The sequence below is a fragment of the Lampris incognitus genome, chromosome 3, assembly GCF_029633865.1.
Source record: "Lampris incognitus isolate fLamInc1 chromosome 3, fLamInc1.hap2, whole genome shotgun sequence".
Classification (NCBI taxonomy): Eukaryota; Metazoa; Chordata; class Actinopteri; order Lampriformes; family Lampridae; genus Lampris; species Lampris incognitus.
The window spans coordinates 13,433,776-13,577,954 of record NC_079213.1 but is presented as its reverse complement, the minus strand read 5'-3'; the positions used below and the strand labels follow the sequence as shown (position 1 = coordinate 13,577,954).

Here is a 144,179-nt window from a genome sequence, read left to right as displayed (position 1 = left end):
CATCCATAAATGTGATAAAATGACATGAAGTATAGGAAGATTTAACTGGACTCGTATTGCTCTTAGTATTAAAGTATTATTGATAATAACGAGAGAAATCCTGATGAGAATACCAGGAGCTGAAGCAGAACTATCTGCTGCAGGCACAGTTAGAAATAATATTAGTAGTACTGCAGTAGTTTGTGGTAAAGAAGTAGTAGTAGTAGTAGTAGAAGTAGTATTAGTGATACAAGGTCTCTTGAAACACATTTTCCTTGTGTTTATCTGTGTCTGTTTGCACGTGTGTGTGTGTGTGTGTGTGTGTGTGTGTGTGTGTGTGTGTGTGTGTGTGTGTGTGTGTGTACCTGCTCTATCATCGTCTTCTTCATGGATTTCAGGTGGAGCTGGATTCTCTTGATGAGTTTGGAAACATTGTGAGATGGAGACAAGTTCGAGTGCTTGACCTGAAACAAACACACATCCACCTTCATTAACAACTCCATCATGATTTCTCTCTCTCTCTCTCTCCACACTCCATCATCTGTTTTCTTTTCTTACTCACTCTGCTCACTCTTCATAGCTTTCCAAAACACACACACAGGCTCAGAGATACTCATACTGGTGTGGACTTACACACTGGTTTAACTGGGAGCTCTGGTAGAAGAGCTGGTGACTCAGAATCTCCCAGTTGCTGCCGTTGTGTTTCCTGCTGTTAAAGATCTGCTCAACCTCAGCGATGACATCATCAACAATCAACAGCTTCTCCACTTCCTGATGAACACACACACACAACACAATTATACATATACACATACAACTCAATAAAGTAAATAAATTATATTAACAACAATATAATTTTCAATAATAATGATAACAATAATAACAGCTTTAGAAATTATAATAGATTACTTTGAGTTGGAGTGCGTGGTTGTACTGTCTGTCTGGGAAACCTGGGAGTTCACCTGGAGAAGATGTATTACCCTGCATGGAGAGAGGGAGAGAGAGGGATGTAGGATGTGTCAAAATACACATACATGTCAACGTTTTAACCACAATAAATCATACATATATACTGTGTGTAGGTATGTATTCAGGTAAAATGAGTAGGTATGATATAGTATACATGCAACCAGTATACATGTGTGTAAATGCACGAGTGTGTATATACTACATTTAAGTGAGTGATGTGTGTGTGTGTGTCTCACCATGTTCTGAAGAGCCTCCATAATTTTTCTATTCATCACGTGAAACATGCTCTCTGACACCGCAGGCCCCTGCTGCTGCTTCAGCCACGTGCACTTGCCCTCAACCCCGAGGAGCATCATCATCATCATCATCATCATCATGGTCTTCACCTTGTTTGCTGAAATCATGTTTGAGGTTTAAATCACGCTGCAGTGTCTGACAATGACTCGCGAGTGAGGTGCGGCGCTGTAGCAGGAGGAGAAAGGCAGTGATGAAGAGTGTGGGATGAAGAGCTGGAGGGATTCAGACTTCTTGTTCCGTGCCGAGGCGAGTGGTTCTGTGCTTCGCTCACCTGGAAAGTCGCGTATAAAAGGACGCCGATCCAAAACGACTTGAAAAGTGAAATAGAATAGAATAGAAATAGAAAACCCACCTACACCTGCACCTGCACGATGACCCACAGGTATGTGCGCGTGAAGGGTTTTTTTTGGGGGGGGGGATTGTTCCTTATCCGATGAGAGAGTCTAAGGACAGGATGCTGCGTTTCTGTAAAGCCCACCGAGGCACATTTGTAATTTCTGATATTGGGTTATGCAAATAAAACTGACCTGACTTGAAAGAGAGCCAATTAAAGGAGTTTGCGACATATTTCAGAAATAAGTTTAATTGACTTGAACTGGACAAACACTATTAACGAATCACGAGAGAGTGAAGTTCATTTCGTCAATTGTTAGTGTTGATAAAAGTTAAAAAGTTGCTATAAGACAATCCCAAAGACCCCAACCAACTTTAGAGTTCAAATGAGTCATGATTTTACAACAAACTAAACAACTGAACTGAGACAAACACACCAAACCACTGTGACAACACTTTATTTATTTAATGTCAATTAATCGTAGCTTTCCACATCTGTTTCCTATCAATATAACACCAATACTAAATCATAATAATAATACTACTACTACTGCTACTACTACTACTACTACTAATAATAATAATAATAATAATAGTAATAATAATAGTAATAATAGTTGTTGTTGACAGAATCGGCGAGTCATCCAGTCATGATCATGAAACACGGTGTTATTTCACATTATAATGAACTAAAACCTGGAAAATGAACCATCGTGTTGATATTTCAGCTTGTGTGAAACCGACATTATTCAGGTTAGTTTCTTTCCCACGGTCACATCCGCCTTCCATTTCAATGTCGGTTTCAACTTCCGGCCACCACGCGCAGTCGTGCAGCTTTCCAGCTAAAAGAGCTGCGGGCCGCCCTTCTCTCTCAGCCCCGAGGCATCTGGACGCTCTGCCTCCATTTTGATTGGTCCTTTTGTTTTGTTCCTTTTGTTTTCCACCTGAAGAGAGGCGCATGTACGCTGACGCAGAGAAGCTGTTTGACCAACACACACCGAGTGTAATAATAACAATAAGAAGAAGAAGAAGAAGAAAAAGAAAAAGAAAAAGAAAAAGAAGAAGAAAAAGAAAAAGAAAAAGAAAAAGAAAAAGAAAAAGAAAAAGAAAAAGAAGAAGAAGAACTGATTTTTTATTGTTGAGGGCTTGTGCGCAAACTTGATACGCGTGATCAGAACTATGTAGATTTAATCAAACCGCCACAATTCAATATTTGTAATATTTTTTGTAACCGGTCACTCTCAAATATACCGAAGCACTAATAGGAGAGATATGATGAACGAGCTGTGTCAGTGTGTTGGTACGGTCAAGAATTATTCGGACATTAACGACTAAAAATAATGTGGGTCTGAGACAAAAACCTCCTGCACACCGACAGCAAGCCAACAACTCAGAAAATCTCAGGGAAAAAAAATACTCAGAAAGAATCAGAGAGGGGAGTTGTTTGTCTGTATCGCTGCGTCGTCCTCTGTTTGTTCATTTGCATGTTACGTTTATAAGTTTAGCCGAAGTGCGCGACGCAGTGATCACCTGCAGGCCTTTACACACCGGGGGGGGGGGGGGCGTTAATGTCTTAGAGCTGCTGTTTTTGTCACGAGCACTTTCACATAGAACGTGAACATGACGCATCGGGAAAGTGACGTAATCCCCCCCTCCCACCGGAACGAGGTCGAGTAGTTTGAGCTTTCGCGCCAAGGACCTCAACCAATCAGGTTGTGCGATATAGACGTCGCCTCACAACCGCTAATGGCAATGGCGGACCAGTTGATTGTTTGTTTGTATTTCTCATCGTACGACCAAGCACAGAGAAATTATAAATACGCTGAACCCGAAGTAGTTTACTTTTGGATGTTGTAGAGTTGGTAGCAAGGTAACCCTTCCTTGCCGACCCAGGGCGGGTCGCGGGGCACCGCTACGCAGGAAGTGCGCCCGGCGCGGGCAAAAGAAGAGATCCCCGCACCGCACCGCACCGCACCGCACCGCACCGCACCGCCGTACCTGAATCCGCCGGTTTGAGTCCCCTTCGCGTCTCGCAAAATGGGTTTTTGTCACCAATTCGTATCGCTACCGCGATGCGAAATATTCGCGGGCAGTTATTTCGCATTTTCGTGTCGTTTATTTGGCACGTTCCCGGTGTGTCAAGGCCTTAATGCGCGCGTGTCAGCTCTACATCGTTCTATAGTATATGTTAAATTTAACGAGTGTTATCTAAAGTGAGACAAGAGAGTCAGAAATCAACAGGTACATTCACATATTACCAATGGACATCATAGAGTATAGTAATGGTATACTAGTACTATATGAAGCAGTAGGTGTTATATTGGATATCAAGAGATGTATTTCTGTGTATTTGTTGTAGTAGCTCTGTGTTATTGGAGTAATCTCAGTCAGATTTACGTTGCAGTCAGTGAGGAAATGCGACTGAGGGTCTGCAGTCAACCAGGTTGGAAAACATGGGAAAGATTTTGGTTTCACAAAACACATTTCTACCCTGACTCAATGATTGAAAGTTCAACATTATAACAAGGTTTAAGAAAAGCTTTATTAAATTACAACTATTAGTAATACTAGTACTAAGTGACTGAACAACAAAACCATTATTAATTAAAATGTTGTGTGAGAAGACGAGACACGAACCTTAATGATTTAAATGAGTTATTTGATTCTGAGAAATGTCAAAGGAAAAATACAAGTACATCATCATATCTGCTCATGAATAACATTTTATTAAACATATTGCACATGATTTGATTTATTCTGACATTCCTGTCTGATAACAAAGACAGAAATAATTCAGTCTGTTATTTTTCCAAATCTTACGAAATCCAAATAATCCTTCACCTGAATAAAGTCATAATGTCAAAAATAAATAAATAACTTAAACATTCAATAAATACATCAAAATGTATCAATAAATAAGAGGAATAAATAGAAAAATAGCCCAATAAATAATTCAATAAATCTCTCTCTGTCTCTGTCTGTCTGTCTGTCTGTCTGTCTGTCTGTCTCTCTCTCTCTATGAGGAGGTGGAGGAGGCGAGCAGGTCCAGTCGCTGCAGGTGAGCGAGGAGTGGAGCTGTGACGTGGTCCAGGTCCTGATGGAGAGACAGACGCCACATTACTAACAGATAATATTACTAATCAATGCATCTGTTCAAATATGAGCAAGAACAACAGAAACTCCTGACTCATGTCTGGTGTGGAAGCTACAATGCTGCAGATTTACGTCTTTCTGTCGCTGGTGACAAGACGAGAACTCATCTATCAATGTGATAAAATGAAATGAAGTATAGGAAGATTTACCTGGACTCGTATTGCTCTTAGTATTAAAGTATTATTGATAATAACGAGAGAAATACTAATGAGAATACCAGGAGCTAAGCAGGACTATCTGCTGCAGGCACAGTTAGAAATAATATTAGTAGTACTGCAGTAGTTTGTGGTAAAGAAGAAGAAGTTGTGGTAGTAGTAGTAGAAGTAGTATTAGTGATAGAAAGTCTCTTGAGACACATTTTCTTTGTGTGTATCTGTGTTTGTTTGCACGTGTATGTGTTGTGTGTGTGTACCTGCTCTCTCGTGGTCTTCATGGATTTCAGGTGGAGCTTGATTCTCTTGATGAGTTTGGAGACATTGTGAGATGGAGACAAGTTCAACTGCTTGACCTGAAACAAGCACACATCCACCTTCATTAACCACTCCACTATCGTTTCTTTCTCTCTCTCTCTCTCTCCACACTCTATCATCTGTTTTCTTTTCTTCCTCACTCAGCTCACCCTTCATAGCTTTCCAACACACAGACACAGACACACACAGGCTCAGAGATACTCATACTGGTGTGGACTTACACACTGTTTTAACTGGGAGCTCTGGTAGAAGAGCTGGTGACTCAGAATCTCCCAGTTGCTGCTGTTGTGTTTCCTGCTGTTAAAGATCTGCTCAACCTCAGCGATGACATCATCAATAAACAAAAGCTTCTCCTCTTCCTGATGAACACACACACGCACAACACAATTATACATACACATCATACAACTCAATAAAGTAAATTAATGATATTAACAACAATATCATTTTCAATAATAATGATAACAATAATAACAGTTATATTAATTATAATAGATTACTTTGAGTTGGAGTGCTTGGTTGTACTGTCTGTCTGGGAAACCTGGGAGTTCACCTGGAGAAGATGTATTACCCTGCATGGAGAGAGGGAGAGAGAGCGATAAAAGGGGAGAGAGAGATGTAAGATGTGTCAAAATACACATGCATGTCAACGTTTTAACCACAATAAATCATACATATATACTGTGTGTATGTATGTATTCAGGTAAAATGAGTAGGTATGATATAGTATACATACACACAGTATACATGTGTGTAAATGCACGAGTGTGTATATACTACATTTATCTGAGTGGTGTGTGTGTGTGTGTGTGTGTGTGTGTGTGTGTGTGTGTGTGTGTGTGTGTGTGTGTGTGTGTGTGTGTGTATTAACACCCGAAAGACAGAGGTAATCTGTCAGTTGACTGCCGGCCTCCCAAACCACCCAACAACCTTCACAGCAGAAGGGCAACAACTGGCCACTGTTCCTGCCTTCAAATATCTGGGAAGTATGCTATCCGACACCTGCAAAATAGACGATGAGATTAAGCACCGCCTCAAACAAGCCTCAACATCTTTTGGCCGTCTAAGGAGAAGGGTTTTCCAAAACAGCAACCTCAATCTCCACACTAAAGTGCTTGTTTGCAGAGCAGTGTGCATCTCCACACTACTCTATGGATGTGAGGCATGGACCATCTACAGCCACCATCTCAGAAGCCTGGAGGCCTTCCATGTAAAATGTCTCCAGAGGATCCTCGGCATTACTTGGGAGGACAGAGTGCCACACACAGAGGTGTTGGAGCGGGCAGGCAGCTGCAGCGTGGAGTCTACCCTAAAACACCATCAACTCAGGTGGCTTGGGCATGTTATCCGCATGCCCAGCGAACGACTCCCACGAAAAGTCCTCTACGGCCAACTACGCCTTGGCCAACGCACTGCTGGTGGGCAGAAGAAGCGGTTCAAAGACCAAATGAAGACCACGCTAAAAAGATGTCAGATCAACCCCTCTTCTTTGGAGGAACTTGCTTTCTGCCGCACAACCTGGCGCTCTCACATCTCAGAGGGAGTGAAGTACATGGAAAACCAGCGCACACAACACCGTGTAGCAAAGCGTGTGAAGAGGCCTGCTCGCAAAGCTACCCCTACCCCCTCCAGCACCACTTTTACATGACCGGTCTGCAACCGCAACTGTGCATCCAGGATCGACTATTCAGCCACCAAAGGACCCACAAATAGAAGAAGATGGTCATCATCGGGCACGATGGACAACCAGCAAGTAAGTGTATGTGTGTGAGTGTATGCTTGTGTGTGTGTGTGTGTGTGTGTGTGTGTGTGTGTGTGTGTGTGTGTGTGTGTGTGTGTGTGTGTGTGTGTCTCACCATGTTCTGAAGAGCCTCCATAATTTTTCTATTCATCACGTGAAACATGCTCTCTGACACCGCAGGCCCCTGCTGCTGCTTCAGCCACGTGCACTTGCCCTCAACCCCGAGCATTATCATCATCATCATCATCATCATGGTCTTCACCTTGTTTGCTGAAATCATGTTTGAGGTTTAAATCACGCTGCAGTGTCTGACAGTAACTCGCGAGTGAGGTGCGGCGCTGTAGCAGGAGGAGAAAGGTAGTGATGAAGAGTGTGGGATGAAGAGCTGGAGGGATTCAGACTTCTTGTTCCGTGCCGAGGCGAGTGGTTCTGTGCTTCTCTCACCTGGAAAGTCGCGTATAAAAGGACGCCGATCCAAAACGACTTGAAAAGTGAAATAGAATAGAATAGAAATAGAAAACCCACCTACACCTGCACGCGATGAGCCACAGGTATGTGCGCGTGAAGGGTTTTTTTTGTTTTTGTTTTTTTTGGGGGGGGGGTTGTTCCTTATCCGATGAGAGTCTAAGGACAGGATGTTGCGTTTCTGTAAAGCCCACCGAGGCACATTTGTAATTTGTGATATTGGGCTAAGCAAATAAAACTGACCTGACTTGAAAGCGAGCCAATTAAAGGAGCTTGCGACATATTTCAGAAATAAGTTTGATTGACTTGAACTGGACAAACACTATTAACGAAACGCGAGAGAGTGAAGTTCATGTCGTCAGTTGTTAACGCTGATAAAAGTAAAAAAGTTGCTATAAGACAATCACCAAGACCCCAACCAACTTTAAAGTTCAAATGAGTCATGATTTTACAACAAACTAAACAACTGAACTGAGACAAACACACCAAACCACTGTGACAACACTTTATTCATTTAATGTCAATTAATCACAGCTCTCCACATCTGTTTCCTATCAATATAACACAATACTAAATTATAATAATAATACCGCAATACTACTGCTACTACTACTAATAATAATAATAATAAGAGTAATAATAGTTGTTGTTGACAGAATCGGCGAGTCATCCAGTCATGATCATGAAACACGGTGTTATTTCACATTATAAGGAACTAAAACCTGGAAAATGAACCATCGTGTTGATATTTCAGCTTGTGTGAAAGAGACATTATTCAGGTTAGTTTCTTTCCCACGGTCACATCCGCCTTACATTTCCATGTCGTTTTTCAACTTCCGGCCACCACGCGCAGTTGTGCAGCTTTCCAGCTAAAAGAGCTGCGGGCCGCCCTTCTCTCTCAGCCCCGAGGCATCTGGACGCTCTGCCTCCATTTTGATTGGTCCTTGTGTTTTGTTCCTTTTGTTTTCCACCTGAAGAGAGGCGCATGTACGCTGACGCAGAGAAACTGTGCGACCAACACACACCGAGTGTAATAATAATAAGAAGAAGAAGAAGAAGAAGAAGAAGAAGAAGAAGAAGAACTGATTTGTTATTGTTTAGGGCTCGTGCGCCAACTTGATACGCGTGATCAGAAATCTTTAAATTTAATCAAACCGCCACAATTCAATATTTGCAATATTTTTTGTAACCGGTCACTCTCAAATAGGAGAGATACGATGAACGAGCTGTGCCAGTGTGTTGGTACGGTCAAGAACATTAACGACTAAAAATAATGTGGGTCTGAGACAACAACCTCCTGCACACCGACAGCAAGCGAACAACTCAGAAAATGGCAGGAAATTAGCATGTTATGTTTATAATGTAGCCCGTGGAATTAGATACCACACAGGACACAATTACTTCCGGGGTTCTTGTAGCTTTAATTTTATTGTTTGAACCTTCGAATGCAGATCGTTTTACTGAGTGCATACATTCCTGTGTCTTTCGAGCAAACAGCTCATAAATGTTCACAGATGTGGCAAGTTTAACAGAAAAGATTTTAAAAAGGGAAATAATAAATACAAAATACGGTGCAAAATACGGCAGTGGACTATGTACGTTAAACAGGGTTTAACAAAGACATGTGGAACTTCCTGAAGATCGCGCAACTTCTCACTCTGTCAGTTACCTTTAAACAGAATTAAAATGCATATAAAAACTTTACATCCCAAATACAATGGCATGGTGTGGCTTTATTCACGCCAACATTACCTTGTCATGCCTGCAATGGCGAACAGCGGTCGACGGCTCGCGCCCAAAATCACCGAACATCAACTCCAGTAGCGTCTAAATCAAACCATCTTGTCAAATTACCGACATAAAATATTGTTTGGAATAATATTACAGGTATATTTCACAAGATATTTACACCTACTTACTACGGAGTCAGAGCACCGTCACACCGCAATCTTCAGGCGCTCCACACAAGAAAAAAAAGAAAGAATACCCAAGATGCACTTGGATAACTTGCACGGAGTTCCAATAAAAGTCCGCCACTCCCACTTACTGGTCAAAACATGCAATGACAACCAAAACTATAAAAATACACTCACAATCTGCCTCACAATTTAAATACATCAAATGACATTTTACAGGGCTTGACAGTGTAACAATTACATATATTAACAGTTAAACTATACTAAATTTAAGTGGAAAATCATTTAACATATTTAACAGATTTACCACCCGGCTACATACTCCCCTGCAAATATAGTCAACGTCCTCGGTGACAACGAAACATGAACTGACTCAAATACTCCCTGCAAGGCCTTTTCAAAGAGAGCAGCACCCAGGCTTGTCAAAACCTTAGAGACCATGTCTGTGCTGACTGAGACTGCATTACAGGCTGACTTTGGCAGATGAAATGGGTTTGAATGAGATCCAGCCATTTCCCGCTTGCTTTTCCTAATGGCAGGTTTAGGTGCATAGGTTCTACGTCCTGCTCCACCAGCATCCTCTGTTAGTGCGGGCCTGTCCCTGTTTTCAATAATGGGCAAGTCACTGTCGCTAACGTTTGGATGCACATCATTAACACATTCTGTTTCTGTGCCACAATTTCTCATATCTGAATAACCTTCCTCAGGTCCTTCACCGTCACTCTCATCTGTGGGTGCTGTCACATGTAAACTAACACTTTCTGCTGCAAGAGGCAGGTTAGGTACTTGCACAAGCCGGCGAGGGATGACTTCCTCAACAATAACAAAATCAGCCTCAGGTGACTCAGGCTCATCCTCAGCTACAGGCTGTGTAGTGGTCTGTAACCTAGTTCTAGGTTTGGGAACTGGTTTCGCACAAGGTCGCAACTCTGACCTATGAACTCTTTTAATGGGACCTCCCTCAAAAGGTTCAACAGTGTGTGTGGTACCCTGGATGTCAACTACCTTGTAGACTGTTGAGGTCCATGTGTCCTGAATCTTATGTCTACCTGGGGGTCTGTGACGTAGGAAAACCAACTGACCAATGTCCACAGGAGGACAATACACCTTCTCATTTTGCAGTGAGATCCTCTCAGCTGCCTTCTGCTCTGAGTACTCTCTGGCTCGCTCATGTGCCTGTCGGAGTCTCTCCTGATGAACAGACAACCAATCCTGTTTCCTGTCTGACACACACTCACGCCCTAATAAAGCATCTACTGGGAGATGTGGCTGTACCCCGAAAAGCAAATAATAAGGCGAGTACCCTGTGGTGGAATGAGGAGTGACATTATAGGCATATACTACTTCAGACAGATGCTCTGGCCAACGCTTTTTTTTCTCTGGTGGGAGTGTCCTTAACAAGTCATGGAGTGTGCGATTGTATCTTTCACACTGACCGTTTCCCTGTGGCCTGTAGGGAGTTGTCCGTGTCTTTTTAACCCCATAGAGTTTGCACAGCTCTGCTATAATTTCACTCTCGAAATTTCGACCTTGGTCTGAGTGCAGTCTCTCTGGGACCCCATATTTCATGAACCACTCCCTGAGCAAAACTTTAGCTGTAGTGTCAGCCTTCTGGTCTTTGGTAGCATACGCTTGTGTGAACTTTGTAAACACATCGGTCACAACAAGGACATTTTCACGGCCATCTGAAGCTGCCTCCAACACTGTAAAATCAACAGCCACCACTTCTAGAGGTCGGGAGGCCAGGAATGCCTGAACTGGAGCATGGATTTTTGGCTGAGGCATCTTGGTCAAAATGCACCGCTCGCAGTTTTTAACCCAGCTTTCCACATCCTCGCATAGCCCTACCCCAAAACACCTCCCTCTTAGCAAGTTTACAGTGCGCTCTATGCCCTGATGTCCCATGTTGTTATGTACATTTTCTAGAACTTGGTCCCTCAAACAACTAGGCACGAGTAACTGCCACACTTCTCCATGACGTGGGTCTGTGATAACCCTGTACAACAACCCTTCTCGTTGTTGTATGCATCTCCATTGTTTCAACAATCTTTTCACTTGACTAGACAGGGCTGCTCTCTCTCTGGGACATGGCCTCCTCCCCCAATCCCAAAATGCCCTAAACTCTTTTAGGGTGGGGTCACCGGCCTGAAAACCTACCAGCTCCTCTCTGGTATAACCTGGCAGTGTGGGGGTGTTGCCCTGTTTAGTACCTGTCTCACCAGACCTCGACTCCCCAGCACGGATCTGTCTCACTTTGTAACACTCCAGACCTCTAGAGACAAGACCAGGATCCAGAACTGTTCCTCGCTCAATCAGGTTACACACAGTGATACAGTCGTCAAAATCCGAGTCAGGGTCTGTTTCAGGCTCCCCTGCAAACTCCTGCCTAGAGAGAGCATCTGCGGCGGCATTACTGCAACCAGGACGGTACTTAACCTCGAAATCAAAAACAGACAGTTGCGCTACCCACCTCTGCTCTATAGCACCTAACTTGGCTGTCTTGAGGTGGCAGAGGGGATTGTTATCAGTCAGGACAACAAACTTTGAACCAAGCAAGTAACCCCTGAATTTTTCAGCAACTGCCCATTTTAAGGCAAGCAACTCCAACTTCATGCTACTATAATTTCGGTCATTCTTCTCAGCCTGGCGTAGTCTGCGGCTAGCATATGCTAGGACACGTCTGGTGTCACCTTGCTGCTGACACAATACAGCGCCTAATCCATGCTGACTAGCATCTGTCTCAACTACAAATGGTTGTGTGAAATCGGCAAAACCCAAAATGGGAGCAGAGGTAAGTTTTTCCTTTAACTGCTCAAAGGAAGAGTCACACTCTGGTGTCCACATATTACAAAACTGGTGACCTACTTTCCCTGTTTTTTTCACACCTGAACATTTGTTGACTAGGTCATGCAGTGGCCCGGCAATCTGTGAGAAGCCTCGAATGAATCTCCTGTAGTAACTACAGAAACCCAAGAACGACTGCAGCTCTTTGGCAGTGGTTGGGACCTTCCAGTTCTTAACAGCAGAGACCTTGGAGGGGTCAGTTCCTATACCTTCTGCTGACACCTGATGACCCCAAAACTTTACTGACTGTTGTAGAAAAGCACACTTCTGCAACTTCACCTTAAGACCCGTCTCTGCCAGTCTCTTAAACACAGTCTCAAGTCTCTCCAAATGCTGCTCAAATGTCTCTGAAAAAACCAAGATGTCATCTAGGTAGACCAGGAGTATCTGAAAAATGAGATCATTCATAGTAACTTGCATAAGTCTCTGAAATGTAGCTGGACCGTTACAAACACCAAAAGGCATTCTCACGTACTCATACAGACCAAACGGTGTAGTAAATGCAGTCTTAGTCCGATCTCTCTCATGCATAGCTACCTGGTGGTATCCGCTCGCCAGATCTATGGTCGAAAAGAACTTTGCCCCTCTCAGCGCATCAAAACTCTCATCAATTCTCAGGAGCAGGAATGCATCACGTCTTGTCTTTGAGTTGAGTTTCCTGTAATCAACACATAGCCTCAGACTACCATCTGCCTTTCTCACTAGTACTATGGGCGAAGCATAAGCACTAGAGCTTTCTTGAATGACCCCTTTTTTAAGCAGCTTGCCAATATGTTCCCTGACTTCACTGTACTGTGTGGGTGGGATTCGTCTGTATGGCTGTGTTACAGGTATGTCATCTGTCAGATGGATCTCATGTTGTACTTTGTCAGTGTGGCCTAGATCTTCATCTTCTGTTGCAAACACAAAAGAGTACTTCTCCAGTAACAAAGTCAGCTGTGCTTGCTGTTCTGGGCTACCACAAAAATTGAGCTTGCCGAGAATTTCCTGCACATCTGTCGGTGTTTCGGGGTGTTCACTGATACTCACTTGTTCAGTATCTGCTGAGATTCTCTGGAACTGTACCTCACAAAGCTCATCACTTTTCACACAGTCTACCTGAGTCAAAACCCCTAGCCTAGTCCGTGGCCCTAGCCAGATATCTTCATCAGACATGTTCATGACTCGGACTGGAAAAATGTGATTGCCCGATGAAACCAAAGTAGGCACAACAACCAAACCTCCAGGAACGGGGACACCCACAGACTCCAGCAACAAAAAAGAACCATCCTCACTCACGGTCCTGAGTCCCCTAGCCATAACTGTAGCAGCAGATGAAGCAGGTATATGGACTACATCCTTACCAGCTACCCTAGCGAAAGAGAGTCTGTCTGTTGCATGTACTGCATGAAGATGATTAAAAGCCTCTCTCCAGTTTGAGTCAAACCTCTCCTGCAGTGTGGTGTCAAACTCAGTGTGTACTAGCTCTCTGCATTTTTTGACAATGTTCATCCCTATTAGACCTGGAACAGAGGAAGAGTGTTCAGAATCTTTAACTATCAGAAAACCTCGCTCTGGGATAGTCAGACCCATGGCTTCTACATCAAGCTCCACATAGCCCATATAGGGTATGTCTAATCCATTAGCTGCAGTGATCTTTAACCACTCAAATGCCAGGTGAATGTCTTCACCTTTCACTGACAGGTGTTCCCTGAAAAAACTCTCAGAAATTGTACTGACCTGGCTACCAGTGTCAAGTAAGCAGGACACTGTAACACCTCGTAGTTTCACCTCAACAGTTTTACATTCTCCGACTGCACGCTCTAAGATCCTGCTTCTGTCTGGAGTCTCTTTTGGTGAGCCAGCTTCCTCCCCTCGAGTTGTGTGGCTCATGACAACTGAGGGTGCGAGTTTTCCTGCACTACATAAGAACTAGGTGTTGCGTCCCCTTGACCCCCTCTGGCCTGTGAGCATTTTCTTGCAATGTGACCTATGCCTCTACACTTGAAACAGATAGGCTGACCATCTGGTGTGAACTTTGGCTGGGGTCTAGGTCGTGGCTTGGGCTCTAGGAATGTCTGTTGAGTGCTGCGCTTACTCAGTTCACCTACAGCAAAGGCTAGATCAGCGAGTGTTTTGCCTAACTCTGCTAGCTGTTTTTCTTGATGGGCTACTGCTCTCCGAACATCATTTAATGCAATACCTTGGTCATTGTTTGTTTTAATAATAGAGCACTGGGTTTCCGGAACCTCTGATGTAACTTGGTTGCTCTTTATGACCCTGGGACGATGAGACCTGCTGTCCTCCATCTCCCACAGGAGGGCCTCGCTCCTCACATCTAGAAGACTGCTCTCTGGTTTGTCCCTAACCATTTTCCTGAGTTCACGCCTGAGTGCTGCTTCTCTTAAACCCTCAATAAACCGGTCTCTGAGCACAGCTTTCTCATTAGGTATTACATCTGTGGACTGTTTCACTACAGAGCTCAAAATCTGGGATAGTGCATGGGAGTAGTCACGGAGGTCTTCTCCATCAGTTTGGTTACGGTTGTAAAAGGTCTGCAAAAGCTGTGTGGAACTGCGCTTTTCCCCAAATGCATTGCTCAGGTAAGAGTATAAATCACTGGGCCCCACTGACTGACCCCTCATGCATAGTCGCACCTCTTCCAATGCAGGGCCATGCAATAGAGATAGTATATAGTCACATTGTTCTTCTGTTGTTTGCTCTCTGTATCTTAAAACCCTTTCAACCTCTTCAATAAACTCTTCGACAGATCTCCTGTCTGTACCACACTCCCCACTAAATGCTTGGATCTGGCGTTCTCTTGGAAAGTAGATGTATGAACGTGTGGGTGCACTGTTATCACTTGCTCTCTGAGCCCTTGCTTCACCATTTAACCTGGTGAGCTCATCTCGCAGTCTGGCAAGCTCTTGCATGGTGGTCTGCATTTCTTTTGTAGCACCTTCACCTATACCCATTATGCCACCTGAGGTGTGGCCATTATCATTACGTGAACTCCCTTCATCACCAGAATCACTAGACATAATGATATATTAATCTTTACTCAGTCCAGTATAAATGAGGATATTTAGTTCAAAACCTGGTTCAAGGATACTACAAGGACAGTCTTTAACTTGGAGCCTTGCTGGATCTTGGTCTTTGTAGCTGAAGTTAGCGCTGGAGTCCTCTGCGCTGGTACGGCTGAGTCGTGTGAAACAGGAAGCACCAGAACCTCTTAGATGCCCTCACGTCGTCTCTCGCTGGTCACCACCTCCACAGCAGGATGGCTTCAGACTCAACACCAACGGACGTCACCAGCAATCTTCACCACTGCCGTATTTTTTTTAAGTAAAAATAAGCCACTCTGTTGCCAATTTTAAAAAAAATGTTTTAGCTACACCCCACTCCTGGTACCAAAATTATGTAGCCCGTGGAATTAGATACCACACAGGACACAATTACTTCCGGGGTTCTTGTAGCTTTAATTTTATTGTTTGAACCTTCGAATGCAGATCGTTTTACTGAGTGCATACATTCCTGTGTCTTTCGAGCAAACAGCTCATAAATGTTCACAGATGTGGCAAGTTTAACAGAAAAGATTTTAAAAAGGGAAATAATAAATACAAAATACGGTGCAAAATACGGCAGTGGACTATGTACGTTAAACAGGGTTTAACAAAGACATGTGGAACTTCCTGAAGATCGCGCAACTTCTCACTCTGTCAGTTACCTTTAAACAGAATTAAAATGCATATAAAAACTTTACATCCCAAATACAATGGCATGGTGTGGCTTTATTCACGCCAACATTACCTTGTCATGCCTGCAATGGCGAACAGCGGTCGACGGCTCGCGCCCAAAATCACCGAACATCATCTCCAGTAGCGTCTAAATCAAACCATCTTGTCAAATTACCGACATACAATATTGTTTGGAATAATGTTACAGGTATATTTCACAAGATATTTACCCTTACTTACTACGGAGTCAGAGCACTGTCACACCGCAATCTTCAGGCGCTCCACACAAGAGAAAAAAAAAAGAATACCCAAGATGCACTTGGATAACTTGCACGGAGTTCCAATAAAAGTCCGCCACTGCCACTTACTGGTCAAAACATGCAATGACAACCAAAACTATAAAAATACACTCACAATCTGCCTCACAATTTAAATACATCAAATGACATTTTACAGGGCTTGACAGTGTAACAATTACATATATTAACAGTTAAACTATACTAAATTTAAGTGGAAAATCATTTAACATATTTAACAGATTTACCACCCGGCTACAATAAGTTTAGCCGAAGTGCGCGACGCAGTGATCACCTGCAGGCCTTTACACTCCGGGGGGGCGTTAATGTCTTAGAACTGCTGTTTTTGTCACGAGCACTTTCACATAGAACGTGAACATGACGCATCGGGAAAGTGACGTAACACCCCCCCCCCCCCCCCCACACACACACACACACACACACACACACACACACACACACACCTGAACGAGGTCGAGTTTTCTGAGCTTTCGCGCCAAGGACATCAACCAATCACGTTGTGCGGAATAGACGTCGCCTCACAATCGCTAATGGCAATGGCGGACCTGTTGATTGTTTGTTTGTATTTCTCATCGTACGACCAAGCACAGAGAAATTATAAATACGCTGAACCCGAAGTAGTTTACTTTTGGATGTTGTAGAGTTGGTAGCAAGGTAACCCTTCCTTGCCGACCCAGGGCCGGTCGCGGGGCACCGCTACGCAGGAAGTGCGCCCGGCGGGGGCAAAAGAAGAGATCCCCGCACCGCACCGCACCGCCCCGCACCGCCGTACCTGAATCCGCCGGTTTGAGTCCCCCTCGCGGCTCGCAAAATGGGTTTTTGTCACCAATTCGTATCGCTGCCGCGATGCGAAATATTCGCAGGCAGTTATTTCGCATTTTCGTGTCGTTTATTTGGCACGTTCCCGGTGTGTCAAGGCCTTAATGCGCGCGTGTCAGCTCTACATCGTTCTATAGTATATGTTAAATTTAACACGTGTTATCCAAAGTGAGACAAGAGAGTCAGAAATCAACAAATACATTCACATATTGCCAATGGACATCATAGAGTACAACATAGTAATCTTATACTAGTACTATATGAAGCAGTAGTAGTCCTAGTTGTAGTAGGTGTTATATTGGATATCAATCAACCAGGTTGGAAAACAAGGGAAAGATTTTGGTTTCACTAAACAGATTTCTACCCTGACTCAATGATTGACAGTTCAACATTATAACAAGGTGTAAGAAAAGCTTTATTAAATTACAACTATTAGTAATACTAGTACTAAGTGACTGAACAACAAAACCATTATTAATTAAAATGTGTGAGAAGACGAGACACGAACCTTAATGATTTAAATGAGTTATTTGATTCTGAGAAATGTCAAAGGAAAAACACAAAAAACATAAGAACATAATATCTGCTCATGAATATCATTTTATTAACATATTGCACACGATTTGATTTATTCTGACATTTCTGTGTGATAGACAGAAATAGTTTCGTCTGTTATTTTTCCAAATCTTACGAAATCCAAATAATCCTTCATCTGAATAAAGTCATAAAAATGTCAAAAATAAATAAATAACTTAAACATTCAATAGATACATCAAAATGTATCAATAAATAAGAGGAATAAATAGAAAAATAGCCCAATACATAATTCAATAAATCTCTGTCTTGTTACGTTTCACGAATGAAGACCAGAGGCCAGCGTAGCTAAACCCGAAAGGACAGACTGACAACAGAGCACCGGGATAACCCGAAGGGCGATTTAATGCAGGGAAGAAAAACAAACAACACTGCCACAGGGGATAATGACAGGTGAGCCTCAGGTGGGCGTTGTTGAGACGATGTGCGCCTGGCTACCAAAGTCCGAATCGGTAGAGCGAGATGTTGTCCGAGGAAGTCCGGGTGCGAGATCCAGGAAGTCAAGTCCGAAAGGAAGGGCCCAGGGTTGAGAGACACGGAGGGAGATCGCTGGAGAGGTCCGGGGAAAAACGTGAAGGTCGCTGGGGACGAGGGAGACGCGGGGAGCCGTGGAAGTCGCGGAGGGAGAGTCGCAGGGTTCAGTACGTCGAAGCACGGAGAGACGTTCTGGGAGGCTCCTTGTAGAGAGCTGCCCGATTGCCGCAGGTGTGCCTGATGGATGATGGCAAACACCTGGTGCAGCGCAGCGCTCGTCGCCTCAGAGCGCGAGCCGAGCGCTCGGATGTTTCCGGCACGGACGAGCTGGGGGAGTGGCTTGAACGTGCCGGAGAGGCAGCTCGGGGCGGTGTAACCACAACATGTCTGTCTGTCTGTCTGTCTGTCTGTCTGTCTCTATGAGGAGGTGGAGGAGGCGAGCAGGTCCAGTCGCTGCAGGTGAGCGAGGAGTGGAGCTGTGACGTGGTCCAGGTCCTGATGGAGAGACAGACGCCACATTACTAACAGATAATATTACTAATCAATGCATCTGTTCAAATATGAGCAAGAAAAACAGAAACTCCTGATTCATGTCTGGTGTGGAAGCTACAATGCTGCAGATTTACGTCTTTCTGTCGCTGGTGACAAGACGAGAACTCATCCATAAATGTGATAAAATGACATGAAGTATAGGAAGATTTAACTGGACTCGTATTGCTCTTAGTATTAAAGCATTATTGATAATAACGAGAGAAATTCTGATGAGAATACCAGGAGCTGAAGCAGGACTATCTGCTGCAGGCACAGTTAGAAATAATATTAGTAGTACTGCAGTAGTTTGTGGTGAAGAAGTAGTAGTAGTGGTAGTAGTAATAGAAGTAGTATTAGTGATACAAAGTCTCTTGAAACACATTTTCTTTGTGTGTATCTGTGTTTGTTTGCGTGTGTGTGTGTGTACCTGCTCTATCATCGTCTTCTTCATGGATTTCAGGTGGAGCTTGATTCTTCTGGTGAGTGTGGAGACATTTTGAGATGGAGACAAGTTCGAGTGCTTGACCTGAAACAAGCACACATCCACCTTCATTAGCAACTCCATCATCATTTCTTTCTCTCTCTCTCTCTCCACACTCTATCATCTGTTTTCTTTTCTTCCTCACTCAGCTCACCCTTCATAGCTTTCCAACACACAGACACACACACACACATGCTCAGAGATACTCATACTGGTGTGGACTTACACGCTGGTTTAACTGGGAGCTCTGGTAGAAGAGCTGGTGACTCAGAATCTCCCAGTTGCTGCTGTGGTGTTTCCTGCTGTTAAACATCTGCTCAACCTCAGCGATGACATCATCAATAATCAACAGCTTCTCCACTTCCTAATGAACACACACACACAACACAATTATAAATACACATCATACAACTCAATAAAGTAAATAAATGATATTAACAACAATATAATTTTCAATAATAATGATAACAATAATAACAGCTTTAGTAATTATAATAGATTACTTTGAGTTGGAGTGCTTGGTTGTACTGTCTGTATGGGAAACCTGGGAGTTCACCTGGAGATGTATTACCCTGCATGGAGAGAGAGAGAGAGAGAGAGAGAGAGAGAGAGAGAGAGAGAGAGAGAGAGAGAGAGAGAGAGAGAGAGAGAGAGAGAGAGAGAGAGAGAGAGAGAGAGAGAGAGACAGAGACAGAGAGATGTAAGAAGTGCCAAAATACACATGCATGTCAACGTTTTAACCACAATAAATCATACATATATACTGTGTGTAGGTATGTATTCAGGTAAAATGAGTAGGTATGATATAGTATACATGCACACAGTATACATGTGTGTAAATGCACGAGTGTGTATTGTCTGAGTGACGCGTGTGTGTGTGTGTGTATGTGTGTGTGTGTGTGTGTGTGTGTGTGTGTGTGTGTGTGTGTGTGTCTCACCATGTTCTGAAGAGCCTCCATAATTTTTCTATTCATCATGTGAAACATGCTCTGTGACACCGCAGGCCCCTGCTGCTGCTTCAGCCACGTGCACTTGCCCTCAGCCCCGAGCATCATCATCATCATCATTATCATCATCATCATGGTCTTCACCTTGTTTGCTGAAATAGTGTTTGAGGTTTAAATCACGCTGCAGTGTCTGACAATGACTCGCGAGTGAGGTGCGGCGCTGTAGCAGGAGGAGAAAGGCAGTGATGAAGAGTGTGGGATGAAGATCTGGAGGGATTCAGACTTCTTGTTCTGTGCCGAGGCGAGTGGTTCTGTGCTTCTCTCACCTGGAATGTATCGTATAAAAAGTCGCGTATAAAAGGCTATGCAAATAAAATTGACCTGACTTGAAAGCGAGCCAATCAATGGAGTTTACGACATATTTCAGAAATAAGTTTGATTGACTTGAACTGGACAAACATTATTAACGAAACGCGAGAGAGGGAAGTTCATGTCGTCAGTTGTTAACGTTGATAAAAGTTAAAAAAAAAGTTGCTATAAGACAATCCCAAAGAGCCCAACCAACTTTAGAGTTCAAATGAGTCATGATTTTACAACAAATTAAACAATTGAACTGAGACAAACACACCAAACCACTGTGACAACACTTTATTCATTTCATTTCAATCAATCACAATTCTCCACGTTTCCTATTAATATAACATCAACACTAATAATAATAACAATAATAAATAATACAACAATAAAAATAATAACAATAGTAATAATAATCATCATCATCATCATCATCATGATTATTGTTGACAATAATGTAGTTGTTGACAGAGATGGCTAGTCATCCAGTCATGATCATGAAACACGGTGTTATTTCACATGATAATGAACTAAAACCTGGAAAATGAACCATCGTGTTGATATTTCAGCTTGTGTGAAAGCGACATTATTCAGGTTAGTTTCTTTCCCTCGGACACATCCGCCTTCCATTTCAATGTCGGCTTTCAACTTCCGGCCACCACGCTCAGTTGTGCAGCTTTCCACCTTAAGCCGTGTTCACACAGAAAGACACAAAATAGTTTCGCGCGACGAGATTACATGCAAAGTCAACGCAGGCGCGCGACGAGGGGCGGGCGACAAGTCGCTCTGTCGCTCCGGGCGACGCGATTCGCGCTGTAGGAGCGACGCGATGACGCGGAGCGACAATCGCTCGAGGCGATTTTGGAGTTCAACTACAGCGACATTTTCGCGCGACGCTGTGCGCGAAAGCCAATCAGTGTCGAGAGTCGAAGGACGTCACGATTGCCGCTGGTTCATTCGAAGAAACAGAGAAACGAGGCGGTGAGATTCCCCGAGCTCTCGGCGTCTCCTGATCGTCTCATGAACCCACACACGACGGCGTTTGGTTCTCCCGAGGGACCTTCTCAACAACAGATACAGAGCAGCAATTCGCAGTATACCGGCCATGGTTAATGACGGACACAAAAGGCGGGAAGACGTTGTGGGTATATATAACATTAGCCCGGCCTCCTCCTTTTCCCCGGTCTGTAGCGCGAGCGTTTTTGTGGCGCGACAAAATAAAAGTCTGTGCGACGTCTCTCGCGACGAGTAGAGCGACGCGAGTTATTTTGTGTCTTTCGCTGTGAACGCGGCATTAAAGAGCTGCGGGCCGCCCTTCTCTCTCAGCCCCGAGGCATCTGGACGCTCTGCCTTGGTCCTTTTGTTTTGTTCCTTTTGTTTTCCACCTGACGAGAGGCGCATGTACAATGACTCACAGAAACGTTTGACCAACACACACCGAGTGTGATAATAATAATAATAATAATAATGGATTTTTTATTGTTGAGGGCTCGTGCGCCACTTGATACGTGTGATCAGAAATCTGTAAATTTAAACAAACCGCCAAAATTCAATATTTGCAATATTTTTTGTAACCGGTCACTCTCAAATATACCGAAACACTAATAGGAGAGATATGATGAACGAGCTGTGCCAGTGTGTTGGTACGGTCAAGAATTATTCGGACATTAACGACTAAAAATAATGTGGGTCTGAGACAAAAACCTCCTGCACACCGACAGCAAGCCAACAACTCAGAAAATCTCAGGGAAAAAAAATACTCAGAAAGAATCAGAGAGGGGAGTTGTTTGTCTGTATCGCTGCGTCGTCCTCTGTTTGTTCATTTGCATGTTACGTTTATAAGTTTAGCCGAAGTGCGCGACGCAGTGATCACCTGCAGGCCTTTACACTCCGGGGGGGCGTTAATGTCTTAGAACTGCTGTTTTTGTCACGAGCACTTTCACATAGAACGTGAACATGACGCATCGGGAAAGTGACGTAACACCCCCCCCCACCACCGGAACGAGGTCGAGTTTTCTGAGCTTTCGCGCCAAGGACCTCAACCAATCAGGTTGTGCGGAATAGACGTCGCCTCACAACCGCTAATGGTAATGGCGGACCTGTTGATTGTTTGTTTGTATTTCTCATCGTACGACCAAGCACAGAGAAATTATAAATACGCTGAACCCGAAGTAGTTTACTTTTGGATGTTGTAGAGTTGGTAGCAAGGTAACCCTTCCTTGCCGACCCAGGGCCGGTCGCGGGGCACCGCTACGCAGGAAGTGCGCCCGGCGGAGGCAAAAGAAGAGATCCCCCGCACCGCACCGCCGTACCTGAATCCGCCGGTTTGAGTCCCCCTCGCGGCTCGCAAAATGGGTTTTTGTCACCAATTCGTATCGCTGCCGCGATGCGAAATATTCGCAGGCAGTTATTTCGCATTTTCGTGTCGTTTATTTGGCACGTCCCCGGTGTGTCAAGGCCTTAATGCGCGCGTGTCAGCTCTACGTCGTACTATAGTATATGTTAAATTTAACACGTGTTATCCAAAGTGAGACAAGAGAGTCAGAAATTAACAGATACATTCACATATTGCCAATGGACATCATAGAGTATAGTAATCTTATACTAGTACTATATGAAGCAGTAGGTGTTATATTGGATATCAAGAGATGTATTTCTGTGTATTTGTTGTAGTAGCTCTGTGTTATTGGAGTAATCTCAGTCAGATTTACGTTGCAGTCAGTGAGGAAATGCGACTGAGGGTCTGCAGTCAACCAGGTTGGAAAACAAGGGAAAGATTTTGGTTTCACAAAACAGATTTCTACCCTGACTCAATGATTGACAGTTCAACATTATAACAAGGTTTAAGAAAAGCTTTATTAAATTACAACTATTAGTAATACTAGTACTAAGTGACTGAACAACAAAACCGTTATTAATTAAAATGTTGTATAAGAAGACGAGACACGAACCTTAATGATTTAAATGAGTTATTTGATTCTGAGAAATGTCAAAGGAAAAATACAAGTACATCATCATATCTGCTCATGAATATCATTTTATTAACATATTGCACATGATTTGATTTATTCTGACATTTCTGTCTGATAACAGAGACAGAAATAATTCAGTCTGTTATTTTTCCAAATCTTATGAAATCCAAATAATCCTTCACCTGAATAAAGTCATAATGTCAAAAATAAATAAATGACTTAAACATTCAATAAATACATCAAAATGTATCAATAAATAAGAGGAATAAATAGAAAAATAGCCCAATAAATAATTCAATAAATCTCTCTCTGTCTCTGTCTGTCTGTCTGTCTGTCTCTCTCTCTCTCTCTATGAGGAGGTGGAGGAGGCGATCAGGTCCAGTCGTTGCAGGTGAGCGAGGAGTGGAGCTGTGACGTGGTCCAGGTCCTGATGGAGAGACAGACGCCACATTACTAACAGATAATATTAATAATCAATGCATCTGTTCAAATATGAGCAAGAACAACAGAAACTCCTGATTCATGTCTGGTGTGGAAGCTACAATGCTGCAGATTTACGTCTTTCTGTCGCTGGTGACAAGACGAGAACTCATCTATAAATGTGATAAAAAGACATGAAGTATAGGAAGATTTAACTGGACTCGTATTGCTCTTAGTATTAAAGTATTATTGATAATAACGAGAGAAATACTAATGAGAATACCAGGAGCTAAGCAGGACTATCTGCTGCAGGCACAGTTAGAAATAATATTAGTAGTACTGCAGTAGTTTGTGGTAAAGAAGTAGTAGTAGTAGTAGAAGTAGTATTAGTGATACAAAGTCTCTTGAAACACATTTTCTTTGTGTGTGTGTGTGTGTGTGTGTGTACCTGCTCTCTCGTGGTCTTCATGGATTTCAGGTGGAGCTTGATTCTCTTGATGAGTTTGGAGACATTGTGAGATGGAGACAAGTTCAACTGCTTGACCTGAAACAAACACACATCCACCTTCATTAACCACTCCACTATCGTTTCTTTCTCTCTCTCTCTCTCTCTCCACACTCTATCATCTGTTTTCTTTTCTTCCTCACTCAGCTCACTCTTCATAGTTTTCCAACACAGAGACACACACACGCACAGGCTCAGAGATACCCATACTGGTGTGGACTTACACACTGGTTTAACTGGGAGCTCTGGTAGAAGAGCTGGTGACTCAGAATCTCCCAGTTGCTGCCGTTGTGTTTCCTGCTGTTAAAGATCTGCTCAACCTCAGCGATGACATCATCAATAATCAACAGCTTCTCCTCTTCCTGATGAACACACACACAACACAATTATACGTATACACATCATACAACTCAATAAAGTAAATAAATAATATTAACAAAAATATCATTTTCAATAATAATGATAACAATAATAACAGTTATAGTAATTATAATAGATTACTTTGAGTTGGAGTGCTTGGTTGTACTGTCTGTCTGGGAAACCTGGGAGTTCACCTGGAGAAGATATATTACCCTGCATGGAGAGAGGGAGAGAGAGCGATAAAAGGGGAGAGAGATGTAAGATGTGTCAAAATACACATGCATGTCAACGTTTTAACCACAATAAATCATACATATATACTGTGTGTGGGTATGTATTCAGGTAAAATGAGTAGGTATGATATAGTATACATACACACAGTATACATGTGTGTAAATGCACGAGTGTGTATATACTACATTTATCTGAGTGATGTGTGTGTGTGTGTGTGTCTCACCATGTTCTGAAGAGCCTCCATAAATTTTCTATTCATCACGTGAAACATGCTCTGTGACACCGCAGGCCCCTGCTGCTGCTTCAGCCACGTGCACTTGCCCTCAATCCCGAGCATCATCATCATCATCATCATCATGGTCTTCACCTTGTTTGCTGAAATCATGTTTGAGGTTTAAATCACGCTGCAGTGTCTGACAATGACTCGCGAGTGAGGTGCGGCGCTGTAGCAGGAGGAGAAAGGCAGTGATGAAGAGTGTGGGATGAAGAGCTGGAGGGATTCAGACTTCTTGTTCCGTGCCGAGGCGAGTGGTTCTGTGCTTCTCTCACCTGGAAAGTCGCGTATAAAAGGACGCCGATCCAAAACGACCTGAAAAGTGAAATAGAATAGAATAGAAATAGAAAACCCGCCTACACCTGCACCTGCACGATGAGCCACAGGTATTTGCGCGTGAAGGGTTTTTTTTGTTTTTGTTTTGTTGGGGGGGAGGATTGTTCCTTATCCGATGAGAGAGTCTAAGGACAGGATGTTGCGTTTCTGTAAAGCCCACCGACGTAAATTTGTAATTTGTGACATTGGGCTATGCAAATAAAACTGACCTGACTTGAAAGCGAGCCAATTAAAGGAGTTTGCGACATATTTCAGAAATACGTTTGATTGACTTGAACTGGACAAACACTATTAACGAAACGCGAGAGAGTGAAGTTTATGTCGTCAGTTGTTAACGCTGATAAAAGTTAAAAAGTTGCTATAAGACAATCACCAAGACCCCAACCAACTTTAAAGTTCAAATGAGTCATGATTTTACAACAAACTAAACAACTGAACTGAGACGAACACACCAAACCACTGTGACAACACTTTATTCATTTAATGTCAATTAATCACAGCTCTCCACATCTGTTTCCTATCAATATAACACAATACTAAATTATGATAATAATACCGCAATACTACTGCTACCACTACTACTAATAATAATAATAATAAGAGTAATAATAGTTGTTGTTGACAGAATCGGCGAGTCATCCAGTCATGATCATGAAACACGGTGTTATTTCACATTATAAGGAACTAAAACCTGGAAAATGAACCATCGTGTTGATATTTCAGCTTGTGTGAAAGAGACATTATTCAGGTTAGTTTCTTTCCCACGGTCACATCCGCCTTCCATTTCCATGTCGGCTTTCAACTTCCGGCCACCACGCGCAGTTGTGCAGCTTTCCAGCTAAAAGAGCTGCGGGCCGCCCTTCTCTCTCAGCCCCGAGGCATCTGGAAGCTCTGCCTCCATTTTGATTGGTCCTTTTGTTTTGTTCCTTTTGTTTTCCACCTGAAGAGAGGCGCATGTACGCTGACGCACAGAAACTGTTTGACCAACACACACCGAGTGTAATAATAATAATAATAATAATAATAAGAAGAAGAAGAAGAAGAAGAAGAAGAAGAAGAAGAAGAAGAAGAAGAAGAAGAAGAAGAAGAAGAAGAAAAAGAACTGATTTGTTATTGTTTAGGGCTCGTGCGCCAACTTGATACGCGTGATCAGAAATCTTTAAATTTAATCAAACCGCCACAATTCAATATTTGCAATATTTTTTGTAACCGGTCACTCTCAGATATACCGAAGCACTAATAGGAGAGATACGATGAACGAGCTGTGCCAGTGTGTTGGTACGGTCAAGAATTATTCGGACATTAACGACTAAAAATAATGTGGGTCTGAGACAAAAACCTCCTGCACACCGACAGCAAGCCAACAACTCAGAAAATCTCAGGAAATTTGCATGTTACGTTTATAAGTTTAGCCGAAGTGCGCGACGCAGTGATCACCTGCAGGCCTTTACACTCCGGGGGGGCGTTAATGTCTTAGAACTGCTGTTTTTGTCACGAGCACTTTCACATAGAACGTGAACATGAAGCATCGGGAAAGTGACGTAACCTCCCCCCCCCCACCGGAACGAGGTCGAGTTTTCTGAGCTTTCGCGCCAAAGACATCAACCAATCACGTTGTGCGGAATAGACGTCGCCTCACAGCCGCTAATGGCAATGGCGGACCAGTTGATTGTTTGTTTGTATTTCTCATCGTACGACCAAGCACAGAGAAATTATAAATACGCTGAACCCGAAGTAGTTTACTTTTGGATGTTGTAGAGTTGGTAGCAAGGTAACCCTTCCTTGCCCACCCAGGGCCGGTCGCGGGGCACCGCTACGCAGGAAGTGCGCCCGGCGGGGGCAAAAGAAGAGATCCCCCGCACCGCACCGCACCGCACTGCCGTACCTGAATCCGTCGGTTTGAGTCCCCCTCGCGTCTCGCAAAATGGGGTTTTGTTACAAATTCGTTTCGCTGCCGCTCTAAATAGGTTAGATGCGAAATATTCGCAGGCAGATTAGTAAAGGCCTTAATGCGCGCGTGTTAGCTCTACATCGTACTATAGTATATATTAAATTTAACACGTGTTTATCCAAAGTGAGACAAGAGAGTCAGAAATTAACAGATACATGCACATATTGCCAATGGACATCATAGAGTACAACATAGTAATCGTATACTAGTACTATATGAAGCAGTAGTAGTCCTAGTTGTAGTAGGTGTTATATTGGATATCAAGAGATGTATTTCTGTGTATTTGTTGTAGTATCTCTGTATTATTGGAGTAATCTCAGTCAGATTTACGTTGCAGTCAGTGAGGAAATGCGACTGAGGGTCTGCAGTCAACCAGGTTGGAAAACAAGGGAAAGATTTTGGTTTCACAAAACAGATTCCTACCCTGACTAAATGATTGACAGTTCAACATGATAACAAGGTGTAAGAAAAGCTTTATTAAATTACAGTATATTTCACAAGAGACAAACAGATGCATTGCAGATATCAAGAAAAAGAACAAAACAATTGAGTCAGTACAGTTTAGTTGGTTTAGAAAGTCGTCTTTCTATTCAACAACGAAGAGGATGGATGGTGGGAAATAGTAAAGAGAACGAAATTATATAAAACAGTAGGGTCATTTGAAAGATGTCGTCTGTACTTTAATGATTTTAACCATAAATGTTTTTTTGTAACAGAGAACAGTGGTGGTGTATTTTTAAAGCTAAACATTTTTTTGAAGAGGTGTTGACGTGACAGGTGAGTAGCCTGCAGTGCCACAAATGTCCAAAGGAGGGCTCTGTCTCCTTCAACTGCTTCTGATTCTTTCTCATCTTCAGAAACTGGAGAAAGTTTGACCCCTCAGCGCTGGTTTCATTGCCAAGATCAGTGTTTTACAGTAAGAGTGTACTGAAATGTAATGGTATTAGTATTAGTCGGTATTAGGCCCGAAGTTGTTGATTCTGTACATAAATGATATATGCAGAGTATTAAAAATATAGAAATTTATTCTATTTGCGGACGACACCAATATTTTCTGTTCTGCGGAGAATTTACAGCAGCTTTGGAGGTGATCATAACAGATATGAGAAAATTAAAAGGTGGTTTGACATAAACAAATTATTAAAATTGGACAAAAGAAATATGTTTTTGGAAATTGCAAAATAAATACTCAAGTACAAATGATGATGATGTCAACGTAGAAGGAGTATATGAAAATACGTTTCTAAGTGTGATAATAAATAATCCTCCTACTCCTTTTTGAACATGTAATATTTCATTTTTGTCGTTTATGAGAATTTGTTAATTGAGTTAATATTTTATTGCTTTGTTTTTATTTTTTACAAGTTCGAAATAAAAAATAAATCAAATCAAAGCGGCAGCAAGGGTGAACAGGGGGGGGGGAAGTGAGGCGTTGCTGTCGGTGAATGGTTTGACGGTCTCCCGGTTCTTTCCCAGAACCTGGCCTGTGAAAAAAAATGGCCTAAAATCCTGTCTGTTTTGGAAACGAAACTATGGTCCGGAGGAAGTAGGACAATGTCACAGAAAAAAAAATAAAATAAAATGAAAATTAGTTAAAGGAAATGCCCCCCCCCCTTAGGTTTATTAGCCCAGATTAAGAAAAAAAGAGAAATGGTTGACTTCTGGGATCATTTACACTGGGTACCACATGCTATTGTTTTTATCCAGAGAGGAGGGAGGGCAGGGCCTCATCCAGCTGGTCCACAGAACAGCCAATCTGTAGGCTACAGTTTGTCCAGCTGTTCTTGACAGGTCTGGCAGACAGGCGGACTTTACCAATGGGCAAGGGTCGGCGATTGCCTTTGCCCCCAAGCTACTTACAGCCCCATAAAACGCCTCATAAATTTACGGCTAACAAAGTTTTTTTTCCTCATTTATTATGTCCTTCTAAAAATCCACACGTTAATCTGGCACCAGAATGCTTAATTCACGAGCATCTCGCCCCTTGCCCAGACATTTGGACTAGAGTTGGACTATTCCATGACCTTACTGCGCATCTGCGGAAATGATTGTTGGAACATGAAGCGAAGCTGCCCCAGCGGCGCTGAAAAAGGGAGGAAGTGGGAGGGAAACGCGAGGCTTTTACCAAAACTGCCCAAGGTAACAAGCTTTTCCACGGTGGCTACTTACGACACTAGCATTACTAAAGAGTAGCAAGAAGCGGCTGCTTGCGCTAGCACTAGTGTTAGCGTTGCTAATACTGGCGAAGAGCAAGCGCCCTTTGCTGCTGGCAGTGTCCGCCCAGGTTGCTCAAGTCGATGCTGCGGCAACACGCAAGACAACCTTACGGAGTCCTCAGACTGGGGACGGGGACGGAATTGCTGCGTTCGCTCGCCATGATAACTATGGCTATGAGAAAGATGGCGATACAGATAATCACCAACTAGTGAGTAGCAGTCACCCTAACCAACGTGTTACACTTGAAGATGACCCGGCACTCTGGCCGAAACAGCTGTCAGACAAAGGGCGCTGGTGAACGTTGCAGAGATGACCAGTTCAAGCCAAGGACAGAGTTGAGATTGCTGGACCTAAACGGCAAGGCGTCATGTGTTCCTTGTGGAAGTCACACACTGAACCTTGTTGGTGACGCAGCCAAGTCATCTCTGACATCTGTCAGCAACTTTGGTCTCTTACAGCGACTTTACGCTCCAGGCCAGCCAGAGAGGTTTGAGGTGGAGATGAGCTGGCCAGAGGTGCGTCAGAGAAGAGCTGAACAGTTTGACTGTGAAGGAAGAGCGCAAACTTCACACACATTAGAGGGGAGATTTTCACACATGGAAACCTTCAATGAGCTGTATGGATTTCTCTGCTCCACTGACATAATGAGAAGCACTGAGAAGAGAGGGAAGCTGGATGAATGCTGCCACAGACTGGAACAGAGAATGGATGGTATTGACGCAGAGGACCTAAAGCTTGAGGTAACGGGTGCAGTTGGAGCCTTCCCCACACATATTTCATCACCATCTGAGATGCTTGATTTATATACATATAGGGGAAAAAAACGAATACAGGTTTTTCCCCCTACATCTACCTTAATATTCCGCTCATTTGTTGAGCACTTTTATCAACACCATTGACAGTTTCCAAAAAAAAAAATATTATATATATATATATATATATATATATATATATAGCTGATGAGTGCATTGAGCATGAAACAAGCTTGTTCTGCCATTTAACAACTTTGAGCTAATATATATACACTCACTGGCCACTTTATTAGGTACACCTTGCTAGTACCGGGTTGAACCCCCTTTTGCCTTCAGAACTGCCTTAATCCTTCGTGGCATAGATTCAACAAGGTACTGGAAACATTCCTCAGAGAGTTTGGTCCATATTGACATGATAGCATCACGCAGTTGCTGCAGATTTGTCGGCTGCACATCCATGATGCGAATCTCCCGGTCCACCACATCCCAAAGGTGCTCTACTGGATTGAGATCTGGTGACTGTGGAGGCCATTTGAGTACAGTGAACTCATTGTCATGTTCAAGAAACCAGTCTGAGATGATTCGAGCTTTATGACATGGCGCGTTATCCTGCTGGAAGTAGCCATCAGAAGATGGGAACACTGTGGTCATAAAGGGATGGACATGGTCAGCAACAATACTCAGGTAGGCTGTGGCGTTGACACGATGCTCAATTGGTACTAAGGGGCCCAAAGTGTGCCAAGAAAATATCCCCCACACCATTACACCACCACCACCAGCCTGAACCGTTGATACAAGGCAGGATGGATCCATGCTTTCATGTTGTTGACGCCAAATTCTGACCCTACCATCCGAATGTCGCAGCAGAAATCGAGACTCATCAGACCAGGCAACGTGTTTCCAATCTTCTATTGTCCAATTTTGGTGAGCCTGTGCGAATTGTAGCCTCAGTTTCCTGTTCTTAGCTGACAGGAGTGGCACCCGGTGTGGTCTTCTGCTGCTGTAGCCCATCGGTTTGAACTGCAGCAGATCGTCTTGACCATGTCTACATGCCTAAATGCATTGAGTTGCTGCCATGTGATTAGCTGATTAGAAATTTGCGTTAACGAGCAGTTGGACAGGTGTGCCTAATAAAGTGGCCGGTGAGTGTATATACTGCTCAAAAAAATAAAGGGAACACCTAAAAACACAATATAGACCTCGATGAATGAAATATTTCAACTGAAAATCTTTATTTATTAGACAGAGGAATGTGTTTAGAGCAAAATAACCTAAGAATGATCAATGGAAATCAAAATCCTTAGCCCATTAAGGTCTGGATTCAGAATCATACTCAAAATCAAAGTGGAAAATGAGAACATAGGCTGATCCAACTTCTGTGGAAATTCTTCAAGACGATTCAAAATGAGGCTCAGTAGTGTGTGTGGCCTCCACGTGCCTGTATGCACTCCCTACAACGTCTGGGCATGCTCCTGATGAGACGACGGATGGTCTCCTGAGGGATCTCCTCCCAGACCTGGATCAGGGCATCGGTCAACTCCTGGACAGTCTGTGGTGCGACATCGCGTCGGCGGATGGTACGAGACATGATGTCCCAGAGGTGCTCGATTGGATTCAGGTCTGGGGAACGTGCAGGCCAGTCCATAGCATCAATGCCCTCGACATACAGGAACTGCTGACACACTCTGGCCACATGAGGATGAGCATTGTCATGCATGAGCAGGAACCCAGGGCCCACTGCACCAGCATATGGTCTGACAATGGGTCTGAGGATCTCATCCCGGTACCTAATGGCAGTCATGGTACCTCTGGCTAGCACGTAGAGGTCTGTGCGGCCCTCCAAGGATATGCCTCCCCAGACCATCACTGACCCACCGCCAAACCGGTCATGCTGGAGGATGTTGCAGGCAGCAGAACGTTCTCCACAGCGTCTCCAGACTCTCTCACATCCAGTGGGGGAGGGGGAGGTGCCTACATTCCAATACATGTGATCGCTAACCGTCCAATGGGAGGGGGAGGTTGCATACAAAGTTAATGGCATTTGTCTATTGGCATTTATCTATTTATAATTACAAAATAGATGCTTATATCTGTGTCTGCAACAGCTGGCCAATTCATTCCTGTTATTCAATGTTGACATTTTTGGTTTGTAAATGATAAAATACTTGTCAGTTAGACATAGGTTACATGTTTTGCTACTGGTTGAATAAGCTTTGTTTTTTGAGAGGATTTTCCAGGTGGTTGAATAATTAATGTTTCTGTCTGCCAATGAATAATTAATGTTTCTGTCTGCCAATGACCAAATATAACGGTTAAAATATGTTATATTCCTTAGATGTTTTTTTTTTAATGTTCCCTCTGTTAGTCCAACGTATGTCTCTTCTTTTTCCGTTGTCATTTCTTGTCACCGTAGCTTGGTAGAGAACTCCTTTCTACATCTGGCATTTTCTTTCAAGGGGGCATGACTTGTTCACACGGCAGTTGCAGTTGGGGGTGTCCATTTGTGATGAAGGTGTCATTGACTTGTTCATGATTCTTGTGCTGTGGGACGATATTAGTTGTTGAATGCTAGACATGCAGCTGTAACTAATTTTGATGGTGTTCCTATTGAATATCTTCCTCGATTGGTGGTCTTGGGTGAAGCCCTTATCCAAAAGCTCAAAAAACTGCTTACTGGTGTTTGTGGCCACGGCGTCACTACAGGGCGGGTTGTACCAGGTGATATTACGTTTTCTGTTACATTTATTGATTTGCTGGCAGTCAGTATTTAGTGGTGGATTGTACTTCCAAGTTTAAAATTGTAGCTGCTCTTTAGTAAGGCTTCTTGGTATGGGGGGGGGGCAGCTTCATTGAAGATGGGACTCACTCAATGATGTTTTTGAGAGTCTTCTATCGATGCTCTCTGGGATACTCTTCAAGATGGAGGGCGGGTGATTGCTTTCTCTATGGACATACTGCAGCGTGTTGTTCGGCTTAAAGTAAGGGTTGTATGTGCCGTCCCTAAGGTCCATTGAGATGTCCAGAAAGTCGGTCTGTTGTTTTGTTTTGTTTGCTTCAATTGGGATTTTTAGCCCATTGCTTGAGAATAATTTGCACATTGTTTTCTTAATTTGCTCGACCTCTCTTGGTGATTTGTTACAAATTGCTAGCCCATCATCCCTGCAGAGTCCGACATTGATGTCTAGGTCTTGTAGTTCAGATAACAAATATATGCCAATTAGTTCACAAGTTTATAAAATGTAGGCACCTCCCCCTTCCCCACTGGACGTTGTGCACGTGATGTGCACGGCGAGACAGTTTATATATACTATATATGTTATGTTATTTGCCGTTTAGCTCTATTAACAGCTGATGATTGCATATAGCATGAAACAGGCTTGTACTGTAGATTGACAGCTGATGATTGCTTATGGCATGAAACAAGCTTGTACTGTCTCATAAAGAATTTACTTGACTCACTGGATTATTTTGCTCTGCATTTGTCGAGCACTTTCTCTACCATTGAGTGTTTCTATTAACAAATGTATATATATATATATATATATATATATATATATATATATATATATATATATATATATATATAAGGATAATATCCTTGACATGTATCCAAATTTGAGTATAGCTTTCAAACTTCAAAGATGCTTGAATCAGTTCATCTGGATACATTAATGACAGATACGTTTCATCACTCAACTAAGTGGCATCTTCAGTCTAAACTGACTGCAGGTATCCCCACCCCTTATAAACAATACGGTTGCATATATCCCCATCAGAGAAGGTTGAATCAGTTCATCTGGATGAACTGATTCAAGCTTGGATTATACCTGGATTATTGAGCATGCATCAAGACAGCTTTCAGACTTCTCACTCTCCTTGTGACAGTAGTTTCAGCTGAGAGAAGTTTCTCATCACTGAAACTCATTAAAATGTACCTCAGGTTAACTGTGTCACAGGACAGACTTTCTGCACTTGCTGTTCTCGCCATCAGGCATGAAGTCAGGAAGTCATTAATTCCACTGGATGTGGAATTAACAATTGCAAGATTTGTTGAGGTCAAGGCTCGCAAGGTCAAGTTTTAGTATGACCATCTAAACTGTGCCTCCCCACCATACACCACAGTATAGCCTCATGGCATATGACATACCACAACTTTTGAGAATCCAAGAGATCTGTGTTGTATGTCTGCTTTTTTATATATATCATTTTCTATATTATCTTTATTATCGTTTTCTACATTGTGTATTCTGTATATATGTTTTGTTTGCTTGTTCTTGTGTTGTATATTAACTATGTTGTATGTTTATTTTTTATTTTTATTTTTTGTACTATTTCATTATCCTAGGATGCCTAACAACATCAGGCAAAGGGACTGCCGATGGAAACTAGCCTATTGGCTAACACGGGTACATTTACATTTGTTTCAAATGTTGATTAATGTACATTATGAGGATGTAAGAAGTGGAGGTGACAGAGGCATATGAGTTTAAATACTTGGGGTCAGCTGTCCAAAGTAACGGGGAGTGCAGGAGAGAGGTGAAGAAGAGAGTGCAGGCAGGGTGGAGTGGGTGGAGAAGAGTGTCAGGAGGGATTTGCGACAGAAGGGTACCAGCAAGAGTTAAAAGGAAGTTTTACAAGATGGTTGTGAGACCAGCTATGTTATATGGTTTGGAGACAGTGGCACTGACGAAAAGACAGGAGGTGGAGCTGGAGGTGGCAGAGTTGAAGATGCTAAGATTTTCACTGAGAGTGATGAAGAAGGACAGGATTAGGAACGATTACATTAGAGGGACCGCTCAATTTGGACGATTTGGAGACAAAGCAAGAGAGGCAAGATTGAGATGGCTTGGACATGTGTGGAGGAGAGATGCTGGGTATATTGGGAGAAGGATGCTGAATATGGAGCTGCCAGGGAAGAGGAGAAGAGGAAGGCCAAAGAGGAGGTTTATGGATGTGGTGAGGAAAGACGTGCAGGTGGCTGGTGTGACAGAGGAAGATGCAGAGGACAGGAAGAGATGGAAATGGATGATCCGCTGTGGCGACCCCTAACGGGAGCAGCCGAAAGTAGTAGTAGTAGTAGTAGTTGATTAATGTACATTGTCCCTTCCCAAATAAACGTTTTAAACTGTTCTTATTAATCTAGACACAACAAAACAGCAACAGCCCAAGAAGATTCCTTTCATATGTTCCCCACCCACTAAAGCTGAGTCGAATAAGGAGAGAACGCAAAGCAAACTCAACCAATGTAAATAAAAAAAGTATTCAAGGGAGAGAAAGACAGAGACAAAGAGAAAAGACATTTTTAACAGTATATTGTGATTGTTATGTTTGTGTCTCCATAATTGACCTCTTATTATCTTGTGTGTTATCTTCTCACTTTAGTAACACGAGAGAGAAGACATAAGACCATAAACAACTTCTCCAGGTCCAGGTAAATGACAACCAATGAGAGGTCTTACAATCTTATCATACAGAGATTATATTGTTTATGAAAATATTTTACAGTGGTTGCATTTGTTAAATTGAATCTATTTTGTTGTGTTTTTTTTTTTTTTTTATAGATGCAATTCCAGATGTCTGGACATTATTGCTGTGTAAAGACTGGAGAAGAGAAGAAGTCACAAGTAGGTCTTTCTTGGACAAATAAGTCCACCCCTGCCGTCAGATTTAGTGTGGAGAGAAGTGGCTAGTTGTATTTTCAGACATGCAAATAACCTGGAGTTTGATGCTGCTCTGTTCTTAACTGAGTGTAAGCATTTAAAGTTAAGTAGTTTACCTCCGTTTTATCAGGGTGTTTTTAAATTCTGGGTACATTTTACTGTAAAAGATGTGAAAACTAATTCTCTGCACTGGTTGTTGAAGGAGCCGCTGATCTACATCTGCAGTGGTGCAACGCTGGACGTCTGCAGCCCGGGCTGATGGTGGCACCGCGGACTGTACCTGAAGCATAACAAAATACAACCACAAACGACAATTTGGTGTTTCTGTTTATGTCAACAAAATTTCAGCCAGCTGTGTCATAACCCCTGCTTTGCATCCTTTCTGAAGCCCACAAACCCCCACAGCCTACTTACCCACCCTCATGAACAACCATCACAGCCTTCCTTCCTCCTCAGACTATTTCTTTGTCAACCCTGGTACTGAGTACCAAGCAGGATTTGAACCGGCCACCACATGTTGATAGACACTCTAAGGTCTGTGTTGAAGACTAACCACTGCACCACCACAGCCTCTGCACATTTGGGGATGTTCTCTGTGGGCTTATGAATATTACCTCTGGATGTTAGCGTTCAAAACTTGGGAAGAATGATAGATGCTGGTCTAGAACCCATAACCTTGTTAACTTGGTAACAGCGCATTAACCCCTGAACCGTCTTAGTGGTGTTTAAGTTATGGAGTATTTCAGTATTTCCTGTGGATTTATGCTTTCAAACTTAGCAGAATGTTACAGGCTAGTTTTGAACCCAAAGCCTTCACAATACCACAGAGGCACATTAACCAATGCATTCTCTTCCTTGCACCACTTCCAGTGAATTTTTCAGTATTTCATTTGAATGTCGGCTCAAAATTTAGACCAACAAATACTGGATTTGAACCCATGACCTTGGCAATATTGCTGAGGAGTCTAGACCACTGAACTGCCAAGTCTTGTTACTCCTGTCACCATCATTGAATATTTCAGTGTTTTCTTTGGATATTTACTTTCAAATAAAATCACTCACCTTAGTTTTACTCATCCTTATAATGTCTTTTGAAGCCAACACCTCCATTGCGAGATGAACCCATAACCACCGGATCAATATGTAGTCACTCAGCTCATGACGCCATCAGGTCACGACACAGTTCAACATCATCTGTGAGAGCTTTTCAAACTTCTCCTCTGGCTGTATGATGTTTAAGTAGAAAGTAATTGAAATTTTGAAATATTGGTGCCAGTGTTCTAATTTTCTATTGTTAATTTGAAATGAGAATACTGAACTGATAAGCAGTACACGGACCCAAAAACCCCACACCACCAACGTCTTTTTCTCAGTTGTACATTCAGTATTGCTATTATATATATTCGTGATGTGAATATTAAAGATGGATTCCCACTTAAGGCAATCACCTTGAGTTATGTTTAATAACTTCAACAAGCCAGATGATACATGTAAATATCAGTTAAGGCAGCTGCATAGCTCAGTGGGTAAGAACGCCAGCTTTCCCTGTGGTGATCAGGGGTTCAAATCCCGGCTGTACAAAGAATGACAACTCGTCGTTCTTTGTACATATAAAAAGGTACCAAAAAAGTTATGTCTCAATCAAACATTTTCATTAAAATGAGAATTTTAGTAACATCTATTTTGATTATCCATTTACCCAGAGTGTAATCCAAATCATATGTTGAATGATCATCCACCGCGTCGTCCTCTGTGTGGAGTTTGCATGTTCTCCCCGTGTCTGTGTGGCTTGCCTGTGGGTGCTCTGGTTTCCTCCCGCAGTCCAAAGACATGTGGGTCAGGTGAATCAGTCATATTAAATTGTCCCTAGGTGTGTGTGTGTGTTGGCCCTGTGATTGATTGGTGGCCTGTCCAAGGTGTCTCCCCGCCTGTCACCCAATGACTGCTGGGATAAGCTCCAGCATCCCCGCGACCCGACAGTGGATAAGCGGCTTGGATAATGGATGGATGTTGAATGATTCAGTACCAAATGGTATTGAATCATTCACAGGTTACAGATGAATGACCGGTTACCTTTCAGGGTTAGCATGCCTTAATGACTCAGTATAGCTTGGGTGGAAGACAGGGAGACACCAGTCCATCACACGGGGCCACATGCACAATCATTCAAACACAATTCATGCTTAAGGGCATTTGCAGTCTCCACTTTAAATGCAAGTCTTTGGACTGTGGAAGGAATCTCACATGAACATGGAAATACCATGCAGGCTCGATAAAGAAGGCCTGGCATTGAACCCCAGGACCTTCTCGCTGTGAGTAAACAACATTAACCCTGGAAACCACTGCATCCATATGCAGGAGCATTGAAAAAAAAGTTGTCCAATACCTTTCCAATACCCACATCATGTCATTTTACTCAAACACATAGCATACATATTATACTGTACATTACATAATGTGCACTTGGTTAACAGGATATACATACATTCATTGAAAACAGGGCAGGTAGCCAGCAAGACAGAGTGCGGAAAACAGCAATCCATCAATCAAATACAGAATAAACCAGTCACTGACCAGATTCATCTAGGAACGAATATGTGCATCATCCCACAAAAATGTAAGATGACGTGTGAGATATTATTGCCAACATCATCAACATGTAGACCAGTTAAAACACAGAATTAAAAGGCTGCCAACGCCGGTCTTAAAAAACTTTTGGCATGAAAACCATTTTACAGTGTAGATATGCCATAAATGACTAGACTAGATCACTTCACTATCATCACTTTAATTGATTTGGTTTAAACTGTGTCCAACGGGGCTTACAGTATTTACCACACATTCTTTTTTAGTCAGCCAGATGTAAAAATCTGACTTTACAGTAAAAGTAAAGCAGTGTATCAGACATCGTAACAGCTGGATTTTTTTTTCAAACCTCAGGAGGGACACGGAAGGGCCTGGACCCATCCAGTATGGTATGTTAATATCGCACGGCAGACCAGGAGCAAAATGTGTTAACATGACAGACATCTTTTAGCACTGTTTTAACTTAACGCTTTGCAATTTGTGGGTTTAGCACTTTGGGACAGTTCTCGTCTCATGTCCGCAGTCAAATCGTACCAAAGTAAACTTAAGTGGTAAGCGTTTCTAACTTCCTGGCAGTGATTGTGTTCTCACTTGTGGTAAACTCCAGTTACCTGGCACATGACTTATTAAAACCAGCTCTAAAAATATATATTTGTGAAAATACTGTTTGACCCAAATCTAAAGCACTAAAAAAAAGTATTTGTGAAAATACTGTTTGACCCAACTCTAAAACACAGCAATACTAAGTCCAACGTCTTATTTTAAAACTCAAACAAACAAAACAAAAGTCCTCTACTGGCATTAGGAATCAAGCAAAAACTACTACTTTTTTTTTCAGGAAAATCAGTCAACTCTGATCGTTCAATAGAAATAAGGTAAACCTGGCCGTCTAGGTGGCGTGGCGATCTATTCTGTTGCTTACCAACATGGGGATCGCCAGTTCAAGTCCCCGTGTAACTTCCGGCTTGGTCGGGTGTCCCTACAGACACAATTGGCTGTGTCTGCGGGTGGGAAGCCGGATGTGGGTGTGTGTCCTGGTCGCTGCACTAGCGCCTCCTCTGGTTACTCGGGGCACCTGTTCGGGGAGGAGGGGGAACAGGGGGAATAGCGTGATCCTCCCATACGCAACGTCCCCCTGGTGAAACTCCTCACTGTCAGGTAAAAAGAAGCGGCTGGTGACTCCACATGTATCGGAGGAGACATGTGGTCATCTGCAGCCCTCCCCGGATCGGCAGAGGGGGTGGCGCAGCGACCGGGACGGCTCGGAAGAGTGGGGTAATTGGCCAAGTACAATTGGGGAGGGAAAAAAAAGAAATAAGATAAACCTCTGCTTTTGACCCTCTTCACCCGTCATACTCTGGCTGAAGACATTTGGCATAAAAAGAAAAAGAAAAAAAAAAGAAAAGAAATGAGAGCTGCTAAATCACGGTTTTGCCTGTGTAGATGGATGGTTGAGCACTGATGTTGTGACCTTTGACCTCTGCCCCTGGTTGCTTGAAATACTGAACACACTGAACATTTAGCCAATTCTTCCTTTGAACTAATTTAACTTCCATTGGATAAGGGCATCCAATAAACATCTTAAAATAAGAGCAAAACGCTAAGTACCTTGGTATGGTCAGGCTAAGTGGCTAAACACTGGCACACTTTGCGGTGCTTTTCTGTGGTTTTAAACCGTGTAGAGGAGCATGACCTTGTTTAGTGTTTGAAGTTGAATCCAGCCCAACTTCTGTGGAGAGCTTCAAACGCAATAGCTGGGCATCCTACAGTGGCCTAGTGAGAACAAAGTGACTTGCATTATGTTGATGAATACATTATCCATGAGTTTCAATGTGACACCACTTGTCTATCGTGCTGTTTTGAGAGGCTATGGAGTAAAACAAACAAACTTTACGGCTTTGTAACGGTTCATAAATCAGCAGGCAACTCCGGGGTCTTAAAAGTGTTTAAAATGCACCGTTTGGAAAGATGTGCTCATAATTCAAGTCTAAAAGCATGTGCATGTGTCCATGTGTGTGTATATAAAACGAAGTAATAGTGGGTGAAGTCTATTCATGTACCGAGACAACTCCTGATACCCGTTAAGATCGTTTTCTGGAAAAAGAATCCTTAGGCTTTCACCAAAGTACAATCCTATTTGTTTGGAGGAGTATAAACAGGGCAGTTCTGCCAGCAAGAAGTACGTTTGGGTACCTTGTCAGCATCCTTCAAGTGTACACATGCTGAATTAAACTGAAGAGAAAACAGGGACAGACATGTGGTACTGCACCATTATAGCTACATTACAGTACAGCACTGCACTGGAAAAAAAAGAGCAAACAACAAAAGCATCTTTGGAAGTACTGACACGAGTACAGAAGATCTAATTTTATCTCATTTTGCCTCAGATCTTGTGATTGAATAAACATTAAAACAAGTATCCCGTGTTTTCTCCTCACGAGTCATTGTGTGTATGGTTACTTAGCAAAGGACATTCTAGTGCTGTCCAATCTAACGCTGTAAGAAACATTCAGTACACTTACAATCGAACAGTATAAGCAGCGTTATACTGTAATATATATGATTAGCTAAATATTCTGAATATTGCAACAGAAAAAATTCACTCAGTCCACCAAAAAAAAAGGGAAAAAAAAGAAACAGCAAATAGGACTAAGTTAATTCAAGCCTCATAGTAGTGGAGGATATTACGGTATCACTGGTATGTCATTTTGGCTTGTTATGGCCAACGTAATATCTGGAATCTGTTGTTTACACGCAATGAAAAATGAAACACTTTCCTGAGTATTTTCAGGAAACAACTGTGTGTTAAAAAAACAAAACACCTCATTGATCTGGTGAGACAAAGATTTCCTGTTCCTGTGACGCAATAAGGCGTGACTCCCCGTGGTGCAACGTGAAGAAAGAGTCGAGCTTTAATCCTTTCTGCTCCAGGGCCTCTCTGAGACGAACCGGGGGCTCCAAGTAATACTAGGAATGGTGAGGGAGAGAGGGAGAGAGAGAGAGAGAGAGAGAGAGAGAGAGAGAGAGAGAGAGAGAGAGAGATTAAACGCCAAAGGACTGTTGAAAAATACTGTTATTGATATTATTTTTCTAATACACGACCAAATTATTAGTACTTATAAAATAGTAATCATTTATAACACATTTATAACACTTACTCAGTATAATACCAGCAAAAACACTAACTTCAGCTCTTTACTCCAGTAGGCAGGTTTAAAATTATTCTGTTATAATAAATCTAAATTGGCTCAGTGCCACTGTCTTTTGAATGACACTACAGGCTTCTGTTTGTGTCCATCAGAACTTTCCAAGCATGGCAAGATAGCCAACAGCCGTATTAATGTGTGTTGGCTGCAGGAATTGTCATGCAGCTGAACAGACAATGACTCTTTTGTTTTCATTTGCGTCACCAGAGCAAAATACAGTGTTAGAGCACTTTTCATCTCTCTCTCTCTCTGAGTGCCAGAGGAGCTGGCTGTGCATTGTTGTTTTAATCAAAATTTTCACACTGTGCACGAAACTGTTGTGTTTGTCATGGTTGGCTCCAAGGTGTCAGTAAAGGGCTGACCTGCTAATGAAATAATATCATAAAGTGACCTCATATAAATCTGTCTATCTATTTCCAACACACAGAAACAGAACCCTCTACCTCATATGCGAGCGCAAAGGTCCCCCAGTGAATGGCTAATGACTTCTTGGCCTGAACATCTTGGTGGATCTGAACAGCCTCCTCTGGGTCGACATGCTGCCCTCGCATCACATCCCTGACACACACACACACACACACACACACACATTTGTCAATCACGATACTAAAAATCTTCAGGTTCAAGTCTTTCCGTGGGGTCAAACAGTTAGATGGCCTTGTCATAGATTCTTGAGATGTCTGCCATGTCAAAAAGAAAGAAACTGTGCGCCTGTGGTTGTGTGTTTGTGTGAATGCTTGTGTGAGTATACATGTTGGCTTGCATTGCACACCTGGGCAGGTATGCGCCAATCGGGATGGCTGCGAGATCAAACGGTCCAAAGCGTCGTCCGATCTCCAGGAAGGAAGAGCAGTAGCCGGTATCACCAGCAAAGAAGAATCGATGATCAGGACCAAGAACTGACCAACTGCTCCATAATACCTGGGAGAATGAACAGACATGAACAGGGAAACAGAAGAGATGGAAATTGAAAAGAGAAAAGGGGGGAAGACAGATGGAAAAATAAAAGATTTGGATGTACTCTCATCTATGCTGTTCATTATAAAATGGTGATGTGTCAACAAAAGTCTTCCTTTGTGTTTTGCAGGACAAGAGCTGTTGAGAACTAAAATTGCCAACATCTGTATTTTAACTGAACAAGATCTATTTAAAGTTGGAACACGATCATGGGGAGGAAGAGCTCATTCAGTCCGGCAAACCACGAAACGTCTCGTCCAGTCTTTTGTACCAACAGCCACCAGGCTCCATAACAAGTCTGTCCCCCCCTTCCTCACCCATGCCCCCCTTCCCTGCTTACCCCCCCTTGATTCAGTACCACAATTACCACCTGTCTCCTCCCTTCACACACCCCCTCACAACTACCCCCCTTCCTTGCCCCCCCAGCCACCTATACCTACTGACAGATCTATTATATCTGATAGATCCCTTATACCTGAACAACCTACAGCCCATGTCTCATATCTACTGATGTTATACTGTATGTATGTATGTAGCCCAATCTACTGATTGTTATTGTTTGTCCAGGCAGCCATGGTTGATGTGATGTTGATGCTGATGTCTCTTTTTGCTTTTACCACCATCTATGCCTGAATTTCCCCCACGGGGATCAATAAAGGTTATCTTATCTCGCTGGTCTGCTATTATACAGCAGCCTTTAATACATGTCTAACTTGACAGCTTTTGTATGGTATCAGTCATATCTTTGGTCATTACTGAACATTATTATATGTTAGTCATGATAATGTTTTTGCGGCTCCTTTATTCCCTCTTAAAAAAGACATTTTAAAACCAAGAAAACATTCTGGTCAGATAAAGATTACAATAAGACAAAAGTGAATAAAAAGGGAACAATGGTAGGGCCACACCAATCAATCAGCATTTGTCACTGTGCGCTATGAAGCTGTCGATGCTGAGAATAAACAGCCTCACGCTTCCACATCCACGCACATATACACACAAAGATACAATCATATCTATACAACATACACTCCAATATGTTGCACCACACCTTGTTGTCGTCCAACGGGGTGCGTTTGCTCCAGTGCTGAGCAGGCGTGCAGACGAACGTGATGTCATCGTGACCCGGGACACAGTTCTCCTCCCACCAATCCAATTCCATCACATTCTCACAGCCTGCCTTCACCAGCCAGTCCATCAAACCCAGGGGCACGAACCTAAAGAAGACACAAATACACACACGCACATAAACGTACATGAATTAGTTATATTCAGTGCACACACAAACGATGCACACATACACATGTACACATACACAAACATACACACATAGAGATGAGTCAAGATACAAAGTGAGCACGTAAAAGCTGCATGTGTGTGGTCACTACGTCTTCCTCCTGCAAAATCTCTGATCATTTTCTAGTTCTTAGTATTGCATTTGTGACCTTGGGGCTTTTTCATCACTATGATGTGATTGTCTCAAAATGCTGACATGTGCTAGCCATTTCTGGACTTGTGTTAGAGAACACTGGATGCAACTGCCAGCTGAATAATTCAGCTGTTATTCTGAGCGTAGACCACGCTGCGAATATCAACTCTGGTTAAAGCCATGGCATCTGGATGAACAATTTGTGTCTTCCATCCATCCATTATCCAAACTGCTTATCCTACTCAGGGTCGCGGGGATGCTGGAGCCTATCCCAACAGTCATTGGACAGCAGGCGGGGAGACACTCTGGACAGGCCGCCAATCATCTAGGATTTCATCTATCAGTAGATCTATGAATCCATCCATCTATAGTACATACCAGCGTAGCTCCCCTCCAAAGCGTGCATTAAGGCTAGCCACAGATCCAGCGTCCAGATGATCGTAATGAGAGTGACTGATCAGAACAGCATCTATCCTCGGCAGCTGTTGGTACAGAAGGAAAGAAGAGTACGAGGAAGAGCAGATGAGAAACAAAGCGACAAGTGTTCGATCACATTTAATATTAAATACGATAAAGTGGGAAAAAATTGGAGTAAAAACATTTCATTCAAGAACAAATTCTTAGTAAAAAACCTTTCAATGAAACAAATCAAAATCTTAATAAGGCTTTGCAACAAGACAGTTAAAAACAAAAAAAAAGCTGAGGACTAAGCCCTTCATGAATCCTCATGAGGGAAGAAAAACAACCATGATATCAAAAAGTACAAAACCTGTTCCACTGTGCAGGGGGGCCCTCGGTACCTTTTCGGCCCCATGAACTGGACCGGCGAGGCCCGCTGGCTGAAGATGGGATCTGTCAAAATGCGAAGTCCATCGAGTTCTACCAGAACCGTCGCGTGACCAAGCCACGTGACTCTCAGACCCGGACCGCAATCTGAACCGGAGACAGAGCCGACTTGGTGTCTGAGGTCCGAGTTCTGAACAAAGTAGGGCACCAACACCGGAAGCTCGCTGTCTAAAGCCTGGAGGGAGAGAGAAAGATAAATGAAGATGGAAAGAGAGGGATGGGGTGAGGAGAGGGACAGAAAGGAAGAACAGGAAGTGAGGAGAAGGTGAAAGAGATAGAAAGACATATAGAGAGACAGAGACAGTCAGAGAGAGAGAGAGGGACGCACAGGAAGGAACAGACAGTTTCTGGGATGTTGAAATAAAACAACTTCTGTATGAAATGGCGGTCTGTTTCAGCCTTGTGACCTTCCTCAACGAGGTGGCTAATTTCTTTCAAATGGGAAAAATAGACTTTGTGTACATTGTTGTAAATGAAAAATGAACAGTATACATGAATAATAGGGACGCTGCTCCCCACTGTCTTTCTTGCATCACATTAAGCTGATCTGAGAGCTTGTTTGTCAAAGAGTGAGTGTATTTCTTTCAGTCACTGAATTTCTTCTACTCATGTGATGTCTTAGAGGCCCCAGTCATCCATCCAACGAGGTTAAAGAAAGAAAAAAAAAATCAGATTTTCACTGTTGTGTGAAGGCAGCCTTTGAGACCTGCTAAGCCATTAGAGAGCTCAGCCTGGTTTACAGTAATAGCTATAAATACCACACTGTGTTTATAGCTATTACTGGTAGTTAATTCAAACTAGCGCCAAGATGCTACTGACTACTGACTGACTGCTGCTGGTTAACAAAACACTGTGATGAACATCAAGCAAACAAGTCAAGTCAAGTCAAGTCAATTTTATTTGTATAGCCCAAATAAATGAAATAAACATGAATTCAGGGAAGCATTAATAAAAATATCTATCTGTGCATGTGTGTATCTATGTATTTATCTGTGTGTGAGTGTCTATGTGTTTGTGTGTGTGTCTATGTATGTAGCATATTCCTTTTTGTCTAATTCACTATTTGCATTGAGTCAAGAGAACGATGGGGTGATCACAGATTTGTTCTCTTCTCAAACTGTAATCCGCTAGGTTACTCAAAAAGCACCATCGAAATCTTTTTGATTTTTTCCCCCCCTTTTTTCTCCCCAATTGTATCCGGCCAATTACCCCACTCTTCAAAGCCGTTCCGGTCGCTGTTCCACCCCATCTGCCGATCCAGGGAGGGCTGCAGACTACCACATGCCTCCTCTGATACATGTGGAATCACCAGCCACTTCTTTTCACATGACAGCGAGGAGTTTCAACAGGGAGACGTAGCACGTTTGAGGATCATGCTATTCCCCCCAGTCCCCCCTCCCCCCAAACAGGCGCCCCGACCGACCAGAGGAGGTGCTAGTGCAGCGACCAGAACACATACCCACATTCTGCTACCCACCCGCAGACACGGCCAACTGTGTCTGTAGGGACGTCTGACCAAGCTGGAGGCAACACAGAGATTCAAACCGGCGATCCCCGTGTTGGTACGCTTTCGAAATCATTTAATAAACCAGTGATCTGGTTATTTTTTTCAGTCACTTTGACTGACAAAGGTTGCTAGCAATGACACAAGTAAAGTTAGCATTAACGGACCTGCATAGCAGTCTGCCATCATAGGGCCACGTGTCCAATCATCAGGGGCAGCAACCTCTCTGAGAGAGGATGTACAATTTTTGTGGAAGAAATATGATTGATAATTCCTCCTCACATAATTAATTTAGACTCATAGGCATAAAGTCTCAGCTCTATTAGTCACACTTACACATTTGAGTATTACTCATTCAGTGTGTGTGCGTGTGTGCGTGCGTGTGTCCAGTCCATTCATAGTAGATATTTCACAGTTGTCATATTTAGCTCATTCCTGACATTAGAGCATCTTCAACATTACCATGAAGTCATTATAAAAAGAGTCATTGTTAGACTGCATGTAGCAGTTAAGCAACATTAACAGAGGAAACATCACTATGTGTTTTTTTCCATAGTTTCAGCTGTGGAATGACATGTCAGGGTGTGCTCACCTGACTTGTCCGCAATACAATAGTTGATTTGTAAACTGTCTATGATCTGCAGGGAAGAGCTTCAGGGGATGTTTCTCAAGGAATAATTCAAAATTGTTGTGCTTGGTTTTGTTGGGTTTTTTTGGCAAGAGTTTGTACAAAAAGACTCACAGCTGGTAAAACTCAATAAACCTGTGTGCATCATTTCACTGGCAGGAAGCGACTCCAAGTTTCCGACACTGCTTCAGTTACGGATAGTTGCCATGTTTTTGTGGATAATTTGTTATCGTTACCACATTACAAATAGGGAACACTGGTATAGTTTTGGTCCAACAGCAGAAAGTTAAGGAAAAGGACAAGTCCATACAACTTGTTAGCTTGTTGTTTGGACTATACATACAGTGCTGCTTGAAAGTTTGTGAACCCTCCAGACATGGTCAATGTTTTTGTAAAAAACATTAAGATAAGCTTATTACACATACATTCAAATCCCAATTTGTAAAGCACACCTTCCAAATAATGGACACACACAAAAAAATATATATTTTCATTATTTAATTCAACAAAGGTGGTTTATTTCACAAAAACTGAAAATTTAACATGTGCAAAAGTATGGGAACCCTTGTATTAGTAGCTTGTGGCTCCTCCTTTTGCAGCCATTACTTCAACCAAACGTCTTCTGTAACCACTAACCAGTCTCTCGCATCTGCTTATGGGGATTTTTGCCCACTCCTCCTTGCAGAACTCAGCCAGTTGAGAGAGGTTGGAGGGACATCTGGTATGTACCAACTTCTTCAGGTCTCGCCACAACATTTCAATTGGATTAAGGTCCGGACTTTGACTGGGCCTATCCAGAGTACGGATCCTCTTTCTCTGAAGCCATTCCTTTGTAGTTTTGCTGGAATGCTTTGGGTCATTGTCTTGTTGCATAATCCATTTTCGTCCCAGCGTCAACTCCCTGACTGATGGCAGGAGATTCTGGTCAAGAATTTGTTGATATGCTGGAGAATTCATGGTTCCTTGGATAATATGGAGTCGTCCAGGTCCAGAAGCAAAAAAGCAGCCCCAGACCTTCACATTTCCACCACCATGTTTCACTGTTGGGAGGAGGTTCTTTTCTTCATATGCAGTGTTGGCTTTACTCCAAACATGTTGGTTTTGATTATGACCAAATAATTCTATTTTGGACTCGTCTGTCCAGAGAATGGACTTCCAGAAGGCCTCTGGTTTGTCCAAGTGCTCTCTGGCAAAGTTGAAATGGGCAGCTTTGTTCTTTTTTGAGAGCAGGGGCTTCCTTCTAGCAACCCTCCCATGAATGTCATGGCTATTCAATTTTCGTCTGATTGTAGATGCATGCACATTTGTCCCAGATGCTACCAGAGAGGTCTGCAACTCTCTAGAGGTGATGTGTGGGTTGGCCTTTACCTGATTTATTATTTTTCTGGTGCTTCTGGGTGATGGTTTTGATGGGCGTCCACTTCTAGGCAGAATTGCTCTCATGTTGAAGGCCCTCCATTTGTAAATTATTTGTCTTACAGTGGATGGATGGAGCTGGAATCTTTTGGAGATGGTCTTATAGCCCTCCCCAGACTGATGGGCTGTCACTACCCTCTTCTTCATGTCCTCGGATATCACCTTTGCTCTCAGCATTGTTGATTTGTATGGGACCACAGTGGTTTGGTTGATTTCCTCTCTCTTTTAATTAGTGCAGGCCAAACCCTTTCCCAAGGATGTCTCATTTCATTGGTCTGCTTAAATGATTAATTAAGCACCCAAATGTGTTTCATCCGAGTCTGTTACCTGCTTGACTTAACCACTGCAGCTGGGGGTTCACTTACTTTTGCACATACACTAATTCCATGTTTCATGTAGTTTTTGGACTACTTAAACAAGTCCCACTAAACAAGTACATGAAATTGATAAACATATATCTGACATTTCATACATAAAAACTGGTGATGATAAAATAAGAAAATCATGGTAAAACAACAGAAACATCTAAACTGCTCAAGGGGTTCACATACTTTCAAGCAACACTGTATATATTGTGGCAGGAATGAGGAAAAACACAGGAGACCAAGGCGAGTTTGATGTTTATTCCTCAACTCCAAAAACCAACTGTAGCAGGAACAACCCTGCACCGGTGAGCCCGGGAACGTAAACCACGCCCCCAGCTCACAGTCCTGCTGGGTGAGAGGCATAGCCCCTAGTGTCTGCCACACAGCCCCCCCCCCCCCCCGAACACCCAGAAGGGACTCCTGGAAAGAAAATTAGTGTCTCACTGGAGGCTTAAGCAGCCTGCCATAACGGCTGCGCCGTCCCTCAGCCGAAACAGTAGGTGAAACACAGTCCAAAGCCGGCTGAGAAGCAGAACGCTGAACCCGCGAAGACACTGCAGGGGTCCTGGAAAGAGGACGACCCCGACGGGGAACCTGGGCCGGAAATACAACTTCGCCTGCCACCCTGTGCGCCGGTTTAAGCCTATCAAGCGTGACACGCTCCCTACGCCCACCCATATCTAGCACAAAACCCTTAGGGCCCGTCTCAAGAACCCGAAATGGGCCATCGTATGGGGGTTGGAGGGGCGAGCGGTGAGCATCATGCCGTACAAAAACAAAATGAGCCGACATGAGCTCCGCAGGCACGAACGACCGCGGAAAACAGTGGTGAACGGGGCCTGGAACCCGAGTGCTGTTGGACAAAAAAGGATAAACGGCCAGACGGGGTCGAGGAGCGGAACTCCCAGGCAAAAATTCCCCAGGGACGCGGAGCGGCTGACCGAGCACCAGCTCAGCGGGTGACGCATCGAGGTCCTCCTTAGGAGCCAAACGCAACCCAAGCATAACCCAAGGTAAACGATCCACCCAGTTACCATCCGAGAGCGCAGCACTGCCTTGAGCGACTGGTGAAAACGTTCACACAACCAGTTAGCCTGAGGGCGATACGCGGTAGTGCGGTGTACCTGCACACCCAAGGATCGCGCAAGTGCCGACCAGAGCTCTGACACGAACTGGGGGCCCCTGTCTGAGGTGATATCTGACGGAGTGCCGAAACGGGCGACCCAGGAGGAAAGAAAAGCGCGTGCAACATCCGAGGATGTTGTGGAGGATAGAGGGACAGCCTCTGGCCACCTGGTGGTCCGATCTACCATTGTGAGCAGGTGCGTAAAACCCTGTGAAGAAGGTAGAGGGCCCACCAGGTCCACATGCACGTGGTCAAAACGTCTGGCCGGGATCGGAAACGGTTTGAGGGGCGATTTAGTGTGCTGGCGGACCTTAGCGCGCTGGCACGCTACACATGCAGCTGCCCACCCCTTGACGTCCGGAGGCCAGGCCAGACGAAATTGGAACCGACCAACTTCACCGACTCCCGAACTCCCGGAGGCCAGGCCAGACGAAATTGGAACCGACCAACTTCACCGACTCCCGAACTCCAGGGTGCGAGAGGGAGTGAATTGAATCGAAAACTCGACGGCGCCAGGCCACTGGAACAACGGGGCGGGGACGGCCGGTGGAGACATCGCAGAGGAGGGCAGGACTGCCTTCCTGCATCACAGCGTCCTCTAGCTTGAGACCGGTACGCGTTGACCTAAGGGCAAGGACGTCCGGGTCGCTGGGCTGGTCGGCAGCCATAGCGGAGAAATCCACACCGAGGTGCACAGGACACACAAGCACATGCGACAGACAATCAGCAACAGGGTTGGACTTCCCGGCCACATGCTGAATGTCCGTTGTGAACTCGGAGATCGCCACTAGGTGGCGCTGTTGACGAGCAGACCACGGCTCAGTCACCTTGGACATGGCGAAAGTCAGCGGCTTATGACCCACATAAGCTGTGAATGGGCGACCCTCCAGCAGGAAGCGGAAATGCCGGGTTGCAAGGTGCAGTGCCAGCAACTCCCGGTCAAAAATGCTGTACTTGCGCTCGCTATCCCGCAGTTTGTGGCTAAAAAATGCGAGTGGCTGCCACGCATTCGCCACACGCTGTTCAACCACAGCCCCCACGACTATGTCAGACGCATCGGTTGTTAAAGCTATGGACGCCGTGGGTGTGGGATGGGCGAGGAGGGCAGCATTAGCCAGGGTGCACTTAGCTCCGTCAAAGGCCTGGACCTGTTCGGGAGTCCAATCGACAGGGTCGTTAGCCTTCTTAAGCCGCAGGGCTTCGTAAAGTGGCTGAAGGAGGTGGGCAGCGCGAGGGAGGAAACGGTTATAGAAATTCACCACGCCCAAGAATTCTTGCAATGCCTTAACAGAGACTGGGTGGGGAAATTCCGCCACCGCTTGCACCTTAGAAGGCAACGGGACCGCGCCTTGCGGCGAAATGCGGTGACCCAAGAAGTCAATCACCGGCAGTCCAAACTGACACTTGGCCGGGTTGACTATCAGGCCGTTTTCGTCCAGACGACGGAAAACCTGTTTCAGGTGCGCCAGGTGCTGTTCAGCTGACGGACTGGCCACTAATATGTCGTCGAGCTAAACGAACACGAAAGCAAGGTCACGCAACACCGAGTCCATCAGCCTCTGAAAGGTTTGCGCTGCCCCCTTCAAGCCAAAAGGCATGCGCATGAACTCAAAAAGCCCAAACGGGGTGATCACTGCGGTCTTGGCCACGTCCTCTGCGCGCACGGGAACCTGATGATAGCCGTGTACCAGGTCCACCTTAGAGAAAATAGTGGTACCTGCCAGGCGTATGGAAAAGTCCTGTATGTGTGGGATGGGATAGCGGTCATTGGCGGTGACGTTGTTCAGGCGGCGAAAATCGTCGCAAGGCCGCCACGACCCATCCGCCTTGGGCACCATGTGAAGCGGCGAGGCCCACGGGCTGTTGGAACGCCTCACTATACCCAGACGCTCCATGATGGCGAACTCCTCCTTGGCTGTAGCCAATTTTACCGCGTCGAGGCACCGCGCGCGCGCAAAAACTGGCGGTCCCACCGTGGGAATGAAATGTTGTACCCCGTGTTTAGTAACCGCGGTGGAAAAGGCAGGCGTAGTCACCGATGGAAAATCCGCCAGCAAGCGCTGAAAAATATCCCCTAATGCTAAAAAGTTAGCGTGTGTTAACGGCCCGGCTCCCCGTCTCGCACGGAACAGTGGCGAAAGACACAGCATAAATTAAACGGCGGTTTGCAACATCAGCCAGCAGACCATTAGCACACAGAAAATCCGCGCCGATAATAGGAACAGTAATGGCGGCCACTACAAAGTCCCACTCAAAATGGCGCCCGTGGAAGCAAACAGTCACCAACCTTGTGCCAAACGTCGCAATGGACGAACCGTTAGCTGCACTTAACTGTGGGCCGCCGCCTTCGGCCGACCTGTCTGTCTTAGCAGGAGGGAGTAGGCTCTTTTGCGAGCCTGAGTTCACCAGAAACCGTCTTCCTGACATCGTGTCCTTAATGAAGAGCAGCTCACTACGTCCGCCAGCGCCCACAGCTGCTACTGAGCGCTGCCCTGGAGTTTCCCGCCGCCTCAAACGTGCACGGAGGGACGCAGCGCCTCGGTTTGCCGCCGAACCGCTGGTGGAAGAAACAGAGGCCGCTCCCGCGCCGTCTCCGGGCAGTCACTTCAGCCACCACTGCCGGGACCGCGTCCTCCGACGTCGGCTGCAGAGGCTCCGATGCCACACTCTACACAGAGAACCGTCTGGTAGCCAGCAGGACCCGATCGGCCTCCTCAGCCAAACCTCGGCAGTCACCAGCGGCCAGACACGGGGAGTTAGCCAAAGCCGCGCGCACAGGAGACGGGAGCTGGCGCAGGAAAACGTGCGGGAAAAGGAACCCGCCTTCGTCTGAGCCTAGCAGCGACAGCATATTGTCCACGAGATCCACAGCCGTCCCGTCGCCCAAACCGCGGTAGATAGGCTGTACCTCCGGAGCAGAAGATGTTTGAGGGCGACGTATTTATCGTGTTGCGGAGGGGGCCGGGTCGCTCTGCCAGAACTCTGGGAGTTTCACAGCCGCGGCGAGAACGGCCGGCTGTGAGAGTTGGGGCGGCGTGGCCGAAGTGGATTCACACTCCTCTTCTGCTCCAAACATGTTCAATTCGGGGTCACCAATGTGGCAGGAATGAGGAAAAACACAGGAGACCAAGGCGAGTTTGATGTTTATTCCTCAACTCCAAAAACCAACTGCAGCAGGAACAACCCTGCACCGGCGAGCCCGGGAACGTAAACCACGCCCCCAGCTCACAGTCCTGCTGGGTGAGAGGCATAGCCCCTAGTGTCCGCCACAATATATGTATAAAACTTTGTTAAAAGAAACACTCAACGGTAGGGAAAGTGCTATACAAATAAGGAGCAAAATAATCCAGTGAGTCGAGTAAATTCTTTGAGACAGTACAAGCTAGGGATGTGAACGTGTACTAAAATCTGTACACGTTTACACGGTGCAATGTTTGCCATTTAAACGTGTACACGTTTCAGGATTTCTGTGACTTTTGAAAGTATGTCGGTGCTATACCGCTAGAGGTCGCTGTAGCCTTATTATTCCATAGATTCACCGCGGTTAAGGTCGCCGATGTCGTACGACACAACCAGGCTACACCATTTACAAAAGATCGAATATCTCTGAATGAGTATGCGTTAGAAAATTGCTGTTTTTGGGGTGGGGTTGGGGGGAGTTTACCGCTTCCGCGAAGCCCTTCGACACAATTAGATCCCGCTGAGAAGCTTTCTAATCCAAACTCCCACGTGGGGCTTCGCAGATTTTTACTAGCCGCCATCCCATGCTTCAATCGCGCTCGCACTTGTCACGCCGCAAAGAATGATGACGTTATCACGCATTATATAAAAAACAAAACAAAACAAAAACCTTTACGTTTATCGGTTAGGGATTTTTATTAAAACTGTTATGGTTTTATTTCCGTGTAAACGTGTTACACTGACACACCCCTATTACAAGCCGGTTTCATGACATAAGCATGAATCAGCTGATGGCTGTCTATGACATGAAACAGGCTTGTACTGTCTCATAAAGAATTTATTTGACTCACTGGATTAATATATAAATAACTTTATTAAAAGAAACACTCAACGGTAGGGATAGTGCTCAACAAACAAGGTGCAAAATAATCCAGTTAGTCAAGTAAATACTTTGAGACAGTACAAGCCTGTTTCGTGCTATAAGCAACCATCAGCTATATACAAACCCCAATTCCAATGAAGTTGGGACGTTGTGTAAAACGTGAATAAAAACAGAATACAATGATTTGCAAATCCTTTTCGACCTATATTCAACTGAATACACTACAAAGACAAGATATTTAATGTTCAAACTGATAAACTTTGTTGTTTTTTTACAAATATTCCCTCATTTTGAATTTGATGCCTGCAACACGTTCCAAAGAAGCTGGGACAGGGGCAACAAAAGACTGGGAAAGTTGAGGAATGCTCAAAAAACACCTGTTTGGAACATTCCACAGGTGAACAGGTTAATTGGAAACAGGGGAGCGTCATGATTGGGTATAAAAGGAGCATCCCCGAAAGGCTCAGTCGTTCACAAGCAAGGATGGGGCGAGGTTCACCACTTCGTGAACTGCATGAGCAAATAGTCCAACAGTTTAAGAACAACGTTTCTCAACGTACAACTGTAAGGAATTTAGGGATTTCATCATCTACAGTCCATAATATCATCAAAAGATTCAGAGAATCTGGAGAAATCTCTGCACATAAGCGGCAAGGCCGAAAACCAACATTGAATGCCCGTGACCTTCGACCCCTCAGGCAGCACTGCATTAAAAACCGACATCATTCTGTAAAGGATATTACCACGTGGGCTCAGGAACACTTGGGAAAACCATCGTCAGTTAACACAGTTCGTCACTACATCTACAAGTGCAAGTTAAAACTCTACCATGCAAAGCGAAAGCAAGAATGGGAAAGAATTCCACCTACAAAGCTTCAACAATTAGTGTCCCTCAGTTCCCAAACGCTTATTGAGCGTTGTTAAAAGGAAAGGTTATGTAACACAGTGGTGAATATGTCCCTGTCCCAGCTTTTTTGGAACGTGTTGCAGGCATCAAATTCAAAATGAGTGAATATTTGCAAAAAAAACAATAAAGTTTATCAGTTTGAACATTAAATATCTTGTCTTTGTAGTGTATTCAATTGACTATAGGTCGAAAAGGATTTGCAAATCATTGTATTCTGTTTTTATTTACATTTGTGGAAGAAATACGATTCCAACTTCATTGGAATTGGGGTTTGTATATATATATATATATATATATATATAAACGTTTGGTTTTTTTCGGAAATCATCAATGGTGTAGAAAAAAGTGCTCAACAAATGAGGAGCGGAATATTAAGATAGATGTAAGAGTACATTAAAGTTTTTTTTTCCGGCATTTATCGTCACCAACGCCATGGAGGGTTTTGAACAAGACTTTGAAAAATCACCAACCTTGGCTTTGCAGATGACATAGATCTAATCGCCAGCAACAGGGAAGAACTAGCTGAAATAACCAGAAGACTGGACAAGGTGGCTAAGGACATGGGTATGTTGATCAGTACTCAAAAAAGCAAAATCATGACAACAAAAGATCACCCGAGGAGGGAGACTGAAGAGATTGAAGAGCAGAACATGGAAATCATTGTTGACAGCGAAAAACTCGAGGAAGTCCCATCTTTCAAATATCTCAGATCTGTGATTAACGAAGACGGAAGATTGGAAAAAAGAAATTAGGAGCAGAATCGCCATCGCAACAAGCGCAATGACCAAACTTAACACGATCTGGAAAGATAAAAAAAACTTGGAACGAAGTCAAAAATGCAACTGCTCCGCACCATCATAATAGCAACTCTTCCATATGGTGCAGAATCCTGGACCCTAACAAAAGCTATGGAGAAAAAAATGCAAGCCATGGAGCTTAGCGCATATAGAAGAATGCTGCAAATCCCATACACAGCGCACATCACCAGCATTGAAGTGCTGAACAGAGTTAAGGAAGCTATTGGTCACCATGATAGTTTACTGACAATGGTAAAAAAAGGGAAATTAAATTGGTTTGGGCACGTTTGCCGAACGGAAAGGACACTTGCAAAGGACATCCTGCAAGGCCTGGTAGAAGGGACTAGGAAGAGAGGGAGACCGAGAAAAACCTGGGTAAACAACATCAGAGAATGGCTACAGATGAGCGTAGTGGAGGCGGGGAGAGCTGCAATGGATAGGGAACGGTGAAAGAGACTTGTTGAGGCATCAGCTGTGCTCCTACGACCTGCATAGGTTACGGAACTCAATGATGATCTATCTTATATATAGATGTGTGTGTGTGTGTGTGTGTGTATATAAAACTTTGTTAAAAGAAACACTCAACGGTAGGGATAGTGCTCAACAAATAAGGAGCAAAATATTCCACTTAGTCAAGTAAATTCTCTATGAGACAGTATAAGCCTGTTTCATGCTATAAGCAATCATACAGTTGGATTTTGTTGGTCCCCCTGGAATTGAGAGAGTTTTTGGTTACACACCTAAGTACCTACCTCTTTACTAGTTGGCACATTGCTGTGGTTTTTCTCCAAAAAAAAGAACCTGAGCAGGGTTGAATAGGAGGGAAACTTCCATGTAGACCAAGGGTTGGTCCAGCGGCCATGTTTGTCCTGACAAGACTTTGTTACTTCCTCCTACCATAAAAGAGAACAATTACAACACATTTAGTTAATTTATAACTACCCAGTGATGACTGTGTTCGATTTGCTTGAGCTGATATTCATTTTGGTGTATCGTGGGACATTCTGCAAGCTGACGCTACTACTATTATTTTCAGCTGCTCCCGTTAGGGGTCAACACAGCGGATCATCCGTTTCCATCTCTTCCTGTCTTCTGCATCTTCCTCTGTCACACCAGCCACCTGCATGTCCTCCCTCACCACATCCATAAAACTCCTCTTTGGCCTTCCTCTTTTCCTCTTGCCTGGCAGCTCCATATTCAGCATCCTTCTCCCAATATACCCAGCATCTCTCCTTCACATGATCTCAATCTTGCCTCTCTTGCTTTGTCTCCAACCATCCAACCTGAGCCGTCCCTCTACTACAGGGGTGGCTAACCATGTGCCATGGAGAGCCATGTGTATGCAGGTTTTCATTCCAGACAGACTCCACGCCAGGTGATTTCACTGATTAGCAACCCTTTAACCAAAGAGGAAGAATGTATCAGTGAAATCAACTGGTGTGGAGTCAGGTTGGAATGAAAACCTGCATACACATGGCTCTCCATGGCACAAAGTTAGCCACAGCTGCTCTAATACAATCGTTCCTAATCCTGTCCTTCTTCATCACTCCCAGTGAAAATCTTAGCATCTTCAACTCTGCCACCTCCAGCTCCGCCTCCTGTCTTTTCGTCAGTGCCACTGTCTCCAAACCATATAACATAGCTGGTCTCACAACCATCTTGTAAACCTTCCCTTTAACCTCTTGCTGGTACCCTTCTGTTGTAAATCACTCCTGACACTCTCCTCCACCCAGTCCACCCTGCCGGCACTCTCTTCTTCACCACTCTTCTGCACTCCCCATTACTTTGGATAGTTGACCCCAAGTATTTTTGTCACCTCTACTCCTTGCATCCTCACCATTCCACTGTCCTCCCTCTCATTCACACACAGGTATTCCATCTTGCTTCTCAATCAACATTCTCAAAGCAAACATCGCATCTGTGGTGCTCTTTCATAGCATGAAACCATACTGCTGCTCGCTGATCATCACCTCTCCTCTTAACCTAGCTTCTATTATCTACGGACTCACCCTAGCTTCTTCTTTCCCATATCTTCATGCTGTGGCTGATCAACTTTATTCCTCTGTAGTTGCATTTCACCATAAGAACATTATACCAACAGCCAAATATGGTGCTGGTAGTGTGATGGTGTTGGGAAACTCTTGCGCGCACACACACACACACACACACACATGCATTACTCCCTCACCACATCCATAAACCTCCTCTTTGGCCTTCCTCTTTTCCTCTTCCCTGGCAGCTCCATATTCAGCATCCAAGTATTCATTTCATAATGATATAAATCAGAGGAAGGCAAACAAATCCTAGCATTTATGAAAGTGCAACCAGCAAATGTTTCGCGTTCTGACTTGATGAAAGACTCAAACAATTAATCGGCTATCAAAATTGCAATCAATTAATTTTCCATCGATCAACTAATAGATTAATCGACTGACAGCTTCAATGCTAGTGGGAGGGAGGGATGTGGGAGTGGGTCTGGGGTTCTACCTCCAAGCGGTAGTCCAGGCGAAAGCTCTTGCGGGAGGAGCGGGTGGAGCTCGTCCTCCGTGGCGTCTGAGGCTGAGGGGTCACCTCCCCGCCATCTGTCCCCCTCAGCAGACTCTCTGTGCCATCCGCCTTAATGATAAAAAGAAACACATTGGAGGAACCACACACAAAACAAGACTAAGGGTCTAAAAGCCCCGCTGGCGGTTCATACCACATCTGAAGTCCAGGCTTGCCAGCCTCCACAAATGAAAATATTTCTTATATAGATCCTCATACATTTACTGATGTGCACTAGGCCTACAAAGTATGAGAGGCCGTATAGGCCATATTCCATACTTTACCTCTCACATACACTACTGAAAATGCTCTCACATACACATGTGAAATGCTCTCACATACTACTGAAATTCCTCTTACATACAACTATTGCATTTCAGTAGTATGTGAGAGGATTTTCAGTAGTATGTGAGAGGATTTTCAGTAGTATGTGAGAGGATTTTCAGTAGTATGTGAGAGTATTTCACATGTGTATGTGAGAGCATTTTCAGTAGTGTATGTGAGAGGTAAAGTATGGAATATGGCCTATACGGCCTCTCATAACAAAGTATGACTTTAACATGGTGTTTAACACTACTAATATCATCATCAAAATATTATATCACCCACCAATCTGTTGCTAGTGGGGCTAAAAACACACATATGAGGGGGGTAGGCAAATGGAGTGAGTTGACTTCCACACAGGGAGGTAAACTACCCGTCTCAATTAGGTCTGCCCCCAAACATGACATTTTCAAATCCTGCTTAAAAGCCCACCTGTTTCCTCGCATTTGAGTCTACCCATGTTGTTGTTTGTCCCATGTAGTCTCGTCTACGTTACTGTGCCTTGTTGTGTTTTCCTACTGTCTTATTCAACGGTACTGTGTGGCACTATGTTGGCTTGTTAATTTGCTTGCTTCTATCAATATTTATATTATATATAAGTATATATTTTAAATATAATCTTTATATTGGAGTATGGAAAACACGTACAGGTCCATGTGTTTATTCCATGACATCAGCAATATTTCCAAAGTAATCACCTACAGATGGTGTGAAGAGCCACATAAGCTTGTATTAGAAAGAGCAGACATGTGGTTCACAAAAGGTGACTTTTTTTTTTTTACAGAATTTGCTGTGGACATCAAGACAAAATCTGGCACATTTTCACTGAGCCATTACAAACGCTGCAAACAGGCTTATGACCCTACTGCCTGTCCCAAAATACTTCCTGGTCTGATAGTGGCTTTATCTCACAGCATTACACAAGGGGTCATTTTCCTGAATACAAATAAATAGCTGGAGACGTCCTCCAAGATTTATTATCAACTCTACAACCGTCACTTCTGAGATGACAATAGTCAGTTTGCTAACCCACGTCAAAACAACAACAGGAGTTATTGTATTCTTTTTTACCTCCGCCTTTCTCAAATGTGGGTTATCATTTGCATGATTTGGCTGCTGGCAACACCTCAAATGTCTCCGGCGGTGACTGCCGCCTCCAAACAAAGTGCACCATGTTATCCGGGTGATGTTTCGGCTTTCATCCTGTATGGTGGTTTATGTCTAATTGACCACTTCACATCCCATTGCTGTCTGATTCAACTCAATCACAGAAAATAGAGGAACGGCTTAAATGGTAAATAACATTACCTCCACCTGGCCACTTCTCTCCTCCAGCTCCAACCTGGCTGACGCCGCTGGCTTCTCCATGGGCTCACCAGCAGTCCTACATACACACACACACACACACACACACACACACACACACACACACACACACACACACACACACAGCTGCTAAGGGAGGGTAAAGCTTTTCTTATTCAGTAATTAGTCATCCAATACTAAACTGGGCTGACTCAATAGTCAAGTGTCATACACGTTATTACACTTAAAAACACCTACTTCATTCTCTGCATACCAGACACTTGGGCTGGGAACTGGTAGGTGCCTCCCAGTCCGATATTACCATGGTAAATTTAGTGCAGATTCGATGCATATCATGATTTTTCAAATATCCCCAACATAAGAAATTCAATATTTCTCAACGCTTCAGCCAAACATGAAAACTGAAATACAAAATAAAATAAAAAAATACCCATTTTAAGCCCCATGTGTTAGAAAAGCTTACGACATGAGCGTGCTTCCCCGAGCGAACGACTGAAACATTCACAGATGTCGACATCATCAAATCAAACCTCACTCATCAAAATCAACAGCCTGTGTCTTTATTCTGCTTTAACATCGTGATTCGGGGGAAACGCTGCGATTTTGAAGTCGACACGGCTTGGTACTACTTTCACTGAATAGATTCACCCATCGACCTTAACGGACATGGAGATATTTAGGTAGAGGCACACAGAGAGCGAGAGAAGGAGGGATTCAGCGAGAGGCAGAGAAACTACAGCTAAATACGGTACAATGCACTGAAATGGAAGCAGCAGGAATCTGACTATGCTCTCATCTCATTTCATGTCAAGACTGTTTGCTAGAGAAAACTATGACTGCAAGCTAACACAACCTCACTCAATTTCCATCTCAACCGCAACTGCTCTCGGCATGAGGAAGTGATTCATTAGATAGGTGATATTTACAGATAATAACAATGCTGTTTTATTGTGTTGCACCGTAGATGTGAGGACGTCACCGGCCCTCTGTGGGACATACTATGCCATAGGATGGCCTTTAAATTTTTCTCCAATTCCTTGGGGCGCCCCGGTGGCTCACCTGGTAGGGCGTGTACCACACGGGGCTGAGTCCTTGCCGCAGCAACCTGGGTTTGAGTCCGGCCCGGTCTCTTTGCTGCATGTCATCCCCTCTCTCTCCCCTGCCTTTCCTGTCTCTTTATTATCGCTATCAAATAAAAATAAGGCAGAAAATGCTAAAAAATAAAATTAAATTAAAATTGTTCTCCCATTAAATATGACACAAATAGAGCTGGGTAATATATCAGTATCATGGTATGAGACTAGATATCATCTGGGATTTTGGATATCGTAATATCGTGATATGACATAAGTGTCTTTTCCTGGTTTTAAAGGCAGCATCACAGTAAAGAGATGCAATTTTCTGAACTTATTAGACTGTTCTAGCTTGTTTCATTCTGTTCTGTTCTTTCTAAACTATACAGAATGGACAATTAAAGCACTTGAACTTGCTTACTTGTGACTTTATTAACTCAGACAGTCTTCACATTGAACTCAGCTCTGGCCAGCATTACTTGTGGTCTGTGTCACACTCTAACTGCTCCCTGGAACAACACAAACTAGGAACAACAATCCTATTGTTTCATAGCTGTTCTACTATTTGTCTCTGCCTGTTTGGACATCATATCCACATTACAATATCATCAAAATATCGATATATCAAGGTATTCAGTCAAAAATATTGTGATATTTGAGTTTGTCCATATCGCCCGGCCCTAGAAACAACTGTTGAAGAGATATCTCGAGACTACAATTACTTCAGCTATGCCTACATCAATCAGTTTAGGTCAGCAGACTTACACCATCAACGAAACAAGATGGAACTTGTATAATCATTTCTGGCAAGTTATAGGCCATCATTATCTCATCTCGCAGTCAAAACTGCCCAGGCCACTTCCTCCTCAAACACGATCGACCACATTTCAAACTAACAAAACGTACAGGGCAATTTAACACTGTGGATACGGCCCAAACTCAATTAGAGCCCTGTTTGTCTGGGGTCCTTAAATGAAAAGGCTATTGATATGCATTTGTTTTACTTATTATTACTATTATCTCTATGAGCATGGTGAGGGCAATCACAGCAATAATAATAAAAAAGAAAAAGTTGTAAAACACAGCAAAGTTAAAAGTGACAAAAGAAACACATCAACAAATCAGCTGTGTTGTAATTGGTCAGAAAGAAAACCTACATACCCTCGGCCTCTGTTGGCTTTAACCGAGTGCTGGGTGATACAGGGAACGTTATTATAACAATAACCATATGGGAATATCTGATATGCAAAAGCACGACTGTACATCTGAGAATCCAGCTGAGCTTCAGCCCACTCTTTCAAATAATGCTCCTTTCGAAAACGTCAAACCCCATTTTGTGAGACAAACTTAAGGGAACAGACCCTGCTTATTATCATTGATGTAAACATGTCTGTGAATGTTCTCATTCATCCAGGTCATGGCTATCCAAAGGAATTGAATCAAGTGCAACTGGACTTGCGCAACTGGACTTGGTATCCAGCTGCACTTGATTCAATTCCTTTGGATTGATGTAGACAGCAAAATTGTTTTCCTAGATACAACATCATCTTGGCACACACATTGTGGCGCGGTTGCATAATACGGTGGTATTGCAGCCCGCTTAACTGAAAAGGTGAGCACATTACTATCCTGTCCATGAGTCAGGGGTACTTAGGCTGATAGGATGATAGCCGGTTGAGAAGATTATGACAGATTATGAGAGACATACAACTTCACAGGGCCACCAACAAACCCTGAACCACGCTCACACACGGCGGGCACATCGTGCACACTTCTGGAGCGCTGATGATGCACTTGGCTGGATGAATAGACTTTTAATTCCTCACTACACACACAGCCACCGAAACAACAATGGACCTTTGTTGGACTACAACCAAAACAAAGATGCACGTAGCAGGGGTGCTGATGTGGTCATATGAAGCACAAATAGGGCTTGACATCTCGGTCCTGATCTCTCTGCAGAGGAGACCAAGTCAGTTAAAAAAAAAAGTCAACAGATTTGCCTTTTTTTTTTTGCAGACCGCCAAAGGGCACACACATATTGGCAGAGGCAAGAGTGAGACCACACAAGTTTCGAGATTGACGTCATACTGAACTGACGGCTTTTCAGTAAAGAGAGAACTATGGGTATCCATTACCTGTGACGTTTAAAACCATCCAGTGCAACACCGTGCAGCACACACTGCAGCCCAAACACACTTAATAGACATAAAAGGGGGGGGGTGAGACAGGACGGTACAAACGGACGAATGAATCTCTCGCTTGCCATTACCACCAATCGGTATAAAAACCGACGACTCCATCACTGTCAATCGGCCCAACGCAAAACTGTGGAGGGCGCTAGGTGCTCAGTCAGTGACGCGACACAGATTTTAACACACGCGTTAATAAACAAGTATTGACAGCCACCATTTTCCGCCTGTTGACCATACAGCCTCCTACGTGAGTGTGTGTTTGCCTACCTGACAACTTTCATGCAAAAGCGCAGCAGCGGTTGGAGCAGCTCCCTGAGGACATTATATGCCTTGTATTGCGTTACATGGCGTTATATCGCAAATGCAACCGGAAATGAGCGCTGCCGGTGGGCGGACGTCCTCTCCCGTGTGGTGCCCCGGTGGTACCGATCATCGGTAAGAGCGCCGTTTCTTCTTCTGTGACGTCGGTGAAAAACCCACCGGTCATGTGACCAAAGAGCGCTAAGCAACTTTTTTTCCTCCCTTGAGTTCTTTTTTTTTAAAAGACTACTTGTTAGAGCCGGTTTGTTGGTTTAGTGCCATAATTCATATTTCATTTATTTGCCTTGCATTTCTCTATTGTTATGCAATATGTATCATTCTATGCATTATGCCTCTGAATGAAACTGGGTTCTTGATGGCAGTTCCCTTTATTGCCCAGTAGGTGGCTCTACCTGTCAGAGCGGAAATGCATTACCTGTCTATATAACGTGTGTGGTCCTGATGACATTCAGGTGTGTTTGTTACCGGCGACGGCAAACAAGTTTTTGACCGTCACGTCATGTCGTTTGTTGTGCACTTGTCAAGGTGTAGATATAAAATTTTAATCGATTTTTTTCAACGAGATTTTCCATAAAAAATACACAAGTGAATGAATATGCTGTAATTAAATGCTGTTTTACACGAAATGCTTATAAAAACAACTGCAGCTTGAACATATTAAAGGATGTCAAGCGTCTGCTGATGGAAAAGCGAATCAAAAAGACGGAAAAAGTGACCGGACTACTCAAAGACTTACTATAACAGAAGTCGATGACATTCTTTAGGAACTATGCCAACTACGGACTCAAAACTCGTCTATGAGGTGGACTCCTGCTGGTGTCGTGCATGTGTGGGGTGGACATAATAACCAGTCATAACATCCAGTCATAACATCCAGTCATAATAACCAGTCATAATAACCAGTCATAACATCCAGTCAGTGAACGCTTACCTTGAATAAATATTCTTGCGTGAAAAGCGACGGAGACATTTGAATGCGCGCAGATCCACGACGCGCACACGCATAGTCAGACACACTGACACTTAACTGAGCGGACTTTCACAATGCAGAATAGATTCGAGTTGCTGGTTTCTGATCATATTTACAGAGGAACTGTGTGATTTAAAAGTGACCCCCCCCCCCGACCTTTCGTTTATTTGTATTTTGAATGGAGGACGTAGGAGTTTTCTCCACGACACTCAGAGCGGAAAGTTGCACTTCCTGATGCGCAGCCGCGTTGAGGGGAAGGGCGGCAACAGGTGGTGGAAAACGTGGAACCCCCAAAACAACGTGTATCCCCTATGCGCGGTGTCGCGGGAACGCGCATACACTCGCTTCAACGCAACCGGCATCGATTGTTTCCGTTTCACGCAAGTAAAACCCGTGTCGATAAACTAAAAAATTACCAGTAAAGATTCAATTCAAACGCTCTGAATGTCATTTTTCATTCTCTTACGCAGTGTCACGTAAAAATCAAAGGCATTATCTGAACGTGCGTTCCCACGACGCCAGCTGCAATTGGATACGACATACGTACTTGCAGGGATACATAACGTGACCCCGCAGGGGCGGTGCCCAGGCCTTCACAAAGCTATGCACGGAGTCCTTAGCTTAGCAGACCTTTTTGCACCCCAACTATTTTTGCATCTAGTGCATGTAGGTCACATGCACTAGGCGTGGACTTGACCTGACTATGCATAGTATGTTATACATGAAGGAAAATGATAGGGCACTGAAGAGCTAGGACTCCTCATGAGCCCAAATGACAACCTTTTGTCTATCAGTCACAGTGGGTGATGGATTTCAATATTTACTTCCTGCATTTTACCTAAAGAGAATGATTATTACAGTAGGAGAGAAATTTCAGGCCAAGGCAGTAGTGTGGCAAAGATGCCGGTAGAGTGGGCTAACTTAGTACAGCTTGCAAGAGTCTTGTCCAAAGTATCCTTGAGCAAGGCAATGAAGTTCTACAGCACCTGCTTATCCATCATAAATCACTTTGGATTATAGCATTAGCTGACTTCCTATAAAGTAAATCCCATGGTCCACCCTACTAGAATGAAGTAATTTCGACTAAGCTTTTGATAAAGCTATAATCGGTGAAACAAACGTCTTTAGACCAAAATCTGTATTTTTCCAACAGACTAAAAACAGGAGAGCTGGTTTGGAATCAAAAGAAATGTAGGCTAACATAAGAGGCAAACTAAACTCCAGGATGTGTAATCAGTCAAACCTGGACAGACTAATTTTTGGACATGAAATATCCATCCATCCATTATCTGAACCGCTTATCCTGCTCTCAGGGTCACGGGGATGCTGTGGAGCCTATTCCAGCAGTAATTGGGCGACAGGTGGGGAGACACCCTGGACAGGCCGCCAGGCCATCACAGGGCCAACCCACACACATACACACACCTAGGGACAATTTAGTACGGCCGATTCACCCAACTTGCATGTCTTTGGACTGTGGGAGGAAACCGGAGCCCCCGGAAGAAACCCACGCAGACACGGGGAGACCATGCAAACGCACCACAGAGGACGACCCGGGATGACCCACCAAGGTTGGACTACCCCGGGGCTCGAACCCAGGACCTTCTTGCTGTGAGGCCACCATGCCACCAGTCATGAAATAAAACAATACAATTTAAATCAATTAAACAATTTATCAATTTTATATGTAAAAAAAAAAGACAAAACATCACTAGAAAAGAGCTATTCACATTTGGAACTGTTGAGACATATATAATGAAGTATCATTCAGGGAGGACCCACTGAGAGCTGTTTTTGAACGGCATAGTAGGAACGACATCTTCAATTAAGATATCTATTTGATGTATAATGGGGTTTGGGCTACATCTGGCAAAGAAATGAAAACGGGCCCTCTGTGGATGGGTTAGATCCAACAACATAAACAAATCCTAAAATAGGTATTGGGGGAAAAAAGCATCATAGGTTATCATCCTAAAATAGGCAGTGGGGAAAAAAAGCATCATAGATTATCTAATTTTTCTGAAAACACGCTGATGCAGAACATAGGAAAATGAAAATAATATCAGGAAGTTTGACAGAAATGACAAGATTTGAATATAAAAAAGTTAATCAAAGCATGTAGTATTGACCCTCTCTGAGGATCCCAACAGACCTTTCCATTTTTACACAACACATTTTTTTCATCTTACACTAAAGGCAAGCCTAAGATGAACACAGACTGTGCTCGTGTGTATATCTGACTTCTTACAGTTCCTTCCTTCTCTTCCTTCCTTCCTTCTTCATTCTGATGTTGGTCTCAGGGTCGTTTTTGAGCTCTGTGATCTTGTGTTTGCACACAGACGTGTTTTGAGATGTGATCACAAAAAAAGAAAGCAGCCAACAGTCCTCGGGAAAATGAACTGTACATAAAGAGTCAAAAATAAAATCCCAGACGACCACCTCTGAATTAAATAAGCATGTGTGTGCCAAGTGACTCATGGTGGCAGGTGGTTGGATAGCCAATTGCAGTTTCATTAGATCTAAACTCACACTGCCACTGTTATGTAAGACCTAAACACACATCTCCTGTGACTATCATCAGTATCAGTGGAACAGTGTGTGTCTCAGTGTTCCTTGTGGTCTCCCTCCTCTTCCAGTTTCCTGATCTCTGTCTTCAGGTGGTTGATATTCTCTCTGCTAGCCTTCAGTTTGTCTTTCAGCTCTGTGATCTCCTGGCTGGTCCTCTTCTTTGCTGCTTCCAGCTTCTCCCTCGTTTTCTGCTCCAGCTCACTGACTACACGCACACACACACACACCAATGTGAGATACACACATACACAGTAGTATAGATACAAATGGATGGAGAGGCAAATGTAACAAAACAAATGTGAAATTTATGTGGAGGCAAAAATGGGCTTGAGAAGGTACAGCAAAAACCGAGGGCTAAATGACATGAAACAAGCCTGCGCACATGTGGAGATGTACATGTGCAAATGCAAGTGTTAAAACATGTGCATGACCTCACATAGGTGCACAAGCACATGCATAAATAGACTCAAGCATGTATAAAAAGTAAATGAAATCCATTACACATACAATTATGTCATTCATGCATGCTTCAAATAACATGTACATATACCAAGTCTTTTGTTTTGTCAGTTCCCTCTTTATGTGCGTGCATGTGTATATGTACTTACATTCTGTCTCATGCTTGTAAGCCCCCAGGGTAAGTTGTCTTGAGGTGGTCAGTAGCTGTTGCATCATGGCTGTAGGATCCTGGAAGATCTGGGAAGAGAGAGAACACACAGCACTCAGTTCTATCTCTCTATCTTAAGTCACACATTACTCCACCCAAAGCCTCACCTCTCTGGGCTCTCATTTAATCAATTGCTTCATATACTTTTGGCTTTGACAGACCACCAAGCTACTGCATCAGAACCCAACAGTCACATGGACATCACCCCAAAAACTCATATCTGAAAGCCATTTGATGAAATATTACTCTTTCATGTATGATTTATCAGTATTTATCAAATGCTTTTCTTCCTGAAGGAATCAACATACTTTAAAAATTGCTGTGTTCAATAAATCTATACATCTGTCACTTGTTATATCGCTTGTGTGAGGAAAGGTGTACCATTTCATCATAGAACTCAGAGACCACGGTCTTCTTAGGCATTGCACTTGAGTCTGATTGAAACAGCTTCAACAGGTGGTACAGAGTTACCTAGAGCACACAAAAACACCATCTAGGTTAATTACCTTAGCATAAACCATATTTAACTGACTGGTGGTACTAACATATTATCAGAGTGGCTACTGTACTGTGCGGGATCTTACACATTACTAGAGTACATAGACAATACGGTCTTTAACTATGATGAAAGTTTACAAAACACAAACACCGACAGCCATTAAAAAATGGGATTTAGATGTGTCATGTTTAAACTCTTAAAGACACATAAAGACATAGACAGGCAGACAAGCAAACAGAAAGGCAGGTAAAAAAAAAGGCCAAAAGCTCCTTTTGTAGAGACAAAATGCGTGTGTAGCAGCTGCTCTTACAGGTCTCTCGTTGGGGTCAATGAAAAAGATCTTGATGATGATCTCAAACTCTCCCCAGCCAGTCTCTGTAATTTCATAAGGAGGCTTGGTCACCACTGGAGAACAAAGAAAAATAGTTAGTTGGGTAGGTAGCTGAACAGAATGCAAAACCTCCCCAAAGCTGTAACATCATACAAACTACAAAAGGCTTGTTGATCAATTGAGATGACAAAAACATAGTAGGCAGACTGAGACAGACAGAAATGCAACCACACACAAATACTTCTTTATATTTATCTGACATTGAACAAGAATATCTTGTAATGAAAAATGTGATGCATATGCTCCATTTAGTGTAAAATGTGTTTGTATGATAAAAATGTCTGACACAAAGACTAGCAGGTAAAGTACATACACCATCCTATACTTCTGACATCACAGCCTACTGACCTCTTAGTGGGTTCCCATAGCTCTCGTGCAGCTTAAATTGGATCTTCTTCACATAGGCAGACATATCCTAGGGCAGACATATATTTAGATAGCAAGCCAAATATGTAAATGTCAAGTTTTCATAAAATTAGGCAATTTTATTGAAAAAAGTAGGGAAAAACTCTGGGGCTAGCCAGTTTCTGTGGCCTGTGGGAAATAAAGGTTATTTTCTTGCACCTAAACCTTTTCCAATGCTACATCTAAAGCAAAACACAAATTAAATTCCGATTAGGGGATTAAATGTCCTACCTCATTTCTGTATGGTTTCACGTAGACGGACCACTGATGCGTGTGTCCGTCCTCCTCTCTCTTCTTCCCGAAGTAGCGGGCAACATTCCCAAACACTATAGGCTTAACAATAGTCACACCCTGCAGGACAGACAAAAAATAAGGCATGACATCAATGTGCTATGCAAGAAAACAACACATAAGGCTCAACAAGATAATCAGACACAAGAAGGAATTAGAACCATCATGATATGGTCCTGAGAAGTGACTGGAGCAGCAAAGCGGAGGGGAAACGGGAGCCAGTGTATATACCATGTAACATCCTCCATAATGATCTCATTGCAGACATTACAAATACATAAGAAAGAAAGCCACTTTATTTTTGTCGTTGTACAGGTTACAACGAAATGTATTCTCTGCATTTAACCCATCTTAATGTATAGGAGCAGTGGGCAGCTGCAGCACCCGGGGACTCCAGTTCTTTTACATTACTTTGGTCGGGGACCCAGACAGGAGTATCAACCCTAACATGCATGTCTTTGTTTATGGTGGGAGGAAACCGGAGGAAACCCAAGCAGATACGGAGATAACATGATAACTCCACACAGAAAGATCCTGGGACGGCCGGGGGCTCGAACCCAGGACCTTCTTGCTGTGAGGCAACAGTGCTAAACACAGGGCCATGTGCCAGTGTTTCCGTTTCGTCTGCTTTTCTATTGCCTTCTTTTTATCCGGCCACTTCCACTAAATGTAAAGCGAACCGCACTTCAATGTGAGAGAGCGCTGTATAAACTGGCTCGATGTACCGGCAGGCAGGCTCGAGTACTTCGATTAGCTAAAACTATAAGGATCAAAAGACGATACCTTAACTCGCCCCCCGGAATCTGGACCAAATTCAGCCATCTTTTTGAACATAGTCCGGTAAATTAGCTAGTCCCGGTTCTCAGTCAAAGGCCTCTTTTCGTGGCACTTTGTTCGTCCGCACCTAACGCTGCCATTGAAGCATCTAGGCGGTACATTAGCAAGGGAAACAATCGCGGCCGCCGCCAAACGCCAGCCAAGCAGGCACCGGAAACGTGCCGCGTTACACGTTTAGTTGTCCGGTGGATTCGCATAACGTGAATAAACTCGTTCCGCCTCTCCCAAGGCAAGACACGCACATTCTATTTTAGACAGGTTCAAATTCACTTACCTCTACCACTTTTTTCTTTCTTTTTTTTAATAACAGGCTTAGCACGGAACATAGGTATAGCTTTGACAAGAAATCAGGACTACCTATCGGTTTTCAAGTATATACAATGTGGTAATAGCTTGAAATAAAACGAAAAGCTAAAATAGTGGTCAGCATAGATGGTGTTGATGCATCTACGACAGCCATATGTAGAAGGGCATAGCTTACATCAACTCGCACAAAGATCAGTATATTGTCAGCACATGGCGGTACCACATCAAGTGGGCTTTATTACATGTGAGCACGTCACCTGGCTCCTCGGCAAACACGATTACTTCGATATTTGACACAACAGGGTTACAAACCTTTCATAATCTGAAACACGCCTGAAACTGTGCCAGGATGTTTGTTACAAATGACATTGTACTTAGACCTACTTCATAATTTCAGGATACATCCAGGATCCCTTGATTGGTTTCTCAAAGGAACCATCTTGAAATGTGTAATTACCATCCTCACAGCCTTCATTAATCCTCTGGCCCCAACAAACATTGAATGACCCCGACCAACAATCTAAACACATCCAAACACACAGTGAAAGAAATTCAAACCACTTTGTCGAGTCAAGTTTTATTTTTGGAGGGTAATGGGTTTGCTTAAAAGGCCCGGCCTCCCTCCCCAGGGAAAACTAACTGAATAAGGACAAAACGCTGTTACAACTACATGAAGCTACACTATTGATTGCATAACCATCTATTTACCTGAGGGAATGGCGCTTCATACACGTCTGAGGTCCACAGATTATAAAATAACCTGCCTTGGTATTACGAGGAAGGAGTATAAAAATATTCCTTGATAAAAATAGAATTACCAGAATAAATCACAAACATGAATTAAAAAAAAGTAAACTGTGCAAGAAGAAATACATTTAATCTATACTTAAATATTGTGCAGCGTGGGGGAACCCCCCCCCCCCGCTCAGCCAGTTGTGATTCGAAAGATTCAAGCTTTTAAAAAGTGAAATAGTATTTTGTGTTTAAAAAACTGCCACTTTCTTCTGGACTGAAGCTTGATCCTCTGCAGGTCAACATAACACTTACCTTCAGCACCATGGAGAGAAGTCACAACATAGCAGCCATACAACCACACAGCCAGACTGGAAAAGTTAAGACAATTGCATTGAACAGCAACACCCCCCCCCCCTCCCCACGTTATCAAAAGTCCAGATATTTTCAAACACTTCTTCAATCAACACGATTTGGGAATGAACAACTGGGACAGCAGGTGTTCTAGTAGTGTTTCATCCACCTTTTCATTAAACGCATGTCGAGATGCAGGACTTGCAACTTAAGGGGTTTGAGCTCACATGTTAATACAAAACATCATTCTTTATAAACTAGAATGTGAAGGTACAGATCAAGTCTAGGAGCACCTCTGGATCTTCATGGATTTTTGCTTAAATGTTTAACCAAACAGGGAATCTTTAATATTGCATGATCAAACCATAAAAACACAACACAGTACGGCCCTAATACCACAATTCATGTTATCATTTGAGAGGGAATGACATTCTTTAAGTCTTAAGTTACAACTAAGTCCCTTAAGTTATCTGATTAAAGTTTATTTTCAGGGAAAATCAAATTCTAACTGCCAAGGATGATAGATATTGCTGTTTGGTTAAAAAAAAAAGTTTACATAATTCCTTATTTACCTCATCCATGTCTTTTTAAAGTTACAGAGCTGATTTAACCCAAGGATTTGAGGGAATATCTGAATAACACAAAAGAAAACAGGATTTGGAAAGTTTTCAGGCAACAGCTGTTATACTCTTGCTCAGAATAGTTTGCATTGAAATGATGGTTTCTCCCTACTTCAGTATCAAAAGTCTCACTTCCAAGTCTTTGTGAGTGCAAAGCAGGGCAAGGTGAAGGGGTTTTAAACACCTGTTATCCCTCATAAACCCATCCAGTAACAACAATGAACCGACCATAAGTACATATCCTTCAGACATCAGAAGAGGGTTTGCTAGGAAACCCAATAGTTAAAAAAAAATTCAACAGTTAACAGTTGGCCTTTTTTGATCCCAAGAACAGAAATTGGGTTTTTTTTTTAACAATACCCCATTATGAGATGGGAAAGAACCTGAAAAGCCCATTTTCCCTGTAGAAAACTTGTATGGACTCCAAACAATTTGGCTTGTATGTTGAACAAATGGGTAAAAAATATTTTGCATCACAAAGGATTTAGCACAATACATTCTGGTTCAGTCCAAATGCAGATCTTATTAACATGGGGTATTTTTGGCTTTTGCATGGTTGAACGTCAGCATTATTAGTGAACTGGGAGATATGTTATGTACAATAACCACACACAGCCAGGATGTGCTGCTTTTGTGCCTTTGAATATTACAGTTTAGAAAAAAAATCCCACTTAGCCTTCACTCTTATGTGTTATCTTACCAGGGACGTTGTAAAAAAATCAAGTATAAAAATACATTTAAACTGTGCAACACGCAGCACAGCAGAGGCACAAACAAGTTTACACTTATTGGGAAATGTTTAAAAACTGCAATTATTTTAACGATGGCAAATGAAAGCTGGCTTAAAACTGTGCAGCTGCTTCAATTCAAATGTCCTGATGAGCTTACAACCAAATTTAGTTGACATTGACGAAAACAACGAATGAAAAAAAAAAAAAAACAAACAAAATGGAGTACTGAAAGACAGTTCGGGTTGGGAATAATCTGAGCAAAGGCTTTTTAAAGCAAATGCCCATGAAACAAACATCTAAATCCATGATGGCATGCAGCTCAAATTTGCTAACACAACCACTTAGAGGTGTCTTTACGCATGCTCAATAATCCAGCTAAGAAAATGAAAGGTTGAATCAGTTCATCTGGATACGTTTATTGACAGATACGTCTCATCACTCATCTAAGTGACATCCTTCAGTCTAAACTGACTGCAGGTATCCCCACCACTTATAAACAATACACCTGCATAACGACCGAAACCAACAATCAGTTTCATATGCAAATATGGACATGACCAATAACTAGTTTCAATGGCTATGTGTACTACTTAGAGGATTTGGGAATGGTTGCATTCCTAGCATTGTAAGATGGCGACAGATGTACTCTAAACCCTAAAACACACTGCACCAGAAGCTGGTCCACCCTAAGGACTGGGTCCCCCCAGCACAAACAGAGCAATATAGTATATGCCGTTAAGTGCCAAGAGGACTGCCATGACTTGTACATCAGGGAAACTAAACAGACACCAGCCAAGAGGATGGCTCAACACAGAAGAGCTAATGCGTCAGGTCAGGACTCTGCTGTCTACACCCATCTACAAGCCAGTGGCCACTCTTTCAAGGATGAGGATGTGCACATCCTTGATAGGGAGGAATGCTGGTTTGAACAGGGAGTCAAGGAGGCCATCTATGTCAGCGGTGGCTAACCATGTGCCATGGAGAGCCATGTGTATGCAGGTTTTCTTCCTCTTTGGTTGAAGGGTTGCTAATCGGTGAAATCACCTGGTGTGGAGTCCGGCTGGAATGAAAACCTGCATACACATGACTCTCCATGGCACATGGCACCCCTGCTCTATGTGGAGCGGGAATGACCATTCCAGAACCGAGGGGGGGCCTAGAGTTCATCTGTCACAATCTTACAATGCTGTGACTGCAACTATTCCCAAATCGCATCATCAGTTGGAGCACACCCCTCAGAGGGAGGCTGGGGACATTAAGTCTGAGTGGGCCATGTTCAAAGCCTCTATTGCAGATGCGGCAAGTAGGAGCTGTGGTCATAAGGTCATCGGTGCCTGTCGAGGTGGCAACCTAAGAATCCGCTGGTGGTGACGGAAGCCATCAAGGCTGAAGAAGGCCTTTCGAGCTTGGTTGGCCCAGCAGTCTCCTGAAGCAGCAGACAGGTCACGGAAGCAAAAACTCGGGTGTGGGAGTACGGCGAGGCTATGGAGGACGACTTTCAGTTGTCCTCAAGGAAGTTCTGGCAAACCATCCAGTGACTCAGGAAGGGGAAGCAGGGCTTGATTCAGCCTGTGTTCAGCTGGAGGGGACTGCTGACCCAGACTGGGGATGTTGTTGGGTGGTGGAAAGAACACATTGAGGAGCTCCTGAACCCTGCGAACATGTCCTCAGTAGAGGAGGTAGAGTCTGAAGACTCGGGGGAAGCCCCACTTATATCCTTGGCAGAGGTCTCTGAGGTAGTTGAGAAGCTCCTCGGTGGCAAGGCGCTGGGTGTGGATGGGATTCGCCATGAGATGTTGAAGGCTCTGGACATTGTTGGGCTGTCTTGGCTGACATGCCTCTTCAGTGTTGCATGGAGATTGGGGACAGTACTTGTGGAGTGGCAGACTAGGGTGGTGGTTCCCATATTTAAAAAAGGGGACCGGAGGGTATTCCCAAATCCTCTGAATAGTACACATGGCCACTGAAACTCTAGTTAATGCATGCCCATATTTGCATATGAAACTGGTCATTGGTTTCGGTCATTATGCCATGGTATTGTTTATAAGGGTGGTGATACCTGCAGCCAGTTGAGACTGAAGAAGTCACTCTCACCCCGTTTACACTTGGTTTTAAAATGCGTTTTGGGCAATCGGATCACAAGTGGACAGTGAAACACATTGCCGTTTACACCTGTGTCTATAACGTGTCTCCAAATGCGTCTTGCTGACTACTTGGTTGCTTGGACAACCCCCCCCCCCGGGGGGGGGGGTCATCCCAGGTCCTTTCTGTGTGAAGTTTGCATGTTCTCCCCGTGTCTGCATGGGTTTTCTCTGGGTACACCGGTTTCCCCCACCATCAAAAAAACATGCATGTTAGGGTTAATACTCCTGTCTGTTCCCCTGACTGAGGCATGGCAAGACAAACTGGAGTTGGTCCCAGGGCGCTGCACGGCTGCCCACTGCTACTAGCTACACAGCTAGGATGGGTTAAATGCAGAGGAAGAATTTCCCCACGGGGATTAATAAAGTAATAAAATTTAAAATAAAAAAATAATAAACTTGTGATCAGATTTCATTACTCTGAAGATTTCGTTACTGTCTACGTCACTTCCGCTACAAGGTCAAAGGGCCTCAGTCAAGCGCCAGGTTTGCCACCTAGCTGTGAAAACAATAGCTAATGTTTGAAGTTGTTTCAAGCACTAATATACATGTATGGACTATTCCAAATGTTGAGACTGACAGGACTGATTCTTCTGCCCAAACGGAGATTAGGCATCTCGTTTCACTTATACTCCAACCACGTACACTCTCCTATCTCCATTTTTTTGAAAGTTGGCGCAGTGTTACCAAAACCACCACCACATCCTGCATTGATGACATATTTTCCTGCTACGTCCTTGTCAGGGACGCATCAGGATGCATTAGCATTTACACTACAAATGATATGTGGTCAAATGCGTCTCAGACCACCTCAGCAAGTGGTAACTGGTTCACAAAACGTTTTGGTTTTTGTACTTAGCGCTGTCCACTTCTGATCCAATCGCAAAAAGCGCATTTTAAAACCAAGTGTAAGTTGGGCTTTAGATAAACGTTGTATCCAGATGAACCGATTCAACCTTCTTTGAATCACTGGAGGTGGTTAAAGAGATATGTTAGTGGTAGTAATATGATCTCAACCATCAATCAAAGCACTATGCAATATATCACAGTAGTTTTAACTCGAAAAAATCAACTGAAAACAAAAGAAAAACAAACAAATCAAAAAGAAAAGCCAGATGGGTTGTTCGATAACATTACTCTATAGCAAAACCAATAGCAGCTTGCCAATACATGTTAATGGCAGTCAAAAATGTACAAGGTTCAATATAAAAAAACTGATTTGCAGTTGTTCACATTTAATATAAATGAGCCGAGCATGAAGAGAAATTCACCATATGAAGAGTGGACCTCGGTAAACATGTTTTATTACAACACAATCTAGTTTTAACCATCAAAAGCAAAAAAGGAAAGGAAAAAAAAACATTCACAAACATTATCCTAACCATGAAAAGAAGAAATGGGAATGGGAGAGATAAGATACAAGTACCCTATAAAAACGATTTCTAAACTGATAAATGTACGCAGTACAGTGAGCCAACCTGTTGCTGTTGGGTGTCCTTTCTCTACTTTGGGGATCGTGCAGGCAAATTAATTTTCAAGTTATGTTGCGAGAAAGCATCACACAGGTACTCGTGTTTATTTTTTTTTATATCAAATAAAATGTAAAAATAAGATTTTTTTTTTGACATTTTTTGTTGTTGAATATTTAGTTACCATGACTACAGACATTTAGATAAAGCCTTACACAAGTGAGGGCCTTCCATCCTCTGTTCTTAGCCAGGCAGACAAGGTGGACAGACAGAGAAAGGAGGATGGGTGGAGGAGGAGGAAGAAGAAAGGAGAGATGGAAGTAGAGGTGCTGGCTGCAGTCCTGTCTCGCCATGCGGAGTGGAGTACTGGGCGGTGGTGTCACACTGAAATCCTTCCTCCTTATTCTTTCCTTTCTTGACCCTTGTTAGCTGAAAAGGTGTCAAAACGAAGGGTGGAGTTTGGTTTCGAGGAAGTCCAACAGTCAACACTGTACTCATTTTTTTTTTTCATCATCAAACCTCTAGTCTACACTCCAGGGTGGGGCTCAATTCACTTTCAACTCAATCAATTTTAGAAAAGCAAAATCTTCCAAGTAAACATTGAAACACAACCGACTTGTGAATGCTGCAATCAAAGGCATCCAATCAGGAAAACTACGTTTGGTAAAAGAATCAAAACAGGTCTTTTCAGTTAAAAAATAATAACAAGCCGAATATATTCACTGCTTGCAAATATACCATCAATAAATAAGAATAAGTTTTGTTATTGGTGGATGAATTTTCACTGATGACTTGATTGTGAATTGTCCCCAACGCTGGCACAGACACACATAACAGTGACATGTCATGCAAACTTTGGCTTGAGTGCAGTATTTTTCATATCATTACAGGACCACTGGACTCATAACCAATGACATTTAAATGTACCACACAATATTTACATCAATTAATTTGCTACTACAGTTCACTCAATGTATAAGTAATGTAAATGTGTCCATTGCTGCCTATATTTGATTTCATTCTCATTGAGCTTTTTTAACATTGGCAGGGAATGGTCTTCACACATATTATGTACACCCTATAAAGTGGGACAGTTAGCTGAGCCACCTACAATGTAATATGCATGTCACATTCATTGACAGATGTGAAGCAAGGCAGACTACACTTTTGCATGTGGGTAGTTACCGGTCTTCATTTTAAATAGAAAAAATAACACCAGGAATAGCTTCCTGTTAAAGCTTGAGGGACTTTAAGAAGACAACTTGTAGGGTAAAAATACATCTTTTACATTTTGTTTTTAAGAGTACATCCCTTTAAATCTATTCACAAAACTTCTTAGAAATTTAGAAGGTAGAATTTGGCCAGGAAGTTTACTGTCCTTTGGTAAAGCAAGGCTACTATTAGCCACTGAGATGGAAAACTGTAACTGACCAATGATGATAGTGGTATAGCAGGCAGACACACATTCAAAACGGGAGTTACACACCCAATAGCCAGTTTTTTCCACACATACCAATTCGGCCTTACTGCATAAACCAAATTTGATAATAGTTCCCTCTGGTTAGCTACCGGTTTTAAGGAGGAAGGGGCCCAATTTTTCTATTAGGAGTATAAATGTTACATCAAACTAGTCAACACACCAGTGCCTGATACTTCATTACTGTTACACCTTCAAATTTACTATCGGAGGATTTGTAATTTTTTTCCCCCCAGTCAGCAGAAAATGGTGGCTGTTGCTCATTCTAGAGGAGTTGCTCCCTCCCATGTGATTTTCCTCACCCGGTGATGTTGTCTACATGCCCCTTATACAACTGAGGCAGGCTATTCTTAAAAGATTCAGTGCCTTGCCATTACAAATTTTCTTTTTTCTTCAGCAACCACTTCTCAATTAAGGGAAATTTTTTCATGTGCAATGACCCTAAAATGGATTTCACATTGTTTCTTGGGACAAATGGCTCATGCAAGATGCCAGCTAACGAGTTTGCATGAGGCAATAACAATAGTAAATGATTTACCAGGTGACTGAAATGACCAGGAGAATCCTCATTACATTTTAAGACAAGAACCTGTTGAAGGAAAACTTTTCAGTAAAAACTCAATGTCAAGGCATCTTTTTAATAAAAGGTGCATGGGAGGGAGCACATGAACTAGACTGAGACTCAGCCAATTGGTTTCCAGCAAAGCACACACCACAGGAGTAGCAGAGGAAGAAAAAAATTAAGTCTACTACAGATCTAAACAAACTACAACTACTAAGAGGATATGACAAATCAAACACATGGACACAGAAGTGGGATTGGTGGGTTTTACAGAAGCATGTCAATACCAAGTTTTCTCTACTTTTAAGTCTATGGGAAAAAAACAGGATTTTAATGCAGAGATGCCTCGAGTTAATCCGATACCATCTTGCAACCAGCAGCAGTTTTTTAAAACACCCAAATTATTTAACTGCTTAATGGGTGGGAGAAGTCCAGCATTAACAGTACAGCTCATTTTCCCATCAGATTTTTACTGCAATTTGAAACAGATTGTCAGCAATGCTCCAGGATATAGTTTAGCAGCCTATACTCAATTAACCCTTTCAAACAATTCTTCAGAATCAAGGTTTAATATGTAGCCATAGTGCATGGTTGGAGACAAAGTCTGTTGTGCAACACACAACAGTGAATACTTAACGGACAAAGGCCATCTCCAAACAAATCCTCTGAATTTACCCAGCCCTGCTAATTCCCACACTACCACCTTAATGTGACTGCAACATCCAGCACAAGTGCAATGATATATAAATTGACTTTCAGACGATGGACAAATTCTTTTTTATAATTTTCTCACTGTAGTCTATGTTTTCTACTTTAAGATCCCTATTGCTATTAGATTCAGCCTCAGCAATATCAGCATTTAACATTGGAAAATATTTCCCCACCTTACACACTTAAATTTTAAGACTTCTGCAATGTCTTTAAACTATGGCAAATTATAATCAGATGAAAGAATTTTTTTTTCAGCAACTGGCAGAATTAGACCTGATTTATTTGTTCATTTTAAGATGATCAATTCCCATTTCACTACAGCTGCCAATAGATGCTGTGGCCACCAGTGTATGGTTCATAAGAACATAATGTAATGCAAGCAGTGTCATCAGTAGTCAATACAGCAGAAGTAAAACAGGTAAGTAAAACAGTCAAACCAAGGTCAAACTGTTCATCAAATTTTCCAAGACACATGGTAATTCTAAAACTAGCACATATCGCCAAATAAGCTGGAGATAGAGGTCATAAGTTAAAAATCCCATATTCCCCCAGGTCAAAAACCTGCCAAATTATTTGGAAAAGTCCAAAATGTGTCAACAGGGGCCTTCTGGAACCCAAGGAAAGCAAATTCTAAAGCCTACTACATTAAAGATGATTTGAATCCCTGTTTGACGAAGGTTTGATGTTAGCAAAGACTATATTTGATTCAGGACATCAGGGTTGCGATCCCCAGCACACATACACCTACAGACAGACTGGAGAAAGAGCATCATATAGTCATTTCAGCCTGGTACAAACACTGCGCTCTCTTTGCTATGAACAGATAAAACAGTGTTAAAAGACATCTGTGGGCATAAACATTCAGAGACAGCATCACGAAGAAAAGTAAAGTTTTAGAAGCCAAACTTGATCAACTATTGATTCCTTTTGCTTGACGGAAAACACATACCGGCTCAATAACTTATGCATGTAGCAACAAACATCCCTCTCCCTTTGGATAATGCAAGGAGTGATGTTTGTAAAAAAAAAATTTTAATATTGTAAAAAAATGCTAACATTTGATGGGACTGCTTTATCTTAAAGCTTATAAACTGCTGTAGTCTTTTATACTACATAATATAAAAGTGTTGAGGCCCGGTGGTCACTAGCCTTTTTTTTTTTTTACTACAACATGAGCACACTGCTACTGACCCCCCATTTTTATGCCATCTGCTCCAATAGTGGAATTAATTTTAACTTCTTGCACTTGCAACATTGATCCAGTAAAACAGAAGCTCTTCTGTGGTCCCTAACATGTACAGTCAAATGCATATATTTAGTTAAAAACAAGTACAATTCTGACACAGCAAACACAAGCTGCAATCCTAGAATGTTAAGTTGGATAAAAAGCTATGCTTTTTTTCCCTTTTTTTCTAAAACACTCCCTCCAAGCCCCCAACCTACTGACGTTGTATCTTGTGTATGCCTCAACAGTGTTAGATCAATGTCAATTTCACATTTCTCAAACATTCAACGAATGCTATGAGATGTTTCTGTGTAACTACATAAAATATTTGCAATATTGGCAAAGACGACCCACGGATTTCCCTTGGAGATTTTAGCCTTTATATACAGTAAATACTCAAAACAGACACCTTGGAGTAGAAAACTATATTGGCATATAAGCACTAGTTTAAATGTTGAACCAAATTTTGTACATTACATTTTCAATACTTTCATGATATTCTACTATGTCCAGAAATCAAGAAGTCATTTCAGGGATAACATACAAGCATTACAATATTTTTACCATGGTTCTCTAACCGCCATTGCATGTAATTGAACAATTGTGACAGCAGCGTCTTTAAAACTTTTCTACGCTCCACAACAATTCTGGCTCTTAGTCAACAAGCAAGAACTCATCAGCTGATATACATAAAAATAAGAGTATCAAAATGAAAAAGGATTAATACTAAATGTTTAACACTAATCATGGTTACATTAAGTGATGATCAAAATGTTTGTTACAAGGCCACCAAATCCAGATGGTGTGATGGCAAGAGTAAACAAGGGACTCTAGCTTAAGTTTACATCCCATTCTTACGTTAGAAATGTTCTAAACATTATCTTGAATCTATTAACTTGCAATAATTTTCCCCCCAACTTTCTTAGAATAGAATAAAGAGCCAAATTTGGAGAAGTATCAGTATACAAGATGTACTGAGACGTATACCAACTGGTGACCCAAAGTAAACAATAAGAGCTTAAGGCTAATATGTAGGTTGGTATGAGGACCATTTTAAAACAAATTAAATATCTGAGCCATTCATTTAACCTTCCAGTCTATGGGTCCAGCTCAAGATAAACACAAATGCCCAAAACGAATTGCAAGAGCAATCCAAAAAGATTCACTACATGGTGCGCCAAGTATCTAACCAAAAAGATAATAAACATAATACTTCAATGCTTTGGGAAAATCTAGCTCCAAAAAAACATTTCAATAATACAGGTCCTTTGATAGACATGACCTATGAGTTACACGTCACATTCGCCATGTGTCCTAAAGGAATCATCTACACATCATTTCTGTAAACAATGCACATTCAAGTGGCAAGCTAAAATAAGGCTGATAACTACTGTAAATGTATGAAGGCTAAACTGAGGCAGATTCACTGGTAAAATAAATCTTATGTTTAACCCTTTTACCACATGAAATAATACCAACCTAACCCTTTTACCACATCAAATAATACCAATGGCAATTTTTGATTGCAACAAGGTGAGAAAAATTCAAGCATGGTTTATTTAGAAAAACCATGATATTAGTAAATAAATGTTTGATCATCTTAAGCCAATTTGGATCTTGTACTATTTAAAATTGATTCAACTTGTGTGTGACTGATTCATCATGCTGGTGGAAAAATTACAGATCAATATGCCAAAAACAAAAGATACAACAAACAAACAAAAAACACCTATCTTTTCCTCTGGGCAGGTAAAAGAAAGTAGTGTAACTGAATAGATTTCAACAAGTTTTATCTAAAGTGAACTATCACTGCTGCAACAGGATATAAAATGTATTTGATCCACTATGGGAATGTTTTAGTTTACTTTTGAAAAGTATTAGAAGTTGAGATAAAAGGAGCTATCTTATTACAAATTCTTCATTTTTATCAGCAAAGGAACAAGTCACAAGATTGTCTACTATGCAAAGTATAAGTAGGGCTTTTTTTTTGTGGGGTACCCAAGGTTCGATTCCTGGACCATTGCTATTTAATCTATATATGCTCCCACTCACATATGTTATACAGAAACACAAAATAAATTACCATAATGATGCAGATGATTTACAACTGGACATATCCCTATCTCCTGATGACCTAGATTCCATACAATCCCTAACTCAGTGTAAGTAGGACATTTCTACTTTGAAACTGAATATCAGTAAAGATTAATCATTTTTCCCAGTGTCATCAAAATTACATGGAAAGGTTGGGAAACTTTTTTTTTTCTAAAAATAAGAATCCGTATTTATTTATGCTAACTGGCTTACATAATATTTTCTGTCGCTAATGAAGTGCTTTGGTTAACGGGAATGAAACCGTTCTCATGAGCAAAATCATATCCATTCACTACCATGTCAAACTGAAACATAGCTTTTAACTTCACCTCAATGCATCCATTTTGGCTAAATGACAATATCAGAAAGGTCTCATATGCCTACAAGAAAACTTCAACTCAAAGGCAACAATCAGATTGTCAGAATTGCAACAGGGCATGGGGATGTCATATTTTGGTTTAACCTTCACTTTGGCGCTTTTGACTTGAGAAATAATGCAATTCAAGTAACACTATGCAAACAATACTCAACTGGACAGAAATACAGATAATCAGGCCAAATTACAGAAATTTGTAGCAAAATCACATTGATTTTTTTTTTTTATTGTCCAAGACATACTGAACCATGAACCACTAATGATTTGAACCGAATTCACAACTAACCTTGATAACATGACAAGATACTAATGACTCAGTTTTGCAACTCAAAATAGATGGCAATATATACACACACACACACGCACACGCGCGCGCGCGCACACACACACACACACACACACACACACACACACACACACACACACACACACACACACACACACACACACACACACACACACACACACACACACACACAACATGGTTGGTACATTTGTTAATTTTGGGCCTGCAAAACAAACAAGCTATATCATGGCTCATGTCTACACTAATATTTCCAATTAGACATTACCACTGGAGGCAAAAACATTGACCTCAAACTTCTCATACTTTGAAACTTACAAAAATATTCAAATGCATACTAGGAATCTGAAAACATAGATGTGTCAAAATAAAAACCTGACAATGTTATTCTTTTAATACAACATTCACCCCCCCCCAAAATGTGTTACCCTAACAAAGAGCTTACATTTGAATACACCTCAACTTTAAAATATGGATCACCAGTGAACCAAAATTCTCTATCCTGTGCCGAGTACTGTAACAGAAAACTGTATAATTATTATATCTGAAACCTGGCTTAATCTTTTCTTGAAAGCATAATAACAAACCAAGTTACTGCTAGTTGTTCTGAATACCCTTAAGAGTAAACATCTCTTCATAGTCAAGCAAGGGAGCTTACATTTTTGTGTACTAGCCATAGTGCCTGGTAAATCCCAATCACCATTTCACTGACCAAATGGATTTTTAGATGCCAAACAAATCTATCATTTGCTTGGTAGCCATTTCCTGTTGACGATTTATCTAATTTTATCTTCTGACTGAATCCACTACACTATCATCACATTCTAGTTGGCTGATAAAATGAATTGCGGGATGTACCAGTCACTATTGTGTATAGACTGAAAGAATGTGTCCACAAAGTTGATTTCTAATCAAAATGCAGCACCTAATTGATTCATGGTTTTACAAGGGTTGACACAAAAACGCAGTATCAATACATTTTCCATGTCCCTCTATTCATAGTAATTATAATGCATACACATTTTCAAAACTGTAGTTTCACAGACAGACAAATCATGACTGCTATGAAAACAGCAACATGGGTATGTGGTTCTCAATTACATAAAGAACTTACTTACCTTTACTTACCCAAATCCCTGAAAGGATTGAGCCTCCAAAGTCTCTCCTTGCTGGCTTACCTCATCTCCTCCTAACCCCTTGCTAAAAATAACCCACTGAGGGAACTAAAGATCAAAAGAGCCTGAAATCCCCACAGGCTTTTGCATTGTCATTCCAGTTTAACCTCTTGATTCCAAAATGTATTTGCCCAGAAGCCAGCTTACCATTTTATGTGCAGAACATGTGAAAACCTTTCATATTTATGGGCAGGAGACTGAACCCATAATGGAGTATTTTTAGCTCCCCAAAAATTTCCTTGATGTGGGGGGATAATAGTGGATTGTACTTGCGCTTCAAAATTTCCATTTTTTTCTTTTCTGTCTGTTCTATAAAGTCTAAGCCCCACTTGTGAGAGCTTCCATTTGATAGGGGAGTGCTCTATTAGGGGCTCTGTGTAGCGGCAATGAGGAGGAAAAAAAGAGGTAAGCAAACAAAAGAAAAGGCTTTGCGAGACTGCAGATCAGTGGACTTTCCTCTTGCTGCAGACCTGGACTAACCTGGTTCAGGCCAAGCATAGAGGACAGAAGAAAAAGATGACAAAGAGAGAAAGGGTGGGGGAGGGGCAGCAATTTTGTTAATACACACCTCCACTTCCCTCTGGTTTAGCGGTGCCGGTACTCTCTCTCCCTCTCCCTCTCCCGGTCTCGGTCCCGGTCCCTCTCACGATGGCGGTCACGCTCCCGACTGCGTTCTCGGTAATAGTCCTCATGCCGGTCACGGCTCCGGGACTTGTGGCGCCGGCTCTTCTCTCTGGATCGACTGTGATCACGTTCCCTGGATCGCTCACGCCTGCAGACAAACATCAATGTAAAAAAAGAAAATCAAGTCAGAAAATAAGCCATTGAACTGAAATCTCTTCAACTGATCTTGTACATGAAACAAATGCTGACTGACATCTGTTAAAGGCCCAATACTGTGAGATTTTATGCCTTTACTAATATACTGGTCTGATCTTATTAACTGACTGACTTTGAGGATGAATTAGGCAATATTTTTCAAATGGTTGGAACAGGTCTTACAACATAAGTCTGAACAGAAATAGTCAAGTCTCTTCACACAGAAAAGAGGTTGCTGATAGTCTGATACCTAGTTCACACGTACACGGGTATTTTTGAAAACACAGATTTTGCTTTAAGTTTTGGCCTTTCGTCCACACACAAACTGTGTTATAGGTCACTGAAAATGCACCTTTTGGAAAACTCATTCCAGGGTGAAGTGAGTTTTTGGCTTGTTGGCTTTTTTTTTTTCTTTCAGGCTTCCGATTGGCCAACATGGCTTTAGGCTTAGTTATATTGCTGCCTGTTGGTTTGGCATGCTCTTGACAACGCGTTCATTGTGTTGAGTAGCACATGTTTTTGCGTTTCATTTGGATGAAGATCTTTTTTTAAATAGTGCTTGTGTGGATGGGATTTTTTTTTTAAGAACAAAGAAGGAAAACCCCGTTTTCAAAATACCCATGTACTGTGGACTAGGCATTAATAATTATTTTACTACCAATTGCCAGAACCCTGGTCAATAAACTTCCTATCAACTCTGGTAAATTTGGACAGACAGGTACAGCAGTTTTATTCCCAAAAGGGGGTTAAACCAAATTCCTTCTCAGTTCAGAAACTGAGTCATCTGTCCAATATAAGTTATGTTGGCTTGATTATTCTAATTCAACAGTTTTCGAAAATATTCCAGCAAGAATTTTTAAGGGTTCAGCTGAAATTTTAACACCCTGTTGCACACATCAGCCCATCTCTGGTATCTTGACTCTCTTGCCCCTCTCAAAACCCGGTCTGTCTCCTTCTCCCATCCTGCTCCCTGGTTCACCACCAAACTCCGAATCATGAAGGCCACTGGTCGTCAACTGGAGAGGCTCTATATACTACTCCATTATCATTGGCAACCACCAAAATCACCCCAGAATGCTGTTCTCCACCATCAACTGACTACTTCACCCCCTTGATGCCCCCTGCCCTTCAGCTGAAGGGCGGGGGGGGGGGGCTCCAAGTTCCTGGACTTCTTCCAGACCAAAGTAGATTCTATTCACCAGCAGCTTCTGGTACCTGCCCCTCCCCCCCACATGCACCTCAGCTGCAGGATGTTGCTGTTACTGATGAAACTGAAAGCTCTTGGTTTTAGTCAGTCAGTAGTCAAATGGGTAGTTTATCTCAAATACAAAGTAGAAATGGCGAAAGTGTGAAATTAAATGGATTACTATCCATTTAATTTCATTCCTTTAAGTCCATTAAAGAAATTTTCAGCTGCAGCTGAACAACAAATACACACCAGCCCTGCCGGCTGTCATGCCTATCACTACAATAAAAATTACTGTAAAGTTAGTAATAATCTTTAACAGGCGACTGGACAGACGCAGTTATACATTTAGCAGCCATGTAATTGTAGGGATGGTTACCTGGAGGCGGAGCCGTAGCTCTTGGACTCAATACCATGGAGGCAGTCTTGCAGGGAACTGATGAGGACCTTACAGCGGTCATCAGCTGACACCTTAGACTGCTTTATTAGGCTTATGGCAGTCACCAAAGTCTCTATAGCACTGCCATAATCAGCTAGAGAGAGAGCAAGAGACACACACTTAGGGGTTGGGATAAAACATTGAAAGAACACGATGATGGATGTGTTTGTGTGCATGTGTTATCTACAGCTTCATTTGGAGCATAGCTCTGTGCATATTTTGTGGTTTCTATGTGTGTATGCACTGTGTACGAATTACCAGCGCTTGCGTCAGACACAGCTCTAGATATGGCGCTTGAGGAAATAGCTCTGTTCCTATTCATGATCTCCTCAAATTCGGCCTCACTCAGAGGGGTGCGCGACGCCTCCATCTCCCTACAGTGAGTCAGCAAAGTCAAAAAGTGAATTGGGATTACATTTTGGAAGGAATAAATTATACGTTGAAACAAATCGATATTGCTGTCTACGGTATGTGGTTTGGCCAAAACGTATCAACACATCATTTCTGACTTTCCATTTATGAATATTTTGTAACTTATGGTGCAATACAAGTTTCAATAGACATCACATAACATTTGTATACTTGACCATGAATATTCTCATCTCTTAAAACATTGTTCCACACTACTCAACCTTCATAAAAATAATAGTTGACGATGAACTGAAAGTGCAAGCACAGCCCAACTCTGGTTAAGGAAAACTGTAGACTGTGATGTGTTGATTCTCAGTGCAATCAGCAGTACAAGCAATCCTTTCATATTAGAGAGTCATTTGATTAACTGTTAATATTGAAAATATCACTTAATTTAACTAAACTGAAAACTTCCATTCTTACCGTCCACCAGGGCCATATTCTCCCCTCTCATAAGGTGGCGGGCGCCCATATGGGTCGTTTGGTCCGGGGGGTCCTCGGCTGTCGTTGGGGGGCATGTTGTTGTTGCCAGGCGGTGGGAAGAAGGCTGGATTGACGTGAGGGGCAGGTGGGGGCCCACCTGGTGGGGGCCCAGGCATGTGGGGAGGTGGAGCCAGAGCCATGGGAGGCCCAATGGGACCTGGGGGACGAGGAGGGAATGGCCCTGGTGGTGGGGGGCCTTGTTGAGGAGGTGGGGGACCTGGGGGAGGGCCATAGCCTGGGGGAGGGGGGCCAGGGGGCAAGGGTCCCATTGGTGGCTGGCCAAACTGACCAGGGAAGAGAACAGGGGGAGGGGGGCGGTCGCCACGGTTAGGTGGAGCAGAAAGTGGAGGGGGGAGGCCCTGGCCAGGAGGTGGAGGGCCTGGAGGACCTGGAGGACCTGGGGGGCCAGGAGGTGGACGAGGTGGTCCTTGCATGCCACCTGGAAAACACAGGAAAGAGAAGGGAGAGTTTATAATCAACAACTTGTCAACTTTTTTTTATAGCAATGTGATGAAATTGAAACTTATTTAATTAAATTAAACTTATTTGCAGGTCTTTTTATTTTAAACATGGAACTGCCTGATTAAATAGCAGAAGTAGCTGATGAATTTTGGGATGCACTTGCCACAGAAACATCTGCTCCCTGAATCCTACAACACTCCAGCTGTCTGACAGAGAGCATCAGAGAGCTCGGCATCTAAGCAAAAAAACAAAAAAAAGTTTTTCTCTTTGTAGAGAAAAACTCAGTAATGTAGCACCAATATCAAAATTACTAACAATAATATATGTTAATATTTACAAGATTATCTATAATGGCATGAATGCACCCTTGAAATGAAAAATTAGAAAAACAGAAAATTAATATATAATTTGCTCGTTACCAAAGTTCTTAATGTTTCTACCTTAAAAATAAGACTAGAAAATTAGGCATTGCTTATTCCAATTTCGCCAATGAATGAGAATTCAAAACATCCAAGCCATTAAGGCAGTTTGATCACCATAAGAAACCAAACCCCATAGCAGGGTTAAAAGAGAGAAGGCTCAGTGAGGGAGAACAAGAATGGCAGAGCAAGTAAGACACACAGCCAGAAAGAGGAAAAGAGCCAGAAAGAAGCAGAAAGGTGCCAAGGAACAAAGATGAACAATACTGAGGCCATTTCCAGAAGGAAGGTCATTCAGATATGACATTGCTTATGAATTCAGAAGGAAACAGAAGAACGCATGAGACAAACACACACAGTTACTGGTTTGTCCAAAGTTGAGTCAGGATGCATTTCCACCGCAGACCTATCTTTGAGCTGGCTTAGCTTTCCTCATTATTTTTTAATGGAGAGAAAACACCATTACAGATTCCCTACACCACTGAGAGCTGCCTATCAAGTGGGGAACAGATTCCGCCACAACGCTAAGAGCTCAGCATGATGAGCCATATCTCATCTTTTTATAAGAGCTAACTGCTCTTCAAATGGGTTTCCAAAAGTTGCATAACAGTAGTGGTCATGACTGACACCTCTCACCTGTGTCTATTTAGCGCTAATAATAAGAAAAAACTGGTACATGCAGGTGTCTTTACACATGCTCAATAATCCAGGTGAGAAAATCAAAGAAAGTTGAATCAGTTCATCTGGATACGTTTATTGACAGATACATTTCCTCACTCATCTAAGTGACCTCTTCAGTCTAGACTGCAGGTATTCCCACCCTTATGAACAATACAGTTACATAACGACCGAAACAAAGGATCAGTTTCATAGGCAAATATGGGTGTGATCATAACTCTAGTTAATGGTCAGTCTAGACTGAAGCAGTCACTTAGATGAGTGATGAAACGGATCTGTCAATAAATGTTGTATCCAGATGAAACTGATTCAACTTTCTTTGATGCATGCAGAGATGACTGAAACAGCACCAGAGAATAGAGACAATATACCAATTACTAAGGACTCATTCAAGATTTGAGGGTGTCGAGTATTGATTTCAACAGTACACAGCAAACAACAAGTTTTTGTAATTTCTGATCTGTAGGCAGAGTATGAAGCGTTGGGGGTTAAATAATGGATGTCCATCTCTGCAGAAGGAAACAAGATATTCTGAACAAATGATCAAATTAACATGGTTGAAAGGAGGAACTATATAAACGATAAATCTGAAGTTGAAGCATCAAAGAAGGTTGAATTAGTTCATCTGGATACAAGTCGGAGCAGTTTTACTTTATTGACACTGAGCTAGTAAGCAGGTAGAGGGCTAAGGAGTGAGTCAGACAAGAAGGTTCTAGAAGGATTTCACCTTATGCTACATATCTACAAGTAAGCAGTATGCAATATTAATTATTTACTAGGTTGAATGCCCTTTCAGAGACAGCCTTGTAGAAGTTGGGGATGCCGCTGTTAATATTTAAGCTTTTTATCTCTACATTAAGAGAAAAAAAGAAGTTGTGACATTGAAATATCTGACAGGACAGTTTTTATTTTTTTACTTCCTGGAACTTACTATCACTCCCACATAATATGCCAATCTGTGATCATAATTTGTCAATCTCTCACTACAAGCAAATTTGCTGCTTGGCCATATCTGTTTGGAGACATTTTCACTACTTGAGGCATCCATGTTCGCATTTATTTGTTATTTTACTTATTGAAAAATGTTCAAACTATGTTGCAGAATCTGCAGAAATTATGCTTTACTGCAAACCTCTGCCTTGCTATTTCAAGCATTTCAAGGTTCTTCCTTGATAGTCTTGATGGAAACACCTCAGTTCATCATGAGAGAGACGCAGGATTAGTGATCTACAACTTAATGGAATCAATTTTGCAGATTGGGAGCAGTAGACAGTGTTTTCAATGGCACAACACTTTCAAAAAACAAAACAAAAAAACAAAACAAAACAAAACAGACGGCTGAGGGTTAGGATGAGGAGTCAACTGAATCAAATCAATCGAGGCATTTCACCTCTGGGTCGCCAGCTCCCGTCCCTCCCCCCTGGCGGGAAGGGATTGAAACCCATATCCATCAGAGGGCCATCTTGGTGCCTAATCAGATCTGGTCTCATCCCCGAGCCTAATGGGGGGAGAAAACACACCAATGACAACCTTCCCCTTCCAAAGTCTCACTACTTCCAGCCAATGGCCTATCAAGAACCAGCAGCATAGGGCATCAGCCAATAAGCAAAAGGAAAGATTGGAAAAAGGTGGGATGAAGGGGAGTGAAAGCAAGAAAGGATGAAGGCAAAATGGCAGCTCCGTCTTCCCCTATTGTAGATTTAAGGGTGCCAATCAAAGATGACTGGAATATTGGAAGTACAGAAAATAGTATCAGAGTAACCTAGAGGTGTTGTAAAGTTTCAGAAAAAAAAAGTAAGGGGCAGCCACTGTTGTTATAGGGTTTCATTATCAGGGCCGACCGCAAACAACAGAAGGGAAGAGAGATTTAACAAATGGGGCGTGGGATTAATGGTTTAAGAATGAGAGACAGAGACAGCCCTGCAAGTGCAGAAGGGTAAGACAAGAAATACCCTCTAAGGGAATGCACAAAGAATATAAACAGACTAACTTGCATACCATGCAGTTGAAGTAGTAGCATAGTCTTGACAGTGCTAACTAGCACTGCCAGGCGGAGTGTAGATTCAAGAGATAGCTGAATATTGTGAATGAACCTTTTTTTTCCCATTTTGCCAGGCTAATATTCACCATAAGTTAAAAAAGCATAAAAAAGAAAAATGTTCCAAAATGTAAAGCCTGTTTTTAAATTGTGAGCCCACTGGTACTGAATCTTGTGCTGCTCAAATGGTAAGCTATGACATGGCTACTGCCAGTTTTCCGTGTTTGATTCACACTAGGTCTACCCATACTAATATAGTATGCACTCTACATACAGTTGAGTTTCTTGGATCAAAGTGTCTGCAAAAAATGTTTGTTTTATGAGTAAGTGTGTGTTTGCGTGTGTGTATGTGTGTGAGTGAACCTGAAGGAACCAAAATCCTCAACTTCCACTACCCAAATTCATCAGATTTGATCACAAAAAACTATGTGAAATAAATTCAATCAATATGCTAGGATTAGAAAAAGAAGCAAACTCCTAGCTGAATTCTGGTAGTGATTACTGATTAGGGCTGTCAAAATTGGCCAAAAATTACGTTTGATTATTTCTTCTAAAAAACACATAGGTTCGAACCTATTCAAATATATTTCTGAACATATTTTTGCGATGTGCCCTCAGGTTACTAGCGGTGGAATAGTAAGCCAACTGTAAGCTAACTGTAGCTTACATAGCTTGCATATGACTTTATCTTGAGGTTCCACAATTTTTCCGTTTTCTGAGCAAGATCTGAAGTATTTCCAAACAGAGCTTTTTAGATTGTTCGGAGTGAAAATCACTGTCTCTGTGGCCAAGCTGGGTTGTGAACTCTCCGCCATCTTTACCACATTGTTGTTGTTGAATTATTCACGTATTTCATTTTCAACCAATGAAAGTGACGTTTGTATGACTCCTGCAGTGTATACAGTGCAGTGGCCAAGGCCCTAAAGAGAATCCGTAAGGCAGACAGCTGCGGTAGTGCTGTTTTTTTTTTCTTCCACAAACGAATATTAATTTTCACACTCGAATGTCTTTTTTTTCCCCGGTTATATATATTCGATTTTGGAATATTCATTGACAGCCCCATTACTGATATTTTCAGGTTAGGATAAAAAAAATGTAAGAACCCTGAATTAATAAGCAGGGGAACGCCGATCTTCATTACAAATTAATGAGAGTTGTGTGATCAAACTACTTTTTTCTGGTATGGTATAAACTTAAGCAGCAAAACTTAACCTGTATTCAACCCTTAACTCTTTCTATTGTACTCAGGAAATAGTAAATCTGAGTATTTACTTTGTTTACTTTGGGTAAACGAAAAGTAAACAATATTGGATTTCAGTGAATTGAAAGAGGTCAGGTTTGAATGAGGAAAAGAAAACTAATGGGGAAAAAAGTTCTGTCAAGAAAGTGAGCCATTAGGCCTGTTTACGTTTCAGGAACTTGTCAAGAGGCATTGGACATGACCTTGCACAGGGACTATAGGGACTGTCAATTTCTTTCATTTCAACAGTGGATTTTTTTTAATCTAAATAAAATATCTGGTAAAATGAGGTTAAATAAAATGGATATAAAGTGTCACATTATTGACAGAACTCTAACACACAGCTCCACTGGCAGCCAAAAACAATTCCCATTTACTAGTGAAGGAAGAAGATCTAAGTCAAATTCATAGAATTCAAGAATATCTGATATGCTTCAAATGTGTTATCCTATTCCATTTGACTGTTCAATAGTTTTTGATGAACCGTTTCAAATTTAGATCATGTTAACTGACTGAACTGGAAGTAGTCTTGACCCCACAAGTGTTGCCGGATGTGCGATAATTTTTGTATTTGTACAATAATTTTGCCCTCTGTACGATGTACGATCAATAATAATAATGACCAAATTATCATACACAGTGGGGCTTTTGGTCATTACTGATCATACATCGTACAGAGGGCAAAATTATCGTACAAATATGACAATTATTGTACCATCTGGCAACACTGCGCCCACATCCATGACTGATTGGTGCAGAGATGGCTGTTATAGAACTAACCAGGGAAGTGTGGCGGTGGCCCACCAGGGCCAATGGGACCGGGGAAGCGGTCTCCTCCAGGGCCAGGGGGTCCAGGGAACCTGCCTCTGCCTCGACCCATGGGAAAACCACGTGGGCCGATGCCGGGCGGGCCTGCCTTACCTTCCCCGGACATCTGGCCTGACTGGGTACCTGGGAAGGAGGGAGAGGGGGAGAGAGAGGGGGGGGAGAGAGAGACAGAGAGAGAAGAAAAATAAAACATAGGGGACAGTATAGTTATATACACAACAAAATTCAGATATTAGCTTGGTTAAGAGGATATAGTCTTAGGTGTTTTTTGGTTGCCATTTTCTGAACAAGGTCTTAGCAGATGTAACCATATATCAATTACAATGTGTGGCATATATTAGTCAAGTTATCTAAAGGCAATCTAGCGGTATAAACACCTACGTCACACTATTGTTTTCAATTACAGTTTTTACAACACTTTGCCTTTTTGGTTTATGTATTCCACCTACTTTTGCGTGACTGCATCTCAAACTGGCTAAGGGACTGTTTGTTGCATGGTGTGACAATGGGATTCTGGCCATGGAGCTCCCGTTTTGAGAGCATCTCCATTAACTTCCTGGAAGATGCCTCAGAGCCTACACACACCAGTGCAAACCTGGAACAGACAAACACATACATGCACGACAGATTAAGAGGGAGTTCTTATCATTGCATAATCATCGGAAGTCTTACTCATTTTACGTCAAATGACTTTTACTACACTTTGGCTGAAGTTTAAGGTTTTGGTCAGTCAATGTAGTGAATATGATGACACTGTTTACACAAAGATGGTTTTACTTTGACAAACAAATGAAAATCCATACACTGCCAATTCTTCTGTGAAGAAGAATTTGCCAAGATTTAAAATCTTAGATCAGGAAATATGAGATAAATTATCTTGTTTTAAAAGTTATTTACTAGTTTCTATCTTTGAATTCATGGTCTATTCTTAAATTGATCATGAATATGTCTTTTATGCCTCAATTAGTCAGGAAATCTTACAATTAATTTATTGTTAAAACAAGCTACATTAGCTAGAGTAGCAATTTGCACCGTTCTCTTTCACAAAAAATAACTTGTTTCAAGATTCAGTGACACAAACTCAAGTTCAATTGCTTGATTTAAGAATGACACAAGGCTTTTTTTTTATATATATATATATATATATATATATATATAATATATATATATACCAAGTCCTTGGATATATACCAAGTCCAGCTGCACTTGATTCAACTCCTTTGGATATATATAAATACATTTTTATTCAATGGCCCAACATGCTTCACCTATCACGAAATGAAAGGACACTTTGATTTTCACTGCTCAAACTTGGAAAGAGTTGTCAATAAATGTTGACAGAAATGTCACTTGTCTTGGTTGTGATTTCAGTAAAATCAAGTTTCCTGTTTTAAGATGTACGCTCTGGGATTAAGGACTAGTTTTAAGTTTGGGCCTACATATTTCAAGATGAGCCAACTTGTTTCAAGTAATGGAATAATCATACTCCACTAATATTAAGTAGTTTCCACTTAAATTAGTGATTTGATTTCTGGTTCCTTTTTCAGTGTGCTAAAACTAAGAATGCAAAAAACTGAGTTAAGAATTATTTGCCAATAGTCAGTGTATTTCACTTATTACTATGCTGTAGCAAGTCTGACCTTAAGTAATTTGATCTAAAAACCAGCATTTTCTTCATATTTCAAGCCTTTGAACACTCATCCGAGCCTACTTATTTCTAGACTGGAACCAACTTATTTTAAGATTTCTTGTCAAGTAAAATTATCTTGCTGCATGGACAGATAATTTCCCTAGGATTATGCACTTTCCCCCTCAAATTCAGTGTTTATTTATTGTATTTACGCTCATGTTTTTTGCAGCGTAATCATTATTAGAGACATGGTTAATAATCACACAACCAAAGACATGCACCAATATGCAGAATATAATATCCGTTTGTCGATCGTGACAATAATTTCCAAAATTATGGACTGCCTAGGTTGGACTGTGTACAGCCTTCTAAAAAACTGGGAAATCTATACAATCTGAAATTGGATGAGTGGCTGCTGTAGTAGCATTTCCTTTGACTATAAAGTTACTGAATAGTCATATATGTCAGACAGGCAGGTGCACGCACACACCCACCAAAAGAAAAGGGTTGCCTGCAGCTGCTTTCTCTACCCATCTCACAAACACAGTTAATGGTAAACACTGAGCTCACCCTTTGGACTGCCCATTGGCTCTGTTCTCAAAGAACTTAATCTCCAACACATCTGTGATGCCTATCGTCCTGATGGCTTCTGTCAGGTCCTCATCTGTTGTCCACTGTAATGGGGAAAAAAAGCATATTCAATCTCCAAGAGGAGTAGTCTATATTAAGTTTTAGAGTTGGGTCGGTTTCTGGTTTCCCAGTCCGGTTTGGTGTATAAGCTTAAACCGGTTTGATTTTATGCAAACCAACTGAACCGGCATTTGTCATGATGAGAATTAAAAAGCAGTCTACATCAGCAACCTGTGCCAGCGGTGTTACAACGCTAAACCCAACTTGTATTGCATAAGTAATAAGCAATATGACTACGTGATTAACATAATTTTTTTTTATTTTTATAAAAGGACTAACGGAGCCACTAGTGTCTGACAGGCCGTGCGTTATTTGTCAAGTCGATACCATGCAGTGGTTAGTGCCAAGCCGAGACCGGCAACAAGGAGATCAAATTTCAGTAGAGGTGGGTGGCTGGGGGGATGCGCAGTGTTTTTTACTTTGTTTGGAGGTGACGAGAGACACGAGACATGGTGGAGTTGGTGTCAAAGAAAACAAAAACTGCCAACATGGTAACATTTTGGATATGAAGCTGACAAAAGAGGTGAGCTGAAAAACAGACAAAGCAATGTGTAAACGCTACACTTATTTAGTGTTTATTGGCAGTTGGCTTAGAGCTGCATTACCACCACCAACTGGACTGGAGTTGCTACTCTCATTCAGTCTCATGTTCCACTCAGGACGGCTGATGAGTCAAGTACAACACCTAGTGGCAAAATTCGGTATACCGGTTTGGTTTGGTGATTGGCTTAATACCAAACCAGTTTGAAATTTTTTACATTGGCCCAACCTTAATAAGCTTCTGATATTTTTGTAGGACAAGTTAGCAGCTCTGAATAGTTTGCGACTTACCCAAGTGAGGTTTCCAATGTAGAGGGCGATCCTCTTGCCTGTGTAGGTGTAAACCACATTGGGTTGGGCACTCTTTCCTCCTTCTCCGCCGCCTGGTGCAGGTAGTGAGTCCAGGTAGTCACGGTCTTCTGGAGCATCGCCGTTGTTGGCTGATGGGGAGATGACATCATCGTACAGGTCGATCTGCTCGTGGACAGGATATTCTGCCTCCTGTTGCACAAAAGATGAACATCATAAGACACAAGTCTATGACTGCATAAATGAATATGACCCACTGTGCTTTCTTTTCTGATCATCTAAAGCAGTGGTTTTTAAACCGGTCCTTAGGGATACACAGTACTGCTGGTTTTCCATTCTTCTGGGTAGTTCATCACCTTCAACAGTTGTGTCAGGTATTTCAGGTATAGTAAGTTTTTTTTTTTAACCTGGAACAACAGGTGAAGGTAATCAACTATCTTACAGAATAGAAAACCAGCAGAACTGTGGGTCCTAAGCAGATTGAGAACTACTGATCTTGAGGATGTAGCCTAACATCAAGCCAGGCTATAAAACTACCTTTCAGGGTTATGGGTGAGCAGAGAAGTGCATGTTCACATTAAAGTGACTTCTTTTTTAATTGGCAAGCATATTATTCAAAATGATTTTTTTTAATAAATTTATTTCTAATTTTTCCCCGTTTCTCCCAATTTAGTAGCCAATCGGTCCCTATTTTAATTCAAACACCCACCCTCGTACTGCGTGCGTTCGCCAACTGCATCTCTCCGGCCGGCAGTCTCGAAGGAGTCGCCTTGCCGCCGAACCACTGTTTTTTCCGACACACCCAGAGACGCATTCATGTGACGAACATAAGCCGACTCCGCCCCCCTCCTGAAGACAGCGCTGCCAATATTGCCGCTTCAGCGAGTCCAGCCACAGTCGGATCTGACGAGACCGGGGCGCGAACCCCGGTCCCCAGTGGGCAACTGCATCGACACAAAGCCGATGCTTAGACCGCTACACCACCGCGGACAATTCAAAATGATTTTAATTAGGGCTGTTATGGTATGGATTTTTTCTTACTGCTGTGAAAAAGCAACGTATCCCTGCCAATACCCCTCAAAAAAAAATTCTACAAATGCGGCACATTGCCTCATCCAAAGTCGCTGACTGCCCCTCATCATCTGGCTCAAAGCCAAAATGTGCCCAAAGAGATGACATAATATTTGCCTTTGGCCTCCATTGTTGAACCGAATAATGTCTAGCAGCTAGTCAACTGTATGGGCGTTACCACATATAAGAAGTGTGTTTGCTACAAACACCTGCAATTAAAATCTAGCTTCAACTGTTTGTTTCCGTCTTATGTTTGTGATGTGTGTATATATTCAATTGAACGTTTTCTGTAGATATCTCAAGTACTCAAGCCTAGAAATAATTAATAATAATCGGACACACTCAAAAGAAATCCCCATATGTTTAATGGCATGTCCCTTCCCCTCGCTTGCAAATCTGAAGTGATGAGCAACAGAAAAGTTTTGTTTCTCCAGCAGCCCTTGAACATAGGATGAAAGACAGTCAATGACGATAACAAAGCAATGGTTATTATGTTTATATTCACTATTGTGCTTGTATTCATAGAAGGGCTGCCCCTAACCAATATTTTCCCAGTCCATTAGTAGTAGCTAGTTAAAGCCATTAGCCGACTAGTCGTCGCATGTTTATGATATTATTTAATGTAAATATACATATATTTTGGGACATCAGAAATTGGTTTGAGTTCCAGGCTGAGAAAGAATGTTACAAGTAACATTGTTAACACTGTTGTACATTACAGGGAAATACAAAACAATTAATAATGGGCCTTTAAAATATACATTTTACAAGCAAATGCATGAAGCGAGCTGCCTGTTAACGACACCAGCAAAACAAGTAATGAATGTGTCGGACCAACCAGCAAGGAGACTAAAAATTCCTTTTTTTGAACATAGTATAACATTACACAACTTGTGAACTTGTAACAATAACTTCACAAAACAAATGACGACTAAAACAGCCTTTTGTCCCACACTATGGATTTTCTGGCCGACAGTAATAACCACAAGGACCAGCCATGTACACGTGAATGTCTGTCCCTGACTGACTGATGACAAAGTGTCGCCACTTTCTGTGTCCATCATTTCAAATTAAAAGCCTCATGTTTCATACGGGTTTTTTAAGCATTTCATTCTGTTTTTTTTTTTTAAGCATTTCATAGTTTGTTTGTTTTTTCTGCAACTAAGCAACCAATGAAAACTTGGGTTGACAGACTTATAGGCTTTTTCCGTTTGGTCAGCTATTTGGGGACAGCCCTAATTCATATCACACACACTATATTTACTCCTGCTCTTGTAACTTTCACAAAAAAAAGGAGCTCAACCCCGCAGTAGGCATCACATGACTGCAGTATTGTGGTCTTGCAGTTATTGTCACAGCCCTAATCTCAATAATTGGAAAAATGATAATATCGGATGTGATCATAGGCCAGCTTGATAAGTCAAACCCTGCTGGATACACTCCGGCACAAAACTAATTCAAATTTCTGTGGAGCTGTGTGAGGGGTGAAACTAATAGGGCTGGATCTGAATATCCAATTATGCGGATATGCGTTTGCTGGGTAGGTATTCGGTTTCAATTTTGGGATTCGGATATTCAGGGTTTTTTTTTTCTTTGTTAAATGTTGGCTTATCAATAAAGGAACTGCAAAATACATTTGTCAGCATTCTTTTACTATATTTCTACTGTTTAATTGTACTGTTAAAATGTGGAAATATACACTGTACTACTCTGAACTCCACATGTGAAATGCTTGACCGACTGGTGGAGCAACGATGGCCAGTGACAGCCGTTTTGTCAGATCCCAGCGTCATGAAGAAAAGAGATCGCACCCTGGACCTGACAGCAGACCAGTGGAAACTGGCACAGGAGACAACAGGAAGTGCTGGGGCCCCTAATCACGCTCACACAACTGCTATCACAGGAGGAGAACTTGTCGTTGTCTGCAACAGTACCAATGCTCTTCAACTTGAAGAAACGCCATCTGTCATCGGAGGAGGATAACAGCCAGGTCATTAGAGAAATGAAGAAGACCCTCGTCACGAAGCGCGACAGCAGATGGAAACTGTTAAGTTTGGAGCCCAGCAGCATCTCTCATTTCCTCAGCACTGGACCAGCGATTCAAGAAACTGAAATTCCTTGAGAAAGAGAAAAGGGACCTTGTCTAGATTGATGTTAAGACTAATATTTTATATTTAAACTATATTTACTATTATGCCACATTATTTATCTTGTGCATGACGCATCTGCAGATTTGACGAACACTATTTGATCTGTAGTGTAGTCTGTTCTCCTGTCAGGTCTACATGGTGACGGTGGTCGCGTGGCTGGGCTATTCAGGTGGCATGTGGACACTGCTTGGCATCCTCCTCAATTCCATTATAATTCTGTTATCCTCTTTCAATGTTGCATTCCATAAATAAATGTTGTACACAAAAGTGCACGTCTGTGTGTCTTGGGAAAGAGACCCCCCCCCCGCTGCGCTCCCTGAGATTTCTTCCTATTTTTTCTCCCTGTTAAAGATTTTCTTTTTTAGGGAGTTGTTCCCTATTCCATGCGAGGGTCTAAGGACAGGACATTGTATTGCTATAAAGCCCACTGAGGCAAATTTGTCATTTGTGATAATGGGGTTTACAAATAAAATTGACTTGACTTGATTTTAAGGTTGTCTGCCTGGCTGAACATCTGCAGCAGCACCAGACCATTCCGGAGGTAGAAGAAAAGCCGGCAGCTTCCAGTAGACTATCTTGTCTCCAATGTACTTTCTCTCCCCAGGGCACATGGCAGGATCTCAATTTTATATGACCTTATATCATCCTCGGATTTGACTTCTCTAGCGGGGGTTAGGGGTAATTGGGGAAAGGAGTTTGAACGTGACGTGACAGATGAACTGTGGGACAAGGCACTAGCCAGGGTCAACTCTACATCCTCATGTCCCGTTTAAGTTTAATTCAGTTTAAGGTCTTGCATAGGGTTCATTTTACAAAAGCTAAGCTTTGTAGGCTGTTTCCAGGCACGGGTGATACCTGCGATTGATGTGGTTCATCACTGGCGGATCATAGTCATATATTTTTCCCTTGCCCAAAATTAGTTGAGCTCTGGTCCTCAATATTACACTAGATCCCTAGATATTACACTAGATCCATGCCCCTTGATAGCCATCTTTGGGGTACCCCCTATACCGACCAGTCTTAGCAAAAATTTAAAAAAAAATTTTTTGATGTTGTTGCCTTTGCCTCACTAATTGCCCATAGACGCATTCTGTTACAGTGGAAAAGCCAAAATCCACCTTCCACTACCTCCTGGTTAAAGGATTTAGTGTCATTTCTCCCGTTAGAGAAGTTGAAGTATTCCTTAAGAGGCTCAACTGCTAAGTTCTGCAAAAGATGGCAGCCTATTATCTCATATTTAAATGATCTTACCTCTCTGGACCCCAACTGATTATCAATAAATCCATTCCTCGGTGTGAGCATCCCGAGCATCCTTTTTATTGCACTGACCTCCCTATTTTATTTTATATAATTTTATCAACTCTCTGTATGTGTGTATGTGTTATTTACTTATTCGGTTCTCTATGTGCATTTTTTTCTTCTTTCTTCCCTGTTTTCTTTGAGAATTTGGGATGGATGGGAGGTTGGAACAAGGTGTTGTAGTTCTCTGTTCTAACACACCAAAAAAAAAAAGAAGGAAAATGTTGTAAAACACTGATCTGTTCTTTGTGTCCATCATATATAACACTGGTTTCCAATAAAAAAATAAATAAATGAAAATAAATAAACAGTCATAATTGCACAAAGGGGAAAAAGTTAGGTTATCTTTCAATTGCAAAAATAAATTATAATAAAAGTCTTTTGCCGAAAAAAATGACCTGAAAAACAAAATGGAAAACATATTTCTAATCTAACAAACGTAACAAGAAGTATAAAACGTGAAACGTAAAAAAAAAAAAAAAAAAAAAAACTGAAAATAAATGTTGAAACAGCCTCAAACAACGACTGGAACTTAAAAACTACTAGAACGAATGTAGGCGGTACCCAACTAAGATATTAATGCATTACATATGTTAGTATGTCTGTTACTGACAACAAAATTAACATCTTAACTTTTAATACTAATTTTCAAACAAGTTAAAATGGCCGCTGTCCAACGCCTATAAATACTGCAATGCGTCGGTGGAAGTCATGGTGTGTCTGTAACGGTGTCTGTAACCAGGCATGTTAGCAATAATCAAAAATCAAGTTTAGTTCCCCTCTTTTCTTCACTATTAGTTTTAAACTCCCAACTGTTGCTGAAATATCTGGTGTTATTCGCAAATCCAAATCCTATACCAGTCACCCCCTTCCTACTCATTTAGTAAAAGTCTGTCTACCTTCTCTACCCTCTTTAATAACTGATATCATACATTCATCCCTTACCTCTGGTCTTGTTCCCTCATCTCTCAAAACAGCTGCAATAACTCCAACACTCAAGAAACCTGGTGCAGACCTGAACAATTTGAATAATTTTCACCCAATCTCAAATTTACCATTTCTTCGTAAAACACTTGAAAGAACAGTCGCATCTCAGGTACACGCTCACTTGACTAACAACAATCTGTCTGAACAATTCCAGTCTGGTTTTCGCTCTATGCACAATACGGAAACAGCCTTCGTGAAAATCACTAAAGATCTGTTGATGGCAGCTGACTCTGGGCTCTTAACCATACTTGTCCTCCTTGATCTGAGTGCAGCCTTTTATACCATCTCACATAACATCCTCTGAGATTAGCTTCCATTGGAATATCTGGCACCCCCCCCTTGACTGGTTTAGCGCATATTTCTCTGGCCGCACTCAGTTTGTCCGTCGTAGGATACCATGGTTTCATCCTGTTCCAGTTTTACACCTTGGACCTTGTCCACGAAGTCAATGGAGTTTTGGATATGGTGAGGTGTTTTGCCCACTAAAGGGGTCAAGATGTTGACTATATGTTTGGCAATGTTGTACGTTACCGAGTTTATGTTGCTGACGATGGGCCTGAGGGGGGTTCCATCTTTATGGATCTTAGGGAGTCCATATATGCATGGAATGTTATCTTGTGGGTAGAGACGGTGGTATTGTATCCGATCAATGGTTCCTCCTTTCCGTAGTTTCTGTAGGTACTCTATTATTCTCCTCTTGTACCCACTAGTAGGATCGCGTCTCAGAGGTTCATTGGTGTCGGTGTTGCTGAGTAATGACATAATCTTGGCGTGGTAGTCTGTTGAGTTGAGGATAACCGTGCATCTCCCCTTATCTGCTGGAAGGATAGTGATGTTTTGTATCGTACTGCTCTTTTTAGATCCGGTCAGTCATCTGTATTTTCTGGACCTAGTATAGACTATGTGTTTCCTTCGCATTCCTGTCCTTTCATCTTCCCGGTGCTGGCATAGATGTTGGGTCACTCCTAGGCGCTGTGACCCTACCAATCTCATCTATGCCACTCTCTCCACTCACGTTGAGCAAGTGGTGACGGGAAGGCTCTGGAATTGCCAGTCTGAGGTACCGAAAGCTGAGTTTATCTCAGGCTACGCATCCTTGCTCTCCCTCAACTTTCTTGCTCTAACTGAGACCTGGATCATGCCAGAAAACACTACCACACCCGCAGCTCTGTCTGATGTGTACTCTTTTTCTCACACTCCCAGAGCTGGGAGGTGGGGTGGTGGTATTGGCCTGCTGATCTCCCTGAAATGGAAATACTCTTGTTTCCATTCCACAATTTTCTCCGCCCTCTTTTGAATTTCATGCTGTTACTGTCAAGTCTTGGCTTGAAAAAGTTGCGCTTGCGTTTGTTTACTCTAGCCTTCGTTCAATCTAGGCTTGTTTGTCTGAGGCTTGGAAGTAGCAGCAGTGATTTAAAGAACACTGATTGCTAATTGTCTGCCATGAGTGCAGGCCACACCCTGGCCACTTAACACCGAATTGGCCAAAGAGGTACACTGAAAAGAGGCCTATTGCCCAGAAACTGGTCACTTATGTAAAACTCTATCAAACCTCACACAATACTATTAAAACTGCAAACAGCAAGTTACCAAGGAATATATTTATAAGCTAAAAGGATAACTAAGTCAAAACAGCTAGGAAGCAAGAAATATTTAAGGGCACACTAGGTTAAAAACAGCTACAGCTAGAATAAGTAAATAAGACAAGTAAGTAAATAGAATAAGACGGCTACAGCTAGAATAAGATCCCACTAATAACCAGCAGCAGATGTATAGACAAAAGGACTAATACTCAAGCAGCTGGAATAAGACTAGTAGCAACTTGTTAAGCAAGAAAGATGATATTTACTCTATTCTAGCTGAACCTGCAATTCAGAATCACTCTAGAAGTTAAAATGCACACTCCACAATTCTATAGTTCCTCCATTGCCTCAGGTTAAGAGTCTGGGTGTCATCCTGGACAGCACATTATCTTTTGAAGCTCACATCAACAATGTTACTCGATCTGCATACCACCACCTACACAACATTAATCGTCTTCATCTATCACTTACACCTACAAGCCCTGCCATACTCACTCACACCCTGGTTACAAACCGTATTGACTACAGTAATTCTATCCTCTTTGGTCTTCCCCTCAAGTGTCTTCATAAACTTCAATTGGTCCAGAATTCAGCTGCCCGTATCATTACCAGAACTCTTTCCATAGATCATATCACTCCTGTTCTTCAACAACTCCATTGGCTCCCTGTTAAATACTGCATTGACTTCAAGATCCTGCTCCTCACCTTTACGGCCCTTAATAACCTAGCTCCTTATCTTTATCTAGTATCTTTCCAACCTTCTTCATATCCACATGCCCTCCCGCACTCTCAGATCCTCTTCTGCTCTCCAACTCACTACACCAGGGATAGGCAACATGGTCCAGAAAGGTTCGGTGTGGGTGCAGGTCTTTGTTCCAAGGAGTTGCACACCTGAGTCTACAAATCAAGGTCCTTAGCAAAGACTATTGGTTGACTAATAGAATCAGGTGTGTAAACAAGACTATTGGTTGATCTATAGAATCAGGTGTGTAACAGCTTGGTTGGAACAAAGACCTACACCCACACCGGACCTTTCTGGACCATGTTGCTTATCCCTGCACCACACCATCGACCCACCTGACTACCATGGGGACTAGAGCAGGGGTGGCTAACAATGTGCCATGGAAAGCCATATGTATGTAGGTTTTCATTCCAGCCGGACTCCACACCAGGTGATTTCACTGATTAGCAACCCTTCAACCAAAGAGGAAGAATGTATCAGTGAAATCACCTGGTGTGGAGTCGGGTTTGAATGAGCATACACATGGCTCTCCATGGCACATGGTTAGCTACCGCTGGACTACAGCCTTCAGTCATTCTGCCCCCTGCCTATGGAACTCTCTCCCACAAGAAATTCGCAACATTGACTCTCTTTCAATCTTCAAATCCCATCTCAAAACATACCTTTTCAAACTGGCATATTAAGTCTGATACACACTTCATTGAGCTTTGCGCAGATGATGATTTTATACTTATCTGTTGTATTAACTTTTTTATTGTCTACCCTGCTTGTTTTAATTTTTGCTGTCTGATACAGTGGTGCTTGTTTTTTTACCGTATTCTGTAAGGTGTCCTTGAGTGCTCTGAAAGGTGCCCACAAATAAAATGTATTATTATTATTATTATTAAAGAAAATAGCTGTTTAAGTTGTGCCATACATTTCCTGGGGTTTGCTAAGGCCTTTTTCAAGTTTGGGCAGAAGCTGAAGCAAATTTCCCTCGATAACTTGACAATTGTGTTGGTGTTACAATTTCATAAGCTGTTATACAATGTTGAAAATTAACAACATGTTCGGTCTCCTTGCTGGTTATTCCGAAAACATTCAGAATCATTACTGCTTTTGCCAGTGAGTACTTGTAAAACTTATATTTTAAAGGCTCATTATTATGGCTTTGTATTTCTCTGTAATAGTAATGTAAACTATATTTCTCTAATAATGTCTTTTTTATAAGGTGGCCTTTTAATGTAGCATAGTGTTAACAATGTTATTTATAACATTCTTTCTCAGCCCCAGAACTCAAACCATTTTCTGACATACCAAAATATATTTTAATAATTAAATTAATATCATAAATTTGTGATGACTAGTAAAAAAAAAATACTTGAACTTGTGACTGCTAGTCGACAGGGAAAAACTTTGGTCGGAGGCAGCCCTATATAAAATACTGCCTTGCACAGCTGTGCAGCCACAACATAAACTCATGTTGCTGTAGGAGTGTAAATGCTTCAAATATTTAGATTACTAGAAGAACCCCGCTACAATGTAGAGGTTTGGTTATCCATCTGTCTAAATCTCCCTCCTCTTCATCCTGCCAGCTAACCGCGTTCCCCCTGCCCCTAAACCCCCCCGCACATGCTCAGAATCATCTGAAATGCCGAGAAAAGTGGTTTTTAGCCATTTTTGGAAAATGCATAACTATGCATAATTATTATAATTATTTTAATTTTCAGCTATTTTTCTGGTCCTCTCTGGAACAATACCTACCACCTCCAAAAAAAATTAGGATCATAAGTGCATTTTTGCAAAAATGCATATATTTTGCATAATGCCAAAACATTTAAGTCCCAGAAATTTTTTTTATATAAATGAAAAAATCAAAGATGCTCAGAATCTTCTGAAATGCCGAGAAAAGTGGTTTTTAGCCATTTTTAGAAAAATGCATATTTTGCATATTTATGCATAATTTTTTACTTTCTGGGATTTTTCCCTTGCTCTCTGAGACAATACCTACCACCTCCAAAAAGAATTAGAATCATAAGTGCTTTAGTTTTTGGTCCCACTATCTACACTAACGCCAAAAACACACACACACATTACAAAAATATATGAGTAGATTCTGTGACTGCACTGAGTACAAGAACAGACGTCTGTTTTTGCTATTCATGATACTTTTGGTGTGAGTGCAGGATAAACCTGCCACTTATCGGAATGAATTCTCATTCAACTATTGAATTTATTTGGGGGGAGCAAAATGAATTTGTCTGCCTTTTTTCCGTGGTTGTTTTAATAGGTGTCAATAGGTGTTTTGGACGGTGAGTCCATGTGAAAGTGGAGGTCCTGAATAGAGCTGCACCGATTGATCGGCTGGTGACCGGAATGGGCAGATTTTCAGCTTGATTGATCATGACAGTCTCCAATATAGCCAATTCTGTGCCAGCCAAATTTACACAGATTAGCCACACAATGGTACACAGCAGCAGAAAGTAACGTGTGTCACACACACACACACACACACACACACACACACACACACACACACACACACACACACACGTGCTAAAAACATGTCACTGAAAACCATTATTTACTTTGGGAAAGTAAAACATGTAAAAGTAGGATATACCGCAATTCATTTTCAGTTGGATTTTATTTGTAGAAAAGACCTCTGTCCAGTAACCTGGAGCATTTTTTCATTTGAGGAGAGTGAGAAGGTCCTGTAACCTGGTGCAGTTTTTGAGAATATGTAAAGGTTATTTAATAGTCAATATTTTGTTATAAACTAACGATTTAAACTTATGTTACAAAAACGTTTGAGTATGCTGTCAATTATAGTTCTTAGACAAACAAAAAACAAGGGAATCGGCAGGTCACTTCAAAAGTCTGGAGTTGAACAAGAAAATTGTGATCAGTGCATCTCCAGTCTTAAACTAATTTGTCTTATAGTACGTCGTTCCTTACGCCTCCCTAATTTATTGTTATACTATTTATTAATTAATTGTGAACATATTTATTAAAGAGGAGATACAGCTGTGAAATATATTAACATAGCTAATGTAAATAGGTTTTACGTTAAACCGGTTTTTACAGTATTCTAGTGTGCATCCTACTTTGGAGCTACAGTAACCCAACTGGTTGTGTTCTACATAGGAAATAAGATCACAGGCCGACATGGGGCCAGGCACACACGGTCGGAGAAAACCCAATTCTTAATCCCAACATTTCTCCAAAACCAAAAACAAGTTGGTTAAATCGTGACTCTTTTTTTTTTTTTACTAAAACTGCATCCTAAGCAGGACGTCTAGTTTTCAAACTGTCCCTCCTAATTAAAGAAATCACCAGAAGTACTCTAAGTAAAGGCAGAGAGGGATAAGATGAGAAAGTAAAACAGTCGGGTACTGAGTCGAAAAAAGATCTTTTACGCCCCTTTTATACAGCACCTTAGGCAGATGGGGTCCTCAAACTACCAGGTACCATAACCGACTGGCAGAACTATGGCAGAAACGCAGCGAGTACGGCAAAAGCTATGAGCCGTACGAGGACCAGCACGCGGTCCTCGATACGTCACAGTACACTGATTTCAGTGAGAGGTGAACGTGGGAGAAGACCGCCGTCAACAAAGCAAAGCCCCTTCAGCGGTATCTTTCAGTCTGATACCAGAAGCAATACAGCACGGATGTTTTCAAAATATTGGGAGCATCTGTACATTTAATGATTTTGACTGTGGTGTGTATTATTGACTTTGTATTATATGTCACTGTAAAGAAAGTTCGCTTTTCTCTTTTGCGATGTTGAATTTAAGCGAATTATTCCGTTTCCGTCCAGTCTGGTTTTTAAGTAACATTATTGATACGCAAGGGGGCGTGGGGTGGCAGTAAGCCAACAATACTGAAGCGCTTATCGATTCTTATTCACTCCCACCAATTTATTCTCTCGTATAACGACGTGATGATTATTCAACAAACCCACGACGAACACACACACAGGAACTGCCCTAACTCAACCATTAGCTTTAGCTTAATAGCTAACACCAGCTGGCTAGCAAGCTAGCTTAGCTTCCTTACGCGCCAGAGCGGAGGCCATACCTGCGTAGCGACGGCCAGGCCTCGTCCCACCGAGTTGCTGGTAAACAATAGACAGCAATACTCCTATTGTCCGCACACGCTTTACCCTGCACCACATACAAAGTAAGCGCCGGCTACAACGAAGAAGCGAGTAGGGCGAGTTTGCCAAATTGCGACGGGTTCGCACGTCTGTACCCACCGCGAAACCATACGTTTGTAGCGCCGGGCCCCGTTTTGTGCGCAACAACCGCGTCCACGAGCCAAAATACTCGCGAGCATTCCGAAGCGCCCGTCCTTGTAACAAGAACACACACACATCGATCTCAGCGTGAGCGGCGATACTTCAGCAGCCCAAAATGTAAATACCTGGTTAAATTCCTCCTCCACATCGGCGTAGATATCGATGTGGTCCACGCCGTCCGCCATTTCCCAGTCGACCGCTTTCTCTGCCGTGCGATAGTGTGCCGACGGCGGAGAGGAAGAGACAATTACCGCCCCTTCCGGATGTCAGCTTTCACGATATTCAATGAAGTACAATTATTTCTTTAGGGTGCGGTTGTAACGGGCAGTGCGGCGCGCTTTGAAACTGCTTTGTTATTGCATTCCCTGTCTGCTTGTGATCATTTTAATGTTTGCTTCTTCTTACAACGCCAAGCAAAATTCCTCGCGCTTGTAATGCAAATGATATAATAACAGTACTTCCGATGGGCTCTCGCGTCCCGCGACTCTTGAGAGCAGATAAGCGGTTTGGATAATGGATGGACGGATGATTCTTTCTAATATAAAACACGTCGAATCAAAATCAAAGTCATCTTTATTTGGCCATGTATGTTTACACGTATACGGAATTTGACTCCGGTTTAGTGGCTCTCAATAGGATAAACAACACTGAAAACTACTAATAAGACACGTTAGTCCCCAGCAATGGGTCTGACCCTTAAGCCGAGCGGTTAGTGATGTCGCCTTGTGGTGCAGTACACCTCGTATCGAATCCCACACCGAGCAAAAAAATAACCGGTTACAACACTAATAATTCTGCAGGAATACGTAACCTTTTCCTGATTTCGCGAGTTTACCCATGAATCATAGTGGAAGCCGGTTTTGCTCTTCCGGTTGAACACTCGTTTACTTTTGCGTAGCTACCAGGGACGCTGTAAAAGCCGGGTTTTAGCCATGAATGAGGTACAAATTGACAAAAAATTGAAGCGGATCCATACTAAAGATGTTTTAAAAAGTCGCGAGTGAGTAGATGACATGAGACAGTGACCCGATGTTAGCGACATCGATATTGTTAATGTAGCGAGTATCGGGGGGGGGGGGGGGGAGTCCGGGAACCGCCACAGCCGGGACTTGAACCCGTACCTCCCACTCCGCAAGCGTCAACGTTAACCAGTCGACTAAAAGATCCGACCCGTTAGTCAGGGACCAACGTGTCTACTTATCCATGCACGTTACACTACCCCCGCGCTTCAGCATATCAGCTCCCTCACGCCTCTGGGCGCACGCGCTTCCGATGACCTCACGGTCTCACCATCCCACTTCTGACACCAATGTAGCGAATTCGAGGGACAGTCCGGGAACCGCCACAGCCAAGACGCGAACCTATGTCTCCCGCTCCGCAAGCGACAACGTTAACCAGTCGACTAAAGGGTCCGACCCGTTAGTCAAGGACCAACGTGTCTACTTATCCGTGCACGTTACACTACCCCCGCGCTTCAGCATATCAGCTCCCTCACGCCTCTGGGCGCACGCGCTTCCGATGACCTCACGGTCTCACCATCCCATTTCTAACACCAATGTAGCAGAATTCGGGGGGCAGTCCGGGAACCGTCACAGCCGGGACGCGAACCCGTATCTCTCACTCCGCAAGTGACAACGTTAACCAGTTGACTAACTGGTCTGACCCTTTAGTCGAGCGGCCAGCGACGTCTTCCGCGATACGGGTTCGCGTCCCGGCCGCGGCAGTTCCTGTGGTTGCCCTCCGAATTCGCTACATTAATTACACCTTGTGTTTTCTGAAGGTGCTGATGGTGAAGAATTACGCAATTACAAAAGCACGGCGGCATATAATTACCTGCACAGTAACAAAATAGGTAAAGTCCTGTTAAACAAAAAACAGCAAGTTTGCATTTATGAAGACAGCAGTTGAGCCCAGCCAAAGTGTCAATCAAGCTATATCATACATACAGTATGTACGGCACTTTACCGCTTCTTTTGCACGCCTGGTTAGATGCTAAACTGCATTTCGTTGTCTCAGTACTTGTATTATGTGCAATGACAATAAAGTTGAACGTAATCAAATATACTTATGTTCATGCCTAATAGTAATGTCAATAGTATGTGGAGAAATTATGAAGATACTATTGATGTCATTATTTTAGGTGCAGAATGCAGTGGTCAGTGGAAAGACAGGACTTGCATGTACAGATGAACAGCACAGGTGGAATGCAGGGACATCAAAGAACCCTGAGCCAAAATGCCTGAGTCATTAACTTCAGGCACAACAAGGCAGAACAGCAATACAACATGAACTGTAGGGCTGTAGTGACTCAAGCACTCCCAAATACCCCACATCATCTGTCACACAAAGACTTCAGAGACAGTGTGGACAAAGCCCCTATCCAACCACTTTTTGTCCTGAAGAACACTTTACTTGAAAAGTGTTAAAATGCCTCACCATCAGCAGAACAAAACTGCAGTTGATAATGAGATTTTTCAGCCCCACCAGACTCAGTTATGATCTTAGCTGTGACTCATGCAAGATATTCTACCAGGCATACACTGAAGTTAGTGATGCACAAGCAGCTCAACTAGAATTAGAAACGAGAGACCAAAGTGCATCTGATTTGTGGCACAATTGTAGGACAATCAGACTTACAGAAAGCTCTGCCAAAAGGTTCCCATACATGCCGCCACAAGCAGTGACAAATTTCTATGTGAGCACATATACCCCTCCTTTCGTGGCAATTATGCAACTAACTATGGTAAAGAAAATGACGTTAGAGCTTGCCATCAGCTGAAAGAACAGGGCATGAACATTACTCACAAGGGGACAGTTGTAAGTATCCAAGAACCATGGCTCTCTACCAGTCCTGACGGGGTCATTGACTTGTGTGTGCTTCTGGAAATAAAATGTCCTGTGCCAACCCAGCCCTTATTTACTGACCAGCATACTCAGAAATGCAGTGATGTCAAAATAGTAGATGGAGAGATGCAGCTGCAGAAAACTGGCAGTAGGGGCTATTATATGCAAGTACAGCTTAGAATGTTTTGCACAGGTCTAAAGTCTGCTACACTTCTGATCTGGACACCCATTGAGCATGTTTCCTTCACAGTGCAGTATGACGAGGTGTTTGTCAGGGAGCTAGTAAAGCGCTTGAGAGGTTTTTTACTTCTCATGTATGCTACCTTGGCTTGTAGATGAATATGCTGCAGGACAATTTAAGCTAAATGGAAGATATGTTGAGATAATGGGCAAGGTTTAGTCTGCATATTTGGCATGACCATAAATATGTTCCATACATTAAGAGGATCAGAATGACATCTCTGATTGGATGCTGGTACAGCTGTTGTAAGAATGAAAAGATATGCAACATGACTCCAACAGTATATTTTAATGCATATAAAAAGTACAAACATTCACATACCTGCACGTCATATTTTAAAAGTTGATGACAGCAAATGATGCAAGTGGTTACATATTTTTTGCCAACTTTCAAGGTAATGTTCCAAACAAGACAAGATGTTAGAGTTTAAACAAATTCAATTTAAACATTAAAGTAGGGCAGCTCTACATTATAGGTGACAAGATTTCATTGTTACTGATGGCAATAAATGTATATAGTTTATATTATGTAAATTAAATGTACAAGTAGTCACATTCTATGCAACACAACAAATGTTCACATATCCATTTCTTTCTTTCTACATATTTTGTACCAATCAATTTTTAAGCCATTACAGCACCATTTCATTTGATGGTCCTGTAAATATGGACAACTCATGTTGATCACGTGCTAAATTAGTTTCAATCACGAATGAGATCCTCCTTTAATTTGACAAGAGCAGTGCATATTCTTAGAATATTGTCTATTTTAGGAGCCATGGTAATAGCGACAACCTGTGGCAGTATTTTGTAAACTTTCAAATGCCAGATTGCTCTTTCAACATGAATTCTCACATGTGCAATTTGTCTAGTGCTTGTCACCTGTTCCTCAGTGAGCTGTCCACATTTTTTTTTTTTTTGTAAAAGAAGGCATTACCAATTTCACCTCTCTCAAACATTAAGTCTTTTATGGTAAAGCCTCGATCTGCCATGACCTCATCCCCAGGCATTAAGTAGTCAAATATTCCTGAGTCCATGGTGATGAATTTGTCACTGCATCACCCTCCATATGCTGCAGAAACGAACATGATTAGTCCACATGGGGCAATAGCTACCAGGTATTTCACAGTGTTATGTGAGTAATAATGGCTGTATGATTCCCCTCTTGAATCAAGGTTTTTGGGTTTTTGTAAAAGGCTCTCACTGCAGTCTACAATACATGTTGTTTTAGGAAAGTTCTTCTGAAATGCTGCACGCATGGTTGCCTGAATAGTTTCTCTTGGAAGCCATGGAATTAGAAATCGCAAAACTTCCCCCAGTTTGTCAATCCCATATGAGATTATCTTGCTAGCCATGCTCTGTGATACACGAAACTGTCTGCTCAAATCACCTATTACATGGTTTGTCTTTAGTTTCATAAGTGTCATGAGAACTTGACCTCGCAGACATTGTAAATTAATTACTAGCATATCCTTCTAGTGCTGACACAAGAATGTTAAATGTTTCTAGGGCTACACCAGTGTAGAGCAAAGCATCTGCATCACTTTGAAGCATAAAGTAGCCAATCTCATCACACTGAGTCATCTTATCCGGCACATCTTTTCTGCTGGCTCTCTGGCAGTAATCGTGATATTGTTGTGCAGGGTCCTCCCATTGTGTATGGGCTGAGTGCAACTGTGGGTTGGGGGGGGAGGGGGTTGCAGAACTTGAGACACCGGTCTGGTCTGAGACAGTCGAGGGGTAGTCCACTGAGTAGTCTGACAAACACAAAAGTAAGGCCAAAGTTACACACAAAGAGAATAAACATTGTATTGTATTGTACTGTACTGTATTGACATAACACATTATTATATCTTTAGTATTTCTGTATACTTTGCTGCATAAAACAGGGAATAACTGTAAAGTTTAACTCACGAGGTCCATCTTCAATGTCTTCATCAAAGTTAATGCTGCTGCTGGAATTGACGTTAGCTGTTTCAACAGTCTCAACAGGGGTCTCAACAGGAGTCATCCCGGGTCATCCTCTGTGTGGAGTTTGCATGTTCTCCCCATGTCTGCGTGGGTTTCCTCCCACAGTCCAAAGACATGTAGGTCAGGTGAATCGGCCGTACTAAATTGTCCCTAGGTGTGAATGTGTGTGTGTGAGCCCTGTGATGGACTGGCGGCCTGTCCAGAGTGTCTCCCTGCCTGCCGCCCAATGACTGCTGGGATATGCTCCTGCATCCCCACGACCCTAAGCAGGATAAGCGGTTTGGATAATGGATGGATGGATGTTTCAACAGTCACACAGACTAGCGTTCACCTCCTCTTCAGAGGTCGGTCGTAGCCCAGATAGAGCTGTGGATCGGGGAGCATTTCTGTGGGCTTTTTATTAACAAAGTGGAAGGAGCAAACATACACTCTCTTCAGAGGATATTTCAGTTTCAAAGCTGCAAACCACGCAACTTTGCATTCCTCATTCCTTGGCATGGAGATGTGCAAGGCATAGGGCGCAGGACACGGCATTTTTGTCCAAGTTGTTTATGAACGAAGCAAGACGTTTCTAACAAAATCTTCAACTTCTTTGAATTGTTGTGGCAACCAACAACAGCACAAGTTGAACCCGAACTAATTTTAAGCTCATTTTAAGAACAACAACAAGAATTTATAAATTATTTAATTAATGTAATGTCGTCTTGGGCTAGCAGTGGATATTGCTGTCATGGTGGCGTGGTTGGTGGAGGCACTCAACCGAAAACAGAAAACCAGTAAGCAGAAGTAGTCATCTGTCATGTCAGCACCCATTGGCTTCTTAAGAAACAAGTGGATAAATTACTATATGCAGGTGAAACAGGAAGGCAATTGTGCAATCGTGCAGAGTACAAAGATGCTGGAATAAATATGTTTGCAGGTTACTTAAGAGGTAGGTGGACATGACAGAATATGCATGTATACGTACAATGTACATTATATGCAGCGTGCTTTATACAAGATTTATTATGACAATGTTAAGTGTTCATCAGTGACACCCTACGTGAAGAAACTGTTCTTCTGTCTGGTTGTTTTGGCGTATAGTGCTCTGTGGCGCCTACCAGAGGGGAGGAGTTGGAACAGGTTGTGACCAGGGTATGATATGTCTGCTGTGATGTTGCGTGCCCGTTTTCTGACTCTGGAGATGTACAAGTCCTGAATGGAGGGCAGGTTGGCATCAATGATTTTCTCTGCAGTCCTGACTGCCCGTAGTAGTCTGTCCCTGTCCTGTCTGGTGGCCAATCCAAACCAGACAGTGATGGATGTGCAGAGAACAGACTGGATTATAGCAAAATTGAACTGAATCAGCAGTTCTTGAGGCAGGTTTAACTTCTTGAGCTGATGGAGAAAGTACATCCTCTGCTGGGCCTTTTTGATAATTGTGTCTGTGTTGGATGCCCACCTTAGGTCCTGGGAGACTGTGGAACCATGAAACCGGAAAGTTTCCACAGCAGACACTGTGCTGTCGAGTATTTGGGGGGGGGGGGGGGGGGGCTCCTCCTGAAGTCCACTGTCATCTCCACAGTTTTGAGTATATTCAGCTCCAGGTTGTTATGATCGCACCAGAGGGCCAGCTGTTCAACCTGTCTATATGCAAACTCGTCACTGTCCCAGATGAGGCTGATGATCGTTGTTTTGTCTGCAAATTTCAGGAGTTTAACAGACGGGTCTTGTGAGATATGCAATCATTTGTAGAGAGGGAGAAGAGTAAAGGGGAGAGCACACATCCCTGAAGGGTGCCAGTGCTGATTGTCCAGGTGCTAGATATGATTTTCCCCAGCCTCACCTGCTGTCCGTCAGGACGTTTTTGATCCACTGACAGATGGGGCTGGTGAGCTGGGTGAGTTTGGAGTGGAGGATATCTGTGATGATGGTGTTGAAGGCTGAGCTGAAGTCCACAAACAGGACCCTTGTGTGTGTCCATGGGGAATCGAGTCGAGCACAAGTTGACCTTGTGTGAATTGTGTTAAGAGCAACATCCCACCAGTCATCATCCAGGTTCAAGCCCAGTTCAAGCTCCCAGGCAGCCTTGACTTTAGTGGCTGGTGAACTGTCACATGACAGAAGTTTGTTATAAACCTTCAAAATGAGTGACATTTGATGAGGATCAGTGCTGAGAAACTCATCCCAGGGTTGACTCGGCGGAAAGGAGGGGAAAAGTAGAGACAAAGATTTAACGCAGTGTCTAATTTGAAAATAACGAAAGTGATGAGAAGGTGGGAGATGAAATACACAGGATAGATCTGCAAAACTATGAAAGATACCGTCCTTATACAGATCTTTAAAAAAATTTCAGGCCTTTTTCATGCCATATAGAAAAGGTGGAGTCTGTAGATGAGGATCAAAATAAATGATTCCTCAGTACAGGAGCTAAAGTGGATGCTGAAATACACTTAAAATGCTTGCTGAACTGATACCAAATTTTGAGAGTGGAATGTACCACTTGGTTATTTGTAAAGCCAGAGGGGTTGGTTGGAATAGGGGAGGTAAGCAGAGCCATTAGGAAAGATGAAACACAGGACTGTGCCTCTAACTTGCACCATGGAAGATCTGTTGAATTAAGCCAAAGTGAAATTTTTTGATTGTGTGTTGCCCAATAATTTATCTGGAAATTGGCAGAGAAAGTACACCATTGAATTTTCATCTCTGAAGAATCGATTTACTGATTCTGGGTGCCTTTCCACACCATAAAAAGCCAGAAATGCCTTGATCAATTGTTTAAAAAAAAGAAAAAATGTTTGGGCAGAAATAGGGGGAGACATTGGAACAGAAATAAAAATTTGGGCAAAATATTCATTTTAACTGTGTTAATTCTACCAATCAAAGGCAGAGGTAAACTATCCCATCTTTGAAGGCCAGATTTAATTCTAGACACTAAAGGAGATAAATTAGCCGAAAAAAGTGAGGTCAGCTTCCTGGTTACATTTATCCCCAGATACTTAAAGCTGGAGGGACTCAATTTGAAAGGGATATCACACTGGTTGAGTTGTATTGTCAAAGCATTCACTCTTGGAGATATTTACTTTGTAGTCTGAAAATGATCCAAATCTCTGAAAACCAGAGAGAACTGCTGGTATAGAGTGATTTGGATTTGAGACATACCACAAATCTTCAGCATCGAGTGAAGCTGAAGTTCCATACCCAAATGTGATATTCCAGTGAAAGTGGAAGAAGATCTCAGAAAGACTGACAAGGGCTCTATTGCTAATGCGAATAATAGGGGGGGCAAGGGACAACTTTGGCGGGTGCCGCGAGATAAGGTGAAAAAACTGTATTGAATGCTATTGGTGGTGATACTAGCTTGTGGGGGGACATATAAAGGAGCTGTATCCACGAAATAAATACATTTCCCAGCCAAAATTTACTTAATGCAGTAAACAGGTAATCCCATTCAACCCTGTTGAACGCTTTTTCAGCATCGACTGAGATCACTACTTCAGGGGTTGTTGTTGAAGTTTTTGAATAGATAATATTTAAGAGGGTAAAGACATTATAGAACAGCTGGCGCCCCTTTATAAATCCGGTTTGCTCATCTGAGACAACATTTGGGAGAATATTTTCCAAGTGATGGGCCAAGGCCTTACCAAGGATCTTAGCATCCACATTTATTAAGGAAAGAGGTCTGTATGAGCTGCAGAGATTTGGGTCTTTTGTCTTTTTTCAGAAGCAGACTTATGGAGGCTTGTCTTAAAGTTTGAGGAAGAGAACCATACTGCAGCGATTCGTTATATACCAAATACAATAGCGGGGCCAGTTTATCTTGAAATCTTCTAAAAAAATTCAGCTGGAAATCCGTCGGGGCCAGGAGCTTTATTATTTTGCATATTATTCATAACAAGGGTGATTTCCTCTTCTGTCAATGGTAATTCAAGGTCTTTAACAATAACTGGGTTTATCACGAGGAAATTGAGACTATCTAAGAAAGAGTGCATTTCAGTGGTGTCAGACGGAGATTCAGATTTATATAAAGAAGAGTAGAAAGCAAAAAAATATAGAGTTAATGACAGTGGGGTCCCGATGCAGTGTGCCAAGTGAGTCTTTTATCTGAAGGATCATGGGCGAAGCTGCCTGTCAATGTAGTTGGTGAGCTAGGAGGTGGCTTGCCTTATCGCTGTGCTCGAAGTATGTGGTGCAAGAGCATAAAAGAAGGCGCTCTGCATCAGTGGTTGTGATGAGATCAAATTCAGTCTGCAATTCAACACGGCCTTTCAACAGACTGGGAGAGGGAGAAGTAGCAAGTTGTTGGTCCAAATTATTAATATTAATAGAGAACGCTTGCAGTTTGGCTTTATGGGTTTTATTCAAATGTGCAGAGTAGGAGATAATTTGAACCCGAAGGCATGCTTTTAGCAATTCCCACAACAGTGAGTGAGAAACTGGTTCCATCTCGTTCTGATTAGCAGCAATAAATTCCTCAATTGCAGCTGCTATGAATTTACTGATTTATCGTCTGAGAGAAGCAAAGTATTGAACCTCCATGGAATTGAGTACCGAGGTTGTGAGGAGAACTGGATATCTAAAAAAAGAGGGGCATGATCAGAAATAACAATAGGATGGTAATTAATAGTCAACACTGTCGAGATTAGTTTGGCATCAATGAAAAAATAATCAATACGAGAGAAAGACTGATGCATCTGTGAAAAAAAATAATATTTCTTGGTGTGGGAGTTGTAGAATCTCCAAGGATCAATGCAACCATTCTTAGACATGAAATCAGAAACTAACCTCGACATTGATGATGGGGTCAGGGTTCATGGGTTAGAGCGGTCTAGATTGGGGTCAATTACACAATTAATGTCCCCTCCGAATATAAGCAGGTTATTATTCAATGATGGGAGACACTCAAACAGTTTATTCATAAAGTCTGGGTTGTCGGAATTTGGGGCGTAAATATTAACTAATAGGATGGGAATATGAGACAGTGTGTCTGAGATGATTAAATATCTGCCATTTCTATCAGATATAACTTTAGAAGCTGAAAACTGAATTGACTTACCAACTAAAATGGCCAACCCTCTGGCTTTAGAGTTGAAATTTGAGTGAAACACCTCAGAGACCCAGGGGCATTTTAATCTGACCTGGTCCTTGGTTTGCATATGGGTTTCCTGCAGAAACACTAGGTCAGCTTTACGTCGTTTTAAATGAGTAAATATTCTCGATCTCTTAATTGGGCTCCTCGTGCCTTTAATATTCCAGCTCACAAACCTCACAGAAGAGCCACTATGAGGGATTCCTGAATTATTCATATTAATGGCCATAAATTGAGTATTTAGATATAACAGGAAAAAGAATGTGGGGCCCTGCCCGCACCCCTCTAGAAAGGGGAAAAGAAGAAAAAAAAAATTTTAAAAAGGAAAAACACAGCAAGACAAACCAACAGAAAAAACGAGCACTAACCTCTAACGGACTGATCAGCTCGAACACCAAACTGCCCGACCCCTCCCCCAATAGCACTTACCACACCCCTATCCCCAAGCGATGGAGAACCCAGTGCTAACTCCACAAGGAGTCAAATCCCTAACTGATATGCTTGTGGCTACTGACCTGTAAGTGACTAAGGTCTGGGCTCCTGCAAAACCTAGTAATGATAAACAGCAAGGCACCAAGTAACAAATTCACGCAAAAGTAAAAAGTACAAACAGTATATAAAAAAGTAAAAGTAATCGCCAGTGACTGTGTATAATGGGGTGACAATTACTGCAGACTGTGTATAATGAGGTGAAAATAACCTCAGACTGTATAAGGTAAGGTAAAAACAACAAACTGTATATAAGATAGTAAAAGTGAAAACCTCAGGTCGTATATAAAAAGGGAAAATAAAAACAACACACTGTATAAAACAAGGGCCTCAACCGGTCTATCTAGAAACAAAAACATAGGTCACAGTCTGTATTTGAAGAGGCAAAACAAGAAGCACAGCTTGCACATTAACAGGCAAAAATAAAAATTGCAGCCTATATATCAACAGGTAAAAACAAAGACCAAAGCCTGTCTATTTTGAAGCAAGAGACCACGGTCTGTATATGAAGAAGTAAAAGAAAGACCACAGAATGGGAAAAAAAGAATGAAAATCAGACTGCAAAAGTAATACCCACAGACTGTAGCCCATATAAAAAGGTAAAAATAAAACCCCACAAACTATTTAAGGAGTAAAGAGTTAGTAACTGTCTACCGGTATTCATGAATGACTATTTACACTCCACACAGTCCCCCAGGTTAATCCCATAGGTATTGATAGAAAATATCTTTGTTACATAGAACAAGATGTCTCCCGTTCATTATCACCTGTTGCCCTTTGTAATCCAGCTCTTATAAAGGTGAGTCCTCTCTCATCCCATGGTTCTTATAATATTCCTGTAGGATTAGGCCACGATTTATTACCCACTACCCTTTGCATTGTGTCTTCAACTGTCAGGCCAGATAATTTGATTACAGTCTGCTGTAGTGATTCCAGTCCAACTAAGCCCCTTGCTCCAATTGTTTTTGCTCTTTTAAATTCCCAGTCCATGTCAAATAAGTCTTTTATTCTCAATGATTTAATTACTTCCTTCAACCTTGACTTTCTATTTCTTACTGAGACCTGGTTTAAATCTGGGGAGTGTGCCCCCCTAGTGGAGCTCTGCCCACCCAGCTATAATTTTCTGAATGCACCCAGGTTAACAGGTCATGGTGGGGGTATAGAAGCTGCTTTTAAGAACCATTACACTTGTGTTCCTTTTACTTCTGGTTCTTTTAATAGCTTTGACGTCTTAACTTTTAAAATTGTGTGTGACAACCCAATCTGCTGTATAATTATTTATCCATCTATCCATCCATTATCTGAACCACTTATCCTGCTCTCAGGGTCACGGGGATGCTAGAGCCTATTCCAGCAGTCATTGGGCGGCAGGCAGGGAGAGACCCTGGACAGGCTGCCAGGCCATCACACACACACACACACACACACACACACACACACACACACACACACACACACACACACACACACACAGGGACAATTTAGTACAGCCAATTCACCTGACTTACATGTCTTTGTGGGAAGAAACCTGAGCCCCTGGAGGAAACCCACACAGACACGGGAAGAACATGCAAACTCCACACAGAGGACGACCTGGGACAACCCCAAAGGTTGGACTACCTCGGGGCTCGAACCCAGAACCTTCTTGCTGTGAGGCCACTGTGCTAACCACTGCGCCACTGTGCTGCCATAATTATTTATTGACCCCCCCAATTCATCTACAGGTTTTCTTAATGAATTTTCTGAGTTATTATCCTCTGTTGTTCTTAAATTTGATAGGGCCATTATAGTTGGTGATTTTAACATCCATATTGATAATCTTTTTAACTAATCTGTCATGGATTTTTTTAAACATTTCTAAATCTTTTAACCTTGTGCATGTCACTGGCCCCACACATAACCGTGGGCACACCCTTGATTTAGTTTTCACCCTGAACTTGTCTCTTAATTCCCTTAATAAGATCGATTTTGTCTCTGACCATAAATGCATTACATTTGATGCTTCTTTACCACCTACTACACTACCCCAGAAACGTATAATTAACTCTTGCATCTTTAATAAGCAGTCAGCAGCCATGTTTTCTAGTTGTTTTTCCAGTCTGCCTAGCTGCCCTCCTCTCTTCGCCAACATTAATGAACAAGTTAGTTGGTTTAATGATTTGTGTATATCTGTCCTTGATTTCTCAGCTCCATATACTTCCGGGGCTGCCCCAGGTATTAACACAATGAAATGAAAACATCCGTCAAAAAAGAAGGGTATATAGGAAGGCCGAACGCAGATGGAAAAAAATCTGCTCTTGACGTTCATCAACTCCACATGAAGGAGTTATTATCTGAATTGAATCAAACTATTAAAGATTCGAGAGCTGCTTACTTCTCTGACTTGATTGAGTGTAATAAACATAACCCTAGGTTTATGTTTAGCACTATCAATCAGCGTGTGAATCCCTCTCTTCCTACCATTTCTGCCTGTTCTGCTAATGACTGTGAAAATGTCTTGTCTTTCTTTGTTGACAAGATCGATGGTCTTAGGTCCAATTTTACCCCCACTGCTCCCCCTCCGCCCCTTTCAGCCGTCCAGTCTTGATGTCGGAATTTGCTCCCATATCTCTTCAGTTCCTTGTTAATACTGTAGACCTCATGCGTCCCTCCTCCAGTCCCTGTGATATAGTTCCAACAATTTCTTTTTAAATTCATCCTCCATGGCTTAGGTTCCGGCCTGCTCTCTATCATCAACTGCTCACTCACATCCGGGTCTGTACCTGACTACTTTAAAATTGACTGTGTTCAGCCCCTCCTCAAAAAACCCTCCCTTGATCCAGCAAGGGTAGAGAATTACAGACCTATTTCCAAACTTTGTTTCTTATCCAAAATCCTTGAAAAAATTGTTGCAGAACAAATCCTGCAGATGACTGAGGGTCATAACATTTTTGATAAATTTCAATCCAGCTTTCGTCACAAGGATAGTACGGAAACTGCATTATTAAGAGTATCCAATGACATTCTTATGCACGCTTATAAAGGTGAGTACACTATTCTTATTCTCCTAGACTTCACTGCTGCCTTTGATACCATCGATCATGCCATCTTACTTGATAGGTTTGAGAACTGGGTTGGTATTTCTGGTACAGCATTAAATTGGTTTCACTCTTGACTTCCACATCAACAGGCTCCCCTCAGGGCTGTGTCCTCTCTCCTCTCCTATACAGCCTGCATACTAATCACTGCCGCAGTGAGTTCAAAAATCATCACATTGTGAAATTTGCAGATGACACAGTGATAGTGAGCCTGCTGAAGGAGAATGAAGTGTCCCATGGTCCTGTCCTAAACTATTTCTCCAAATGGTGTCAGGGAGCCTTTTTGGAATTAAATGTGACTAACACCAAAGACATGTGTATTGACTTTAGACATTATCCCTCCAACCCAGTCAACACTAAGCTTAATGGTCATGAGGTTGAAATTGTTGAGTCACACAAGTACTTGGGCACTATAATTGATAACAAGCTGAACTTTCATTGTAATACCAATTTGCTATGCAAAAAAAAAAAAAAATCCAGCAGTGTCTTTTTTGTCTGAGGAAGCTGGCTAAGTTCGGTGTTGACAAGTCCCTGTTGACTTTGTTCTACAGATCTTTCATTGAGTCGGTTATTTTTCTTTTATCAGTTGGTATGCCTCTCTCAACCTTAAACAGAAAAATGCACTAACAAAGGTGATCAAGGATTGCAGTAGCATCACAGGTACTCAACAGAAAAGTCTATCTGATTTATATACCAAACAGATGTTAAGGAAAGCAGAATCCATCCTGTCTGACAGCACCCATCCCCTGCACCCAGAGTTTCAGACCTTGCTTTCTGGTTCCTGCTTCAAATACCCAGTAGTCAAAACCAACAGATACAAACACTCCTTCATCCCCTCAGCCATTTCACTGTTAAACTCCAATAGTAAGAAGTAATACCAGCTCCACCTTGATAAACACAGTTAACACTGTTTACTGTTGCATTGGTTTTTGTTGGCTTTGTTCTCCTCACTACATGTTGTATTTATTTGCCTTATGTGTTCTGTGGAGTGTTTGCGTGTTTGAATGTTGCTACACAACAATTGCCCCTCTGGGGTCAAATAAAAACCTACTTGACTTATCTGAAAAATAGATATTTTAATGTTTGTGTTAACAATCTTGTATCCTCGTCAGCTCCCCTACTATGTGGAGTCCCTCAGGGGTCTGTCCTTGGGCCAATCCTCTACTCTCTATACATGCTTCCTCTGGGTCACTTGTTTAGTCACTTTCAAGACATGTCATACCACTGCTGTGCCGATGAAACTCAGATCTATTTGTCTGCCAAACCCAATAACCTGAATCAACTGTCCTCCCTCCATGATTGTTTAGCTGCCACCAAAGACTGGATGTGCCTAAATTTCCTCCATCTAAACCCCGACAAAACTGAAGTTCTCTTAACTGGTCCTGAGAACTTTGCCACTGCAGTTGATCAATTTATTGGTCCACTTCATTCAAACATCAAACCTACCGCTAAAAATCTTGGTATCATCTTTGACCAGAAAATGTCTTCCGATCACCATGTTACTAAACTTGTCCAATCCTGTTTTCTTCAGCTATGAAATATCGAAAAAATCAGAAATATCTTTTCTTTTAATGATATTGAAAAAAAATAATTCACACTTTCATTTTCTCCTGTCTAGATTACTGTAACTCCCTCTACTCTGACTTCAACCAAGCTACTTTAAATTGTCTACAGTTGGTTCAGAATGCAGCTTCTAGACGACTAACTAGAACTAGCCCTAGGTGCCATATTACCCCTATTCTTGCATCCCTCCATTGGCTTCCCGTAAAATTCAGAATAATCTATAACCTCTTATCGATTACATTTAAAGCACTGCATGATCTTGCCCCTAGTTATATTTCTGATCTTCTCATTCCTCATTCCACTTCCCGACCACTCCGATCCTCAAACCCCGGTCTTTTATCCATCCCTCACTCCAACTGCAAAACAAAAGGTGACCGCGCCTCTGCAGTTTTAGCCCCAAGCCTTTGGAATAACCCCCCCCCCCCCATCCATCAGATTCGCTGAATCTTTGGAAAGCGGGTTTTAAAAACCCATCTTTTCAGGAAACCCTTTTTATAGATTCCCACCACTGACTTCTGTTGCGTTTCATTTTTAGCTTGGTCTTGTAACCGGTTATTTTCTTGCCCGGTGCGGGATTCGATACGGGGTGTACTGCACCACAAGGCGACATCACTAACCGCTCGGCTAAAGGGTCAGACTCGTTTTTTTATTGTCTTTTATTATGAAAATATATTTTTGGAAAAAAATACATTTTTGATTGCATGTATTGTCCATCAATTCCACATTGTTACATTTGTTTTACACTTTGTGTCGCTTACACAAGATAGTATCCGTCTCTCTTTATACATAAAATAAAGCCATGCTTTCCAAATCATCAACTTAAATCAGTGCTTTGGAACCAGAACAGAAAATGAAACAAATCAACCCTTTTGAACGAACCTTAGACTGTGTTTTTAGAAGAAGGTAACATTACAATACTTGTTCCCCAAATTAAAACACCACTTTGAGATTTTAAATGACACACATTCCACATTAAACAGAATGAGCCCACCTTCCCCTTAACTTAGATAAAACATAACAGAGAAAATTAAAAGAAAACGTAACTCATCTTTAACTCTGTTGGGTCAGACCCGTTAGCTAGGAACTAATGTGTCTTATTACTAGTTTACAGTCTGTTACTCCCGATGCCATGTTTCTTATATTCAATTTATTCGTATTTTGTGTATGGAGTGTAAAACACTTTGCAACTGTGTGTTTTTAAAAGTGCTATTGTTGAGAAATCACCTTCGTGTTCCTCGTCCCCGGGTCCGTTGATGTGAAGAAAACAGCCACCACGTTTTAGGAGATTAAAATACTTTTATTGAGTACAGATCTGGAGACACACTGCCAATCCGTCGTGTGTGTCTGACTTCTTTGTGTGTCCTGGTGGGTTATATAGACCCCCCTGCTTCTCCTTTACGACACCTCTGGTCTTGATTATCCTATCAATAGGACCTTTTGGTGGTTGAGCTTTAAGAAGTGCTCATCCTGTTTCAACCTACTGATCTTAGCAGGGGGTCCTCCTCGTACCAGACACGGTGTCTCTCCCAAGGCCCCAGGGGGGGGGGCAACCCCCTCCCCTAACCACATTCTTGTGGGAGACCTGCAATATATTTGTCTACATGAAGGTGTCTTCTTCACCCTCTGTTCTGGTTACATACATTGGTTACATACTGAGTAATACATTGGTTACATACTGAGTAATACAAAATACACTCGGATTATATTTAATATCACTCAACAATTCCCCCTTTTGATCTCCTCTAAGGAGATCACTAAAAGGCTTCTAACTCCTGATCTAAGGGGTTCAGGACAAACAGGGGCATCATAGGGGGCGGTAGTTCCCGTCTTTACGGTCGATAGCCGTGATGATGAGCCGGTTTACCAGGGAACGCAGGCAGGGTATGAAGCAGCAACCGCAAGTTACTAGTATAGCCAGAAATATGGCGAGGGAAGGGAGGAGGGACATTACAACACCCTTCCACTTGCCAAATAGGGAAGCGAGCCATCTTTCAAACGGGTTGGTAATCCCAGAGTGCTCATGCATGGTCTGCGATAATGCCCTCAGACCCTCGAGGGCTCGTGTAACAGATCCATCTGGGGCGGTGTTATTGGGAATGAAAGTACAACACTGGTCCCCAAACATAGAGCAAACACCCCCTTTTTACGTCATCCCTCTTTGCCCGGCTCTGGGTTAAATCAAAAGCCCAGACGCACACGGTCAGCCACATCACCACGGCCAGAGCCCCAACCGCAAATCTAGTTTCTACATGATGGTGAATTCTTTTGACCGTCATGGCGCAGGCTGCTGGGTCGCCGATCTGCTGGACCGTTCCTCCCGAATCAGCTTCTTCTAGCCGGGTATGTGATCGTCCGGCTGGGTTCCTCTATGACCTAGGGGAGAGGTTACCAGCACTTTCACCCTGTTCCAATCTAACAGTGTGGTTTGGTGTTTCGCTGGAATCTGGTCTCTCTTCCTGGGGGGACGTTGCCTCCTGTAGGCCCTCGGGTATAGCGTCTAGGGTCCGTCCAGGCTCCTCCGCGACAGCACACTGGCTCCAGTGGTACCAGACGTCTCCTTTCCCTTTCAGCCGGACTGCGTGAGACGTCCTCTCTACCACCTCGTAGGGTCCGGTCCACCGGGGCTCCGCCCACTTTCGCTTAATGGCTCGCAACAGGATCCACCGCGCCTGGGGGAGGGTGGATTCCGGTGCCGGCGTGCGTCTTTCGCCAACCTGTCGGGAGAAATCTGAAACCAAAGCCTGTAAATCTTTAAAACATGTGCTTTTAGTTCCCCCCATTGACTCTAGTCCCTCCATTGGGGCCGCCCCTGGCCCCGGAAACTGTCGCCCCGTCATTAATTCATATGGGGTGAACCCAGTCCCCTGATTGATTGATGACCTAATCGTCATTAGTGCCAAGGGAAGGGCCTCAACCCAATTCATTTTAGTTTGAGCACAAATTTTAGCCAGTTTTTGTTTGAGGTTTTGATTCATTCTTTCTACCTTGCCCTGGGACTGTGGATGGTATACGGTCCCAAAGGCGTGTTTCAGTCCTAATAGGCTCTCGACCTTTCTGAGGTCAGCCCCCTTGAAATGAGATCCGTTGTCGGAGCGGATTTTGGAGGGGAATCCATGTCGAGGAATGTAATGGTTAATCAAGCATTTTATAACAGTGGCGCTATCTTCCTTTTTTGCCGGCCATGCCTCCGGCCACCCTGTCAATTGATCCACACACACCAACAAATACTGGTATCCTTTCACCCTCTTGGCTTCCCCCATATCCGTATAATCCAATACCACCTCTTGTCCTGGACACGAGATCAGGGGAAATCCCCCCATTTCAGGTTTTATGGTGGGGCGTGGATTATACTGAGTGCAAATGGGGCAACTCTTGACGTGGCCTTTAGTCATGTCAGTCAAAAAAGGATGCCACCAATGGCAAAGATTTCCATTCATCTGAACAGCCCCTACATGCCCTATTCCGAGTCTGAGTATATGGTTACCCTTTTTTTCCCTTGTTTTTTTCTTCTTTTTTTCACTTAATCCTACCAGCACTCTTATTAGTGCGAGACCGAGGGTAAACAGCCGCATTATTGTCAGTGCACGACCTCATGCGCGTTTTAAATGATCTTACGCGTGCGACGAATCTCCCAGGGTTTTGCTAAGGAATCTCAGCGACACCGACCAAACGGACCACCCGCCTCTCCCTTTCTTAGGTTACTGGGAGATCCGTAACTATGTTCTTGTCCCGAGAAGATCAGTCCGCCGGTTGTCCGTTTGGCGAGCGACGCGAGATCCTACTTCTGACACCAAATTGTGGATTTTCTTATCCTCTTAATGGGCTCTTGCCCCAGCAACCTCTGGGACGAACAATCATTGGACAAATATTGGAGCAAACAGAAAATCTCTAATGCATCGTCAGATGGAGAGTCATATAATCACAGAAGTCAGTCTGTGAGGATATGCTCCGCCCCTATACTGGAGATAGGGGTTTTTATAGCACAGGCCGTCGTGTCATACCCTATGTTTCCTGCATTAACCAAGGTGTTGTCTTACAAAGGAATGCAGGAAAAGATCAGTCATGTTCTGTGCCTGGTGAGTGTCTGTAGATTTACTCTTTTACTGCCCCAGGCCAGAGTGGCCCTCATGTTTTAGTGACCCCTAGTTGTTATCTTTACTGCCCAAGGCTGGGGAGGCCCTCATGTGTTAGTGACCATTTGTTGTCTGCAGTGAATGGGAAGTTTCATACACACAGAGAAGTGGAAAACTACAGAGTACCTACGGAGTGCACATGGAGTACTATTTGTACTCCACAATTCCCCCCTTTTGTTCATCATTGAACACCCAAAGGTAACATAGAGGGGGAAGATGAAACAAGGTCCCCTTCCTGTTGGGCAAGGAGGTGATAATACACGAGCTGAGTAGCAATAAGGCCGTGTATCAAACGCCGAACTATGGGCACAATGCAGCAGGTGAGGAGTAGCAGGACACCCAGGAAAAGTGATGCTGCTTCGGCCAGGCGAGTAAAAGACATCAGGACCCATTATTTGCATCAGCATCTCCGACATGAACTGCACCAGATCTCTACCGGCCTCACTGCCTTCAAAAATGTTCAGTACATGGAGATTGACCCTCCGAGATCGGTTCTCGAGGTCGTCGATTCGGTCCTGCAGAGACAGGTTTTGGGTTCGGACCATTTTGATGGTGGACTCAGCTGCAGTTAAACGTTCAAAGTTGTCACTGGTTACAGACTCCACAGAGGCAAGGCGATTTCGGACTCTCAAAGCCAAACCCAAGTCTATGGTCTCCAGAGCTAGCTAGTTGGTGCTAGTCTCATCTAGACAACCAGAGGGGTCTTCATGTGTGGGGGGATTGGCTGGGCCAGGAGCAGACCACCCTGACCTCCTCTCTCACCCGGAAGCTAACCGGGACACCATGGAGACCACCCTTACACAGACACAGCTCCTACAGCCACGTTATGTGGCGGGTTGCTCTTAGTTCTGTCCAGCCGGGAGGTTGTCTTCCCGTGGAGCATACCCCGGGGCCCTGGACCCGGTACCACGGAAGTGGGGGTGTTACTCAGCCCGTCTGGAGGAGGGGGAGGAGCAGGTGATGACAATATCTGGAGGGAAAAACTTTCAGAGAGAAACTGCACAACACTGAAAACACTGTCATTCTAGGATTCTGAAGATTCGTAGTCAACTTGATTCAGTGTTCTTCAGATACTTCCGCTATGATCTAAGTTGGTATCCGTTTGTTTCTTATGAAGTAAAAAATCAAAGAAAACTGTACAGAAGAAGGCTCACAACGATTCTAGATTTCAATTCCTCATTCCCACTACCCCTCTTTTTACACAAGAACAGAACACATTGTGTCAACCCATTTAACCATGAAGGAGAAGAGAAAAAAAAGAAGTATGATATGATCAGTTTGTATGTTAGTTGTTAGTAAACCAAAAACAATTTCATGCAGTCGAATGAATCGGACTTTCATTTCATCCAAGCTGTTTACAAATATTCCGAAGTCTGTAATGTTGTACTTCTCTGAAATAAATTGTCTTTAAAACAAAAACAGACGAGGGATAATAAAGATAGTTGTTGTCTCAGATCCTGAACGTTCAAATAAACCTAAATGAATAAAACCATAAGGTATCTTGTAAATCATTGAAACAATGAGCTGTTTGAAGACAAAAAACAAATGCCCCCCACCTTAACTAAATGAAACAACAAGAAGCCCCTTTTCAAGGCCCCCAAAAGAGGGGCGGTGGGGTTTCAAAGGACAGAAACGCGCAATTAACAATACAAAGAAATTGATGTAATCAGTTAAAACCAAATAAATCAAACCAAAAATGAGTCTTATGAGGAGGTTTAAACTCATGTTAAAAAATAACATAAACATAGCCATAGCATAGACCTTTAAAACGCAGGACTCAGTAGGTTTCATTCATATTCAAATACAATGTAATCGTCCTCCACACAAGAAATTGTCAAAGAAATGAATACCCTCTTTAAAAAAAAGAACATCATAAAATTCACACCTTAGTGTTGAAAAACAAAACAAGTTCAATTTAACACAGATGAAAGTCAACATAAAAACAAATGAACCAATGGGTGTCTTCTAATGGAAAGAAAAACAACAACAGCTTAAAACAACATAACTGTGGTTTACACTGTCCCTGTTACTCTCAAGGCAACCCCCCATTCCCCCAAGGTCTGAAGTGGGTAGGCAGTTGGTTCCCACCAGTTATTCTTTAAAAAAAATCCCAGTAACAGAAAGAAAAACAGAACAAGTAAAATTAAAAATATTGCAACTGTGGCGTTGGACATAACAGAGTTCTGCTTAACAGTTCAGAAAATGAAACAGGGACAGGAATTTCTTCGGTTTTGGGGAATCCTAAAAGAAGTGAGGACAGGATCAATTTAATGTGAAAAATACACCACAAAAACTTTTCAATGCAACAAAAACAAAAAACAAAAACCAAATGGATATATCACATTTTATATGAGGTACCTCAGAAAGAAAAGAAATAGATTTCTTGAAAGGATTTGAATAAACAATGCTTCAGGTTGTTGACTTTCTAAAGCCAGTTGTTTGTCACACAAGAACAAAAGCCGGGTTGGGTCTGATAAGGATGCTAAACGAGGTGGTCTCTGAAGACTCCTCTCACACCCCAATTGTCAGGAAAACAAAAGGTTTGGAAAAGCCAAAACAAAACCTCCCCCAGCTTTTATGTCCCCTTTTAAGCCACTCTCAAGGACTTGCAACTTCTAAACAACACAAAATGGCCAGACGGACAAACACCACAAAACAAACTATGAACACACACACAGACAAGTCATGTCAAACACAAAAGTCAGTCAGAGTCAGTCAAGGTGCGGTTTGGTACCAATGGTTTCATGTCATAGTCCTCTGTAGCTTTTTCTTTCCCTACTTTCACACTCTTTCTTTTCCGAGTATTCAACATTATTCTGACCAGTACATCTATTTGTTCCCGTAAGGACTTCCACCGGGGCTTCTCTTCACCCTTTTCACCCGTCACAAATACCTTCCCAACGGAACGGCATCCTCCGCCTTTCTCTCTCTCCCAATATAATAGCTTCTTCTAACCTCCTTTGTTCTTCCTCCCTTCGTCTCGCCTTTTCCTTGGCACCCTCATTTTTTTTGTTCATCATCATTTGTATCAGTATGTCGCTCTGCTTCTGCAGGGACTTCCACTGCGGTCCGCCCCCGCTTTTTTCTCCTTCTTCTTTTTCCATTCTACCTTTTACGTCTCCTGGCTATCTGTTAGGGACTCCAACCCTTACTCTATTTAACCAATTGTTCAGGGACTCCAACCCTTACTGTATTTAACCAATTTTTCAGGGACTCCAACCCTTACTGTATTTAACCAATTTTTCAGGGACTCCAACCCTTACTGTATTTAACCAATTTTTCAGGGACTCCAACCCTTACTGTATTTAACCAATTGTTCAGGGACTCCAACCCTTACTGTATTTAACCAATTTTTCAGGGACTCCAACCCTTACTGTATTTAACCAATTTTTCAGGGACTCCAACCCTTACTGTATTTAACCAATTTTTCAGGGACTCCAACCCTTACTGTATTTAACCAATTGTTCAGGGACTCCAACCCTTACTGTATTTAACCAATTTTTCAGGGACTCCAACCCTTACTGTATTTAACCAATTTTTCAGGGACTCCAACCCTTACTGTATTTAACCAATTTTTCAGGGACTCCAACCCTTACTGTATTTAACCAATTGTTCAGGGACTCCAACCCTTACTGTATTTAACCAATTTTTCAGGGACTCCAACCCTTACTGTATTTAACCAATTTTTCAGGGACTCCAACCCTTACTGTATTTAACCAATTTTTCAGGGACTCCAACCCTTACTGTATTTAACCAATTGTTCAGGGACTCCAGCCCTTACTATATTTAACCAATTGTTCAGGGACTCCAACCCTTACTGAGCTCTATTTAACCAATTTTTCAGGGAGTCCAACCCTTACTGTATTTAACCAATTTTTCAGGGACTCCAACCCTTACTGAGCTCTATTTCCCTCCTTTGGGGGTCCTCAATTTCCCGGGAGAGTTTTCCCAGCCTTAATCTCACCCCCTCGTCAGAGAGTGAGTGGGTGCGCCACTACCTAGGATCTTAGACAGAGGACTCCAACCTCTTCTACCGATCATCTCCTTTTTACTCTTATCGTAGGGGACTCCAACCCCTACTTTTTTGTTAAACTGGTCGCCTTCTCCTTCCCGAGCTTAGTACAATTTTAGTAATTCAGTGCAATATGCAGATTTCGTTAAAACAGGTTCTGCTTACCTTATTCGTATTATGGGTCGACCCCAAGCTCGGGAGGTGTCGGCGGGCAGCCACACTGTCCAATTAGGACTGCTTCTTCACATCCCGGACGAGCCCCCAATTTGTTAGGAATCACCTTCGTGTTCCTCGTCCCCGGGTCCGTTGATGTGAAGAAAACAGCCACCACGTTTTAGGAGATTAAAATACTTTTATTGAGTACAGATCTGGAGACACACTGCCAATCCGTCGTGTGTGTCTGACTTCTTTGTGTGTCCTGGTGGGTTATATAGACCCCCCTGCTTCTCCTTTACGACACCTCTGGTCTTGATTATCCTATCAATAGGACCTTTTGGTGGTTGAGCTTTAAGAAGTGCTCATCCTGTTTCAACCTACTGATCTTAGCAGGGGGTCCTCCTCGTACCAGACACGGTGTCTCTCCCAAGGCCCCAGGGGGGGGGGCAACCCCCTCCCCTAACCACATTCTTGTGGGAGACCTGCAATATATTTGTCTACATGAAGGTGTCTTCTTCACCCTCTGTTCTGGTTACATACATTGGTTACATACTGAGTAATACATTGGTTACATACTGAGTAATACAAAATACACTCGGATTATATTTAATATCACTCAACACTATATAAATAACATTTTGCTTGCTTACCTGAATGGTAATGTTACATCGCCAGAGCTGTATCTTCGTAGGCAGCTCGGGCGCGGGCAGTCTCCGCATCATGATCGGGAAAGACAGAGACAGACATGTCCCCAATCTGGATCCGTTGTTGGGCCCCGGCTCACTGCAACATATCGTGTGATAATGTAGTCGAGCGATTATGGGACGAGGGCGATCCCCTGGTTTCGGCTTGGACTGGAGAGTGCGGTCCAAGAGAGGCTCTTTGTCAAGTTCAAGAGCATCTTTTAGCAGAGTGGAGATGTCCGCTGCAGTGGAGGAGCCGGGCGAGTCCTCTTGAATTCCCAATATCTTCGCATTAATGCGCCGTGATCTCGCCTCAAGATCTTCGCACTTAATGTCCACTCTTACCGGCTCGGCTCGGCTGACAGCTACTCCACTCTGGCCTGAAGCGTGACGATGTCGTCGGTGCAGGGAGGTTTCCGACCGAATCTTCTAGACGCTACCAGGTAACTCTGGTTTCACCGCCTGTAGCTCCGTCTTGATGGATGTTAAATTCTCGGTTAAGGCGACTTGGAGCTGCTTTAAAAATAATAGTCACCTCGTTGCGAAGGGAGTAGCGCAGTTCGGCCTTGAAATCGGGGGCTGCAATATCGCCTATTGGCCCGGGCGCGGCAGCACCGTCCGAGCGGGGAGAGCAGCCACTACGAAGGCGGGGACGACGTGTGCGGAGCAGGCCGCTGCTGTTGTTTTATTTTTCGAAGACATTTTAGTCGACCAGAAGACAAAAATTTGATTTTTTTCGGGGGGGGGGGGGAACTAACACAAAAAGGTGCAAAACGTGTGCCTGGAATAGAATTTTTAAAAGTTTTCGCAGGAGCCCCAAGAGTCGCGACCTACGCCATTGATCGCTACGCCGGAAGTCCACGTAGTGTCATTTCATGTAAACGACATCGTGTGCCCTGTGTATGAAATGTGCTTTATAAATAAAGTTTGACTTGACTTAACCATCAGTTGGAACTATTGGTTTTACCAAAACTGTCGTTTTGGGGTCATTTGGGGAAAATGGCTGAGATGTAGTTAGTTTTTCTCCATACAGTGGTGCTTGAAAGTTTGTGAACCCTCTACAATTTTCTATAGTTCTGCATAAATATGACCTAAAACATCATCAGATTTTCACACAAGCCCTAAAAGTGGATAAAGAGAACCCAATTAAACAAATGAGACAAAAATATGATACCTGATCATTTATTTATTGAGGAAAATTATCCAATATTACATATCTGTGAGTGGCAAAAATATGTGAACCTTCGCTTTCAGTATATGGTGATCTATTTTGGTCTCATCTGTTAAAGTGTGTTGTTACCTTCTACTAATGAGACGTTACAACCCCACGGGGCTATAAACTTTAATAATAACTTCGGCACGTAAGGTTATGCATCACGCTCGGTCCGTTATTCCAGGTGCAACAACCTAAACGACCCCTGTGTAAACAAGGAACTAAACAATGGTTCCTGACAATAGTTCCTATTGTTACATCATCCGTCCACAAAACATTTTTCAATAGCCTTCTGGCTTGCCCACGTGATCTTTAGCAAACTGCAGCAATGTTCTTTTTGGAGAGCAGTGGCTTTCTCCTTGCAACCCTGACGTGCAGACCATTGTTGTTCAGTGTTCTCCTGATGGTGGACTCATGAACATTAGCCAATGTGAGAGAGGCCTTTATTTGCTTAGACGTTACCCTGGGTTCCTTTGTGACCTGGCCGACTATTACACACCTTGCTCTTGGAGTGATCTTTGATGGTCGACCACTCCTGGGGATGGTAACACTGGTCTTGAATTTCCTCCATTTGTACACAATCTGTCTGACTGTGGATTGGTTGAGTCCAAACGCTTTAGAGATGGTTTTGTAACCTTTTCCAGCCTGATGAGCATCAACAACGCCTTTTCTGAGGTCCTCAGAAATTTATTTTTTTCTTTCCATGATACTCTTCCACAAACATGTGTTGTGAAGATCAGACTTTGATAGATCCCTGTTCTTTAAATAAAAAAGGGTGCCCACTCACACCTGATTGTCATCCCATTGATTGAAAACACCTGACTCAAATTTCACCTTCAATTAACTGCTAATCCTAGAGGTTCACATACTTTTGCCACTCAGATATGTAATATTGGATCATTTTCCTCAATAAATAAATGTCCAAGTATAATATTTTTTGTCTCATTTGTTTAACTGGGTTCTCTTTATCTACTTTTAGGACTTGTGTGAAAATCTGATGATGTTTTAGGTCATATTTATGCAGAACTATAGAAAATTCTAAAGGGTTCACAAACCTTCAAGCACCACTGTATTCAGTCTCACATCAAATATCACTTTGCATTCATGTCTGATATGTCATATGTGGTTCATGAGACAGATTATAGTCATTTTATGAAAGGATATAAAATATGTGCACACTGTTGAAACGGTGTGTAGACTATTTCCAGAGGCATAGTATGAAAATGCTTATTTAATTTATTTTAACATGATGAATCATGTTGCAACAATATTGGAAATTATACACTTTTGAAACAGTGGATCCTAGAGGCCTTTATTTGCCATGACAGAGGTACGAAAGACGGCTTATAAAAAGACGGCTTATAAGAAACGGACTGATTTGACTTAGCATCGATCTTTTATCTGGTGCCAGTATTTGTATCTGTAAATGACAATGGAAATCAACATTGAACAGTACCATGCCTGTGTGTTACACAATTAAGACACTGATCAAATTAAAGAGGGATAATATTTACTTATGCACTCACTATTACAGTTTCACAACTTCAGTCAACCAACTTACAGTGTGGACACACTTTGTACAGCGAACAGAGTAAATAAGAAAATGAGACAGATGAATAGAATTATTCTCATTATCTCAGTAAGACATAAAAGTCTCACTCTCCCTCTCCCTCTCTCTCGCTCTCACACACACACACCCTCTCACATAAACAGGCAAAATCTGAGTTCATACTTCATCAGCATTAATTGAACTTTGAAGACATGCAATGTAAAATGATACAAAATATGATTTCTGTATATAAAAAGCTCCAGGGACACAGTCAGCCCAAAGCAAATTAAAATGCCAAGCAAAACAAAGTTCAACATATGAGACATGCAAGTGGACATATTCCAAAAATACCCTATGCAATGAGATTTTTAATTTTAGAATAAAAAAAAATATGATTACATAAATCAACAAGACGTTTCCTAGTGTCCCTCACATGAGACAGCATAGCCGTTGTGGTGTAACAACTTTTTTTTTTGTCTCTGAGTGGATGGCTCATCTTGAATAAGAAAATTACAAGATTGTTTATGCGGCAAATAACTTTGTGAACACTTCTCGAACTTTTGGACAAAATGAACCTATTGAAAAACCATGGTCTCCAACAAATGAATGCAGATCAAAGTCCAAACGGGTATAGTTTGGTTATTCATAGAACTAAACAATTGTTTTGCAATTCTGCTTGTCTGTCACAGTGTTGGCTCTCACATTTCTGGCTGACTCTTAACATGTTTATCTGTATCTTCTGTGACCAGGCTGCAAAATGGAAAGAGGTCATAACTGCAATGCTAACAGGCAAACAGAGCAACTGGTATCATAGTTAATAAGTTAGTTATAGTCAATAAATATCCAAATGGGCGGCATGGTGGCGCAGTGGTTAGCGCTGTCGCCTCACAGCAAGAAGGTCCTGGGTTCGAACCCCAGGGTTGTCCAACCTTGGGGGAGGGTCATCCCAGGTCGTCCTCTGTGTGGAGTTTGCATGTTCTCCTCATGTCTGCAATGAGTTTTCTCCGGTTTCCCCCACCATCAAAAAGACATGCATCCATCCATCCATTATTCAAGCCGCTTATCCCAACTGGGGATGCTGGAGCCTATCCCAGCAGTCATTGGGCAGCATGTTAGGGTTAATACTGCTGTCTGTGTCCCTGACCAAGGCATGGCAAGATGAACTGGAGTTGGTCCCCGGGCGCTGCACAGCGGCTGCCCACTGCTCCTAGCTACACAGCTAGGATGGGTTAAATGCAAAGCATAATGTCCCCACGGGGATCAATAAAGTATCTCAAAATAAAAAATAAAAAATCAAAATAGGTGGTGTGGCTCTATGGTTCATTTTCAGCCAACAAAGCCATGTGAAGACTGACAAACAGACAAATGTACTTCCAGTATGTGCAGACACACACAGAGAATCACAATCAGATATTCACACATTTTAAAAGAGATGCTATAGAATGAGGTGTTTTTCAGTTACAATAATCAGAAATAAAATTATTTTACTTGTTTACCACTCTTAACCAAAGCCCTTTCTGACCATTTGACTGTTTTCATCAGTCTCCTATGTTTTATTTTACTTGACCGTCGTTGCATTCTAGGCAGTGAGCCAAAGCCCGTTTCCACAGTGACTTCCAAGAAGTGCAACCCCCCAAAATCAAAAACCACCACATGCAGAAAAGGTCCAAACAACATTTCCTCCAAAGAGTTGAATTTTCCAAGATGGGGCAATGATTCATTTTTCTATGGTCAATGTCCTTCAACACTTGGCGGGGGCGTCCGAGTAACATAGCGGTCTGTTCCGTTGCCTACCAACACGGGGATCGCCGGTTCAAATCCCCGTGTTACCTCCGGCTTGATCGTGTGTCCCGACAGACATAATTGGTCGTGTCTGCGGGTGGGAAGCCAGATGTGGGTCTGTGTCCTGATCGCTGCACTAGCGCCTCCTCTGGTTAGTTGGGGTGGCTGTTCGGGGGGACTTGGGGGGAATAGCGTGACCTTCCCACGTGCTATGTCTGCTATGTCCCCCTGGTGAAACTCCTCACTGTCAGGTGAAAAGAAGCGGCTGGTGACTCCTCATGTATCGGAGGAGGCATGTGGTAGTCTGCAGCCCTCCCCGGATTGGCAGAGGGGGTAGAGCAGCGACCGGAACAACTCAGAGAGTGGGGTAATTGGCCAGGTACAATTGGGGGGGACAAGGGGAAGAAGAAAAAAAACAAGGGTGACCAACATCACAGCAACCAACAGGCCACCGTTACACCATTAAGTAAAAAAAATGTCAGTTTTTAAGACAACATCATAGCCTGTAGATATCATGACTTCCAATGAAGTTCTTGATAATAAAGCATTGAGTGGCTGTGTGGATGTGAGTGCTTGCACATGCATACATGGTCCTGTGCGATACTCAATCAAACCAAGTCTCTCCATTATCTTTTAAATGTAAAACTTTTTTTCCCCTTTGGAATTTGTCGCGTTTATGTTTTCACCTTCCCATCCAGTGGTCTTCCTGAAAGTGAATTCAGCATAGCTATGCAATGCAAAATGGTGGACCTGAAAGCAACAGACACAGTAACTAACAGGAAGTGCATCCATGAGAACAGCACCTCAACTTCCTTTTCTTCCTTTCTTTCTCCAGGGGAACTTAGTCTCAGAAGAATCTGCAAAGGTCCATCAGGAGCAACGGGTTTTGCAGCTGTCATGAGAAATACGTACAGGATCGGACACGCTTTCTTCCTTTAAATTCCCTTGGCCGTGTGCCCTGTTCAAACAGGTCTCTGCTTTTTGCACACTATCCAATCCCCAGCAGGTATATGTGAGCATGGGTGGGGCTATGGTGCTGTCTGTCAGCACGAGTGTTGAGACGGAGAGACAGACAAGGAAGAGAGAGACGGAGAGAGAGATGACGCAGGCCCCTCCACAGTCTTTAGCATTCTCCTATAGGGGCATAAGACAGGGCAATTAAACTTCTAGATGATTAAAAGGTATTTCGGTGCACTGAACCAGTAAAATATGAGAATGTTCACACGTGTTTGCACTTGTAAGTAGTGATTAAGTAGTATTTTTATAGTATTATTATTATTATTAGATAGATGGCAAATGAACTGAAACCAATGTGAAACAGACCTGAGGGTGGTAGGCATGGCAGGATTCAGGTCGTCGACGGATCTTCTGTGACTTCATTCTGTCACATTTCACGGAGGCATTATGTGCAACACAGTCAAGGAACAGTAGCTCTTTTCTGGATGAGAATCTGGTGAATACTCATTTGCCCAAATACAAATCAAAAGCCTGGCTTGTGTATTGCATACACATGCCAGGCAAGACACAAGACTGGCAGGAGACGAGCACCTAAGAAAATGTGAGGGATGTGTTTTGTTTTTGGTTTTTTTGGGGGGGGGGGATTTTTTTCTCCCAAATTGTATCTGGCCAATTACCCCACTCTTCCAAGCCATCTCAGTAGCTGCTCCACCCTCTCTGCAGATCCAGGGAGGGCTGCAGACTACCACATGCCTCCTCCGATACATGTAGAGTCACCAGCTGCTTCTTTTCACCTGACAGTGAGGGGTGTCGCCAGGGGGATGTAGCGCACGGGAGGATCACGCTATTCTCCCCAGTTCCCCTTCCTCCCGAACAGGCACCTCGGCCGACCAGAGGAGGCGCTAGTGCAGCAACCAGGACACATACCCCCATCTGGCTTCCCACCTACAGACACAGCCAATTGTGTCTGTAGGGACACCCGACCAAGCTGGAGGTAACATGGGGATTCGAATTGGCGATCCCCATGTTAGTAGGCAATGGAATAGATGGACAAGCCACCCAGATGCCATTAAAAGTATTTCTACTCTGTAAAGTCCTCTTCTCAATACATGGTTGAAAAAGACCTATTACCCAAGTACATTACAGGAATAAACAAAAAAGCAAAAACATCACATGATCAAACTTATGTGTTTAATCTTGAACTGAGTCTAAAAGAAACTTGTCTTCAATTTGTTCAAACCAGAAAATATGTGGAGTAAAAAGTTGAATTATTCAGCCATCATTGACATATTTGTTTTAGGATATATCTGACTTCGCTGGGTTCCATCGTGATGGGTGGGTATTGTCTGGAGCAGTCACAGTCTGCCTGCACCACCAGCATCATCAGGTTGCTGTCTGGTACCTGCTGCACCACAAACATCCTGACAGACATGCACACATACAGGGAATAAGATAAGATACAGGCACACGCACACACACACAGGTACAGAATATGGTCATACATACACAGATTCAGATGTGTGCATAGGGAAATATGCACAGATATGGTCGCACATACATGCAAGCACACAGATAATAGTATGAACAAACATACATGTGCAGAGATACACTGATGAGCCAAAACATTATGCCCACTCACAGGTGAACTGAATAACGTTGATCATCTCCAAACAAGGGCACATGTCAAGGTCTGGGTAGATTAGATGGTAAGTGAACAATCAGTTCTTGTAGTCAGTGTGTTGGATGCAGGAGAAATGTGCAGGAGTAAAGACCTGAGTGACTTTGACAAGGGCCAAATTGTTACGACCAGATGACTGGGTCAGAGCATCTTTGAAACAGCAAGGCTTGTGGGGTGCTCCCGGTCAGCAGTGGTGAGTACCTACTGATAGTGGTACAAGGAGGGACAAACCACAAACCGGAGACAGGATGTTGGACGCCCAAGGCTCATCAATGCACCAGGGCAACAAAGGTTATCCCATCTGGTCCACACTGACAGAAGGTCTACTGTGACACAAGTCACAAAAAATTTTAATGACGGAAGGAATGTGTCACAACACACAGTGCATCACACCCTGCTGTGTATGGGACTACGTAGCTGCCGATCGGTCACAGTGCCCACGATGACCCCCATCCACCATCGAAAGCGCCTACAATGGGCATTTGAACATCGGAACTAGATCTTGGAGCAGTAGAAAATGGGCACCTGGCCCGATGAGTCCTGTTTTCTTTTAGATCACATGGATGGCTGTGTATGTATGCGCTGTTTACCTGGGGAGAAATGATGGCACCAGGATGCACTGTCGTAAGACGACAAGCCGGTGGAGGGAGTGTGATGCTCTGGCCAATATTCTGCTGGGAAACCCTGGGTCTGGCCATTCATGTGGACATCAATTTGATATGTGCCACCTACCTAAACATCGTTGCAGACCAGATACACCCCTTCATGGCAACTGTATTCCCTGATGGTAGTAGCCTCTTTCAGCAGGATAATGTGCCCTGCCACACTACACACATTGTTCAGGAATGGTTTGAGGAACATGATTAAGTGTTCAAGGTGTTGCCTTGGCCTCAAAATTCTCCAGATCTCAATCCAACTGAGAATCTGTGGGATGTGCTGGATCGACAAATCCGATCCACTGTGACTCCACGTCACAACTTACAGGATTTGAAGAATCTGCTGCTAATGTTTTGGTGCCCGATACCAGAGGACACCTTCAGGGGCCTTGTAGAGTCCATGCCTCGATGGGTTGGCGCTGTTTTGGTGGCACACGAAGGATCAACAGCATATTAGGCAGGTGGTCATAATGCTTTGGCTCATCAGTGTAGATGCACACAAACACACAAGTATGTGCAGAAACAGAAATGCAGAGAAGCACATTAAAGCTCATGTGACACAGTATGTAAATTGTAACATTAGCAGTGAAATTCCTGGGCTGTGTCTGAAATCACACACTACTCACTACATATAGTCCACTATATAGTGAGTTCCCCATTTTGTAGTGCTTTCCGAATGTATAGTGAGAATTATAACACCGTATATAGTGGATTCAAAGTATCCCACAATGCATCATGAAAAGTAGTGTACAACCAATGGTCACTTTCACTAACCAAGCACTGCATACCATCATGCACTGCGCTGAAAGAAAAATGGCAGACGGACGAGAGGAGCGAACAGCGTGAAAATTGCATCGTACTGTACAAATATACAGCTCTAAAACAGCTCCAAAAGCTGTTTTGTAAAGAGTATTATTGAGAAGTATGTTGGATGGAGTAGTTTGTTTTTCCCCCTATGACGACAGGCACCAGACAAATCCATGAGTTGTGGCGTGAAAATAACACATTTCATGTGAGCAGAGCAGTGCATAACACAAACAGCCACTTTGTATTTATCAGTTTGGGAAAATATGCTCAGTATAATATCATGTATATATATCACAAAAATGCATGCCAGTATTCATTATGGATGGTCCACCACGTTTTAATTGTGCGAGAGCAATGAAGTAATTCACAGTGCGGAGAAAATAACCCGAGTAGTGTCCGAAAGTGTTTTTTCATTTTGCCGATGAGCTCACTATACAGTCCTCTACATAGTACCTAGTGAGTAGGGGATGAGTGAAAGATTTCAGACACAGCGTTGACATATTTGCAGAGAATAAACAGGCAGGAAGCAGAGTAGATTGGGTAGTAGCACAGGTGAGCGTGCTAGTTTCACTGGTTTGGACGAATTTCTATGAAGTGTGGACCCATTAGCAGAATAAAATAATATTTCATTTTTTTGTTGTTTGGGGGTCACATAGTCAGCAGAGCCTGGATATAGATGAATATATACAGTGCATCCGGAAAGTATTCACACCCCTTCACTTTCCCCACATTTTGTTATGTTACGGCCTTATTCCAAAATGGATTAAATTCCTTTTTTTTCTCGTCAATCTACATACAATACCCTATAATGAGAAACCGAAAAAGGTTTTGTAGAAATTTTCTCAAATTTATTAAAAATAAAAACTACAGCCAGTTCACCTGACCTACATGTCTTTGGACTGTGGGAGGAAACTGGAACACCCAGAGGAAACCCACGCAGTCATGGGGAGAACATGCAAACTCCACACAGAGGACGACCCCCCAAGGTTGGACTACCCTGAGGCTCGAACCCAGGACCTTCTTGCATGTGAGGCGACCACACTAACCACTGCACCCCCGTGCTGCCCTTCTTTCTACCTCATGAGTGCTAAACTTCTGCCTATCATGAGAAAGAGAGATTAACCACGTCACGCTCTGTTTCTCTTTCCCTCTCCGTCTCCCTACCTCCCGACACATCCATCCTTACCCTCTCTTCTTGTCTCTTTTTCCGCCCCCCCTTTTTTCTTCCTCTAATGTCCATCTCGTCACCCGTTTCTCTTGCAATTCTGTTTCCTTGTTTGTTACTGCTTTTCTATCTCTCTCTCTATCTCACACTCACATACAGACACACGAACACACGCGCGATGCTCAGCATGCAGGGTAGTGCACAGCCTCTTGAATTGGATTTCAAAAGGAAAATTTAATGAGTGGTCTGGGGCTTAGAGACAGCAGCACTTCTTGTGTGTGTCTGTTTCTGTGTGCATGTCTGTGTCTGCCTTTGTTTAAATGTATGTGCATATGCTGCTTACTTCTGGCAGCGTCCACACTTGATAAGACTATTGGTCTCTTTGATTGACGGCTCGTAGACGAAGCTGGGGTACTCTGTGTCACACGGCTGAAGAATATCCCCCTTCTTCTTATGCGCCGAGGCTGGCAGATCAGATTAGAGTTAACATTTCGGAAACATCAATATGGATTTGTACCAAAGTGTATGCCTTTGTGCGTGCATGTGTATGTGTGTGTGTGTGTGTGTGTGTGTGTGTGTGTGTGTGTGTGTGTGTGTGCGTGCATGATATGTCTGAGGAGAGGACTGAGACTACATTGTGTAACAGTAGCGTGCTGACACTTATTCAGCCATTCATAGTATTTGCCATGACCGAACCCAAATATGGATAAATTAAGACAACAATGATGATTTAACACACGCTCATGCACACAAAATGCAAACATGACCATATAGAAACATATGGACGTCAATGTATACATCACCAAATATAGGAGCACACTCAAACATTTTATTATGAAACATAAGTAAATATGGCATTATTTATGGAACGTTAACACTCCTAAAAAAAATGAACTTAATTTTAGCACTGACAACACCCCAGAATTTACAAAAGCACAAAACAAGCACACACTCATGCACACATACACTTATGTGGATACACACGTACACACACACTATGAGTTGTGGGAGGTGATGGGTACTCACACACAGTGAAAGATGCCTTGGCTGGATGGGGAGGTGATGAAATGTAGGTGAAGAGGAGTGGATGATTGACAGGTAAGGTAATGATGTCGATGATAAGTGTGAGCGATGGAGGAGCAGAGGAGGCAGGTTGGTAGGAGAGAATGAGAGGGCATGATAATGTTATTTCCATGATGACCTTCAGACTGCTCAACAAGGAGGCACAACAAAGTCAATGTAATCTTAGGAC

The 144,179-nt window shown here is 42.6% G+C and overlaps 3 protein-coding genes across 5 annotated transcripts; all 3 read right to left on the bottom strand.

The window, feature by feature from the left end:
• Positions 1-38,482: 38,482 nt before the first annotated feature.
• Positions 38,483-64,858, bottom strand: napepld (N-acyl phosphatidylethanolamine phospholipase D). Its single transcript, XM_056277092.1, has 10 exons — positions 64,626-64,858; positions 60,088-60,163; positions 58,399-58,527; positions 56,664-56,804; positions 45,029-45,280; positions 44,638-44,741; positions 43,882-44,047; positions 42,646-42,794; positions 42,317-42,431; positions 38,483-41,634 (listed from the first exon to the last, which is right to left on the bottom strand). The coding sequence occupies exons 1-10, from the start codon at positions 64,697-64,699 to the stop codon at positions 41,491-41,493; spliced, it is 1,350 nt and encodes a 449-aa protein (XP_056133067.1). The 5' UTR covers positions 64,700-64,858; the 3' UTR covers positions 38,483-41,490.
• Positions 64,859-66,342: 1,484 nt separating this feature from the next.
• Positions 66,343-70,474, bottom strand: yeats4 (YEATS domain containing 4). Its single transcript, XM_056275898.1, has 7 exons — positions 70,269-70,474; positions 69,426-69,545; positions 69,138-69,204; positions 68,709-68,803; positions 68,281-68,370; positions 67,841-67,928; positions 66,343-67,437 (listed from the first exon to the last, which is right to left on the bottom strand). Exons 1-7 carry the CDS (start codon positions 70,317-70,319, stop codon positions 67,268-67,270), a joined length of 681 nt encoding a protein of 226 aa, XP_056131873.1. The 5' UTR covers positions 70,320-70,474; the 3' UTR covers positions 66,343-67,267.
• cpsf6 (cleavage and polyadenylation specific factor 6) lies at positions 69,425-109,138 on the bottom strand. Of its 3 annotated transcripts, none has more exons than XM_056275896.1 (11): positions 109,010-109,138; positions 96,754-96,963; positions 95,803-95,906; positions 94,052-94,197; positions 93,555-93,725; positions 90,887-90,994; positions 87,878-88,376; positions 87,302-87,417; positions 86,984-87,137; positions 85,168-85,371; positions 69,425-69,545 (listed from the first exon to the last, which is right to left on the bottom strand). In XM_056275896.1, the coding sequence occupies exons 1-10, from the start codon at positions 109,067-109,069 to the stop codon at positions 85,185-85,187; spliced, it is 1,755 nt and encodes a 584-aa protein (XP_056131871.1). In that variant the 5' UTR covers positions 109,070-109,138; the 3' UTR covers positions 69,425-69,545; positions 85,168-85,184. The 3 variants fall into 3 exon arrangements, with proteins under 3 accessions (XP_056131871.1, XP_056131872.1, XP_056131870.1); XM_056275895.1 differs by lacking the exon at positions 69,425-69,545 and adding an exon at positions 76,438-77,104 and having other exon boundaries at positions 109,010-109,135; XM_056275897.1 differs by lacking the exons at positions 69,425-69,545; positions 90,887-90,994 and adding an exon at positions 76,437-77,104 and having other exon boundaries at positions 109,010-109,135.
• Between the last annotated feature and the right edge of the window lie 35,041 nt (positions 109,139-144,179).

What these genes read in the sequence shown, in the direction of transcription:
- napepld (XM_056277092.1), bottom strand. Translation starts at nt 64,699, where the DNA reads ATGCGTGTGCGCGTCGTGGATCTGCGCGCATTCAAATGTCTCCGTCGC. An exon ending in GCCTGGACTACCGCTTGGAG is followed by an intron (nt 56,805 to 58,398) that starts GTAGAACCCCAG and finishes CTTTTATGGTAG; the next exon opens with GAGGAAGTAACAAAGTCTTG. An exon ending in TTTGGAGGGGAGCTACGCTG is followed by an intron (nt 44,048 to 44,637) that starts GTATGTACTATA and finishes TGTCTTCTTTAG; the next exon opens with GTTCGTGCCCCTGGGTTTGA.
- cpsf6 (XM_056275896.1), bottom strand. Translation starts at nt 109,069, where the DNA reads ATGGCGGACGGCGTGGACCACATCGATATCTACGCCGATGTGGAGGAG. An exon ending in ACATTGGAAACCTCACTTGG is followed by an intron (nt 95,907 to 96,753) that starts GTAAGTCGCAAA and finishes TCCCCATTACAG; the next exon opens with TGGACAACAGATGAGGACCT. An exon ending in AGCTACGGCTCCGCCTCCAG is followed by an intron (nt 85,372 to 86,983) that starts GTAACCATCCCT and finishes GTTTGTCTGCAG; the next exon opens with GCGTGAGCGATCCAGGGAAC.
- yeats4 (XM_056275898.1), bottom strand. Translation starts at nt 70,319, where the DNA reads ATGTTCAAAAAGATGGCTGAATTTGGTCCAGATTCCGGGGGGCGAGTT. An exon ending in CTATGGGAACCCACTAAGAG is followed by an intron (nt 68,804 to 69,137) that starts GTCAGTAGGCTG and finishes TTTGTTCTCCAG; the next exon opens with TGGTGACCAAGCCTCCTTAT. An exon ending in TTGACCCCAACGAGAGACCT is followed by an intron (nt 68,371 to 68,708) that starts GTAAGAGCAGCT and finishes TGTGTGCTCTAG; the next exon opens with GTAACTCTGTACCACCTGTT.